Source organism: Phocoena phocoena, chromosome 4, assembly GCF_963924675.1.
Source record: "Phocoena phocoena chromosome 4, mPhoPho1.1, whole genome shotgun sequence".
In the NCBI taxonomy this organism is placed as follows: Eukaryota; Metazoa; Chordata; class Mammalia; order Artiodactyla; family Phocoenidae; genus Phocoena; species Phocoena phocoena.
Window position 1 is genome coordinate 78821931 of NC_089222.1, and position 138547 is coordinate 78960477.

Sequence of the window (138547 nt, forward strand, 5' to 3'; positions counted from 1 at the left end):
AGTCTCTTATGATCCTTTGTATTTCTGTGATATCCATCTTACTGTCTTTTCTTTTATTTATTTTTGGCTGTGTTGGGTCTTTGTTGCTGTGTGCGGACTTTCTCTAGTTGCGGCAAGTGGGGGCTACTCTTCATTGTGGTGCACGGGCTTCTCATTGTGGTGGTTTCTCTTGTTGTGGAGCATGGGCTCTAGGTGCTCAGGCTTCAGTAGTTGTGGCACATGGGCTTAGTTGCTTCACGGCATGTGGGTTCTTCCTGCATTGGCAGGTGGATTCTTAACCACTGTGCCACCAGGAGAGCCCCTGTCTTTTCTTTCACATATACTTTTATTTGAATTTTCTCCTTTCTTTCTTAGTTGATATACCTAACAGTTTGTCAATTTTATCTTTATAGAAAATCACTTAGTTTCATCAATCTTTTCTATTATTTTTATACTCTTCAGTTCATTTATTTCTGCTCTGATCTTGGTTATTTCCTTCCTTCTGCTAACTTTCAGCTTAGTTTGTTCTTCTTTTTCTAGTTCCTTAAGGTGTAGAGTTACGTTGTTTATTCGAGATATTTCTTTTTTTAAAGGTTGGCATTTGTTGCTATAAAATTCCCTCTTAGGGAACTTACCTAAACATAATAAATGCCATATATGACAAACCCATAGCCAACATCATTCTCAGTGGTGAAAAACTGAAGCCATTTCCTCTAAGATCAGAAACAAGACAAGGTTGTCCACTCTCACGACTATTATTCAACATAATTTTGGAAGTTTTAGCCACAGCAATCAGAGAAGAAAAAGAAATAAAAGGAATCCAAATTGGAAAAGAAGTAAAGCTGTCATTGTTTGCAGATGACATGATACTATACATAGAGAATCCTAAAGATGCTACCAGAAAACTACTAGAGCTAATCAATGAATTTGGTAAAGTAGCAGGATACAAAATTAATGCACAGAAATCTCTGGCATTCCTATATACTAATGGTGAAAAATCTGAAAGTGAAATCAAGAAAACACTCCCATTTACCATTGCAATGAAAAGAATAAAATATCTAGGAATAAACCTACCTAAGGAGACAAAAGACCTGTATGCAGAAAATTATAGGACACTGATGAAAGAAATTAAAGATGATACAAATAGATGGAGAGATATACCATGTTCTTGGATTGGAAGAATCAACATTGTGAAAATGACTCTACTACCCAAAGCAATCTAGATTCAATGCAATCCCTTTCAAACTACCACTGGCATTTTTCACAGAACTAGAACAAAAAATTTCACAATTTGAATGGAAACACAAAAGACCCTGAATAGCCAAAGCAATCAAAACGAAAAACAGAGCTGGAGGAATCAGGCTCCCTGACTTCAGACTATACTACAAAGCTACAGTAATCAAGACAGTATGGCACTGACACAAAAACAGAAAGATAGATCAATGGAACAGGATAGAAAGCCCAGAGATAAACTCATGCACATATGGACACCTTATCTTTGATAAAGGTGGCAGGAATGTCCAGTGGACAAATGACAGGTTCCTTCAATAAGTGGTGCGGGGAAAACTGGACAGGTACATGTAAAAATATGAGATTAGATCACTCCCTAACACCATACACAAAAATAGGCTCAAAATGGATTAAAGACCTAAATGTAAGGCCAGAAACTATCAAACTCTTAGGGGAAAACATAGGCAGAACACTCTATGACATAAATCACAGCAAGATCCTTTCTGACCCACCTCCTAGAGAAATGGAAATAAAAACAAAAATATACAAATGGGACGTAATGAAACTTCAAAGCTTTTGCACAGCAAAGGAAACCATAAACAAGACCAAAAGACAACCCTCAGAATGGGAGAAAATATTTGCAAATGAAGCAACTGACAAAGGATTAATCTCCAAAATTTACAAGCAGCTCATGCAGCTCAATAACAGAAAAACAAACAACCCAATCCAAAAATGGGCAGAAGACCTAAATAGACATTTCTCCAAAGAAGATATACAGACTGCCAACAAACACATGAAAGAATGCTCAACATCATTAATCATTAGAGAAATGCAAATCAAAACTACAATGAGATATCATCTCACACCAGTCAGAATGGCCATCATCAAAAAATCTAGAAACAATAAATGCTGGAGAGGGTTTGGATAAAAGGGAACACTCTTGCACTGCTGGTGGGAATGTGAATTGGTACAGCCACTATGGAGAACAGTATGGAGGTTCCTTAAGAAACTAAAAATAGAACTACCATATGACCCAGCAATCCCACTCCTGGGCATATACCCTGAGAAAACCAAAATTCAAAAGGAGTCATGTACCAAAATGTTCATTGCAGCTCTGTTTACAAGAGCCAAGACATGGAAGCAACCTAAGTGTCCATTGACAGATGAATGGATAAAGAAGATGTGGCACATATATACAATGGGATAATACTCAGCCATAAAAAGAAATGAAATTGAGTTATTTGTAGTGAGATGGATGGACCTAGAGTCTGTCATACAGAATGAAGTAAGTCAGAAAGAGAAAAACAAATTCTGTATGCTAACACATATATATGGAATCTAAAAAAAAAAAAAAAAGGGTTCTGAAGAACCTAGGGGCAGGACAGGAATAAAGACGCAGACATAGAAAATGGAGTTGAGGACACGGGGAGGGGGTAGGGTAAGCTGGGATGAAGTGAGAGAGTGGCATGGACATACATACACTACCAAACGTAAAATAGATAGCTAGTGGAAAGCAGCCACATAGCACAGGGAGATCAGCTTGGGGCTTTGTGACCACCTAGAGCGGTGGGATGGGGAGGATGGGAGGGAGACGCAAGAGGGAAGAGATATGGTGTTATATGTATATGTATAGCTGATTCACTTTGTTTTAAAGCAGAAAATATCACACCATTGTAAAGCAATTATACTCCAGTAAAGATGTTAAAATAATAATAATAATAAAAAAACAAAAAAACTTCCCTCTTAGACCTACATCCCATAAGTTTTGATATGTCATGTTTTCATTTTCATCTGTCTCAAGATAGTTTTTGATTTCCTTTTTGATTTCTTCTTTGACCTGTTGTTTTTTCGGAGTGTGTTAATTTTCACGTTTGTGAATTTTCCATTTTTCCTCTTGTTATTGATTTCTAGTTTCATGCCATTGTGTTAAGAAATGATACTCAATGTGATTTCAGTCTTCTTAAGATTGTTAAGACTTGTTTTGTGGTCCAACATATGATCTAAAGAATGTTACATATGCACTCAAAAAAAGTGCATGTTCTACTGCTGTTGGATGGAATGCTCTATATATGTTTGTTAGGTCTTTTCTGTATAACGTGTTGTTCAAGTCCAGTGTTTCCTTATTGCTTTTGTGTCTGGATGATCTATCCATTGTTGAAAGTGGGATATTGTGGGATATTGGGATATTGAAGTCTCCTACTGTTATTGTATTGCTACCTGTTTTTCCCTTCAATTCTGTTAAAATTTGCTAAATATAATTAGGTGCTTTAATTTTGGGTGCATATATATTCACAAGTGTTATATCCTGTTATAGACTTACAAGTTCATATCCTGTTATGTAATAATTGATCTCCCCTGTCATTATATAAACACCTTCTCTGTCTCTTGGTCAGTTTTTTACTTGAAGTCTTTTTTGTCTGTTGTAAGTACAGCTACCCCTGCTTTCTTTTGGTTACTATTTTCATGGCATATCTTTTTCTATCCCTTCACTTTCAGCCTGTGTGTTATCCTTAGAGATCAAGTGAGTCTCTTGTGAACAGCATATAGTTGGATCTTGTTTTTTTTAATCCATTCAGCCACGATGTCTTTTGATTGGAAAATTTAATCCATTTACTTTTAAAGTAATTATTGAAAGGTAAGGACTTAATTTTCAAATTTTTCTCAGAAAATTCTCCTCAGTGGAGGCCCTATTCTGAAAAAGATCCCTGGCTCATCGGTTGGAGAATTAATGTGGCCTGCGCTGCCTTAGCCACTTCAGACCTTGAAGGTTTCTTGTACTTACCTGTTGTTGGAGTGGGGATGCATTTCCCTTTTCCAGTTACTGTTCTTGAATTGGCTGGACACATTTTCCAGTGAATACCCACTGGATTTTTTGTGGTTCTCTTGGTATTAGGTCTGTTGTGCTCTTACAGTTTCTATAGGGGAGATAAAAATTTTCCTCTGTCCTCTAAGGGTTTTTGGCTAGGTCTGAGAATTAAATTGATATAGGAAAGATTAACAGGAGAAAAGCATACAAATTTATTTAATATCAGCTTTATGTGGCATGGGAGCCCTTATAAGGAAATGAAGACCCAAAGAAGCAGTTAGAATCTAACATCTGTACAATGAGTTGGTCAAACAGTAGTAAATTGTGAAAATGAGACAACAGAAAGAGGTCATTAATCATAGAGCAGTGACTTGGGAGGTAAGTGTTAGTTTACAAGGTTTGTTTTTACAGATTTCTTTTGGCTTCAGCTCCCATCCCTGGAGACAACAATATTACTTCTCTTCCTGGTAGATAGACAACATCTTCCATATGGGTGTTTTATCTCTTCCTTTCAGGGAGAAAAATGGGAGATCAGCACACGCTACTTGTACCTGCTGTTTTTCACGTGCTTTAGCCCAAAATAGTCCTTCTGCCAAGTGACATATTTTGGAGTGAGTGGCACATTCTGCTACCCTTTGCTTCCCTTTATTCCTCCTGCATGGACAACAGTGATACACAGATCTTGTGGCTTTTGGTGTTTTTTCTATATCCATGTTTATTTTGGAGTTTGTGGGAAACTTTGCCTCATTTTATTTGTTTGCTTGTTCGTTTTGGTAAAGGCTGTCCATGGGTTTTTAATTTTGTTATCTAATTGCTTTGTCTGTTTTTATGTGGGAATTTAGGAAGATCCAAAAGCTATGCTATCTGCTATTACCATCTTCTCAGAGTCCTATCGGTTGTTTTTTTTTTTTTTTCTTTCCTTTTGCTTATTCCCAACAGGGTCTGAAAATTTTGAAGATAAAGTGCTTCTGCTGGATATGTTAGGTTCTATTATGACTATTTGATTAGTACACATTTCTGTGCCTAAAAAAGACTCTTTAGTTATAGTGTTCATTTCCTTCTTTAATGATTACTATAGAAAATTGAATGTCTAGAGCTAAAAAGAAAGTTTAGAGTCTGTGTCCTGGTGAGTTTTGTTTGTTTTTTAGCTGACTATAGTTGTGAGTCTCATAACCTGATGAGTGACTGATTATTATGTCGCTATGCACTTATATATGACTTTGTGTTTCCCTTTCAGTAATTATATATGTAATTATATATGGTCCTATGTTGCCCTCCTAGTGGTTCTCTCTTCCTTTCCTGTTTCACATGTCTTTTCCAAATGCTATATGCTGCTTATCTAAGTAACCTGTTATAGAAACAAAGGTCTTGCCATTTCTTAATCAATGACCATGGCTGCCCTAAACACTGTTACTGAGTGGAAGAAAACTATAGCAGAAACTAGTTTTATTCAAGTGCTTATTTTGTGCAATAGCTTTTACATTTCTTCCTGCTGAGGATTTTAAAAGCCGAATAATATTTTGTCACTCAGCATAATTGCTTATAATAATGCTATGATAGTCCAGTTTATTTTGATTTTTCCTATCAAAACATTAATTTTCTCACTTTTAAGGAGTTTATGGACTAGCAAGTGACACTGATCTGAATGAATGATTAAATAAGGAAAAAGGAAGAGAGAGAGAAATGGTATGTGCGCTTGCATGTGTGTGAGTGTGTGTGTGTGTGTGTGTGTGTGTGTGTGTGTGTATTCAGGTGAGTTGAGTGAGTTTTGGTGGCTTGTTATCTTTCAAGGAATTGGCCTATTTCATCTGTGTTGATGAATTTATGGGTATAGAGTTATTTGTAGTGTTCCTTTATTACTTTTTAATGTATGGTAGGTCAGTAGTGATGTCTCTCTCCTGTTTCATATCTGATATTGACAATTTGTGTCTTCTCTCTTTTTGTTTGTCAGTCTGACCGAGCTTTATGTATTTTATTCATGTTCTCAAAGAATCAACTTTTAGTTTTGCTGATTTTCTTTATTTTTCTATTTTCAATTTTATTAATTTCTGCTCTGATATTAATTTTCTTTTTTCTGCTTAAATTTGTTTTAATTTGCTCTTCTTTTTCAAATTTCCTACAGAAGAAGCATAGGTTACTGATTTTAGTCATTCTTCCTTTTTTTCTAATGTATGCATTTAATGCTATATGTTTTGAACAAGGGTTATATTTAAATTTTAGTGAAACCACATGGTTTACTGAGAAAGCTTCCTGAAAGAACAGGTTCATGAGGCACATAAAAAAGAAAACTTTTGGGCTTCCCTGGTGGCGCAGTGGTTGAGAGTCCACCTGCCGATGCAGGGGACATGGGTTCGTGCCCCGGCCTGGGAAGATCCCGCATGCCCTGCGGCTGGGTCCATGAGCCATGGCCGCTGAGGCTGCGCGTCCGGAGCCTGTGCTCCGCAACGAGAGAGGCCACAACAGTGAGAGGCCCGCGTACCGCAAAAAAAAAAAAAAGAAAAATTTTGCTGAACTATGGGGTGTATATGACAGATTAGAAGTGAATAATAGTCTGGCAGGGGAAGGAATAGTTAGAACTCCATGTTTGCCAATGAAATTATGATGAAAGAAAAGGCATTAAAGATAACCTGTAAGGTGTATTATTTTCCACTAAACAATTATGTATTTGTATTTCATTTTTAAAACATTAGTGATGGTGATTAAAATCTCTGTGTAGTTGTCACTGAAAAGAACAATGTTTGACTACAGTGTACATACTGAAATGCCTTTTTAAAGACATCATCCTGATGTAGTCTGTGTCTAATATATATCACATGCACAGTTTTCTTATTTAACTTATAAATGATAGTTACCATCAAAGGAGAAGCATGTATCTGACTGATTCTTATGTTTTCTTTTTTTGCAGAAATGCTGAGCCGATTGTCAGGATTAGCAAATGTTGTTTTGCATGAATTATCAGGAGATGAAACTGATGAGAATATGAGGGCTTCCTTAGAACCTGTGAGTAGCTCTGTTCTGAATTAAACTAATGAGAAATATGTTCTGTGTTCTTCTGAGGACAAGAATTTAAGGTAGAAGGGTGTGAGCAGCCTTCCTTGTGCTAGGTGGAAGAGAAGATTAAGAAAAATATTGAGACTTTGTAAATTATCCTTTTCCTGTAAGTTTGTAGCCTGTGAGACACAGTGATGGGAATCAATTCCTGGATGAGATTAGAAAGATTGTCCTCATTTGTCCCCCTGGGGCTTACTTAGTGCTAGATTATTTTAACTCCTCGGATATGTATTCCTATTTCATAGGAAAGGTTTGAAACAACAAATGGTGGAACTGGAGCACCTTTTGGGTTTCAGACCATCTGTTTGCTATTGTAAATTCATCTATCACTTCTCTTATAGTCTGTATTGTATTTTTTGAAGGTCACATAGGACTCAAAAAAAGTCCTTTCACTTTCTTGAAAGACAAGCAGTATTCCCTGGTGATTTAAGAGAATTTTATTCAACTACTCTCTTAATTTTAAATTTTGAGCTCTTCCACTAAATGTTTTGTGATCTTTGCTTCCCTTTATTTTTCTCTTCGGTAAAATTAGTATGATAAGACTGTAAATGAGATAATGTTTGTAAAATAGTTAACATTTACAAAATACTTAATATATATTGCAATGGCTATGATAATAATTATTGGTTAATAATAATATTGGGTAGTAACTAATATTGGATAGTTATTATTGGAAAGATTTCTTTTTAAAATTTAAAATTTTTTTAATTTTTATTTCCTCTGCCAGGTAAGTATGAGCGTGTCCTTGTTCATCCCTGCACAGCCTTAGACGCCTTACAGTGTACACACATGCTCACTTTGCTCCCCCTCCCTACCCATTCCCCCTCCTCCACCCTCCACCATCCTCCACACGCCCTCCTTTTCCACAACTCTCAGCCCCTCCAAACAACTCTTATAATAATATCCAACCAACATCTCTGGAGGACTTCCACAGCCCAAGGCATTCAGTCCCCGGGAATTTTACCACTAGGCTACAAGATTTACATAAGCCAAGACCCATTCTTGACAACTAAGGCTCCTCCTTTCCTCCAACCCATACCCTGCCCCTGGGTTCTCATCTCCTCGGAAAGATTTCTTAAGTAAGGATATGAGTTGGACAAGACATAAGATAAAGTTAGAATGAAGGACCTCCTGTTTGGAAGCTGATACCTTTTCCCTTGTAAATTGGCAACTTTTTGTCTAAATACCAGGAATTACCCCAAGAATCTGACATGGAATTTAATGATAGAACACAAGAGGATGTTCTGGAGCGCCTGGCTTATGCAGAGCAGTTGGTGCAGGAACTAAAAGAAATCATTGGACAGAAGGATGCTCAACTACAGCAGAAGGATGAAATTCTACAGGTACCATTGTCCTTTCTTGCCAAGCACTTGATAAAAGACATAACAGTCACTTTGATTTTTTTCTTCACTTAGATTATTAGAGAATCTGATTTCCCTACTAGTCCAAGATGATGCCTACTGAGAATAACTTGTTATATGCTAGATAAGTGATGAATAAGCATTTGTGTATTTACCATCATTGTTCTCTGACAGGAAGAAAGAAAAGCTGCTGATAACAAAATTAAAAAACTAAAACTTCATGCTAAGGCCAAATTAACTTCTTTGAATAAACACATAGAAGAGATGAAGGCACAAGGAGGGACTGTTCTGTCCCCAGAACCTCAGTCAGAGGAGCAACTCTCCAAGGTATGGTGACTGGGTATAATACACATTTTCTGAGTAGAAAAAGGCTCTCATTATAGCAGATCTTCACTAATCACAAAAATTTATGAAGCTAAAGTAATACAGCACTAAATGCAGTCCTTTTTTTTTTTTTCTTGCGGTACGCGGGCCTCTCACTGTTGTGGCCTCTCCCATTGCGGAGCACAGGCTCCAGATGCGCAGACTCAGCAGCCATGGCTCACGGGCCTAGCCGCTCCACGGCATGTGGGATCTTCCCAGACCAGGGCACGAACCTGTGTCCCCTGCATCGGCAGGCGGACTCTCAACCACTGTGCCACCAGGGAAGCCCAGTGCAGTCCTTTTTTAAAAAAAAATTATTTATTTATTTATTTGGCTGTGCTGGGTCTTAGTTGCAGCACATGGGATCTTCGTTGTGGCATGTGGGATCTTTTATTTGTGGCATGCAGGATCTTTAGTTGTGGCATGCAAACTCTTAGTTGTGACATGTGGGATCTATTTCCCTGACCAGGGATCGAACCCAGGCCCCCTCCATTGTGAGCTCAGTGTCTTAGCCACTGGACCACCAGGGAAGTCCCCAATACTGTCCTTTCTTTTTGAGCTTGCAGTCTAGCTGGGCTGTGGGCCAAACACAGAATAAAAGGCCAACAGAACATATGGAAATTAAATATTAGTTGTGACCTAGACTTTCAGGGAGTTAAAAAGGCTAACAGGAAGAAAAAAAAATTAAATTGAGGCATTTAAGTAGGAGAGGCACATAGCTTTTGGAGGAGTTTTATCTTTAGTTAGAAGATTAAACTAGGTGAACTCTAAGGTTTCTCCCACCTCTGAAATTCTTTAGTTCAGTGACTTGATACAGAATATTCTTTGTCTTTATGGCCACATAATAGTATATTAAAGTTTCATGCATTGTGGGCTTAATCAGCTAGATTACTTTGGGCTCCTCTAAGTGATGCTTTGTAGGTTTATGCCTGCCACCAACAAAAACGTTCAAGGTTGGGGATGGAGAGAGGAATGAGGAAAGTGCCTATGCCTTTTGAGTAATAGAGCATTGTCCTAATACTCGTTATTATTACCTTTCCTCTATGGTTAAACCCCAAATATTCACATTCAGCCAGCTAGTTAGAGAACAAGAAACTTCAGTTGTTTGGAGAGTTTGGTATAGAATACAGAGAGGCCAGCACATCACAGTACACATTACCAATTGGCTTAGATGTAACTCTACATAAGAAACCTTTTAATTTTTTCTTAGATTTCATCCTGTTTTCGTTTTTGACCCACTAGTATTCTTATTCACAATGATTTTAGTTCTTGGGAAATGAGATTTTAATCAATTCTCTAGGCACAACCTTTGGGGTCACTAGTTAGCTCACTAGTACTATGGTTCGTCTTTCCTTCCTGGGTGTAATGCTCAGAAGATATTACTTTTCCTTAATTGATAGCCTTATTTAACTTCTCAAAGCTTATTTTAGAAGCTTCTCTTACTCTTCTCAACTAATGTATTCATTTTGATTCTTCTTTTCTTACTTTTTGTTTTTTTCCTCTCATTATTCTTTCTTGCCCCTGGCTGTGGTAGCACCAACCTGTCTCTCCCCATGTGGCTTTGTTTCTTTTAACTTTTCCCTCTGCTATGTTGTTAGATTTTTAAATCATCCATTTTATACTCTGCCTTCTTTTTTTTTTTTTTTAAAGCTCTGAGACCTTAAACAAATTATCATCTTGTAGCTTCATTTCCTTCCTCTGTTTTAAATAAAAGGGTTGGATTAAATGATTTCTAAGTTCCAGCAATCAGTCACAGCAGCTCTTTAACTATTGTATACCCATGACAGAGCTTGATAGTCTCTGGAAAGCATAGTTGAAGAAATGATGGCAATCCTCAGATACTTGACTATTATGTGGAAGAAAGTGTAAAATTATTCTGTGTGGTTCCAATAAGCAGGCTAGGTTCATTTTGGGGGCTAGGGGCTGGTGGTGACTTCAGATGGGAGGTAGAATCTGGTTCAGTCGAAGGAAGAGATTTTGGGAAAAAATAGATTATTGAAATATTTGAATTCCTCCCCCCTTCCTGCCACTGTCTCTCTTATGATGCTTTGCCCCTCACTTAGCAGCTGTGTTTTCCTGAATTCTGTCCTCTTGTTCTTCAAGGCAGTGAGACTGAGTTTTCTGTTATGTTTTAGTCCTGTATGTCACTGACTGGTTTTGTCCTCAGACTAAAAACTATAAAAATGGGAAACATGGTGCCATTTCTTCCAAGTATTGACTCCCCTCTGGTATCTTCCTGCTTTTGGTTGCTCTCCAGCATTTTCAGATAGCTGTTTTTCTATATTGTCCAGTTTATAGTGGTTATCTGAGGGAGGGTGGTTTTAATAGGAACTACTTGGCCATACTGAAACTGGAAAACTCTAAGATTCCTTCCTTGTTGTTAGGTCAGGTGTTATTTTTTGCTCCCATCAGTTGGATAACACTATAATCAAATGGCTGTATAGGGCAAATTAGATTCTTTTATTTAAATGACTTTATCTCCTGTGTTTTCAGCATGACAAGAGTTCTATAGAAGAAGAGATGGAAGTAGAAAAGATAAAACATGAACTCCAGGAGAAGGAGGAACTAATTAGCAGTTTGCAAGCCCAGCTTAGCCAGGCACAGGCAGAGCAAACTACTCAGGTAGGGGTATAAGTCACCTCATAATCATTAAGTTAACAAATCACTAAAGCCCAATGGATTGTTATATGACTAATAACATTAGTTCTATAATATTTGTCTATGAATCTATCAATTTCCTTCCTTCCTTCTTCCTTTTCCTTCTCTTCCCTCCCTTCCTTCCTTCCCCACTAAGTCTAGACTGTGCATTGGTGTTTGTCATCCATGGTTGGTATTTGTAGATACCCAGTATGCTTTTTCAATATTTGGTTTTGCACATTTTTATTTCACAAGCGTTTTCTTGAATTATATAGCTGTAGTATCTAGTCTGTTTTCTTCTTTGGGGACTTCTATTATCCATATGTTCTATCTTTGATTATCTTCCATTTTGTCACTTTTGGTTCCTTTTTACCTCTTCATTTTCAAAAGTTTCTTCTTTTTTTTTCTTATTTAAGGCATTCTATGTTTATTTACTTTTGTGTTCCTTCTTGTTTTGTGTTCTTTTCTGAAATGAATTTTCAGAATTCATTTTGATTCAGAAGAATCAAAGTTTTCCTGAATTCTGTCACCTCATTTCTGAGTTTTTCTGATTCTCATTTTTTAATTTTATTCCTTCATGTCTTGTATAATTTTCTTAATTTTTTTAACACCTGTTGAAATAAATTGCAATTTTGATTTTTTAAAAATTAATTACTTTTATTGGAGTATAGTTGCTTTACAATGTAGTGTTAGTTTCTACAGCAAAGTGAATAAGCTATATGTATACTTACATCCCCTCTTTTTTGGATTTCCTTCCCATTTGGGTCACCACAGAGCACTGAGTAGAGTTCCCTACGCTATACAGTCGGTTCTCATTAGTTAGCTATTTTATACATAGTAGTGTATATATGTCAATCCCAATCTCACAATCCATCCCATCCCCACTTCCCCCTTTGGTATCCATACTCGATTTGTTTTTTGAGCATGCCTATCGTATGCTTTTCTCACCTGCTCCTTAGTTTTCTTTTTTATAATAATAACTTTGGATGGGATTTGACCTTGATCATTTTATGTTTCTTATTTTTGTGTGAAATTAATTTTCCTAAACTTTTAGAAGGAGGCTTCATTCAGGAAAACTTTTTTTATTTAACAGACTTTTTTCTTTTGTTGCTTTTGTGTTGTGTTCAAAGATAAGGCAGGTGGATTTCTGAGATTTCCTGGCTTTCTTCTTCCTGTCCTTCACTCTGGTCTATACCAAATTGGCTCAGTAGTAATATAATATGGGTCATGTGTATAATTTTAAATTTTTTAGCAGCTACATTACAAAAGGTAAAGAAGAAACAGGTAAACTTAATTTTAACAATATATTTCATTTAGTTCAATTTATTAAAAATATACTTTTAACATTAATATAAAATTATTTTTGTGTAAATTTATAATCTTTTTTCTGCACTAAGTCTGAAATTTGGTGTGTATTTTATATTATATATCAATTTGGATGCTAAATTTTCATTGGAAATACTTCATCTGTGTTTAGATTTCATAAAATTTCCAGTTGAGAAAATAGATTCATATACTCAAGTTGTTCCATACATATATAGAAACTTTCTAATAACTGAACTGAGTGCTGAAACATCATTTTCCTTTAATATTTGCATCCACGTTTAGAAACTGGTTAATTATTTAGAATCGTTAATTTGACTTTGAAAAACATATTAGCTTTAAAGCTACATCTGTGAGAAATGAAAGCACATGTCCACATAAAGACTTGTATATGCATGTTCATAGCAGCTTTACTTGTGAAACCAAAAACTAGAAACAACATGTCTATCAACAGGAGAATATTTAAACACACAATGGAATACTACTTAGAAATAAAAAGGAATGAACTATGCATCGGTAGTACACCTTTATTTTAAACTTAAGTGTGTCTATACTTATTTTTGAACTAGAAAAATAATTCAATAAAAATAAGTATTTATATTTTAATTACCAATTATGATTTACATAGGTATCAACTGTTATTCATGCTCTCTGCATAAAGTATTCTAATAAACACATCACATAGGTGTGTAGGAAAAAAATTATTTAAATGGAATCAATCCATTGCCACTGGCTAGATAGCTGGTATGTTTACTGTTAACACTAGGAGCAACATGCACACCTATTACTTGCACAACAATTCAGCAGTATATTATGTGATGCAACAAGTAAAGTGAAATATAATCATACCAAAACACAATTGTATTTAATGGAAAAATAATTTATACTTAAGTTAATTAAAATTAACTAATATTAATAAATTTCTCATTTACATTAAGCATATTTCAAGCCCTTGATAGCCACATGAATTGATATATGAATATATCATAGTTGATAATGAATATTATAGCACGTGTATAGCCCTTTGTCTTCTATTTCTGTTATCCCTATTCTGTTTAATTTCTATTTCACACCTAGAAGTCTTTTCTTGGTGCAGTCGGTGTCTTGGAAGGCAGCCCTGATGAGTTAGTTTTGAGACTTCAGCTGGGCCAGATTGTTCTAGCACTTTTGTCCTTTTTTCTGTGGACCCCTTGCATTCAGCCAGTATTGGAGAATGGGAAAGCCCTGCCAATTTAAGCTGTTGTTCTAAGATTGGCCAACTGTGCTTTTCAATAAGAATTTACTGGCTATTTGGAGGTTTTCCTGTTCTCAAGGCCATCAGATGTTGCTCTGTCGCTGCCTTCTTCCTGTTGTATAGACTCTAATGCCAGAGTCTTTTGGTGGCTTATCTCTGCCTACTTGTATTTTGGGGTTTGTAGTACTACCTTCCTAATTTATTGTAAATATTGTCCATGGGTTTTTTTTTTTTTTTTTTTTTTGTGGCGATACGCAGGTCTCTCACTGTTGTGGCCTCTCCCGTTGCGGAGCACAGGCTACGGACACGCAGGCTCAGCGGCCATGGCTCACGGGCCCAGCCGCTCCGGGGCACGTGGGATCTTCCTGGACCGGGACACGGACCTGTGTCCCCTGCATTGGCAGGCGGACTCTCAACCACTGCGCCACCAGGGAAGCCCGTCCATGGGTTTTTGATTTTTTTATCTAGTTGTACTGTCTGGTTCTATGTGAGGATTCAGAGAAATTGAACAACTGCTGCTATTGTACCTGTTTTCCTCTGACAAATAATTTTGATAATTAAAAAAAAAAAAAACACAGTACATCAATTCCCTTCAGTGTTAAGCAGAAATTAGAAGGATATTGGTAGGTATTTAGGGCAAATGAGAAAGGGAGGTCCAAGAATTAAGAGTGCCAATTCTTTTGCTTAAATATTTTTTTCTTCTATGTCTTCAGTTTGCTAAGAGTTCAACAGAGATGGAAGAATTTTTAATGATGAAGAAACAGCTCCAAGAGAAGGAGGAACTCATTAGCACTTTGCAAACCCAGCTCAGCCAGACACAGGCAGAGCAAGCTGCTCAGGTAGGGTGGAAGGTACCTCAGAATCATTAGAATAAAGAATCATGAAAGTTTAAGATTATTACATGACAAGTCACTTCAGACAGTCTATTTTTAAAACGTTAGTAGATGAAAGTATAGTAGCTAGAATATTACAATAGAAATTAGAAGGGTGTGATAGTAGAAGAAATTAGAAGTGTTATTTACCTTGATGAATACACCATAGCTTAATTTATGGCTGTTTCTTAGTTCTACAGGCCCAGAAACTTGGTTTTAATAGCACACAGAGATTCTGTCTTTTAGGAAGGAATGAGCTTATGCTAAGTTCAAAAGAGACTGTTAGATAAACCAAAAGAAATACAAGTGATTAGGTCCGTTATTTCTTTATAGTAAAATCTTAATGATAAGTTATAGTCAGAAGATTACTTAGTGATTATGTAATGAGAAAGTGGTATAGGTTATCTGATTCAATGTTAAAAGGCACCAGTATGTGCCTTTCTTCTTCATAGTTATTTCTGCTTACCAGGACCAGACCGTTTGGACTGGCATCCTCAACTTTTTCTCTCTATTTTTCTAAATTTCCAGTTTGACCACCCACTCATATTTTTCCTTTGGGAATGCTTTTGACTTAAGAAACATTTTTTTTCTTTTTTCCCTCAAGTGCCTTTGTATAATAGCTAATCTTATCCATTGGGTGTTTGGTGTTTACTTTATTGATAACTTGTAGTATTAGTGGTGCTCTCTGTCTATGGATAACCTACTGCTGTGTATACATTTAAAACTGGATATCCTAAAATCCTTAGTTTTACCTATTAGCTTTTATTGTGTCCTTTTTTGTACACTTTATACAATGTAGGATGGAGAAATACAAAATATTTTTACCAAGTGGCTTAAAACATGGCAAGCCAAGATACACATACACACACACATGCACACACACACCCACACACACACACACTATGATGGATCCGTTAATACATTTATGTGAATTAACAAATCCATCAGAATACAAGCCATTCAGAATGTGCATCGCAAGCAACAATACAAACTGAAAGTATTTTGAGAGGTGAAAGGGGTTACTTGCATGTGACAACCAAGGAAGGTTACATGGAAAACTCAGGATTTAGGTAAAACTATGATGGATAGATAATATTGTTTCAACAAGGTGGGGAAAGGTATTCCAATTGTAGGGAATGCTGTAAGCAAAGTCTCAGGAAAAAGAATATGGTACATTTATGGGAAAGGATGTGTAGATGTGTTTGGCTCATGAAGGACTCCAATGCGTATACATTTGAAACATAGGATTTCAAATTCATAGTGATTTCAGAATTCAGATAATCAAAGATATTATGAAGATTTTTTTTTCTCCTACCTAGAAGGAGAGCCAAGGTTGGTTCAAGGTGTCACAAATTGAAAAATCAACAATAGTTGAAGGACCTGTGCAAAATGGACACGTGAAGAGCTGTTTGGCATGCTTAACCACAGATCTTAAGGAAATGAATAAGCAGGTGTGCACGTGCACACACACACACACACACACACACACACACACACAAAACCTATGAACAAAACAAAAACACTGCTACCAAGCAACTCACAACCAGTCAATTTATTTCCATTTCATTTTGTTAAGAGCCAGTTACAAATGAGGGTGATCTAGAAGCCTGAAAGTAGTGACAGTTGAAAATAGCTGTCTGGGGAGGTGGTGTGGATTTGGATGGAAATATACCGAGTTCTTTGGTAGAAGCAATTCTTTGAAAATGAGATCTGAAAGAAAGATTTGTATTTCCAGTTGCAGAGAATCTTGAGTAAAAGATACATTAGTTTGAAGCTTATATTTATAAACTGAAAGTTTTTGAGCGTGAGTGTGATATTCAAAGAATTGTCTAGGGCTTAACAGGAATCTAGCTTTGTATCTTTAATATTCTAATCTCCTTAGATCTTTTAAAAATATACCTCTTGTATATTTAAACACTTCTATTAACCATGCAAATACAGTTTTTATTCAAAATGTATGTTTAGGCTGACTTCTGAATTTGATGGTAGGCTTTCTCTCTCATTCCGAAATTAGCATCAAAGCCTATCTCTCTTCCAAAATTCTCATCCTTGGCATTCAAAATTTAATCTGAAAACCTTATTGTCTATCAATTCTCAGTGTCTGTGTTTGGAGAATAGTCTGTGAGTTTTGTTTGTGCGATATTCTGGGAGTGTAACTTGTATAGTTTCTCTGGTGTGTGTCTTCAGTTGAGTTCCATGCAGCAGGTGGTCCGAGAGAAAGATGCCCGCTTTGAGACACAAGTTCGTCTTCATGAAGATGAGCTTCTTCAGTTAGTAACCCAGGCAGATGTGGAAACAGAGATGCAACAGGTGTGTTGCTAAAACCTAGTAGAATGATTGTAGTTTTGGTTAACATTTAATTAAGTTATCACAGCCACTTTTCCACCCTTACCCACTGCTCTTCACTTGGTCTGGGTTTGCTCATTAATTGCCTTCTTTTCGGTGTTCTTCTCTTCTGTTGCATATTGCTTATTTATTTTCCCTTACCTTGCCTCTTACCCCTCTAATCAGGTTGTCACTACTCAAAAGCTGAGTTTAATTGGCAAATGTATGTGGTAGGCAGAAATTGGTTTCTCTTCAGTTTGCTGATTGTAGCTACCTTTGTGCATTGAAAACCTGATCCAAAGCTTCAAAAACAATGAAGTCAGTTTTACACTTTAGAAAATTTAAAGATAAAAAGCAGTGATTTTGAAGCCATAAGGTCTTTTATTAACTCATTCATTATTTTTAATTCATTGAGTAATTTTTGAAAATTGGCTTCATTGTTTTTAAGTTTATCATCGACTAACTCAAAAGTATCTGTTTCTGTTTAGTATGTAGTGCAGTGTGGTACCCAAAGGCCCTCCAGTGATATTTCATAGCTGATTCATTTAACTGTTTTTGAGCTTCTTCCAAATTCTAGGCAATCCTTCAGAATATACCACTAAATAAAGTTAATTTATATAGCACTTTTTAAAGTAGTATATTAATATATACATGTATTGTTGATTTATTCATTCAACAAATGTTTACCAAGTGACTGTCCCATGCATGAAACTGGAAGAGAAATGGTTCTTGCCTATAGAGAATATTCTCTTTGGTGAGTGGGATATACGTGTACCTATGTTATTTAGGTACAGGACATGACTATATAATTTTAAAAGTGGATATGTGTAATAAATATCTAATTATTAAAAAGGTTCCCTAATTCAGGGACTTCCTTGTGTCAGTTGGTTGTTGTTCGTGCTCTGAAGAAGACATTTTTGGAGATTCTTTGTTGCTGCTGGATAGGAAGCATGGCATGCTGGTGTCCGACCCTTTAATCTGTCATCCTCAACATCTAAAAACCTTAAGTACACAAGTCTACCTGACATTTTGAAAGGTAAGCAGGTAATGATGCTCATGTGTTAGCACATTATGTCTAAACGTTTTCTTCTCAGAAATTGAGGGTGCTGCAGAGGAAGCTTGAGGAGCATGAAGAAGCCTTGTTGGGCCGTGCTCAGGTTGTGGACCTGCTGCAACAGGAGCTGACTGCTGCTGAACAGAGAAACCAGGTACTGCCTTCTCTACTACCTGCCTTGGGAGTATTCATTTCCACTTTAGTTTGCCAGGCAGCAGGTATAAAATCCTGTTAGAAGCCTTCAGAGAATTCATGCCATTTATTCATTCTTTCAACAAATTCCCTGTGCTTAAGTGGTGGTGATACTATGATGAGCAAAATATATACAGTTCCTTCCCTCATGAGGCTTACATTTCACATCTTTTATTGTTGCTCTTTTCCTTTGTGATTTTAGGTCTAGGGTCCTAGTTTCTTTAGAATGTCATATTTTCATCTAAGGAGTTTCTTTTCTGGCAGTTTACCCCTTCTCTGTCTTCAATGGTTCTTGTGCTTTATGTACTGTCCCTTCTTTGTTTGTTTTGTTGTTTAACTTTATGTTGGTTTGAAATAATCCCACCATGCAATATTCCCTTAAATTTAAAGGTGATTAAGGATGCTGATGTTCTAAAATCTTAAACTCAGGTATCCTATTCCCTGACTGTAGCCCATCCTGTCATTCCCTTTCTTAGGCTGTCCTGACTTTCATTCTCATTAAGATTCCATGATCCTTTCATGTGTTGCTCTGGTACGTTGGTTCTTTCTTGGCCTCGCTCCTTTCCTTATCTGGTATAGATCTGCGACTGCGATTTGGACTACTCCTTTACCAGCCCTTGGATTCCCTGTGTCCCTGCCCCTTCGCATCCAGGGAGCCAAATCCTAATGTGGAATCGGTGCTATGGTCCACATTCTCTGCTTGTTCATCTGGGTCCCGCATGCTGCTGGAGAAAGTCATATCCTTTCTTCTTAATTTTCAACTCTCCTTGAGAACGACTGTCTTTCTTGCATAGAAACATGGTCCCATATCTCCAGTTCTAACAGAACCCATACCCTGACCCTGAGTCCCCTTTCTGGCTGTCATTGAATAGTCAGATTCAAATCCCAGTTGTGCTACTTACTAGATAGGTACTGTGGAGATATTTACATATGTGTGACTTTATGGTAAGTTTCCATTCTCTGCTCCTTTTAGTACCTTATAAGTCTCTCTCTCATGGCCTCTAATATTTTGTATTATAATGATCTGTTTAAGTGTGACTCTCTCACTAAACTCTGAGTTCCTTGAGGGCAGGGACTGGATCCATTTATTCAGCATTTATTGAGTACCACATACTCAGTATGCCATATATTATGCTAGATGCTGGAGAACAGTGATGATAAAACAGACACAGTCCCTTTCCTTATTGAACTAATTTTGTATTGGGAGACACATAAGTGAAAAGCTAATGACACAAATAAATATATATATGAATAGAAACTGTCAAAAGTATCAAGAAGCAAAAACAGAGGGTCTTATGGAATTGTAGGTTTGGTCCTGAGTGTCTAGGCCTGGGCTTCACCTAGAAGAGGCTCTTCACTATGCTTATTGAAATGAAAGAATGAATTTATGGTTAATGAGGCTTTGTCTTTTTTTCTTAGATTTTCTCCCAGCAGTTACAGCAGATAGAAGCTGAGCAGAGTACTTTAAGGAACACTATAGAAACAGAAAGACAGGAGTCCAAGATTCTGATGGAAAAGATGGAACTTGAAGTGGCAGAGAGAAAGCTATCTTTCCATAACCTGCAGGAAGAAATGCGTCATCTTCTAGAACAGCTTGAACAGGCAGGTCAAGCCCAGGCTGAACTGCAGTCCCGGTACAGTGCTTTGGAGCAGAAGCACAAAACAGAAATGGCAGAGAAGACCTCTCACATTTTGAGTCTTCAAAAGACTGAACAAGAGCTGCACTCTGCCTGTGATGCCCTAAAGGATCAAAATTCAAAGCTTCTCCAAGATAAGAGTGAACAGGCAGCTCATTCAGCTCAGGTCATTCAGCAGCTGGAAGGTCAGTAATTGATTGCGTTTGAAGCCCATTTGTCTAGCCCATTTGTCTAGCATCCCTTTAAAATTTCAGGGATCTCTTAGTGGCATCATTTGCTTAAACCAATTGAATGAATGGAATGATTAAGAAAGGTGTCTCTTCTGAACTCTTTGTTGCATTTCTCCCATCTCTGACTGAAGTTATAATCTGGCTTAATAAAATTATTATTATAGTACTAAAAACTATTGATAGTAATGTGTCAGACACTAAAAAGAACCCTATGTGAAACATAACTGTGGTCTGAAGGGTTCACTGACTGAAATGAGTAGGATTTGAATTAATTTGCGGAAAGCTCAGGCCAGATCTAGCTGCAAAGGTAGGGAGACTGAATTGCGTGGAGTCATCTTTACTTCTAAAGATGGATCTGAATGCTTTTCTTATAGGTGAAAATTTCTTTTTAAAGAAAACTTTTTTAAAAATGTGTTATTATTAAAGTAATACATGCCTCTGATTTAGTTTAATTCTAAAAGATTGGCATACAGGAAAGATTTTAGAAAGCATTAAATTGAACATCTGTATTGAAGAGAGCTGAACATTAATCAGAAAGCCTTAAGGGACATTACATGGGAACAGTGTGTTACATGAGCATGCTGTTCTCTTAATTGAACCATGTTCATGTTTAAAACATCTCAGTAGGATTTATAATGCTTACGTGGAGAGTGAAGAAAATAAAATAAAAAACGCTAAGGGCATTTTCAAGGGGGAAAGGAAAAATGACTTTAAAAAAAAATACCTAGACCTGTTTTATTTTACCTTTGAAGGAGGTTTACTGAGATGTCCTTTGGTCCTTGAGAGCATTTAAACAATTTATAAAAATGATGATATTGGCATCGTAATTTTAATTAAGATAACGGAACTAGAATAAACAGCATATGGTGTATCCCTAGAAGATAACTCACTAAGTTTCAGGCTTGAGGCAAAGATCATTTCAATTTTATTTTCTTTTCCTTAGATCAACTCCAGGAAAAATCCGAAGAAATCAACCAATTTCTAAATAAAGCAACGTTGCTAAAACATGAAATAGCATCTCAGACTTCTTTACCAGATGTTTCTAACGAGGGCACACAGGTAATTAAATGTGTACTTCTTATGAATATGATCTATTTGTCTTTGCTGTATCTATACTTGGGTGTTCTAATAGAATTTATTCCAGAAAGCAGTATAAGCCTTCTCTCTTTTCTGCCTATACAATGCTTTTTTGGAGCCAATTCTATTTGAAAGGAAACATGAAAGGCAGTAGTGTCCCAACAATGAATAATGAGAAAAAAGTAGACAATGAGCAGCATAACCTCAAGAGCCTTTCTAACCTCTACAACCTTTCTGTATTGGAGATGAGTCATTAATTTTAATCTTATAATCAGCTTTCCCAGTTGAGAAATCAATTTTGGTTTTGGTAGACTGAGATTTGATCAGGTTTAAAGTATACAATTCAGTCTAACCAAACTTAAAAGTCTATTGTAGAAATCATAATGCCCACATTAATCAGTTAACAGTAAAAAGTTTAATTTCCTGTTGATTGGCCAGTATATTCTCTCTGCCTTCTATAAAAGTCTCCGGGGAGCTAGATTTTAATCACCAGAAAGCTGCTTATTGAGCTTGGATATCAGAACAAGGAGAGTTAGTTTGATGATCTTAATTAACTAGTGTCAAGCTGGGATAACTGGATTAATTCATCTCCATTATAAGATTATACCCTTCCAAACTGACAGATATAGGGGTCAGCAGAGTCCCATAGTTCTTGGGCAGTACTGTGCACTGACAAAAATTTTTCCTTCCTGGTTTTTGGCATCTAGGCTTTCCAATCTCTTCTATTCTCCCATTCTCAACTTTTTCCTCCCGTGTTTTGTTAAGACATTTTTCAGCAACTCTAAAAAATTCAGATTCCATATATATGTTTTAGCATACAGAATTTTTCTCTTTCTGACTTACTTCATTCTGTATGACAGACTCTAGGTCCATCCACCTCACTACAAATAATTCAATTTTGTTTCTTTTTATGGCTGAATAATATTCCATTGTATATATGTGCCACATCTTCTTTATCCATTCATCTGTCAGTGGGCACTTAGGTTGCTTCCATGTCCTGGCTATTGTAAGTAGAGCTGCAATGAACATTGTGGTACATGACTCTTTTTGAATTATGGTTTTCTCAGGGTATATGCCCAGTAGTGAGATTGCTGGGTCGTATGGTAGTTCTATTTTTAGTTTTTTAAGGAACCTCCATACTGTTCTCCATAGTGACTGTATCAATTTACATTCCCACCAGCAGTGCAAGAGGGTTCCCTTTTCTCCACACCCTCTCCAACATTTATTGTTTGTAGATTTTTTTGATGATGGCCATTCTGACCAGTGTGAGGTGATACCTCATTGTAGTTTTGATTTGCATTTCTCTGATGATCAGTGATGTTGAGCATCCTTTCATGTGTTTGTTGGCAATCTGTATATCTTCTTTGGAGAAATATCTATTTAGGTCTTCTGCCCATTTTTGGATTGGGTTGTTTGTTTTTTTGATATTGAGCTGCATGAGCTGCTTGTAAAATTTGGAGATTAATCCTTTGTCAGTTGCTTCATTTGCAAATATTTTCTCCCATTCTGAGGGTTGGCTTTCCATCTTTATGGTTTCCTTTGCTGTGCTTTTAAGTTTCATTAGGTCCCATTTGTTTATTTTTATTTCCATTTCTCTAGGAGGTGGGTCAAAAAAGATCTTGCTGTGATTTATGTCATGGGGTGTTGGACCTATGTTTTCCTCTAAGAGTTTTATAGTGTCTGGCCTTACATTTATGTGTTTAATCCATTTTGAGTTTATTTATGTGTATGGTGTTAGGGAGTGTTCTAATTTCATTCTTTTACATGCAGCTGTCCAGTTTTACCAGCACCACTTATTGAAGAGGCTGTCTTTTCTCCATTGTATATTCTTGCCTCCTTTATCAAAAATTAGGTGACCATATGTGCGTGGGTTTATCTCTAGGCTTTCTATCCTGTTCCATTGATCTATCTTTCTGTTTTTGTGCCAGGACCATACTGTCTTGATTACTGTAGCTTTGTAGTATAGTCTGAAGTCCGGGAGCCTGACTCCTCCAGCTCCTAAAAAAGAAAGTGGTTCTGAAGAATGTAAGGGCAGGACAGGAAGAGAATAGACTTGAGGACATGGGAAGGGAGAAGGGTAAGCTGGGAAGAAGTGAGAGAGTGGCATGGACATATATACACTACCAAATGTAAAATAGATAGCTAGTGGGAAGCAGCCTCATAGCACAGGGAGATCATCTCGGTGCTTTGTGACCACCTAGAAGGGTGGGATGGGGAGGGTTGGGGGGAGACGCAAGAGGGAGGAGATATGGGCATATATGTATATGTATAGTTGATTCACTTTGTTAAAAAGCAGAAACTAACACACTATTGTAAAGCAATTATACTCCAATAAAGATGTCAAAAAAAACAAAAAATAAATAAAAATAAAAACAAAAATTCAAAGAATTTCATGGTGAACACCTGCATACTCACCATTTAGATTCTATTAATATTTACTATATTTGCTTTATCATATATCTATCCATTTATCCATCTACCAATTCATCTTAATTTTTTGTACATTTCACAGTAAGTTGTAGACATCAGTTTTCTCTAAATATTTCAGCATGCATATCATTGACTAGATTTTAATATTTGTTTATAATTCTTTTTCTTTTGAAGTGAGATTTACAAAACATGAAATGTACAGGTATTAAGTGTACCATTCATTGAGTGTTGTCAAATGCGTTACCCAAATCCCTATCAAGATATATCACCCTACAAAGTACCCTTTTTCAGTCAACCGCATTACTCCCCTCCAGAGATGAACCAGTGTTCTATATTTTTACCGTAGATTAATTTTGCATGTTTTATATCCTATAAATGTAATCGTACATTTGTGTTATTTTGTAGAAAACTTCTTTCACTCAGCATATTTTGAGATTCATTTATATTATCGTATGTATCATAATTTATTCTTTTATATTGCTGAGAAGTATTCCATTTTATGAATATACTGTATTTTCCTTTTGCATGACTGTGCTATAATTTCTTTTTGATGGATAACTGGTCTTTTTATGCTTTGGGTATTATGAATTAAGCTGCTATGGACATTCTTGTACAAGTATTTGTGTGGACATATGTTTTCATTTGTCTTCATTAAATGCTAGTTGAGGAATTTCTGGGCCATAGAGTAAGAATATATTTAGCTTTATAGGGAAATGCTGGATCTTCTTCCAAAGTGATTATATTGTTTATACTCTCACCTAAAATATATGAGAGTTCTAGTTGCTCTGCATCTTCTCTAAGATTTGGTATTATCAATTTTTAAAATTTTAGCCATTTTAATGGGTGTGTAGTGGTAGGTCAGTGTGGTTTCAATTTGCATCTCCCCAATGACAAATGACGTTGAACATGTTTACTTGAGATTCTTGGACATTTGTATATCTTCTTTTGGTGAAGTATCTGTTCATGTCATTTCCTCATTTTAAAAATTGAGTTTTTTGCCTATTTATCAAGTTGTAGTAATTCTTTATACATCCTGAATGCCAATTTATTATCAGGCATGTTTGGTAAATATTTTCTCCCATGCTGTGTCTTGCTTCTTTTTCTTTTTTAATTTTTTTAAATTGAAAATCACATATTGAATTTTTTTTATTAAAAGTAGAATTTCTTTTTTAATATTTATTTATTTGGTTCCACCGGGTCTTAGTTGCAGCAGGTGGGCTCCTTAGTTGCAGCTCACCGGCTCCCTAGTTGTGGCATGTGAACTCTTATTTGCAGCATTCATTTGGGATCTAGTTCCCTGACCAGGGATCGAACCTGGACCCCCTGCATTGGGAGCGTGGAGTCTTATCCACTGCAGCACAAGGGAAGTCCCCGTGGCTTGCTTCTTATCCATTTTCTTCATGATGTTCTTTAATTAGCAGACATTTAAAATTTTGATAAAGTCTATTATTTATCATATTTATCATCTTTTTTCTGGTTATAATTTTCTTTGTCCTGTGTGTGAAACCTTTGCTTAACCCCAAGTCATGAAGATATTCTCTTATGTTTTCTTCCACAAGCTATATAGTTTTAGCTTTCACAGTTAAGTCTCTGAACCTCAATAAATTTTTGTGTGTGGTGTAAGATAAGGGTCAAGTTTTATTTTTTTCCCTATATGGATATCCAATTGTCTCTGCACCATTTCTTGAAAAGACTTTACTTTCCTCATTGGATTGCTTTGGTACCTTTGTTGAAAACAAATGATTAATAGGTCTATTTATGAGCTTTCTAGTCTATGAGCTTTCCAGTCTAGTGTAGCCAATTCTTAGGCCTGTATCATATTTTTTTTCGGGCAAGGCTTTATTGGGGCAACAGGGGGAAGTGAGAACAAGTAACAGAGTCCCTTGCTGGCTGGCTCCCTGAGGGGAGGCGAGCTTGTTCCTTATATGGGGTGAGGGTAGGGGTGTGTCCAGGGGTCTTGCTGGAGGGGTGGCTTAGGTGGTTTGCCCACCCCTAAGGTGGTGTTGTAGCATATGCTCAGTACCCTGCTTTTGCTCCCAATACCCTGTTTTTGCTCCAAGCTCTTCAAAAGTGGCAGTTGGGTGTTTTTGGTCTCTTTGTATCTTTTGGGTCCAGAATTTGCTCCAACTGCACATGCACGCAGTTATTTTTAGTCCCATATAGTTTCTTTGTATTTTGTTGCTGGAGGAGATGTTTGTCGAGGTGCAAGCACTGCAGCAAAGGGTCCTAGGTCCCAGCCTATCTCATCCCCTGCTGAGAGACTCTACACCCTTATTCTTAAGGGGTAAGGGAACGAAGGTCTCTTCTTCTGAAACTTCTTCCTGTATAAGGGGACAGGGGCCACAGACCCTAGCCCCTAGAGGTGTAGAAGTTTCTTGCTGACTGTCCCAAGGACCTGGGCCACTTTCTGCTGGAATGGGCTGAATTCCTTGAGCCATCATGAGCCTTACTTCAAATTGTCAGAGCCCAGAAGACACAAACTCAGTCAAAAGGTTAAACAAACAAGGGCTGTAAAGGAGAAAAACAACAATAGCCATTAAAGGGCCTAGGAAGGGAAGGAACCAGGTTACTTTGGGAGGGCTTCCTTAACTGTTGACCTGACAGGAGAGGCAATGTCACCCCTGCCAAGAAGCCATTCTGTTTGGGTATATATTTTTGTTAATCTCGGGGTTAAAGTTCAACGTTTCTCTACTTTTAGAATGGAAGGTCTGCGTTGGTCCCAGCTCTCCTTTTTGGACCGAAAAGTCTTAGTCACAGGTTTACAACAATAGGGAAGACAACAGAGTACTAGACAAAATATAGTCTAAATCAGTATGACTGAAAAGAAAAGGGTTATGAGAAAACAAAAACCTCCTGCCAGAAAGCTTTTTATTTTTTTTGCGGTACGCGGGCCTCTCACTGTTGTGGCCTCTCCCGTGGCGGAGCACAGGCTCCGGACGCGCAGGCTCAGAGGCCATGGCTCATGGGCCCAGCCGCTCCGCAGCATGTGGATCTTCCCAGACCAGGGCACGAACCCGTGTCCCCTGCATCGGCAGGCAGACTCTCAACCACTGCGCCACCAGGGAAGCCCCAGAAAGCTTTTTATACCTTGTGGTATCCAGGAGAACAAACTGGAGAACCAGTTTTCAGTTTCCCTGCCCATATTGAATAGTGAGGATTGGTGGTTAATTGTCTGCTGAAACCAGGTGGTTTGTTGTCAGATATTCTCAATGTTGGTTTCTACCCGGTACGGGCATCAGGGCTGTTTTCTTTGCCTCCCGATGTGCCCTGTTCCCTTAGGTAATTTGAGAATTTTCCTTTTGGTGCCCACAGCAGTCAATAACTTCGACTAGTGTTGATTTTTGAGCACTTCTATGAGTTGTAATATCTCAGCCCCATATGTTACAGTGGAATTTTTTGCATTTAAAAGTCCTCTTTCTTTCCAGATTAGCTGCATGGGCATGTAAAACAAGGAAGGCATATATATATATATATATATATATATATATATATATTTAAAATTTATTCATTTTATTTATTTATTTTTGGCTGCATTGGGTCTTCATTGCTGCTCACAGGCTTTCTCTAGTTGCGGTGAGCGGGAGCTACTCTTCGTTACAGTGCGCGGGCTTCTCATTGTGGTGGCTTCTCTTGTTACGGAGCACGGGCTCTAGGCGCGCGGGCTTCAGTAGTTGTGGCGTGTGGGCTCAGTAGTTGTGGCTCGCGGGATCTAGAGCACAAGTTCAGTAGTTGTGGTGCACGGGCTTAGTTGCTTCGCGGCATGTGGGGTCTTCCCGGACCAGGGCTTGAACCCATGTCCCCTGCACTGGCAGGCGGATTCTTTTTTTTTTTTTTTTTTAACATCTTTATTGGGGTATAATTGCTGTGTGTTAGTTTCTGCTTTATAACAAAGTGAATCAGCTATATATATATATATGCTCCCATGTGTCTTCCCTCTTGCGTCTCCCTCCCTCCCACTCTCCCCATCCCACCCCTCCAGGCTGTCCCAAAGCCCCGAGCTAATATCCCTGTGCCTTGCGGCTGCTTCCCCCTAGCTATCTACCTTACTACGTTTGTTAGTGTGTATATGTCCATGACTCTCTCTCGCCCTGTCAAAACTCACCCTTCCCCCTCCCCATATCCTCAAGTCCGTTCTCCAGTAGGTCTGCGCCTCTATTCCTGTCTTATCCCTAGGTTCTTCATGACATTTTTTTCCTTAAATTCCATATATATGTGTTAGCATACGGTATTTGTCTTTTTCTTTCTGACTTACTTCACTCTGTATGACAGACTCTAGGTCTATCCATCTCATTACAAATAACTCAATTTCATTTCTTTTTAAGGCTGAGTAATATTCCATTGTGTATATGTGCCACATCTTCTTTATCCATTCGTTGGCAGGCGGATTCTTAACCACTGTGCCACCAGGGAAGCCCGGAAGGCATATTTTGAGTCTGTATATATATTTATAATTTTCCTTCCCCGAGTGTTAAGACTCAGGTTAGGGCTATTAGCTCAGCCCTCTGGGCTGAAGTGTTAGGTGGCAAAGGTTTTGCTTATATAACACTATAAGTGCTCACAGTAGCATACCCTGCCCTCCTGACTCCATCTTTAATGAAACTACTGCCATCAGTAAACCATTCTTCCTCAGGGTTTTCTATGGCCTGGTCTGTTAGATCAGGCCTACAGGCATAAACCTAGTCAGGGGTTTCAAGGCAGAAATGTGTTAGTTCTGGGCCTTCAGCCAGGATTAGAGTAGCCAGATTGAAGGTGTGGCAAGTTTTGAGGGTTAGTTCTGGGGAGTCAAGGAGTAAAGCCTGCTACTTAGTAAGGCAGCCTCCAGTTAGCTAATGGTGGCCTTTAATTTCCAGAATCTTTTGTACTTGGTGAGGGGTCTGGACTTCCAGCGGCTGTCCAAAGGTAAGCTTGTTAACTTCTTCCACTAATAAAGCAGTGGCAGCTACCGCCCAGAAGCAGCCATGTCAACCTTGGGCCATGGAATCTAGTTCTTTGGAAAAATAGCCTATAGGTTGAGGAACTTCTAGCTTTTGTACAAGGACTCCCATAGCTGTCCCCTGTTTATCAGCTATGTACAAGATAAATGGCTTTTTAAAATTGGGGAGACCCAGAGCAAAAGCTTTGGTGAGGGTCTGTTTGATCTTATTAAGAGCCCTTTCTTGTTCCCCAGTCCAAAGTAGTAGCTCTGTATCTGGGCCTTTAGTGGCTTCATATAGAGGTTTAGCCATTAGTCTGAATCCTGGAATCCAAATTCCGCAAAATCCTGTCATGCCTAAGAAAGTACGAGGATTTTTTTTTTGGTCTTTGGGGCGCTTAGTTCTAATATAGCTTCTTTTCTATCTAGAGATAGCTGTCTGCTTCCAGGGTTTATAATATATCTCAGATATTTAACTTGTTACTTTGAGATTTGTGCTTTTTTCTGAAAGATCCTGTAACCCTGGGTCCCAAGGAAATTAAGGACTTAAATGGTATTCTGGTCTGAGGCCTCCGTGGTGGGAACTACATATTAATATGTCATCTACATACTGTAGACTGGCCCCTTCTTTTAGATGTATTTTCCTTAGTTTTTTTTTTTTTTAAATAAATTTATTTATTTATATTTTTGGCTGCGTTGGGTCTTCGTTGCTGTGCGCATGCTTTCTCTAGTTGTGGCAAGCTGGAGTGACTCTTTGTTGCAGTGCGCGGGCTTCTTACTGTGGTGGCTTCTCTTGTTGTGGAGCACGGGGTGCACAGGCTTCAGTAGTTGTGGCACATGGCCTCGGTAGTTGTGGCTTGTGGGCCCTAGAGTACAGGCTTAGTAGTTGTGGCGCACAGGCTTAGTTGCTCCATGGCATGTGGCGTCTTCCCTGACCAGGCCTTGAACCCGTGTCCTGTGCATTGACAGGCAGATTCTTAACCACTGTGCCACCAGGAAGGTCCCTCCCTTAGTTCTTTTCTTAGGGCCTGGGTGAACAAGTGTGGGCTGTCCTGAAACCCCTGAAGCAATACTGTCCAGGTATATTATTGCATTTGACCTGAGTGGGGGTTAGTCTACTAAAAGGCAAACAGATACTGAGATGAGAAATGAACTGGGATGCAAAAGAAGGCATCCCTGAGGTCAAGCACTCCAGGAATCTGGACTAATATAAGGATTGGCCACAAAGGGATGTATAGGGACCACTGCATCATTTACTCCTCTAAGGTCTTGTACTATTCGATATTCCCTATTTGGCTTAACAACTGGCAGAATAGGGGTACTGTATGGAGACTGACAGAGCACTAAGAGGCCACGTCTTAAAAATTTATGGATGAGGGGTTGCAAACCTTTTTTTGCTTCCAACTTTATGGGGTACTGTCTCTTGTTAGAATAAGCGACTTCTGGCTTAAGGCTAATTTTTACAGGTTGAACATTTATAGCCTTCCCAGGGATTCCTTTGTCCCAAACTGCAGGGTTTACTGTGTGTAGAATATGGCTGGGAATAGGCCCTTGTTCTTCCAGTTGATTTGTCTTAGAATCAAGATAAGGGGCTGCTTCGGGCCTCCTAACTGTAATATGGCTCCAAGGGAGCCCAGAAGGTCTCTCCCCAGTAATGGGATAGGACACTCAGGCCCAACTTAAAAGGCACATGAGATCAAACACTGTTCAAATAGGCAAGTGAGAGGCCCAGTGAAGTAACGGGTGTGAGGCTTTCCATCAACACCAGTCACAGTACAGCTTTTGGAGGAAGGAGGCCCAGTGTGAGAGATCAGGACAGAGTAAGTGGCTCCATTATCACTTAAAAAATTGATTTTCTTACCTGCTATGTCAAGGACCACCCGGGCCTCCTTGATGGAGATAGATGTCTCATTGCGGGGAGCCACCAGAATCCCCAGGCCCGCTCAGTCGTCCAGCATGGCCATCTCAGGAGAGGGAGCCCCCAAACGTGGTGACACTGAAACAAGAGGTTCAGGTGGCTACTTGTCACCCCAGGGAAGCTGCATTCAGTGGTCCTAGAGGTGCCCAGATCCTCTCCCTGGAAGAGGACAACTGCCCCACATTGAGCACTGTAAATCTAATACTGACCAGGGTTCTTGGCCTTCCCCAATCAATAGAAATTGATTAGAGGCCAGACAAGAAATTCAGGCAAGGCTTTATTGGGGCCCCTGCTACAGCAGGGCAGAGTGAGAACAAGTGATAAGTTCCTTTGTTTGCTGCTCCTGCCTGTATCACATTGTTTTCATTACTGTAGTTTGTAGTTAGTCTTGAAGTCAGGTAGTATAAGTCCTCTGACTTTGTTGTTCTTTTCAAGATTGCCTTGATTATTCTAGGTTCTTTGCATTTCCATAGAAATTATACAATCAACGATCTCAAATTCTATTTGAAGAAAAGAAGAAGCTGGATGGGATTTTGAATTGGCATTGTGTTGAATCTATAGATCACTTTAGGGAGAATTGACATCTTAATACTACTGAACTTTTCAATCCATGAGTATAGTATCTCTCTTCACTTATTAAGCTCTTTAATTTCTTTCAGCAATGGTTTGTAGTTTTGGTTGGAGGAGTTGTGCACATTTTAAAATTTATTCTGAAATAGTTCATATTTTTTAATGCTGTTGTAGGTGGAATTTATTCTAATTTCACCTTTCCAACTGTTTGCACTTTTATGTAAGTATATAATTGAATTTTGCTTATGTGAACTTGATATTTATTTTATTAATTCTAGTCTCATTCTGTAGATTCTTTAGGATTTTCTACATAAACAATCATGTCATCTGCAAATAAAGGCAAGTTTTACTTACTCCTTGCTAATCTTTATGCCTTTATTTCTTTTTCATGCAATGGCTAGGACCTTCATAACACTTTAATAGAAGTGGTAAGACTGGGCCTTCTTGCATTTTGCCTGATCTTAGGGGAGAGTATTTCATATTTTACCATTAGCTGTGTTACTAGTTTCAAGTTTTCATTAATCTTTTTTATCAGATTGAGGACTTTACCTTCTATTCTTAATTTGGTAAGAATTTGTATTAAATTTTGCCAAATGCCTTATCTGCATTTATTGAAATGATCATATGGGTTTTCTTCTGTTCATATGGTACATTACTTTAATTTTTGACTATTAAACCAACCTTGTTTTGTTAGGATAAACCCAACTTAGTCATAAAGTATTATCCTTTATATATATTACTGAATTTGATTTACTACTATTTTGGGAAGCATTTTTGTATCTGTACTTATGAAGGATATTGGTCTTTGTTTTGGTCATGAAGATTTTCCTTTGTTTTGTAGTACTTTGTCAGATTTTGGTATTAGGGTTATTATGGCATTAAAAAAATGAGTTGGGGAGTGTTCCCTTTTATTTAAGAGTTTGTGTAAAATTGGTATTATTTCTCAAGAATTTGAAAGAATTCACCAGTGAAACTATCTGGGTCTGGAGTTGATAATGAATTAAATTTCTTTTACAGATATAAGACTAATAAGATTTTCTTTTTCATCTTGTGCCAGTTGGATTTTAGTTTTGTTTTGTTCTGTCCGTTTCATTGAAGATGTCAAATTTTTGTTATAACGTTGGTTATAGTGTTCCCTTTTTTATCCTTTTAATGCTTGTACGCTCTGTAGTGATACCCATCCCTCCCCCAATCCCTATTGTTTTTTTTAATTAAGATATAATTGACATATAACATTGTGTAAGTTTAAGGTGTACAACTTGTTGATTTGATACATGTATATATTGCAATAGGGTTACCACCATAACATTAGCTAACACCTCCATCATGACACATAATTATAATTTCTTTTTTGTGGTGAGAACATTTAAGATCTAGTCTCTTAGCAACTTTGAACTATATAATACATTATTGTTAACTATAATCACAATGTTGGGTGTTAGATCTTCAGAACTTTTTCATCTTCGATCCGCAAGTTTCTACTATTTGGCCGACATCTCCCCACTTTGTGCTTCATTTTCTTGATGAGACTTTAAACTAGAAATTATTTGACTTTTAAAAAAAATCTTTTCAAAGAACCAACTTTTGGCCTTGTCAATTTTCTCTAATGCTGGTCTGTTTTCACTTTTTTTTTTTTTGCGGTACGCGGGCCTCTCACTGTTGTGGCCTCTCCCGCTGCGGAGCGCAGGCTCTGGACTGATGCGCAGGCTCAGCGGCCATGGCTCAGGGGCCCAGCCGCTCCACGGCATGTGGGATCTTCCCGGACCGGGGCACGAACCCAAGTCCCCTACATCGGCAGGCGGACTCTCAACCGCTGCGCCAACCAGGGAAGCCCTGTTTTCACTTTTATTGATTTTTGTTCTTTGGTATTTCTTTCTATTTATTTGGGTTTACTTTGCTCTTCTGTTTCTAACTTCTTAAGGTGTAACTTTATATCAAACACTTCAGGTCTTCTTTTCTCATTTAAACATTTAAAGTTACACAGTTCCCTCTTAAGCACATGGTTTGGTATGTTGTGTTGTTATCATTCAGTTTTTGAAGAGTTTTCTAATTCTCCTTATGATTTCTTCTTTGATCATGGACTATTTAGAAGTGTGTTATTTAATATCCAGATATTTGGTTTTATTTCTAGATATTATTATTGATTTCTAATTAATTTCATTATGATCAGGTAATATGTTCTATATGATTTCAGTGCTTTGAAATTTATAGAAACTTGTTTTATGACATAGCATATGGGGTGTCTTGGTGAATGTAGCTTGTGCACTTGTAAAAAATGTATATTCTGTAGTTACTGGCTGTAACATTTTATAAATATCACTTAAATCATAGTATTATTCAAATTATATTTGACTGATTTTTGTCTAGTTGTTGAAACTTGACTGATTTTTTTTAGCATTTGACAAAATTTAATATCTATTCATAATAATAAGTTCTTAACAAATTAGACATAGACAAATGTAGCTTAATGTAATAAAGACCATATACAACAAGCCCACAGCTAACAACATACTCAGTGGTGAAAGGCTGAAAGCTTTTCCTCTAAGATCAGGAACTAGACAAAGGTGCCCACTCTCATCACTCCTATTCAACATAATAATGGAAGTCCTTGCAAGATCTGGAATAGCCAAGCAGTCCTGAGAAAGAACAAAGAGGGAGGCATAAAATTCTGGATTTCTTTTCTTTTCAATTCTGTGTTCCAGAGATTTGGAGAGGAATGAATGATGAGGATGGCTCTTTTCTCCCTGAAGTCTGGAGCCTTCTGTAGGAGAATCAAAGACTGGAGTTGACTTGAAAGCTGAGAGTTGGAATTATCTGGAGGCTTTTTCAACTCAATTCTGGCGCCAGGAGTAGGATGACTTGAGTTTGCTGACATAATCACATGCCCTTCTCTTGTGGCTTGGCTGGTGTTTTGATTGCTATTTCTTCATTGGGATGATTTAGTTGTTCTTCTAAACAGAAAGTTATGAGATTCCTCGAATTCTAGAGATCAGAAATCAAAATTGGTTTCACTGGCCAAAAGTCGTGATGTCAGCTGAGCTGCAGGGAAGGAGGCTTTAGGGAAGAATTCATTTCCTCATTTTTTCCAGTGACTAGAGCTGTATTACTTACACCCTTGGTTCCTGGTTGTTCTTCCATCTTTAAAACCAGAAACCTAACATCTCATCTTAGTCATCAGGTTGCCTTCCAACTCTTGAAACTAGACTGATTTTTTTTAAAGAGTTTATTTATTTGTTTATTTATTTATTTGTTTTTGCCTGCGTTGGGTTTTCGTTGCTCCGCTCAGGCTTTCTCTAGTTGTGGCAAGTGGGGACTACACTTTGTTGTGGTGCCCAGGCTTCTCATTGCAGTGGCTTCTCTTGTTGCAGAGTACAGGCTCTAGGCATGCAAGCTTCAATAGTTGTGGCACACGGGCTCAAGAGCACAGTCTCAGTAGTTGTGGCGCACAGGCTTAGTTGCTCCATGGCATGTGGAATCTTCTCGGATCAGGGATCGAACCCGTGTCCCCTGCATTGACAGGCGGACTCAACCACTGCACCACCAGGGAAATCCTGCATACTTTTTTTTTTTTTTTTTTGCAGTACACGGGCCTCTCACTGTTGTGGCCTCTCCCGTTGTGGAGCACAGGCTCTGGACACACAGGCTCAGCGGCCATGGCTCACGGGCCTAGCCGCTCCATGGCATGTGGGATCTTCCCGGACTGGGGCACGAACACGTGTCCTCTGCATCGGCAGGCGGACTCTCAACCACTGCGCCACCAGGGAAGCCCCCTGCATACTTATAAAGTGTACAACTTGATAAGTTTTGACATGCACGAAGCCATCACCATTATCAAGAAAATGAACATATTCATCACCCCCCCAAAGTTTCTCATGCCCCCTTTTAATTTTTCTCTCACATCTCCCACTACCCAGGCAACCACTTGTCTTCTTTCTGTCATTATAGATTAGTTTGTATTTTTAATAAATTATATGTGCTCTTTTTCTTTCCTGGTTCTCTCACTCAGCATACTTATTTTGATATTCATCCTATTGTATGCAGCAAGAATTCATTCCTTTGTATTGTTGAGGATATTGTACCTACCACAATTTGTTTATCCATTTACTTGTTGATGGACAAACTTGGATTGTTGACAATTTTTGGCTATTACAAATAAAGCTTCTATGAATATTCTTTTACAAATCTTTGTTTGGACCTGTGCTTTCTTTACTCTCAGTAAATACCTAGAAGTGAAGTGTCTGGATCATATGAGAGGTTTTAAGACCTTGGCAGTTTTCCAAAGTGGTGTTACCATTTTCTATTCCCAGCAGAAGTGTATGAGAGTTCCAGGGGTAAACCTCACTTGGTAGTGATATATTATCCTTATACTTTATTGAATTCACTTGCTAAAAATTCTATTTGTTTCATAACTATTTGGCTGTTTAGGTTATCTATTTCTTCTTGAGTGAGCTTTGGTGTTTTATATCTTTTAGGGGATTTGTCCATATAAAGTGTCAAATTTATAGGCAAATTATAAAGTTATTCATAATAGTCTATAATTATTGTTTTAATATGTATAGAATCTGTAGTGATGTTACCTCTCCCATTTCTGATATTGGTAATTTGTGTTTTCTTTCTTACACAGGTTAGACTGTCCAGAGGTTTATTAACTTTACTGATCTAAAAACCAGCTTTGAGTTCATTGATTTTGCCTTGTTTTCTGTTTTCTATTTTATTGATTTCTACTTTGATCTTTATTATTTCCTTTCTTCTGTTTACTTTGGATTTGATATCCTCATTTCTTAGCTTCTTAAGGTGAAAGCTGAGGCCATTAGTTTGAGAACTTTCTTATTTCTAATATAGACATTTTGCATTATAAATTCTCCCCAAAAAATCTACTTTAGCAGTATCTCACAAGTTCTGTTGTATTTTCATTTTCATTCAGTTCACAATACTAATTTCCCTTTTAATTTCTTCTTTGCCCCCGGGTTACTTAGTTTCCAGATATTTGGGAGTCATATGTCTAGAGGTCTTTCTGTTATTGATTTTTATTTTAATTCCATTGTGGTCAGAGCACATACTTTATATGACTTGGCTCTTTAAGAATTGATTGAGACTTGTTTTATGGCCCAGAATGTTGTCTGTTTTGGTAAATGTTCTGTATGTACTTGAAAATAATATGTAGTCTGCTGTTGTTTGCTGGAATGTTCTATAAATGCCAATCATGTAAAGTTGATTGATAGTCTTATTCAAGTGTACTATGTCCTTGCTGCTTTTCTGCCTCTCAATTATTGAAATCCCATATTATAGTTGTGGATTTATTTACAGTTCTATCAGTTTTTACACCATGTATTTTCAAGCTGTGTTATTGGGGGCTTAGACATTTAGGATGTTTATGTCTTCTTGATTAAGTGACCCATTGATATTATGAAATGACCTTCCTTATCCCTGGTGACATTCTTTGCTGTGAGATGTACTTCTTTCTGATATTAATATAGCTATTCCACTTTTCTTTTGAGTAGTGTTAGCATGGTGTATCTTTTCTCACTCTTTAACTTATTTTTGTCTTTATATTTAAAGCTTATATGCAGCATAGAGTTTGAGCCTACTTCTTATCCAATATGTCAATCTCTGCCTTTTACTTGGAGTGTTCAGACCATTTCCATTAATGTTGTCGTTGATATAGTTTTAAGTTTCTCACCTTGTTGTTTGTTTTCCATTTTTCCAACTGTTGTCTTCTACTTTTCCTTCCTTTTAAAAAATTGGTTGAGTATTTTTTATGACTCTGTTTTTCTCCCTTTTCAGCATATTAGCTATAATTCTTTATTTTATGATAGTGACTGCATTAGAGATTATAGTCTGCATTTTTATCACAGTTACCTACATATAATATTGTGCTTCTTCAAGTATAGAATAAAAGCCTTACAATTATATACTTCTATTTCTTCACTCTTGGGATTTATATTATTATTATTTTACTTATGCATATATTATAAACAAAAAGTACAAAAATATAACATGTTATAAACAAAAATTTTTATTTTTGTTTAGTTATTTATCTTTTAGAAGATTCAAATAATAAGAAAATAAATCTTAACTACCATTGCAGTTACCATTTCTGGTACTTTTCTTTAGGATAGATCAAGAGTTGGCTGTCTTTTTCCATAAAGGGTCAAATGGTAAATATTTTAGGCTTTTAGGCCATAAATAAAACTTTATTTACAAAAACAGGTGGGAGGCTCCAAATTTTGCCAAACTCTGGTGTAGTTTCATATTTCCATCTGGTTTTGTTTTCCTTCTGCCTAAAGGACTTCTTTTAATGTGGGTGTACTGTCATGAGCACACAAGTCTGCTGGTGATGGGTTCTTATAGCTCTTGTATGTTCGAAGACATTTTTATCTCTCCATTGTTTTTGAAAGCTATTGTTAAAAGCTGACTAGAGAACCTACATCAATAGGTTTTTTTTTCTCTTTCAGTACTTTAAGGTTATTACTCTACTATCTTTTTTCTTGCATTTTGTTTTTGACAAGAAGTCTGTCATCCTTGTCTTTTTTTTTTTTTTTCCTGGTTGCTTTTAGGATTTTATCACTGGTTTTGAGCACTTGGGTTATGATGTGCCTTTGCATAGTTTTCTTCATGTTTCTTTTGCTTGGACTTTGAATCTCTATGTTTATAGTTTTCATCAGTTTGGAAAATTTTCTGCCGTTAATTAGTCAAATATTTTTTTTGACCCTCTCCCTTCCTTTGGAGATTCCAATTACACATATATTAGATTACTTGAAGTTTTTCCAGAACTCATAATGCACTTTTAGTTTTTTGGATTCTGAAAATTTTCTTTCGTGTGCAGTAGACTTGGAATTTCTCTCTTTGTAATCCAGACTTCAGTCTTAAATTCAAAAGCCAATGAATTGCAAATTTGTGTGAAAGATTTTCTCTTTCTATCTTCAGATGAAAAGTATTACTTTAAAGGTTACCTAGGCAGATAAGTAGATGCTATTTTAAAAGTATTTTCATGGCTGGAGAACTTTTAGAAGACAAAAATGCCAGAGGCTGTCTGGACATTAGTATGAGAGTTTTGTACTGGAGAATCATTAATTTGTTGTCTTTCTACAATTTAGGCAGTCACTGAGGAGAGTATTGCCTTTTTGCAGAAGAGAGTGGTAGAACTAGAGAATGAAAAGGGAGCCTTGCTCTTTAATTCTGTAGAGCTGGAGGAGCTGAAAGCTGAGAATGGTACGTATAAATGAAAACCATAATTCTCTGACTTCTTAACCCACAAGTGCCTCTACTTTTATCACTATATATGTATAACATGTAGATTCTCTGATTCTATGATAATAAAGATCTTAGACAGCATGGCTGGTAATTATTGAAGTTAGGATTAATACACATGAAACAATTTAAGCACAATACCAGTGTTTACATAAGTATAACATTTTGCAGTATGGGCTATAGATGCTGCAGGAGATCTGTACTGTATTCATTTTGGAGTGGCCAAGGAATCTTCTCAGAAGTATGGCTTGAATAGGACCTTAATAAGACAATGAATTTTTAAATAGCCAAAATAAAGAGAGAAAAGACTTTCCCAGTAATAAATTTGTGGGGTGAGATAATAGAGATCAGTATAAATAAAGGTTCAGAGGTAGAAACCATTTTGGCTTTTGCTCATAGTATATACTGCTTAGAACCTTATCCCTTTTCTTTAGCTTGGCTAATTCTTATTCATGTTTCAGGCCTCAACTAGGCCATTATCTTTTTCAGGAAGTCGATCCTAATTTCCCAAAGTTGGGTTAAATGCATTTTTGTGCTTCCAAATTGCATTCTTTTAACATTGCATTAAGATCATCTATTTATAATTTTATGTCTTATATTATAAGCTCTTTAGAGATAAAGTATAAGCTCTTCAAAGGCAGGGGCCCTTTTTTTTTTGTCTTTTGCTTTACCAGGAACTAGAATAGTACCTGGCAAATGAGTGGCTGCTGAATAAAGTTTTGTTTGATTGAACTAAATTTAGCACTTTATTCTATTGGACTGTGTGTGAAGAGTTAGTAAGAATGAAGATAATACCTCCTTCCATTTGTCACCTGCTTCATAAGGACCTTATGGTTTTAATAACTTCTAGTCAATAACATTTTACTTATCTATTTTATCCTGGAGTAACTGACTACCATGCTTTATCTTTAAGAGTGAGAATGAATACCAAATAAAGTTTGTACCATTTCCTAAGGTCTATAGCCAATATTTCCAACTTAACCATCTTACAGTTCCACTTAGCTATAAACTAGGGATCGTATACCTTTATTAGACTAGTCCCACCGTTGCTGATAAAGAAAGAATGCCACAAATTCAGTTCATTATTCAACCCACTGAAAATACTTCTTTGAGATCTTATCCGTGATGCTTATTTTGTAGTTTTGCAAGCAGTCCCTGTCACTTTCATGTAGCTCACTGTGGTTTAGAGGTTATGTGAGTTCCATTCTCTTTGTTCTTTCCTGCAGGGGTCACTGGACTTGTTTTCTGTATTAGTTTTTGGGTCTGGTCTCATAGGTTACCTTTGCTTTATGAGTCATGTTCTATTAAACTCACCTTTTGTGCTTCCATTTCTGCCACTGTGCTCCTTCCTCAAATAATCTTGTGAAATGTCTGAACATATTATATACAGTCTTGAATTCATTTGTTTCATAAATGTTCATTCATTCATTCAGCAAATATCTATGGTGCCTTTCCTATGTACCAGGCACTAATTTAGTTGCTAAGCATATTGCTGTGAACATATTAGAGGACAAGACAGGCTATAAACATGTATATACATAAGAAAATTTCAGGGAGTGATAAGTATTAGGATAAAAATAGAACAGGCTACTGCACATGTGCCTGGGGGAAGAAGAAAGTAGCCTCAGAGTGGTTAGGGTGGGCCTCTCTGAGCACTTGATACCTGAATGATGAAAAGGGGACAGCCATGCAAAAAGAGGCTGAGCAAATCGAATCCCAAGCAGAGAAGAGCAGTGCAAACACCCTGAGGTATGAATAAATTTGATATGTTTGCAGACAGTGTTCTTGGGATTAGAGGGAGCAAAAATGGGGTAGTACAAGCAGAGGAGTTTGTAGAATAAGTGGGGTCAAATCATGTAGGTCACGTTAAGACATTTGGATGTAGCGTAAAAAATATGCTTCTTTTGTTTGTTTCTTTAGTATATTTGTCTTAACTTCTCAGAAAGAGTATAAACTTCTTGGGGGCTTATTAATACTCAATATTTTTATCCTCCAAGGTACTACTACTGTTTTTAAATACACACTTTGTAAACATGGGGTGGAACTCAGAAGACTGAATTCTGATCCCAGCTCTATGAACTAGCTGTAGGTCATGGCATTTCTTTGTTTCCTCATATGGTCATTGAGGAGATTGGATAGCTCCCTTCTAGTGCTAAAATTTGACGTCCTTATGAAAATATGTGAAAGAATGTTGAAGACATTATAAGTGCTATATTAATACATTATAATATGGATACAAACAAAAAAAAATATGGATACAGAGGGTTATAGATAAATTAAGTTAAATTTATTGCCCTAGAAGTCCCAAATTATGCCACAGAAATAGCTGCTTTTTGTCATATGCTCTGGCATTTTTATTCCCTTTAAAGCCTTCCACTATTTATTATACTTCACTCAGGTTAATAATTAATACCTAGTACCATTCTATCTTATATCTCATCTTCTCATCTTCTTTTGCAACTTCTTTAATAAAATAAACGTTTTATCTCCCCCAAACTATTGTATCTGTTCTTTCCTCTTGGTTATTTCATGCATCTCAAATAGCCACATACACAGTCATATCTCTGTTTTTTTCAAACACTCTACATTTATCTTCTAAGGATATTTATTTTGTGACTTTCAGAAAAACTGTCCTCTCAGATTACTCTCCTGGAGGCTCAGAAGAGAACTGGAGAGGCAGATAGAGAAGTCAGTGAGGTAAGTGATGCATTCTTTTTTTTTTTTAATGATTTATTTTATTTATTTTGTCTGTGTTGTGTCTTTGTAGCTGTGTGTGGACTTTCTCTAGTTGCGGTGAGTGGGGGCTACTCTTTGTTGTGGTGTGCGGGCTTCTCATTGGGGTGGCTTGTCTTGTTGTGGAGCACAGGCTCTAGGTGCCCAGGCATAGTAGTTGTGGCTCGCGGGCTCTAGGGTGCAGGCTCAGTAGTTGTGGCTCGTGGGCTCTAGGGCGCAGGCTCAGTAGCTGTAGTGCACCGGCTTAGTTGCTTCGTGACATGTGGAATCTTCCCAGACCAGGGCTCGAACCCATGTCTCCTGCATTGGCAGGCGGACTCTTAACCACTGCGCCACCAGGGAAGACCGATGCATTCTTAAAATAATCAGAATATGAGCTCAATCAAAGGGAGGTAATTTCAAACCTAAGCTTTTCTGCAGTTTCTAATGTTGATAGAGATTACATTACCTGGAAAGTGAGGTTTAAGAGTTGTAATGGTTATTATTTATCTTTACTCTCACTTGTTTCTAAATATTTGGAATTTTTTTGTTTGTTCAGAACCAACGCAAGTACAGTAGCACTTGCTTGGGATTTGATAACCCATTTTTCATGCTAGGTTATCATTTATTTCAGCTTCTTTGCCCATCTCAGATAAGTTTCTCAGTGAAGAGATTAGATAAAGTCTCTAGTCTCTCCCCAAATCCCCTTCCCCAGTTGGCACAGTTTCACTTAAGATTATATTAAAAAGGGTATCGTCAGAGAATGGTGCTTTTTATAACCTAAAAATTACTATAAGAAATGTATGGTTGCTCAATATTCTGCTGATTTAAGATTACTGTTAGCTGTACTGTGTTTAATTGTCCTTCCAATCAACAAGTCAGTGATAGACTCATAAATGGCTTTGGGGAATAATGTAACTTCCTTTTTTTAAAAAAAATATTTATTTATTTATTTTTGGCTGTGTTGCATCTTCGTTGCTGCACGTGGGCTTTCTCTAGTTGTGGCGAGTGGGGGCTACTCTTCGTTGCGGTACATGGGCTTCTCATTGCGGTGGCTTCTCTTATTGTGGAGCATGGGTTCTAGGTGCACAAGCTTCAGTAGTTGCAGCACGTGGGCTCAGTAGTTGAGGCTCGCGGGCTCTGGAGCGCAGGCTCAGTAGTTGTGGCTCACGGGCTTAGTTTTTCTGTGGCATATGGGATCTTCCCAGACCAGGGATTGGACCCATGTCCCCAAACTCATTTAATAAAATACTAAATTTGCCATGAGATTCACTGGTTTTGTTTCCCAAGAAAACAATTATAGAATAATTTATGTGGATTGAGCAGTCTAACACAGTAATCCTTGTAATAGTAACTTGGTTAATATTTTGTAAAACAGGTCTATAATGTCTTCCCAATCCCCAACTCCTTTTTGATTATTTTATCCTGGCAATTTATCTCAATCAACTTGTTTGATATTTGTCTGTTAATGGCTGTCTTATCTAATACTTCCCATTTCAAGTTTAGGAAAAGGAATCCCTAACTTCCTCCTTGGCATGGGATGAAACAAAAATTTAATTCATTTCCTGCTTCCCTTTTTATTTTTAAGCAGTTCTTAGGAGAAATAAGTAGTTTTAATCTGAAGGAAAAGTTTCCCAAGTGAGGAATATTTAGAAAATGAGTCTCAGGTTTCCTTAAGTCTTATGAATATGACATGGCCTCAGTGCAGCATTGACAGGATGCCCTCAGAGGTCCAAGTTGGGAAAACTGATTTTAAAAGTATTTAGCAGTGTTATGTTAGGAAGGTTTGGACAGAAAAGTTTTAGGTTTTGGAAAATGCACAAAATACCAGTTTTTACTTAGGCTCCTTTCTCCCTCCCTCCCTCCCTCCCTCCCTCCCTTTCTTTCTTTCTAATAAATTTATTTATTATTTATTTATATTGGAGATTTATTTATTTTGGCTGCACTGGGTCTTCGTTGCAGCACGCAGGCTTCTCTAGTTGCAGTGCACAGGCTCTAGAGTGCACAGGCTCAGTAGTTGTGGCGTGAGGGCTTAGTTGCGGTATGTGGGATCTTAGTTCCCTGACCAGGGATTGAACCTGGGCCCCCTGCATTGGGAGTGCGGAGTCTTAACCACTGGACCACCAGGGAAGTCCCTACTTAGGCTCTTTTCTATAAAACATTTGATTGAGGCTTTTTCTTTCTTTTTTTAAAAACAGATGAGCATGGTTGATATTGCCAGGCTCAACAAGAGCAGCTTTTCTGCTGAGGAAAGTGGACAAGATGTCCTGGAGAACACATTTTCTCAGAAGCATAAAGAACTATCCACTTTATTGTTGGAAATGAAAGAAGCCCAAGAGGAGATTGCATTCCTTAAGTTGCAGCTTCAAGGCAAAAGAGCAGACAGTGACCCTGAGGTCCCTGACCAAAAAGAAATGAAACAGACAGAGAGTGAAGGAATACCTCCAGTTAAAATGACAGTATTGCTTGAAGATACAGGGCAACATTTTCCCCCCATGCCAAATGAAGAGAGCGGTCTTCCAACAACTGAGAAAGAAGAACAGATGAGCACTAAATACCAACACAGAACATCTGAGGAAATATCTTTAAGTGACACTGGAATGGAATTAAAATCAGCAAAGCAGGATGATGATGATAAATCCCCTTCTGTGGTATCAGGTATTTGTCAGTATCACCAGGATGAATTGGAAAGGCTAAAAGGTCAAATTTTGGAGCTTGAGCTAAACCTTCATAAAGCAGAAGAGATCTATGAGAAAAATTTAGATGAGAAAGCTAAGGAAATAGGCAGCCTAACCCAGCTGATTGAAGAGTTTAAGAAAAATGCTGAAAACACCAATAGTGCATTCACTGCTTTGTCTGAAGAAAGAGACCAGCTTCTTTCTCAGGTGAAGGAACTTAGTGTGGTAACGGAACTGAGGGCTCAGGTACAGCAACTGGAAGTGAACCTTGCAGAAGCAGAAAGGCAAAAAAGACTTGACTATGAAAGCCAGACTGCTCATCACAACTTGCTCACTGAACAGATCCACAGTCTCAGCATAGAAGCCAAAACTAAAGATGTAAAGATTGAAGTTTTACAGAATGAACTTGATGATGTGCAGGTTCAGTTTTCCGAGCAGAGTACAGTGATCAAAAGCCTGCAGAGCCAGCTGCAGAAGAAGGAAAGTGAAGTGCTCGAGGGGGCAGACCGTGAGAGGGATATCTCAAATAAGGTGGAAGAACTTTTACAGGCTCTTTCACAGAAGGAACTTGAAATAGCAAAAATGGACCAACTCTTACTAGAGAAAAAGAAAGATGTGGAAATCCTCCAACAAACCATCAAGGAGAAGGATCAGCAAGTGACAGAAATCAGCTTTAGTATGATGGAGAAAATGGTTCAGCTTAATGAAGAGAAGTTTTCTCTTGGGGTTGAAATTAAGACTCTTAAAGAACAGCTGAATTTATTATCCAGAGCTGAAGAGGCCAAAAAAGAGCAGGTGGAAGAAGATAAAGAAACTGTTTCTGGCATTAAACAGAATTATGATGAGCTGAACCCAGTAGGGCTAATAAGTAAAGAAGAACTTCAGTATGAATTAGACCTTGTAAAGAAAGAAAGTGAGCAGAGAAAAAGAAAGCTCCAGGCTGCTCTTATTAACAGAAAGGAACTTCTACAGAGAGTCAGTAGATTAGAAGAGGAATTGGCCAAAGTGAAAGATGAACCCAGGAAAGACACCCCACTCAGTGAGAGTGAGAGGAGGGAAATGGAGGAAGATAAAGAAAGCAAAAAAGACTCAGAAAAATGTATGACTTCTAAGTGCCAAGAAATAGAAATGGTAATATCTTTAAAACAGGTAATATCTGAGAAGGAAGTGGAACTAGAGCACATAAGGAAGGATTTGGAAGAAAAGGCAGCAGCTGAAGAACAGTTACAGGCTGTGGTCAAACAGATGAATCAGAATTTGCAAGAGAAGACAAACCAAATAGATCTGCTCCAAGCAGAAATCATTGAAAACCAAACAGTTATCCAAAAGTTAACCACAGGTAACAAGGATGCAGGTGATGGAGAGTCAGCAGCACCTGTAAAAGTAGCAGCAGCCATCAGTCCACTTGGTGCAGGTAGTGGAGAACACTGGAAACCAGAACTGGAAGAAAAAATAGTGGACCTTGAAAAAGAAAAGGAGCAACTTCAAAAGAAGCTACAGGAAGTGTTAACCTCTCGCAAGGTGATTCTAAAAAAGGCACAGGAGAAAGAAAGACATCTTCGGGAGGAGCTCAAGCAACAGAAAGATGACTATAATCGCTTGCAAGAACAGTTTGATGAGCAAAGCAAGGAAAATGAGAACATTGGGGACCAACTAAGGCAACTACAGATTCAAGTAAAGAAATCTTCGGACAGAAAACTCCCAGGCAGTAGCCAGCAGGTTCCAGGTTCTCCCACTCAAGGTTTAGAAGAACCTTTATTCAAAGCCACAGAGCAGCAACCTGCTCAACCTGCTTCAGAGTCTGACTTGTGCCCAGACTGGCCTTCTCATCCTGGAGATACAAATGGTCTGCAGGGCAATACTGCTATTGCCCAGATTAAGACACAGCTGAAAGAAATAGAGACTGAGAAAGAAGAGTTAGAGTTGAAGGTTAGCTTTACAATAAGTGAGCTGACTAAAAAATCAGAAGAGGTATTTCAGTTACAAGAGCAGATAAATAAACAGAATTTAGAAATCCAAAGTCTGAAAGCAGCGTCCCATGAAGCTGAAGCCCACACAGAAAGCCTGAGGCAACAACTGGAAAGCAGTCAACTAGAAATCACTGGATTAGAACATTTAAGAGAATTACAGCCTGAACTAGATGAACTGCAAAAACTCATAAGCAAAAAAGAAGAAGAAGTTAGATACCTTTCTGGACAGCTTAGTGAGAAGGAAACAGCCCTTACTAAAGTACAGACAGAGATAACAGAACAAGAGGATTTAGTGAAGGCTCTGCATACAGAACTGGAAATGCAAGCCAAAGAACATGATGAGAAGATAAAGCAGTTACAGGTGGAGCTTTGTGAAATGAAGCAGAAACCAGAAGAGATTGGAGAAGAAAGTAAAGCAAAGCAACAAATACAGAGGAAACTGCAAGCTGCCCTTATTTCCCGAAAAGAAGTACTAAAAGAAAACAAACGTCTCCAAGAGGAGTTGTCTTTGGCCAGAGATAACATTGAACATCTCACCCAGTCTCTGGCAGATGTGGAAAACCAAGTTTCTGCTCAAAATAAAGAGAAAGATATATTCTTAGGCAAGTTAGCTCTTTTTCAGGAAGAAAGAGACAAACTCATTGCAGAAATGGACATATCTTTAATGGAAAATAAAAGTCTCAATGGTTCTTGTGAAAGTCTGAAATTAGCTCTGGAGGGTCTTACTGAAGACAAGGAAAACTTAGTGAAAGAAATTGAATCTTTGAAATGTTCTAAGATTGCAGAAAGCACAGAGTGGCAAGAGAAACACAAAGAGTTACAAAAGGAATATGAAATTCTTCTGCAGTCCTATGAGAATGTTAGTAATGAGGCAGAAAGGATTCAGCATGTGGTAGAAACTGTGAGGCAAGAGAAGCAAGAACTATACGGCAAGTTAAGAAGCACAGAAGGAAACAATAAAGAAACAGAAAAGCAGTTGCAGGAAGCTAAACAGGAAATGGAGGAGATGAAAGAAAAGATGAGAAAGTTTGCTAAATCTAAACAGCAGAAAATCCTAGAGTTGGAAGAAGAGAATGAGAGGCTTAGAGCAGAGGTACACCCTGCAGGAGGTACATCTAAAGATAGTATGGAAGCACTTCTTTCTTCTAATTCCGACATGAAGGAGGAACTAGAAAGGGTCCAAACAGAGTATAAAACCCTTTCTAAGGAGTTTGAGGCTTTAATGATGGAGAAGGACTCCTTAAGTGAAGAGGTTCAGGATTTAAAGCATCAGATAGAAGGTAATGTATCCAAACAAGCTAGCCTGGAGGCCACTGAGAAACATGATAACCGGATGGTTGTCACTGAAGAGGCAACCCAGTCTGCTCCAGGTGAGGCCCATGAGCAAAGCTCGCCAAGTATGAACCCAAGGTCTGAAAATTCAGAATCCATTCATTCAGAGAACAGTGCCAAGCCTGATATAAGTGAGAATGTCAGCTTACATGATGAAATTAATAATTACCTACAGCAGATGGATCAGCTCAAAGAAAGAATCACTGAATTAGAGGAGGACAAGCAGAAAGACAAGGAATTTAGCCAGACTTTAGAAAATGAGAGAGCTGCTTTATTGAGTCAAATATCAGCTAAGGATGCTGAACTAAGAATGCTTCAGGAAGAAGTAACCAAAATAAACTCATTAAATCAGCAAATCCAAGAAGAACTTGCCAAAGTTACCAAGCTAAAGGAGACAGCAGAAGAAGAGAAAGATGATTTGGAAGAGAGGCTTATGAATCAATTAGCAGAACTTAATGGAAGCATTGGGAATTATTATCAGGATGTTACAGATGCCCAAATCAAAAATGAACTACTAGAATCTGAAATGCAGAACCTTAAAAAGTGTGTGAGTGAATTGGAAGAAGAAAAGCAGCAGTTAGTCAAGGAGAAAACTAAGGTGGAATCAGAAATACGAAAGGAATATATGGAGAAAATACAAGGTGCTCAGAAAGGGCCTGGCAATAAAAGTCATGCAAAGGAACTTCAGGAGCTGTTAAAAGAAAAACAGCAAGAAGTAAAGCAGCTGCAGAAGGATTGCATTAGGTACCAAGAGAAAATCAGTGCTCTGGAGAGAACTGTTAAGGCCTTAGAATTTGTTCAGACGGAGTCCCAAAAAGATTTGGAAATAACCAAAGAAAATCTGGCTCAAGCCAATGAACATCGCAAGAAGGCAGAAACAGAATTAGCCAGCTTCAAAGTACTGCTAGATGACACTCAAAGTGAAGCAGCAAGGGTCCTAGCAGACAATTTCAAGTTGAAAAAGGAGCTTCAGTCAAATAAAGAATCAGTTAAAAGCCAAATGAAACAAAAGGATGAAGATCTTGAGCGAAGACTGGAGCAGGTAGAGGAGAAACACCTGAAAGAGAAGAAGAATATGCAAGAGAAACTGGATGCTTTGCATAGAGAAAAAGTCCACTTAGAAGAGACATTTGGAGAGATTCAGGTTACTTTGAACAAGAAAGACAAGGAAGTTAAGCAACTTCAGGAAAACTTGGATAGTACTGTGGCCCAGCTTGCAGCTTTCACTAAGAGCATGTCTTCCCTCCAGGATGATCGGGACAGGGTGATAGATGAAGCCAAGAAATGGGAGAGGAAGTTCAGTGTTGCTATTCAAACCAAAGAAGAAGAAATTAGACTTAAAGAAGAGAATTTCAGTGTTCTAAAGGATCAGCTTAGGCAGATGTCCATCCACATGGAGGAATTGAAGATCAACATTTCCAGGTAAATGAATGATGACTTTTTTTGCTCTTCCAAAGGTAATTGAAGGCAAAGGAAGTCTCTATTTAAACTATTTCTATTCCCTTTAATAGTATGGGACTGATTTTGGTTTAAATTCTCCCTGAAGATGTATTCCCTCTCACTTCTGTCTCTCTCGCTCTCTTGCAAATGACTTACAAATGACTTTCTGCCACAATTTGTATTAACATGAAAAATTTACGTCTGCTTCTCTACCCATCTTTCTATTGAGAGAGCTCTTAGATTTCTTCCTTTCTTCTCATTTCCATTATCCTTGTCTGAATTTTTACCATAGTACATATTATTGTACTCTCAAATTACTGCCTTAGCCTCTGAAATGATCTCCTCTTTTCTCTTCCTCATATTCCATATAAATTCATACTGCATATGCCTGCTAGAGTTACCTTCTTCAAACTCCAATTTTATATCACTTTTCAAGCTCAGGAAGTAACAGTGTCCCCCACACTTTGTACTCTCATTTTTAGTAGGATCCTTCTGCTCTGAGACAGGTCTCCTCATTGCCTCTCATACCAAGATTATTCCGTTAAGGGGCCAGACAACAGCTTGTCTAGAGCAAAGAACAAAATTGGGGGCACTTTTTAGAGTGTCCAAGGTCATGTCACTAAATTAGCAACATACTTTGGAGTTTATTTTTATACGAATTCTTAGGTGTAATATACCTTTAATACAGAACATTCAGTAGAGCTAATACCTCTTTATTAAAAAGATGAACACCTTCAATTATGAATATTTATTCACTTGTAGATCTGAGTACATGTTTTAGTATGTGTTCCTTAGGCATCAAGTACTTTTCCCTTGAAATCTGTAATTAATGACCTTCTCTCTTTTTCTAGGCTTGAACATGACAAGCAGATTTGGGAGTCCAAAGCTCAGACAGAAGTCCAGCTTCAGCAGAAGATCTGTGATACTCTACAGGGAGAAAACAAAGAACTTTTTTCCCAGCTAGAAGAGACTCAACATCTATACCGTAGTTCTCAGGATGAATTAGCTAAGTTGGAATCAGAAATGAAGATTCTCAGAGACCAGTCAACTGATTTATATAACTCTTTAGAAAAATATAAGGAAAATAAAGAAAATTTGGAAGGGATCATAAAGCAGCAAGAGGCTGATATCCAAAATTGTAAGTTCAGTTATGAACAGCTAGAGACAGATCTTCAGGCCTCCAGACAACTGACCAGTAGGCTGCATGAAGAAATAAACATGAAAGAGCAGAAGATTATAAGCCTGCTTTCTGCCAAGGAACAGGCAGTCCAAGTAGTTGCTGAACTGCATCAGCAGCATGACAAAGAAATTAAAGAATTGGAAAATCTGCTGTCCCAGGAGGAAGAGGAGAATACTGTTTTAGAAGAAGAGAACAAAAAAGCTGTTGACAAAACCAATCAGCTTATGGAAACACTGAAAAACATGAAAAAGGAGAACATGCAACAGAAGGCTCAGTTGAATTCCTTTGTTAAATCCATGTCTTCTCTCCAGGATGACCGAGACCGTATAGTAGGTGACTACCAACAGCTGGAAGAGCGACATCTCTCTGTGATCTTGGAAAAAGACCGACTCATCCAGGATGCTGCTACTGAGAATAATAAGCTGAAGGAAGAAATTCGATGCTTGAGAAGTCATATGGATGATCTCAATTCTGAGAATGCCAAGCTCAATGCAGAACTGATCCAATATAGAGAAGACCTGAACCAAGTGATATCAAGGAAGGACTGTCAGCAAAAGCAGCTCCTTGAAGCTCAACTTCAGCAGACTAAGGAGGTGAAAAGTGAGTGTGCTAAATTAGAAGAAAAGCTCAAGGAGTCTGAGGAAGCAAAGGAGGAGCTGCAGAGGTTCTCTCTTGCCCTACAGGAGGAGAAACGAGGTTTATCTAAAGAGATTGAGAACTTAAAAGTATCTCTATCCCAACTAAATAAACAATTGACAGCCTTGCAAGAAGAAGGTACTTTAGGAATATTCCAGGCCCAATTAAAAGCAAAAGAAGGAGAGGTAGAGAAGTTAAATACTACCCTTTCTTTGTCTCAGAAGAGAATTACAGAACTGGAAGAGGAATTGGTTCGTGTTCAGAAGGAAGCTGCCAAAAAGGTAGGTGAAATTGAAGATAAACTGAAGAAAGAATTAAAGCATCTTCATCATGATGCAGGGATAATGCGAAATGAAACTGAAACAGCAGAAGAGAGGGTGGCGGAGCTAGCAAGAGATCTGGTAGAGATGGAACAGAAGTTACTCATGGTCACCAAAGAAAATAAAGGTCTCACAGCACAAATCCAGTCTTTTGGAAGGTCAATGAGTTCCCTACAAGATAGTAGAGATCATGCCAATGAGGAAGTTGAGGAACTGAAAAAGAAATATGAGGCCAGTCTGAAGGAGTTGGCACAGCTGAGAGAAGAGCAGGGCCTCTTAAGCAAAGAGAGAGATGTTCTTGTTTCTAAAGCTGCATTTCCAGTTAACTCCACTGAGGATAACAGCTTGCCCCACCTTGAGAAACTTAACCAACAGATTCTATCCAAAGATGACCAACTGCTTCACTTGTCCTCACAACTAGAAGACTCTTACAACCAAGTGCAGTCCTTTTCCAAGGCTATGGCCAGTCTACAGAATGAGAGAGATCGCCTGTTGAGTGAACTGGAGAAATTCCGCAAGTCAGAGGAAGGGAAGCAGAGGTCTGCAGCCCCACCTTCAACCAGCCCAGATGAAGTACAGAGTTTAAAAAAAGCTATGTCATCACTTCAAAATGATCGAGACCGACTAGTGAGTATCTAGGTTTCTCTTTCCAATCTTCTTTTGAGAGTTTTTGAAACTTTCTTTAAATTGATTTTCATTTTTATAGAAAATGATAAAAAATTTATTCATATTACCTGGGCATTCTAGGACGATTCAAACCTCTTAGCCTGGATTTAATACCCTGTAGTTTGTTTTTGCCTCTCTTTCCAGCATCCTCTTTTACTGTTTCTCTACTCATCCTCTTCATTTCAGCCAAACTGATTTACTCACCCACAAACTGATCTACTTACCCACGTTACTATCCTCTGAACCAAAATGTCCTCTCCATTTTCCTTTTTTGGGCACATATTTCCTACTCTTTAAAGGTTGCCCCAGAGCTCAAATCCTCTGGGTACATTTCCAGATTGCTTGATTGTCTGTTACCTTCTGTCTGTACTTCCCTAGTGCTTTCTTTTCCTTTGTCCCATATTGCCTTGATATATATGGGTGTGTGTGTATGTGTGTGTGTGTGTTTAATTTCTATACCCTTATTTTTTATTTCCCCAATTAAATTGTAAACTCTTGGTAAATGTGTCATGTCTTATACTTGTTCATATTTCCCATGGTTTTTAGCAGAAGGGTATTTAATCATATGGTAGATAATCAAAAATTGATGTATATTCTCTATATGTGTTGTTACTGAAAACACTTTTCTCTATTTTGTGAAACTGTCGTGTAGGGAAATTATAGGAACTTTTGAGACTGAGGCTTTTATATCTGCCATGAACAAGTCATAAAGCCTAGGCAGGGTTATAAATCACATGAAGGCCTGACAGTCTGACTCAATGATATTGCATACAGGCTCTGCTATAGCCGCTGAGGCCCTTCTGCATACTTACTGAATGTATTGTTAATTGTCCATCAAATCTTCTTTTCCACATATCTTGTTCTCAGTCTGTCTCATGAGCATTGAAGTTTCTAGTCTCTTAGCCACTGGCTGCATGTACAATAACTTATTTCAATCACTATCAGTTTAAACATTTAGCCTAGGCCAGCGGTTTGTCACCTCTGCCTACACTATGCTTCCTTTCCCTCAGGACCACCCAAGAGATGAGCTAGGTCTGAACGGAGCTTAGGTGACTTTGGTTTTCTTTATGTAATTAGTCAAAGGGAAGTTTCGCAAATAAAGTCCGAGGGTCTCAGTGGCAAGGAGTTAACCCAGGGGATTCTACGATCCTACTAGGGCATGACAAACAACTCTGAAAACATTCTGGAGTTTTCATATGTGTTCAAACTTCCTTAGGATTTTCCCTACCTAAAAGCTGTAGAGCAAATCTCTAGAGGTCCCTTTTTGTTTGTCTATACTTATTTCAGTCTGAAAATGATTTGAGGTAGCATATAAAGATATGAACAGTTTTTCAAGGTAATATAAGGTGAGGAACTGGGAAGGAAAAGAAAATTAGGGTCCGAGAGAAAAAGATTAAACCAGAAGTAAGTTTAGTTTAGGAGTAAACTTATCCCAAAGGGATATCACAATATCCTATTAGAAAGATGGACCACTAATTTTGCTCTGAGGTCTGGCAGCCATCAGAAGTACGGAATTTTAAAACCTTGTGTATGAATTGCAGTGTCCATATTTTAGGGAAAAGGAAGAAAGTAAAACTACTTGGAACAGATAAGAATAGTTATTCTTTAAGTATTGAGGCCTGCAAGAAATTTCTTCTGTGTTTCCATAGGGAGGTCACTATGAAGTTATGAAACATTCTTTACTTCTCTACAGTAAATATAATAATTGTTTTATAGGGTTTTTATTTAGCTGGCCCTTGATGTAAGTGCATAGCAAAAGAATTTTGAGTAATTCACTGAAGTTACCTCTGCAAGTGGCTAAAATGCAGTTCCAGACACACAGCTTTCTGATGATCTGCTCTATTCCAAAGGTAACATTTAGAGTATCTGGACTAGAGGAGTGAGTGGATTGCATAAAGAATATATGTTTGCTTTAAAACAAAACAAAAATATGTTTTTATTTTAGTTTTGGGTTAAAAGATAAAGCTATACACATATATTTGATGAGTCACTAAATTCTACAATGTTTGATAAGAAAAACAAACAGTAGCATTCCCAACCCTGTTTCTCCTTCTGAGGCAATCTGCTTTCAACCCTTTTAATTTGTTATTTTGGTGTTTCCTCAGTAGCTAAATATCATGTTTATAGTGCATCTTGGCTTTTCATTCTTTGCATTAGCTGTTGACTTTCTTATATGCTAACAGGGTTTAGTTCTTTTTACTCCCTCTGTTTTTTTTTTTTTTTTTTTTGCAGTGTGTGGGCCTCTCACTGTTGTGGCCTCTCCCATTGCGGAGCACATGCTCCGGACGCGCAGGCTCAGCGGCCTTGGCTCACGGGCCTAACCGCTCCGCGGCATGTGGGATCTTCCTGGACCGGGGCACGAACCCGTGTCTCCTGCATCGGCAGGCAGACTCTTAACCACTGCGCACCAGGCAAACCCACTCCCTCTGTTTTCACAGTATAGACATACATTTTCAATATACAACCCCTTCCCCATTGTCCTGATGTAATTTAATTTTAATTTTGATTAAATCAATATTCAATGTCTACATTTTTATGACTACAAATGCTATTAGACCTGAGACATGTGTTACTGTTAGTTTCCTCAACACCTTTGTTTCTCCTGGAGTGAATAACTGTGTTTTTGTTGTTGTTGCTTACTTAGTTTTCTTTGTTCTTATCAATGTAATTAACGCCAGACTTACTGCCATTTAATCCACATTTTTCAAGATGTTTATTCCTATCTATTTAGTCTTCAGGAAGAAAATTCTCTTGGAATCTCTTTTTTGCTCTTAAATGAATCAGTTGCCCTGTACTCCTAGGACACAATTTTCAGCTTAGAATATCTCCCTCCATTTCTCTCCTGTGTTAGAGTTCCTGTTTCTTGTATTCCGTGTTTTCCTCATCTTGGTTTTGTGCCATGATTTTGTTGGAATAAATCATTCAGCAGCTCTCTAAGTAAAGATACAGAGGAGGTAAATTTATTGAAAATGTCTTATCTCTTACACCTGATTGATAGTTTGGCTGAGTATAGAATTCTAGGCTGAAAATAATTTCCCTTCAAAATTGTGAAGACATTGGTCTGTTCCCTTTTAGCTTACATTGTGGTTCAGGAGTCTAAAGATATTCTGATCCTTGATCCTTTGTATGTGAGATAGTTCTGTCTCTGTCTCTCTCCCTCTCTCCCTCATCTCTTATCTCTTTCTCTCTCTCTGGAAATACAGCTGGACCTTGAACAACATGGCTTTAAAATGCATGGGTTCACTTATACGTAGATTTTTTTTCAGTAGTAAATACTACAGTACTACAGGATCAGTGGGTGGTTGGCTCTGGATGCAGAACAGCGGATATATTCAGTAGAAGAACCGCATATATGAAGGGCCAACAATAGTATACATGGATTTTTGACTTCACGGTGGGTGGGTACCCCCACTCCTTCCTTGTTCAAGGGTCAACTGTGAATAGAATCTTTTAGTCTTGTGTGTTCTGACATTTCATGATAATGTATTTTGGTGTGGGTCTATTTTTATCATTCTGTCTAGTCCTTTGAATCTAAGAAGTCATGCTCATCAATTTTGGGCAATTCTTTTGAATTCTATTTTACCATTTTCCCCCATCTTTTTTCTCTATTGCCTATTTTTCCCTGGAAATCCTGTTGTTTAGGTGTAGGGCCTTCTGGATTGGCTCTATAATTTTCTTACCTTTTTTATTTTTTTTGCTTTACTTTGGGAAGATTTTCTCACGTTCATCATATGAATCCTATATTGAAGTTTTCATTTTTGCCATCATGTTCCTGATTTCTAAAGATTTTTTTTTTTTTTTGTCTCATGGATATATATTCTTAATTTATCTCTCCAAGAAGATTGGGGGTAGTTTTATTCTTTGAAATTTTTTCATAATAAGTTTTTCTTTATAATTTTAAAATTTCTACTATAATGTTTCTAATTTCCAATATTCTCTTAAGTCTTTGAGTACATGACATTCTTTCTTCTGCTGATGTCTTCTGAATTACTTTTCTTCTAGTTTCTTTTTATCCCTGCTTAATGTTAGCTGTTCTTCAGGTGAAGGTTAATCCTTGGTTTATTCTTCATGTTTGTGGGCAGAGTCTAAAATGTTTGTGGGTGGGACTTAACCAGCTGTGAGTTTCAGTCCATGGTGATCTTGCTGAGATTTTTGAGGGTAGTCCCCATGTTGATATTTTAAGTTCCTCTTGGGTTGGTCAGATTTTCTAGAGAAGACTTCTCAATTTCCCTTATGGACGGTAAAGGCCTGTGTGCCAGCACTCTTCAAGCTAAGAAGGGGAAAGGCTTCAAGCATTCAGAAAGCATACATTCACTTGATCACCCTTGTTTTGGAGCAGTACCCTTACCTTCTACTGTACCTAGTGTTGCATAGTCCAGAGACACTCTTTTAACTTTTTCTAGAGAATAAAATTCTAGTTGTCTGTCAGAGTAACAAAAAGTGTGGAACTGGGACAGTATTTAGGGATATAGTTGTTCTCAAGCAGTTTTCATCGAATCCTCCTTATTTCAGCTATCACCTCCTCCTCCCTACCCCCATCACCATCTTTTCCAGAGGTACTTGGTGCTGTTAATTCCTGAGCCTTTTGAAGAGTCTGCAGAGTAAATTCTATTGGTTCTTGGCTTTTCCTACTGCCAGCTTAAGACTTGCCTTTCCCAGATCTGTTAAGCCAGTTACCATTTATGCATCTCCTTTTCAGCTTCTAAAATTAATTTGTTGCTGCTGACTCCTCTCTTGTTCTTCTTGTTTTTTATGCTTATAAAATGATGCCTTTATTGTAGCTTTAGTGATGTTTCCAGAGAGGGTGAAAGAGATGTGTGTTCAAGGCCTCTCTCTTTGCCCAGATGTCCTGACATTATTTCTTACTACCAAGCTTTTAAAGAATATTGGGGATAAGGAGTTAGAAGATATATCTGGAATGTAGATAGGCAGTTTTGCTAATTAAAGGCAAGTTCATCATCATCATCACCACCACTAACTTTTATGTGTGGAGGGCATTAATTTTCTCGTTGAATTCTCATAATCTTTATGAGGAGTACTATAATTACATTCATTTTATAGGTGAAGGAAATTAAGGCTTAGAAGGTGTGTGGAACATGCATAGCATCACACACTATGTGGGCAGGATAGCTGACTCCAAATTCTAACTGCTCTTAACACTTGGCCTGGGCATCAATGCCTTCTTTATAATCAACATCAGCTAAGCTAGAACTAAGATTGATATTCATGTAAGAAAGTTTAGAAGCCTAGCCAGGGCATATGGCTAAATAGAAAGCCAATCTATCTTTACACTTCTTGTTCTAGGGAGTTACCACCCACCAAGAAACTGTTAAGTCCTTTAAGTCTGTCCTATCTCTGAGTTGTAGATCTAGTGTCAACTTAGAACCTCAGGGCCAGTGGGCTGGGGTTGAAGTTGCAGTAGTGGTCAGGCCCTACAGCCTTGATGGCCGCTCCATCAGGAGATTCCCACCAGCCTGGCTGCTTGTATTTCACCATTTTAGGGATTCATGCTGCCATTATGTCAGTGGACTGTTAGGTGCTGGTAGTCAGTTGTGATGTTGACTGACTTAGCAGGGAGGTGCTGCTGACTTACAGCTGAATGAGTGAAATGTGATGAATCACCCTTTTACTTTCCTTTTGGTTAAAGCTGAAGGAATTGAAGAATCTGCAGCAGCAATACTTACAGATTAACCAAGAAATCACTGAGTTACGTCCACTGAAGGCTCAACTTCAGGAGTATCAAGATAAGACAAAAACATTTCAGATTATGCAAGAAGAGCTCAGGCAGGAAAACCTCTCCTGGCAGCATGAGCTGCATCAGCTCAGGTATGGTAATCCCTACTATTTAACCCTTTTCTTTTAGTTTTTTTTAAATGAAATAATTATAGATTTATGGGAAATTGCAAAAATAGTACAAAGAGCTTTCATGTACCCTTCATCCAGTTTGCCATCACTATAGTACAATTTCAAAACTGGGAAATTGATATTGGTACAATTCAGAGATCTTATGCAGATTTCACACCAATTTGACATTCACTCAAGTATGTATATAGTTCTATGCAACTTTATAATATGTGTGGACTCATGTAACTACCACTACAACAAAGTATACAGCTGCCCTATCATCACAAATATGTCCTTTGTGCTACTAGTTTATAGTCACACTTTTCCCCTCCCTCCCATCCCCATATCCCTAACTTTTGGCAACCACTAATCTGTTCTCCATTTCTATAATTTTGTCTCATTCTGAGAATTTTTTAAAGTATGCAACCTTTTGAAATTAGCTTTACTCATGCATAATGCCCTTGACATCCATTAACATCATTGTGTGTATCAATACTTCATTCTTTTTATTGATGAGTAGTATTTCATGGTATGAATGTACTGCTTTAACCATTCACTCATTGAAGGACATGTGTTTTTTCTAATTTTTAGCTATTATAAATAAAACTGCTATAAACATTTGTGTATTGGCTTTTATGTGGACAATAAGTTTTAATTTCTCTGAGATAATTGCCCAGGAGTGCAAATGCTAGGTCATATAATAAGTGGCGTTTAGTTTTTTGAGAAACTGCAAAACTGTATTCCAGAATGACTGTATCATTTTATACTCCTACCAGCAATATACGAGTGGTCCAGTTTCAATATCAAATGCTACATCCTTATCAGCATTTGATATTGTAACTAAATTTTAGTTTTTTACAGGTATGTAATGCTGTTCCACTGTGGTTTTAATTTGCATAATGGCTACTAATGTTGAACATTTTTTTACATACTTATCTATAGGTCCTTTTTGATGAAATATTTGATCATGTGTTTTGTCTATTTTCTAAGTGGGTTGTTAATTTTTACTGTTGAGTTTTGAGAGTTCTTTATGTATTCCAGATACGGGTTTTTGTTTTTTTCATTTGCTTTTTTTCTCTCTCTAGTTGTGGCGTGCAGGCTCCAGGGCATGTGGGCTCTGTAGTTTGAGGCACACAGGCTCTCTAGTTGAGGTGCGCAAGCTCAGTGGTTGTGGTGGGCAGGCTTAGTTGCCCCACGGCATGTGGGATCTTAGTTCCCTGACCAGGGATCGAACCCGCACCTCCTGCTTTGGGAGGTGGATTCGTTACTGCTGGACCACCAGAGAAGTCCCCAGACACAGGTTTTTTTGTCAGATACATGGCTTGCAAATATTTTCTTCCAGTCTGCAGTTTATTTTTTTCATCCTTCCATTGAGAAGGTCTTTTTAATTTTGATGAAATCAATTTATTGATTACTTTTCTCTTTATTCAAATTCAGTAATTTTTATTGTCTGTCTTCAAGTTCACTGATAATTTTTCTTTTTCCTTCATCACTTCCAATCTGCTATTGAGTCCATTGAGTTAGCTTTTTATTTTGGCTATTGTATTTTTCCATTCTAAAATTTCCATTCAGGTCTTCTTTATATCTTGCTGAGGCTTTCTCTGTTTTCATTTATTTCCAGTGTGTTAGTAGTTGCTTGTTGAAGCATTTCTATGATGGCCACTTTATAATACTTCTATAATTCCATATATATAGTTCCAACATCTCTGTCATCTCGGGTGTTGTAGTCTATTGATTTTCTTTTCTCAATCAAGTTGTGATTTCCCTGGTTTTTAGTATGATGAGTGATTTTCAGTTGTAACCTGGACGTTTTGGAGTCCTATAAGTTTTAAGACCCAATCTTACTTAAATCTTTGGTAGGCTTCCACTGACACCATGCCAGCAGGGGAAGGGGAACACTGCCACTTTATTGCTAGAGGGGGGTGAAGTCCAGTGGGCTCCTTACTCAACCTTCATTGATAACCCCTAGTGGGAGGCAGTGCCCTGATACTGCCAGAGGAAGTCCAGGCTCCCCACTTAGTACTCCACTGAGACTGCAGTTAGCAGAGAGCATTACTCCCTGCCTCATTACTGTTAGGTGAGAGTAGAAGTCTAAGCTCCACACATGGCTTCCATTGATACCACTCAGGGGTGTGGAGGGCAGCACTTCATTGTCACTGGGCAGTGGTGAAAGTCCAGGCTCCCCACTTAATCTCCACTGACACTGCAGGAGGGTGATTGAGGAGGGGCACCTGTTACCACTGGTTAGTGCCCACAGTTCAAACTTCCCTCTGCCCTCTTCTGTTACTACCTCTGGAGGAACAGGGGGGAACATTTTAGTCTGTTATGGGTGGAGGTGGATGTCCAGGCTCCACATGTTGTCTCCAATGACACCATAGCGAGGGTGAGAGTGAGGGTGGTTAGAGAGAGGCACCTCTTTACCAGAGTGGTGGACAGCCCAGTGTACACACTTGGCCTCTTCTTTTTTTTTTTAATATTTATTTATTTGGCTGCACTGGCTCTTAGTTGCAGCATGAGGGATCTTTATTGCCGCACGTGGAATCTTTAGTTGCAGCATGCAGGATACTTAGTTGCAGCATGCGGGATCTTTTAGTTGTAGCATGCGAGCTCTTAGTTGCAGCATGTGGGATCTAGTTCCCTGACCAGGGATCGAACCCAGGCCCCCTGCATTGGGAGCGCAGAGTCTTAACCACTGGCCCACCAGGGAAGTCCCCACTTGGCCTCTTCTGACACCACCTAGCATGGAGGGTGAGGTGCACCTAGTTACCTCCAGGCAAGAATGACACTAATCTGTTCACTAGGAGTTTGTTAATGGCGGTAGGGAGATACTGTAGTCTTTCCATGGTGTTCTGCTGCAGTTGGGTGGCTATTGTCATTAATGTTTCTGTCTTGCTAGTCCTCCCCTTCCTGGGCCTTTGGCAAAAGACAGCAAACTTTTCTTGGCACTCATTCGTGTTCTAAGTTGTTGGATCCTCCCTCACCCAGTTTGGGATATGTAGAATTCAAAAAGGAAAACCAGTGAAGTCACCACCATGTCATTCCTTAAGTCCTAGAGTCCTGAGCTTCTCTACCTTCTTCTCCATCTTTTCCAGTCGTCTTATGTTTGGTTTTATATATAATTTCCAAGGTTTTTTTGTCTATACTTAGTGGGTGGAATAAGGAAAAATGCATCTACTCCATCTTGTCTGGATCTAGAAATCCAAGCCCTTTTCCTTTAAAGATGACTAACAGTGCTATATGTTCTACTAGAGGGAAAAATATTATGATAGGAACTCAAATTTTGGATGGTTTTTTAATTCATTGTTTCAGATTTGATCTGAAAAGTAAAGGTAAAGAATAAGTGCTTAACAGTGTATAAAAACAGGTCCTGTTGTTGCAGCCTCATTGTTGGGACTTTATTACTGTTTAGTGTAAGATGGTGGTACATGCCACCTTAGTAAAATCAAACCCAAAGCTTTCAGAGTTTGATACTAAAAGGGGAATCTCCATGTTGGAAAGTGCTGCTGATCAAGCAGCACCTGCTTTGTCTCACCTGCTGCTACAGGACAAACATAGGCAAGTGAATACAGAGAATATGAGGTGGAATCTAGAGTCCCATCCAGGTTACATTATCTACCATGATGACAGATATCAATATAGTAAAATTATTATTGTAACATCCCTAAGAGAGCTCTTAATGTGTAGATAGAAGAGATTTGTTCCTTCACAGATCCTAGACGCCATGCAGTTTACTAACGTGATATTTCAAAATAAACCTTAAGCAAGGTTTATAGAGCAAAATTCTTTTTAGAATTTGGTCATTTAAATTTTATGGAGTGAAATTACATCCAAAAGATTTTCATATTCAACATCTTTACTGACTTTTTTATAAGTGAAAATATATTAAACTTATTCCATGGAGTTGGCAACTTCCCCAGATAATACAAGAACACATTTTTTTAATCAAAGGATGATTGCAGAGAAGGTAGAAAAACTGAATTTTTGCTCTCTGGGAATACAAATTGCTTCTGTTTCTTCTTTCTGGAATTGAACCCTAGAAGAAAGATGCTCCATTTTAACTTCATCCTTTTTTCCGCCAGGGAATAGCTGCCCTAGCTTATTCTGTTAGAATCTCAATTCACCATCAAGAGATCATCTTCCCTCAGATGCACATTAATGTTGACCACTGAATTTAGGGCCCCCCAAAGGTGATTGGGAGCACATGGGAACATCCCCTTGACATCTCCCATATTATCTCCAGATCACCTGGAACTAAAAAAAATATTGTGTCCAGTTGCTAGTGTAAATGGAAGAAGGGCTGCAAGGCTCTAAAGGGTTATTTTCTGCAGCCACTTGTTCCTCTTTAAACTTCCTCACAGGGCATTCTGAAAGGATACTTTCCTTATAAAGTTGACCCTTAAGGGAAGAGAAAAAGAGGGAGAAAGAAAATGATTTCTGGCCTATTGATTTTTTTCCTCCCTCATTTTCTCCCTTTCCACCTTTCTCTTAGCCTTTCTCTCTTTACCTTCCACATTTGAGAAGTTTTGAAGAAAAGAAAAATTGTATATCAAGTGGATGTGAGTAAATTATGAGAAGGAAAGGAAGACATTTAACATCACTTTTAGAAGAAGAAAATGAGGACACAGATTTGATTCACTGACTCTAGGACCAGTTTCTTTAGCCAAATATCTTTAAGACTCCCTGTTTTTTGCTCTTGAAATACTTGGGAGAAATGAGGTTTTCAAACATGAAAAAGCTGGAACATCTCATTCAGGCTTCTATGGCACTGGGTTTGGCTTATGAGAAGAGCCTGGATTTATACAGTAACATTTCTCTTCCACTTGTAGCTACTGATTTGCTTATTCTGCTCTGGTTCCTGTGCTCTCTTACTTAAGGGGTAAGTGAGGTATAGCCCGTTTATGGCTGTGTTCTCTTAAGTAATCAGGTTTGTTCCTTAGTGCCTCTTCTCCATCGAGGGTCTCTCCACACCATAACTACTTGTCCATCTTTCTAAACAAAATGGCGGCTTAAAGCTTTATGGAAGAATTGTGATCTTTCTTGTACATTCTCAGTCTTACACTCCTCCTTTCTTATTCCCTCTCATTTTTCACAGACAAATATCAGAGAAAGTGTTTTAGAAAATTTCTGTGCCTTTTCCATATAGTGGCCTTGTAATAAAAATTTATTTTAGTTTCTAAGTTTTAGCTCTGCCTTTTTAAAAAAATCTGACTGTAATCCAAGTCACCTCTTGACATAGCAGGATTATTTCATAATTGGTGTATGTCCTTTAGAAAAGAAAGGACCATTTTACCTTACTTCTAGAGAGAAAAAAGTCAGATGCAATTCAAATAAAATCTTATATTATTAGGAAAAATTAGAGACATGGGTACTATTCAAAGTAAACAGATGCTGCAGAAATTTGATTACAATCCTAATGGTTTTTTTCAATCATAGTGTAGAAAGAAGTAGAACTAAAGAATATGGCAGAGAGGCAGTTTTTGATAGAACTATGGAAAATTAGCTGGGGTCAAATAGAAGCTTCCCTCTTGGTCAAATTCAGGGGATAAATAAATATCAGCAGTTTATATTTGTTGAGTGATTGTGATATGCCAGGCTCTGTGTTTGGTACATGACATAAAGTATCTCATTTAATCCTCACAATAATCCTAAGGAATAGATCATTTATTTCCATTTTACCAGTGAGGCTCAGAGAGATTGTTACTTTTACCCAGAGTCTCATGCCTAGTGTATGATAGAGCCAGCATTTGAACCCAGATCCTTCAGACTCTACAGTTGCATTCTCATAACCCTGATAGTATACTGCATCATGGCATCGCCTTTCTGAAGAATTACAGTGGTTTCCCATTGCTTAGAGTAAGTTTTATTTAGCATGGTGTTCAATGCCCCACAGGGTCTGACTTCTTTCCTCTCCACCCTCATTTCCTGCCCTATCCACTCTACACACTACTACAACAATTCCAAAACTCACTATATATATTCATTCTTGTGCCTTTTGTTCTGTTTACTCCCTGAACCTGGAATGCTTTTCCCATTATGGAAACCTGCCTGACTCATTGTTCAGGATTCAGACCAAATGCCTGCTTTTCTTCCCCAATCCTGCCAGTTGCAATTCTTTTTTAAGTTCTGCTCCATCATCTTGCTGCATAGTTCTGTTTATAACATAAATTTCTCTCTGGTTATGTATTTTCTTTACTACGTCTCTACAGCCCATAATACTGTTTTAACTATGCAATTATTCATCTTTGTCTCACAAGTATATTTTTGCCTGTGACTATTTCATGTGTTTTCTAGGATGGAGAAGAGTTCCTGGGAAATTCATGAGAGGAGGATGAAGGAGCAGTACCTTATGGCTATTGCAGATAAAGATCAGCAACTCAGCCATCTGCAGAATCTTATGAGGGAACTGAGATCTTCTTCCTCCCCGACTGAGACCCACAAAGTGCAGTATCAAAGACAGGTGAGTGATTTCCGTGCTGATTGCTACTCAGAGGTAACCACTACCCAGGAACATCAGCTTCCTGCAAGCTAAGTGCCCATCTGCCACTATTAGGCAAACCATCTGATGACTTCCTATGAGGTGGGCAGGGTTTCTGGAAGGAAGGATTTAAGCATGAACAATGTTAAGAGAGAATTTCATCAGTGTTTGTATCCTGGCAGGCATCCCCAGAGACACCAGCTTCCCTAGATGGATCACAAAACCTAGTTTATGAGACAGAACGTCTTAGGACTCAGCTCAATGACAGCTTAAAGGAAATTCATCAAAAGGAGTTAAAAATTCAGCAACTGAACAGCAAGGTAGGTGTTTCCTGCTAGGCTGGAGTTCAATTTCTTGTTTCCATGACTAGAATCAAGAAGGTAAGTAGAATCTGGTTAAGCCTGGCTCTAGCTATATTAGGGGACAGAAGCTTTACCTTTCTCAGAGCCTGGGTTGCTTACCCCAAAGCACTGCACACAGGGCCATTTCCTTTTCCTCACCCTTGGAGAGTCCTTGGGAGCGATTTGGAGAAACCCATTAAGTAAGAATAAAAAAGCCAACTCCTTAAGGGAGCCTTCCTCCCCAACATCATCTCCCCATCTGTATCACTTGTTAGTAATATTGAGTTAACTCCCCACAAATCCTCCAGCAAGTTTCTCTGTATTTCCCAATAGTGTGTAACAGGGAAGTCTCAGGAAAGAGGATTTTCATGTGTGATTAGATAACAGGGACAGAGGTGAGAGATCTGCTCTTCATTTCACTCCATTTGTAAGCTTCCTCATTGTGTATTTAATGTTCTGGAATTAAAGAAGCCAGCTTGCTTTTTCCCAAACCCCAGCCTTGCCACTCTAGACAGTCTAGGGAAGCATGCTGAAGTAGAGGACCTCTTTCTATAGGGAAGAGCTGCTTTGCCATATGGTTCCTAGAGCAAAAGCCAAGGTAAGATAAAAAAAGATTATTCTTGGTGCCTTCACATCTCTGTCTTCTCCCCTCATCCATTCTCTGGCTTCGCTTCTTCCTTCATCTGCTTCCCTTCCACCACCCTCTTATGAATTATTATACTCCTGTTGCTCTCTGACTAGTCAAAGTATTCTCTAGTGGCACCTCCTCTAGTTCTGCCTTCTTCAGAGGAAGCCAGCTAGGTAGTGTCTGTTAGCACTGGAAGGGATTTAAGTAATCATTGAGACTCTGGAATCCAAAAATTAGCTTTGAGGAGGGCTATAAATATCCAAAAAATATATGCAAAATGGGGTGTGTGTGTGTGTGTGTGTGTGTGTGTGTGTGTGTAAATTTCTCATCACAAGAACTCAGGCATTCACCAAGGGATCTGTGATCCAAAAATGGTAAAGATCAGTAGGCTGTATCACAGATGAGGAAACTAAGGCCCAGAGGTATTAAGTAATTTGCCTGATGTGTTAGGAGGAGGTCAGTCTGAGGTAAATATGATAATGTACATGGAAAAGCACAGTGCCTGGTTTATGTAGAAGGTACTTACTAAATGTTGTTAAATTCAACTAATTGACACTGAAGTATCAGAGACTGATAACACTATTAATTTTGGCAGAGAAATTTGCATTTTTTTAAGTAGGTTTGTTGATCAAAATGAATTGGTAAAATTGCAGACCCTTTTTGGGGAGGTTGTCTGGGAGTTTTTAGGGGGGGCAGTGGGGAGACTCCAGAGCAGATCCTACCCAGTTCCTCTTCTAGCCTAGTCAGTTGTTTCCAGAAAGTTCTGCCCTTCATAGCTCTGTAACACCTCCTCTTTCTAGAAACTATTCAATAGACCCCATCTCAACCTTTGTTATATTTGCCCTCCTGAACATCAGACTGTGAATCACTCTGGGCATTTGTCTTTTCCGGACAGTACTTTAAACTGCAATTCAGGGCTATTAGTAGATGATGAGGTCATTTTCGTGGACAGCAACTGAAACATTTTTCATGTAAATGTTTTACTGAAGTAAAACACCGAAAAGCACACAAATCACAAGTGCATCATGGTATATTTTCTGAAAGTGAAGACACCTGTATAAGCAGCACCCAGATCAAAAATCAGAACATACCAGAACCCCAGGAGTCCCTTGTGTCTTCTATTCACTACCACCACCTTAGAACTATGTATAAATGGATCATATCTTCTCTTTTGTTTGCTTCATTTATTTTGTGAGATTCATCCATGTTGTTATGTGTACTGTGATTTTTCTGTTCTCATGCTGTGTAGTATTTATTACATTGTAGGCATATAACAATTTCTCTATTCTGCTGTTAAAGAACTTTTGGGGTTTTCAGTTTTGAGCTATTACAAATAGTGCATATAGTTTTTTTTTTATAAAACAAGTAAAAGAGATTGAAACTATATTATGTAATATATAATAAAGAATATAATTTGTTTTGAGAAACTTTAGTTTCAGTTACTTATATTTAAATACTGTGTTCTGGGTCATTATCAAACTTATGTTTTCTTTAACAGCTTTATTGAGATATACTTCACATACCACTTAAAGTATGAGAAACACTGCATTAGATCAGTTTCATTCTGGGTGAGAAAGAGTTCTTCCTTTAGAAATCAGCTGTAAGGAGGCAACTCCATCCCTAGGGTTGGTCGTTCACTTATTCATCATTCATCAAAAACAAATAACTGTTATCTGCCTTCTATGAGCCTGGCCATACATTAGATATTGAGGATACACAGTGACCCCTCATGGAGCTAATTGGTGATATTAAAGCCTTACTCTAAATGGGTCCCAGCTAGCTAGGAGAACTGCTTCTTAGGTCCTAGCATGGGATGGTAGTAGATGGGCTGTCAGCATAGAATGTCTCCTCTCCAAGCCACTGCCCTAATTCTTTCCATGGATGCTCAGATTTTATATGTATCTCTGCCAGCATTGTTGGATATTTGTATGTAATGCAAACTTAAAAACATGAGGGGAATGATTATTGGTATCCTGTAGTCTCTATTCCCTCCTATTCTGTTTTTACAAGTATAGATATGATGAAATACAGTAGCTTATGAGTTAGAGCAGAGGTCAGCAAACTTTTTCTTAAAGACTCGGTAAATATTTTGGGTTTGTAGGCCATACCATTTCTGTTACAACTACTCAGCTCTGCAGTTGTAGCACAGAAGCAACCACAGATGACACGTAAACAAATGGGGTGGTTATGTTCCAATAAAACCTTATTTACAAAGAAAAGGCAGGGACTTCCCTGGTGGTGCAGTGGTTAAGAATCCGCCTGCCAGTGCAGGGGACACGGGCTCGATCCCTGGTCTGGGAAGATCCCACATGCCGCAGCGCAACTAAGCCCATGCACCACAACTACTGAGCCTGTGCTCTAGAGCCTGCGAGCCACAACTACTGAGCCCAAATGCCACAACTACTGAAGCCTGCATACCCTACTGAGCCCTCACGCCGCAACTACTAAGCCCACGCTCCACAACTATGGAAGCCTGTGCACTAGAGCCCATGCTCCTCAACAAGAGAAGCCACCACAATGAGAAGCCCTTGCAGTGAAACGAAGAGTAGCTCCTACTCGTCATAACTAGTGAAAGCCCATGCGCAGCAATGAAGACCCAACACAGCCAAAAAAAAAAAAAAGCAGTAGGCCCTGGCTCATAGTTTGCCAACTCCTAAACTACAGGGATCTACGTCTATCCTAGACAGAACAGTGCAGACATTACAAAAGGTGGTTTGTATGAGGGTGGCTTAAAAGCAGTTAGACTTCTTAAGTTATGGGAATTTTTGCTTCCAGTGAGTTTTACTGGTCTACCCTTTCTCCTCTAGATCTTCCAAGAAAAATGTGTTGGATTTTTTCAACACTGAGTGATTTGGAGGGGGGGGGGGTTGTTTTTTCATTTATTTGTTTGGTTTTCCTTGGTATGGTTTGGGCTGCTTACTGTGGCCAGGAAAGTTGACTTTCTTCTATATTAGGAGAGGACCATATTACTCCCTGTCTCAGAACCCAGTAGTTGTCATTGTACCCAGCCACCTTTGTTTTCCAATTAGTATTGTTTCTTAAACATTTATATTCTTTCCTTTATTAACTGTTCCCACCCCTGAAAAACCCTACAACCTACTTAAGTTCCCTTGCTGAATTCTCAGATGGGACACCATCAAAAAGCAGATAGAGCTCCAGACTTGGAATCAAGAACCATACTTGAGTCCTGGCCTGCCATCTTTTAGCCACATAACATTGGACAAGTCACCACTCATCTCTTTTTTGTCATTTGTAAGTGAAGATAGTAGTTCTTCCTCTAACTCTCTCAAATAAGATAATACTTTTGAAAGTGCTTTGTAAACTGAAAATTGCTCTTTAGAGGTAAGGTTATTTGTTGTGTTTTTCATTCTGGCTATGCAAATATTTTTGTTATACCACATGGATTTCTTGTTCTAATTTTCCATATGCATTAAATGTCCTTCCCAGTCAGAGTATCTCTAAAAAACTGTTTATCCTTTCTCCTGTAAATGTTGATTCAACTTTTTTACACAAACATTAACCCAGAATACTTACAAAAGAGAATACTTGAGAAAAGATTGAATGTGCAGCCAGGTACACCAATTTCCTTTCACATAATGTACGTTATCCAACAAAAAGGTACTTCAGAGAGACATCTCTGTGGTTGTTAATGTATCTGGATGTTAATCATAACTAAAGCTTAAAATTTGACAGCCTGCAAGTGAGGAATTAGAATTATAGTTCCAGGAAAACCGAATTCAAGTCATTGGGTGGAAGCTACAATGGGTAAATTTTTTATTCAATATGAAAAAGAAAAATACCTGTTTTTGATGTAAAAAATGGCTTGGGCTGCTGGACACATTCAAGGGAAGACAGAATTACTACCTGTTACTCATGCAGTAGAGGAGAGCCCTGACTTGAGTGACTGAAATGCTTCCCCCTGTGAGAGTTGTTGCTCCCAATATAGTTTCTTACATACATAGGCATAGTAGGATTTATTCTGTTTCTCCCTCTTACCACCTGTCATCATTTTTACTTTCTCGGTAGCTTGTAACTCTCTACAGCATTGAAGAATCTGCTCAGGAATATTATTGTATGAATTTTTAGGTGATAGCTCTGTCTCCAGCCATATTGAGCTCTAAGGATTATAGTCATTTATTAGTAATCTCAACTTGGACCCAAGCTATTGCCTTTCTCCTTTTACAGGCCTTGGTTAGCCTATCCTGTTAGACTGCTTTTGGGTTTCTGCCTCCTAGTTATTCAGTTAATGTACTAGGCACCATAAATAAAGTTTTTACCACTCTTCCAGAATTGTTTTCGTTTCTCAGTTGAAAAATTCTGAGTTTTCTCATGTTGGAGGAACACAGTGCTATTTTTGCTATTATTGAAAGAAAGGTCTTGCATAAAAAATTTTGATCCTTAAGACTCAGGACAGTTTGCCTACACACTGCTCGTAGTGAAACTAGTGAAACAGTCCTATGGGCTGGTGCTCATCCTCTCTCCTATTTCAGTTCTCTCAACTGCTGGAAGAGAAAAATACTCTTTCCATTCAGCTCTGTGACACCAGTCAGAGTCTCCGTGAGAACCAGCAGCACTACAGCGACCTTTTCAATCATTGTGCAGTTCTGGAGAAGCAGGTTCAAGAGCTGCAAGCGGTGAGTGAGAAGGTGAGAGGCCAGGAAGAGTGTTGGGAAATTGAGTGCAGATGATAAAGTGTAAAGCACAGCATCGAAGAGGTTGATGTCTTCAGGCTGAGGATTCTTTAGGTGTGATGGAGACAGTGAGAGGAGAGGAGAGGAGGAATAAGGTCCAGGAAAAACTAAAGAGTGAACGGTAGGGGCTTCCCTGGTGGCGCAGTGGTTAAGAATGCACCTACCAATGCAGAGGACACGGGTTCAAGCCCTGGTCCGGGAAGATCCCACATACCGCGGAACACCTAAGCCCATGCACCACAGCTACTGAGCCTGTGCTCTGGAGCCTGCAAGCCCCAACCACTGAAGCCTGCGCGCCTAGACCCCGTGCTCCGCAACAAGGGCAGCCACCACAATGAGAAGCCCGTGCACTGCAAGGAAGAGTAGCCCCTGCTCGCCACAACTGGAGAAAACCCGCGTGCAGCAACAAAGACCCAACGCAGCCAAAAATAAATTAATTAATTAATTAATTAGTTTTTAAAAAGAGTGAATGGATTAGAAGGAAAAAGATGAGAGAGGTGGTGAGAGAGAAATCAAAAAGTGAGTGGGAAACAGTGATGACTGAGGCTTTTGGAAGGCTTTTTGCTTTAAGTAATAAGACAGCTGTAGGAAGATTTGGACCTGAGAAACAAAATAAGCAGAGCTGTTGACAGCAGTAGAGAGGAGAGGTTGTTGAAGTTGGAGGAGACTGAGAGTTAGGGTGGAGGTGAATAGGACATGGAAGGAAGAGGAAGGGTTGGGGAGGAGTTGTTGAATAAGGGAAGGAGCAGAGTAGCTTCTGGAATGTACATGAACCTCCACTAGAAGAAAGCAGATTTCAGTGATAAGCCTTTAAACTTTTAAGAGGAGAGATTCAAGAATGAGAATCTGAAGGAAAATCTAATAAAGAGTTTTATGTAGGAGATTAATCTATTAGAACAAAAGATTCTCACTTCTAAACCTGTACTTAAAGAGAGTGATAACGGAGGTATTCCTCTCCACATTTCTCTTTCTCTCCAGTGCCTAAGTGAGTTCTCAGTTTGCCTAAGCACAGTTTCTTAACTGCTTTCATCACTGAATTACTAAACTTATTCTTCTTCTAGGGACCACTGAATATAGATGTTGCTCCAGGAGCTCCCCAGGAAAAGAATGGAGCTCACAGGAAGGGTGATCCTGAAGAACTGAGGGAGCCACAGCTAAGGTTGGGGAGGAGTTCTCAACCCTGGAGCGTGTGTTATGTCTGCAGAAATTGGGTGGTCATCGAGTTAGAACAGGAGTCCATTGTATGGATTTACTATGCCTTCTTATCTTACTGGCCTCACAGAATTAATGTGAGGATTAAAAGTGACAATTCTAATAACAAATTGTGTGTGAATAGTTTATACAGCAACCCCCCCTGCCCCACACACACCTCACTAATGTTATGGTGTTCAAATGAAAGCTATTCAGTCAGTCCCTAAAATCTCTTAAAGCATTTCCTACAGCTTTAAGAGATTTTCCTACATCTCTTGACAGGTATGCTTTTAAAATATTCTTTGTGTTTGTACAGTTTTCTATAAATTTTCATGCTTTATAACCTTATGAAGACTTCGGATCCCTTGTGTCAGCAACTATGTCCTGCATCTAGTGATGCTGTTGTTCTCCTTTTGTCCTGAAGCTTTTCTGAAGCCCAGCAGCAGCTGTGCAACACTAAACAGGAGGTGAATGAATTGAGGAAGCTGCTGGAAGAAGAACGAGACCAAAAAGTGGCTGCTGAGGCTGCCCTCTCCATGGCCGAGGAGCAGATCAGGCGGTAAAGGGCTGAGGGACACAGCCTCTGTTCACTTCTGACCCTTTCTGATCATACTCATGTGCATTTCAGTGGCCAGACTTGGGAATAATTAGGATCTAATTCTCATCCTGAGGTGGGTGCTGTAGTGAGGGTAGGATCAAGGCAAGCCACGTTAATCCAAGCTCAGCCCCTCCGCAATTCCCTCTTTGGCCCTGATGCAGAATGGAAATTGAGGCAGCTAATCAAGCGCTGCCTCCCAGGCCTGGCGCTGCCGTTGTCATGTTAGCATCTCATACGCACTCTGCAGTGCTTGTGGAACTCAGCAGACTTGCCATTTAAAAGCAGCTCACCAATACTTATAAACATCTCCTCCTTCCTCAGCCTAGCCTGCAGAAGGTGACAGACTGACCTACACGGTACCAGACCATTCTGTCCGCATCAAGGCTGCCCCTGAAAAGCTTATCTTATGGAGGAACAGACACAGAAAGGGTCCTGTGCAGCCCACCTGGCTCTGCTGAGGAGAACAGGCAGGATGGAGCTAGGCTGGGCATGTTCAGTTTCTCTTTCCAGGCTCACAAATCAGATTAAAGTGTTCCTTCTCTCCTGGAGAAAAGTGTGGGCCCTGGCAAGAAAGTCCAGGAGTTTTAGGCTAATGGACATACCTTCACATGGAGGAAACATCAGGAGTAGAGTTCCATCCTCCCCACCACGATTAAAAAGTGCATCCCTCTAGGCAAATGCTTGATCAAGTGTGCGCTATGTTTACTCACAGCCCCTTGATACATTTCTCATTTTTGTGAGAAACCATTGAGTGGATAAAGGCAACTTCTTCACTAAATGGAGAAGTTCCAGTATTAAATAAATAAGCAAATCAGCAAAAAATGAAGCAGAAAGCAGTAGAGGCTGCCAGTTCAGTTTAATTGTAAGAACCCCACAAAAATCTTTCTTGGATGCTTTTGCCTATTAGCTTTTAATAAATGGAAAAAAAGTTAATGAGCTTCTCTGAGTCAGGTGTGGTGTAGCAGAGATTTAGAGACACACCTGGGTTTTGAGTTCTAGCTCTACATCTCACTAGCTGTGCCACCGTGGAAAAGTACTTTTACCTCCTTAAGCCTTACTTTGAAGATAATAGCACCAACCTCAAACCTGAGGATTAGATGTATGTAAAGCACGTGATCCAGCATCTGATCCACAGTAGGCAGTCAATTCCTGGTAATTATTACCATCTCTACTGCTGCTGAAAGAAATCTGTCTGCCCTTACACTCCTTGCATGGGGGCGGGGCCGTGGGAGCAGTCCTTGCTGCAAGTCCCTTACCCTGCATCACATGACAAGAAGGCCATCAGCCTCTCATGCCGTGGACCAATGCCTCTTTTTTTTCTCAACACAGGTTGGAGCATGGCGAATGGGACTCTGCCCGGTCTCCTATCATTGGCTCCTGTGGCTCCCAGGAGCAGGCACTGTTAATAGATCTTACAAGCAACAGTTGTCGAAGGGTAAGAAGGGGGAAGGATAAAGAGAGGGTACTGTACTCTCAGACAGGGCTGGCTGTGTTGAGTGCAAAGGGTCAAGGAGGAGGAATGTGGGCCTGAGACTGGAAGGGTATGGAAGGTTGGAAGAAACTAGTGGAAGCTGCCAAGTCGTTGGCCCCGAGGGGCTTTCTCTCAGGTTACCTCTTTTCTACAGTGGTTGGAGAAGGGAAAGGGACAGATCTCTATAGGGCAAAACTCTCTGACTTTCAAATTTTCTTTTCAGACCCGGAGTGGTGCTGGATGGAAGCGGGTCCTGCGTTCGCTCTGTCATTCCCGGACACGGGTGCCACTGCTGGCAGCCATCTACTTTCTGATGGTTCATGTCCTACTTGTTCTATGTTTCACAGGCCATCTATAAACCTAGTTCTCACCTTTTGGATCACTCCCCTCAGAACTTGGAATTCCCTCACCTCTAGCATCAAAACCATCAATTCCAATGGAATGATCTTCCCACTTACAGGTCCTCTCTCCAACTCTCCACAGAAAGTGCCTGCAAAAAGAGGTGGATATGAGCACAGGTTAGAGCTGCAGGGACCAATGAGTCTGCTTTCTTCTACTGTCCAGGACCTGACACTTCTGCAAAATCTGAGGAGGCCCCACAGTTGGTTATTGAGCCCAATATTTGTTCAGATTTTGCAGGGCCCTGATCTTTTATGGTCCTATGAAAGATGCTGAGGAATGTCTTTCAGCCAGGAGGACAGTTCCAATAAACCTAATAATCAGAAGTCCAATATCATTTTGATTGATACTTTCTTTGTCTCATGTACCTTATATTTTCTCCTGCTTCAGAGGGAAGGTGAACCTGCCATAAACAATGGCAGGGGGAATGTTCTGGGGAACATTATCTCATAGGATATCTAATTAGGTCTCTGGCAAAGGAGAGCCAGAATAGAAGAACTCCCCAGGGGTTTTAGCTGTTGGATCACAGGGGAGGATGGCGTTGCTTTCCCTGGCTGTTCAGGCATAATTGGAGTGAGAGTCATGGTCCTGGACTATAAGGTGAGGATCCCACTGCTTATCCCTTCATCACATGTGTACTAAGGTATTAAGTGGCCTGTGCCTTTCCTTTCACTGAAAGGCAAGAGGAACTGGCTGTGGACAGTGGGATTCAATTCTTGTCATTTGTGTGTTATCTGAATAAGCCTCGAATGTGGACCCTAAGACAGTACACTAGGAACCAGTCCTAGGTGAGGCACTGACTCCCAGCCAGGGAGGTCTGACTGCTGTGACAACCACTCCTAGCCGCTTGAAGTACGAAGCTGCTTTGCTGTTGGTGACAGTTATTCCAGTTTCTCATTGTGTCGTCACCTGCCTTCTGCGGTAACAGAGAGCTGAGGAAAATGGAGGGAGATTATAGAGAAGACAAAATATTTAAATCCAAGCCTGAGAATGACAGCCGGGTTTGAATTCCATTTGTGCCTATTCCCCAGCTCTCCTTTCTCCAGCCCTTACCCGTTGGTTATTTTCTCATTTTGCACATGTTCCCTGCCTGCTCTCACCACCCAGAGAGGAGAGAAAACTGGTGGATGGACTGATCCGCTCTAATCCTTTGTTCTGTGGTGGCCAAATCATGGTCACAGCAACCCAGGAACTTTCCTGAACAACTGTAAAATAATAAAATTATTTTCAGAATGAAATACTGTGGTGGCGTGTAAATGCATGTATACACAGGTGCTTACATATATGTGTGTGCATGCTGAGGAGAGGAAGGTACATAGAGGAAGTAGGGATGGAGTAGCCAGGAATTACCATAGGAGTAGAAAGCTCTGCATATCCAGGCTTCATTCTCACTGGCCAGCGTCTGGCTGCTTGCGTCCTTCTAGCCTTAGCTGCTAGACCCCAGGGTGGTGAAGCAGAGTGAGGAAATTCCATCCTAATACTGAACCAAACAAGCTGGGCCTTAGGGCATGAGATTCATGCAGGTTTTTGCCTGGGCCTGGGAGAACTGTCTGGTGCATATTGAAAACATTTTGTCCCTAGGGATCCCTCTGGGTAGGAGTGCGGGAAGGGAAATCTCATAGGGGAAAAGCAGGATGGGCATTATGATGTGTTTATATCAAGTCACTGCTTGAGAAATGCTAGCTCACTTTCTCAAGGTACAATAAGTAAATTGAACCACATCTATCTGGCTTTAAGGCCCATGCTTGCTATTGTCTCACTGCCTCTCATCAAGAGTGAACTTGGGGGACTTCCCTGGCAGTCCAGCTGTTAAGACTTGTGCTCCCAATGCAGGGGGCACGGGTTCGATCCCTGGTCAGGGAACTACGATCCCACATGCCACACGGTGTGGCCAAAAAAAACCACAAAAGAGTGAACTTGGGACATTTGCTAAGGAGAGGTGCACTTGATTGTTTGTTTGTTTGTTTTTGCGGTACGCGGGCCTCTCACTGTTGTGGCCCCTCCCGTTGTGGAGCACAGGCTCCAGACCCGCAGGCTCAGCGGCCATGGCTCATGGACCCAGCCGCTCCACGGCACGTGGGATCTTCCCAGACCGGATCATGAACTTGTGTCCCCTGCATTGGCAGGTGGACTCTCAACCACTGCACCACCAGGGAAGCCCTTGATTGTTTTTTAATTTTATTTTATTGAAGTGTAGTTGATTTACAATGTTGTGTTAATTTCTACTGTACAGCTAAGTGATTCAGTTATACATATTTTTCATATTCTTTTCCATTGTGATTTATCACGGGATATTGAATATAGTTCTCTGCTATACAGTAGGAACTTTTTGTTTATCCATTCTTTATATAATAGTTTGTATCTTCTAATCCCAAACTCCCCTCTCCCCCCCCACCCCCTTGGCAGCCACAAGTCTGACCTTTATGTCTGTGAGTCTGTCTCTGTTTCGTAGATAAGTTCATTTGTGTCATATTTTAAATTCCACATATAAGTGATATCATATGGTATTTGCCTTTCTCTTTCTCACTTACTTCACTTAGTATGATAATCTCTATGTCCCTCCATGTTGCTGCAAATGGCATTACTTCATTCTTTTTTATGGCTGAGTAGTATTCGATTGTATGTATGTACCACGTCTTGTTATCCAAGATGGGCTTTCTTGTCATCTATGATTAAATTCTATGATTTCTCTAAACATCTGTATCTGGATGGTGTGTCACAATATCTGGTCTGATCATTTCTATTTTTGACCCAAAATTAGGGCTCAAAATGTTCTAAAAGATTTATTTTTCCTTCTACAAATTTACTCTTCCTTAAAATAATTTTGGTGCTGCCATAATAAATAGGTTATGAAGTAGGAGAAATAATCAGTTGATCTCCATGCTAGGCGTAGAATCCTTAGATTTGGAAGTGACTAAAGTCTTACGTTCCTAATGCAGAAATCCCCTCCTCTGTATCTTGGACAAATTTCATCCATTATCTGTTTGAATCCATTGGGGAGCCCACAACTGAGCAAATCAGGTCAGGACTCCATGTCAATCAAGATTAGGAGAGGCTTGGTCAGATACAGTAACAAACACCCCCAAATTCTCAGTAGCTAAAACAGTAATTAGTTTTTAGGATTATTTTTTAGTCAAAGACTCCAAGTCCCTCACACAATGGATGGAGCTCTACTTGTACTGTCATTCTTAGTTGGGGACCCTCCCACTCAGGGACCTAGGCTGCCAGAGGAGCCACTCTGGAGAGTTGCAGGTTGCCTTGTGTCTACTGCGAAAAAAATGCACAACCTAAAAGTTGAGAATTATGTTTTATTTGGCAGACAAAACTGAGGACTTAAACCCAGGATGCAGCCTCTCAGATGCTCTGAGGAACTGCTCTGAAGAGGTAAGGGAGGAGCCAGGATATATAGGAGTTTTTGCAAAGACCAGATATCGGAACTTCAAAAGATTACTGTTAATGAAAGAAAAACAGATATCTCAAGTTAATTTTCTGTGTATGGGAGGAGGTAAGAGTCTGGGCTCATTGATATGCACCTTAGCTATCTAGGGCCAGTGTCCTGTTCTTTCCCATCCTGAGTCCCCTCAGGCATCACCCGTGGCTTGATAGCTGCAGCATCCTTTATTTACTGATAATGATAGGCAACATTTTTTTCATTCACACTTGGTAAGCAGTGGACACAGGAGCATAGCAAAGCTTGAGCTCGTCTTGAAGTCTCACTTCAAGTCTCATTTGATGTTTCACTTCTTACATTTCACTGGTCAAAACAAAGTCACCTGAGCAAGTCTGACTTCGAGAGGGAAGGGAGGGGCAGCAAATCTTACAGAACAGTAATACAGAATACCACAAAGACCTTCCATCATCTGGTACCACTTAGTTTTTTCAGACTTCTTCCTACTACCTGGGACCAAATCTTTCTGAATTAGCTCACGCTCCTCACTGCCCCCTAAACAATCTCTGAACTTTCCTCCCTCCATGTCTTGCCTTTCCTCTATGAGTTATGCCCTTCCATCATTTGATTGATCAATGTTTATTTGAACATCTACTGTATGCAAACCCCAGTTTTTAGTACTGTGCCTAATGTGGAAGTGACTTTCTTTTTAAATCTTATCTTTCAAAACCACATAAAAATCATTTTTTCCATTAAACCTTTCTTGATTCCTTCAGCCCATACCAAATTCTCTAAATTTCTTCAATATAAACAGATACAATTGCCCACCTATTTGGGACACAAATAGTGTTGTACAGCATTCTTCTATGTGCTTTCTAGTTGAATGTTTTGCTCCCCTGACCAGATTATAGACTCTGAGAGTAAGAGCAGAACTTTTTTATGACCTCTGGAACCCTCAAAGCCTTGCAAAAGAGTAAGCACAGAGCATTTAATCCTTATTTATTTCAATGCCTCAGCAGAAGGAACTGACTCAAACTTCAGGAAGTAGCTGTGAAGACAGGGTAGCAGGAAATGACAGAAAACCTGAATACGGAACTGAAGCAGCAGCTCAGAGTTTCTTGCTCTGAAGTGGCAGCAGCTAGAGAGGAGCCGAGTGTCTACTTGAGGAGCCGAGAGCCTAGAGCAAACGCTTGCGCGGTTAAAGGTGGGTACTCCGGGCAGTGGGAAAGTTGGGGAGCATAGGACAAGAGTTGAAGTGAGAGGACTCTGCCTGGCTTTTCGTCCCTGCTGAGCCGTGAAGTCCCTGCTAGTAAGCTGCTAACCTTTCATGGCCAGAAGACCGGCCTGGGTGTGAGGTCTTGTCGATAACAAGCATCTGGGGATGGAAGCAGAAGGGAGACGCTGGAGCCCAGGGAACGCGATCCAGCAGCCATCCAGGACCCCTGGTTTCTGCCGACAATCTACAATCCTCTCTAAGGCCCGATAGTCCTAGGCACTGAGTTGGGAGGAGGACCACTGGAGATGAGACAGTCTCTGCCCCTGGAGAGTTTATGGTCTAGCAGAGAGACAAAACCCACAGGAGACATTGCAACAGATCAGGAAGTAGTGGTAGCTAATGTACACCCATGCTGAGAACCAAGTGCCAGATGAAGGTGTGGCGGTTCGATTAGGGCTAGTTTTTCTGATTGTAGGGTCACAGGATCCCAGAATGTCAGAAATGGAGGGGACTTGATGAATTAGCGAGGTTAACCTCTCCATTTATTTTCCCTTGGGAAAAACAGTATCAGAGAAGTTCAGTGATTTACCAAATTATTTAAGTTAATATTTGTAAATTGCCTAACCTGGTACATGGCAAATAAGTACATACCCTCTCTACTTTGACTCCCTAACCCATATTCCCACAGAGCTGGATGATCTGACTCTCTGTCCGTGTACTTTACTCAGGCAGCCTCAAGAAGAGGCCCTCGATTGTGCCTGATATCCTGGCCACCAGGCCTCACCGACTTATTCTCTGGTCTCCCACCTCTAGATAGTACCTCTTGGCTTCCCTATTTCCGGCCAGTAGCTCAAGCATACTAAATTGTCTCTGTGTCAGAAACCCTTCCCTCTGTTTCAAAAATACATGAGGATGGCAGGCTTATGGGAGAGTCAAGCTGAGACCTGGGAGGAACAGCAAGAAAGAGGACAGGACTGTCGGTCCTCATTGCTTCCTTATTGCTCATGAATATTTCAGAAACTTCTTTTCCAGTTTTCTGTGTGAACTCCTTTTGTTGCAGAGCAGCCCAGGAGCCAGGACCATAGGTCTTGTCAACGTGCCCCCCACCATGCATTACTGTTGCCCCACAGGGGAAGGCAGAGCTGCTCTTGGCAGTGACTCATCCCACAGTCCAGCTGACTCAGTCCATACTTCCCCAGTGTCCTCTTTGCATCTTGTTAACCAATCTACCCCCAGATTTCCCTTGGACTGGTTTCCAAGGGGTTTTTCAAAGAGCTGGAGAAGGATGGAGTTTTCAAGTGGAAAGGAGAATTGGAGAGTCTGAGCACCTCTGGAGAGACTGGAGGGTCTTAGGAGTGGTTTTAAGATGGGCTTGTTTAAAAGACAGTAAACAGTGAGGGGAAGGAGTCTGAGCAGGGAAGGGTGGGCAGGGAGTTGCCAGCCAGCAAGTGGTACCAGAGTCAAGAAGTCTCAGCACCAGAACAGATGGGCATTGTCTGTTGTTTCCTCTCCACACCAAGATCCAGGATCCCACAGATGCAGAGCACCTGTGCAGCTCCTCATGCAGGACTGGCAGGGCCAGCAGAAACACTGGGGATGCCCTAGTGGAATAACAATTTGGCACCCCCTCAAAGCGGTGTTCTCTAAATATTTCTTTAACATTTATTTAGTTAATAAAAGTCAAATAATTCTTAATGTTCAAAACAAGGGGCTTATTACATGCTCTTTTTTGAACCAGTTATCTACTTTCAAAGTATAATTAAACTGTTTTTAAAAATTGAACAATAAATGAATTATTCTCAGCAAATAATGCTTCCCCATGCATTGTTCAGTTGAGGAATTTCAGCTGAGTGCCCCTACTGACACACAGCTGTGCAGTGGCCAGTATTAGAGTGGAGGTTGGAAAAATTCTCAACAGCGTTTAGCAGGTTGTAGAGAGGAGTGTAGATGTTCACATTATCAAGAGCTGGACAAATATATATCTCAAGAACTATGAAAGAAGCTATATGTAGATACCTGAGTGAAATGTTGCTGTAATTCCAGGGATGTTCTAGCAATCCTCATTGATTACCTCTTCAAGCCACTAGCTGGCTGGCCTCTTGACACAAGTGAAGGATCTCAGCCATTTTGACACCCAGGTTATTTAGTATTACCTACATTCATGATGACTTCTGTCCAGACTAATGAGCCCAGGCCACGTTAGTTTGTCTTAAATAAATCCACATCCCCCTTCCTCTAACTGAGAAAAAGTGCTTTCCTAAAACTTCCATCTGCTTTGCCTCAGATTCTATTTTCTTCTAAGAAAAAAATAACATGAAACTTTGGCTGCTATATCGACTTCAGCGTTCTTGTTTTCCCTCTTCTTGATTTTTTCACCTAATCATTCCCATTTTCTGTCACCCTCAGATGTGGAAGTCTGTAGTAGGTCATGATGTATCTGTTTCCGTGGAGACCCAGGGTGATGATTGGGACACAGACCCTGACTTTGTGGTGAGTGTGGAAATAGCTTTCCTTGGACAATGAAGGGCAGTGGGCAGGCGTGTGGGCCACTCTGTAACCCTTGAGGGGGCTTAGAAAAAGTCTGAGACTAGGATAGCCCTCATGGTGGGACTGCCTGGCAGGACAGTTTGCTGTCATGAGTGGGGCCTGCATGATAGCCTGTGCTGAGGATGGAAGGAGACAGGTGCGGAGGAGTTTGACATTGTGATTGACAGGCTATGGCAGGCTATGCTGAGGGAACAGGTAAACTGGGTGTCCTTTGGCCTGTGAGCCAGGATTTGAGCTGAACATGTATAATTTGGGGAAATTCGGAAGTTGTAGGAGACCTAAAGAAGAAAGTTTGAGGGATGCAGAGTAGAAAGGGAGGTTTCAGAGCTCACCAGCTTAACTTTAACATGGGGGCCTGGGTGGGATAAGCACAGAGAGGAGTCTGAGTAAAGTCCCTGAGTGCCGGAAGCAGCTGATGCAGGGGACGTGGGGGTTATGTGTGTCAGCTGTGTGGCGTCTCTCAGCCTGGCACATTTCTTGCCATCACTTATTGCTGAGTGTTGTCTTTTGTAGAATGACATCTCTGAGAAGGAACAACGGTGGGGAGCCAAGACCATTGAGGGGTCTGGACGCACAGAGCACATCAAGTAGGTACCAAAAGGCCTAGGAGGAGGGAAAGAGGTATGGAAAGAACCCAAGGAAATCTTGGCGACTCAGGAGAAGGCGAGGGGGGAAGGAAAGGGAAATTCCTGTCTGTGTGTCTTTGCTTTTCTTTCAGTCTGTCCCCATGTGTCCCTTTGGGTGTCATTGTGTATTTGTTTCATGTCTCTCCTCTTATCCCCCCAACCCTATTATCTGTCTTTTATTTCTAACCACTCTGATATTTCCCCAACTGTGCCTATTATTATAACTGTTTCTCTTCCGTCAGTAAGGCATGAGGAATTCAGAGAGGGAAGTGCTGAGCTTGTATCATTTACTATCTATCTATTCACATAAATGTAAATGTGTGTCTGGATTGTAGGGTGACTTCTGATGGGCCAAGGGGGATTCAGTAAAATGTCAAGGTAAAGAACTCAGAATATATGCTGTAAAACAAGGACAATATCAGGTCCCATACCTGGTCTAATTACCTTTTAAAATAAAAATTTGTGTTTGGCTACTTAATAGAAGTAGGAAGCCATGAATGGTAATATGAAGAAATATGACACTTGGAAAACCTGTTGATGTATAGGGATCTTAAAGATTATAACCCAATATTTTACCAGAAAAAAAAAGCAAAACAAACAATAAACTCTGATACCATAACAGAGAAAGAAGTTACTCACAGACAAATCCAGGGGTTTCTGTGGGATATGTTGTGTATTAGGATTGAGAGATTCTCTCTTCTTTAATAATCCATGGATTATTCGGGATCATCTAACCAGGGCTGTTTGCTTTGGATAGTGTCAGAATGTCCAATAGACGCAATAAACAGTATAACAGGAGCAAAATTTAAATAAATAGGCAAAATTAATCTTTTTTAAGCTCCATTTTAACTCCCCTCCCCCACAAACAGCAGTGTTTTTACCTCATTTTCTTCTAGATTTTAAAAAGTGTCAGTGGATTATCACATTGCACAAGAAACACACTATGAAAACCTGGCACGTGTTTATACAGTTTGATAATATTCAGTACTCCACAGTGTTGTTTAATCAGACATAAATGATTTAGTTCAAGTAACTGTAATGAATATCATATTTAAAGAAGGTAGGCAATTCTGGAAGCAGTTGGAAAGCAAAAACATGGAATTGGGTCATGCAGGAAGCTTCTTTGATGCTCCTCTGTAGGCTCATCAATCCTACCCAAAGTAAGACGTCTTTCCTTTTCTGAGAAAAGGCCGCTCAGTCCTAGTATCCTGAGAACTGTTAAGATAAGCATACAAACTCTCCTTGTACCTTTCCCCTCCCAGTGCCTGTCTTATGCAGAGTAGGAGTAGAACATTTTAAAGAAGACTCCTAAATCCCTGCCATGATCTTATGGAAAGAGCTGGAGTTTGGATATCAGATAGATTCAGATTCAATTCACAGCTTTACCATTAATAGCAATGTGAGTTAGACATATAGCCTCTCTGAAACTCAGCTTATTTATTTATCAAATGAGGATAATAATAGCTACCTGGCAGGTGTATGGTTAGAATTCAATGAACTAGCATATAGCAAAATCTAGTGCAGTACTTAGCACCACTTAGCAGCTCAATAATGTTATTTCTCTTTCCTGTTAATATAGATTAGTTGAATCAGATTTTCTTCCTAAAAACCTAAAAATAAACATGTAAACAGATGGCGATCTTCTTTCTTCCTAAGTGGCGTTTACCTGAACTGTTGTGTTACACAGTCCAGTATATATATTACTCTGACTGGTGACCCCTAGAGTTGTAAAATGTGGTGACCCTGGGTGTTTCCTTATTAGCCTAACTGAATCTATATCTGATAGAATAAGCGGTGGAGACATTTACACAAAAACCCACTCCCCTCCCGTTTACCCAGGCTACTGAGGTATAAAAGTTCAGTCTCTGCTAGTAACTAACCAGGTGATCCTGGACAGGTCACTTCCCTCTCTGATTCCCAGTCTTGCCATTGGGATCAAAAAGACCTCTAGAGGACCTTCCAATAGTAAGCCTCCAATACTCTGGGATTCTTTCTGGCTAGTGTGGGCTAGGACAACCTTTAAGGTCAGATGGGAATCACTAAAGTCCTTGGAAAGGAGGGGAAGTTGAACAGGAGAACAGTAGCTGCAGAGCTCAGATGACTCAAAGCAGGAAAAGGAAGTGATTGTGGTTCTCATTAATCTCACTACCATCCCCTACACCATGATCTTTCTTTTTTAAGTCTGCCTAAAATATATTTAGTTTGGGGAATGGTTTGGTAATTTAGTGAATAGTTCAAATGATCCTATCCATCCTTCATCTATTGTGTAGAGAAGTCCTGGGCCAGGCAGCTCCAAGCAGCCTAGTGTTTCCAGGAGCTGCCAGGTTTTCAAGGGCTCTTGCATTTTCTCCATCTTCTTCTCCCCACTTTTGCTCACTTGTGCCCATATGCCTCTTTTTTTTTTTTTTTTTTTTTTTTTTTTTTTTGCGGTACGCGGGCCTCTCACTGTTGTGGCCTCTCCCGTTGCGGAGCACAGGCTCCAGATGCGCAGGCTCAGTGGCCATGGCTCACGGGCCTAGCCGCTCCGCAGTATGTGGGATCTTCCCGGACCGGGGCACGAAACCATGTCCCCTACACCACCAGGAAAGCCCCCATGTGCCTCTTTACTGTCAATATACCCCTTCCCACCCCTGGCTGGATGTAAACACTGATCTGCTTCTTGTCACTACAGATTAGTTTTGCCTATCCTAGAATTTAATGTACGTGGAATAATATAGAAGGTATTCTTTTGTGTCTGTCTTCTTTCACTAAGCATAATATTTTTGAGATCTATTCATGGTCTTGTGTATATCAGTCTTTTTAATGTCAAGTAATTTTGCATTGTACAGATATACCAGAGTCTGGTTTATTAGCCTGTTGATGGACATTTGGGTTGTTGACAATTTGGGACTATTACAAATAAAGCTGTCATGAACATTTTGATCCAAGTCTTTTTGTTAACATATATTTTTACTTCTCTTGGGAAACACCTAAAAGTTGTAGAATTCCTGAATCATATAAAAAGTGTGTTTTAACTTTTTAAGAGACCAGTAAACTGTTTTCTGAAAGAAACGTTTTTTCACTCCTACAAATAATGTATGGGTTTCAGTTGCTCCACATCTTTGTCTATACTTGTTATTGTTAATATTTTTAATTTTAACTATTTTTGTAAGTGTGTGGGGATTTCAATTTGTATTTTTCTGCTAATTTTATTGAGCATCTTTTCTTGTGCCATTAATATATCTTCATTTATCTTCATTTTGAAGTGTCTATTCAAATCTCTTCCTCACTTTTAAAGTGGGGTCTTTGTATTCGTATTGAGTTTTAAGAGTTCTTTATATATTCTGGATAAAAGTCTTTTGTGACATATGTGTTTTACAAATATTTTCTTCCAGACTGTAACTTGCCTTTTCATTTTATTAATGGCTTCTATTGAAGACCAGAAAATATTAATTCTGATGAAGTCTAATTTATCAAAATTTTTTATGGTTAGTGCTTTATGTGTCTAAGAAATTTTTGTCTACCTCAAACTGTGAAGATTTTTCCTATGTTTTGTTCTAAAAGATTTATAGTTTTAGCTTTTACATTTAAGTCTATGATCTATTTCAAATTTGCTTTTGCGTACAGTGTGAGGCAAAGATTGAGGTTCGTTTTATTTCCATAAGGATATCTCATTATTCCAACATCGTTAAAAGACTAATCTTTCCCCACTGACTTACCTGGCATCTTTGACCATATACATGAGGGTCTATTTCTAGACTATTTTATTGATTTATATGTCTTCTCTGACCCACACTATACTGCACTGGTTGTTGTAGCTTTATTGTACTGTACTTTTTATTGCAGTCATGAAATCAGGTAGTCCTTCTCCTTTGCTCTCCTTTGAAAAAAAAACCACTTTTTACCATCCTAGGACTTTACATTTCCACATACATTTTATTTTATTTTATTTTTAACATCTTTATTGGAGTATAATTGCTTTACAATGGTGTGTTAGTTTCTGTTTTATAACAAAGTGAATCAGTTATACATATACATATGTTCCCATATCTCTTCCCTCTTGCGGCTCCCTCCCTCCCACCCTCCCTATCCCACCCCTCCAGGCAATCACAAAGCACCTAGCTGATCTCCCTGTGCTATGCGGCTGCTTCCCACTAGCTATCTACCTTACGGTTTGGTAGTGTATCTATGTCCATGCTTCTCTCTCGCTTTGTTACAGCTTACCCTTCCCCCTCCCCATATCTTCAAGTCCATTCTCTAGTAGGTCTGTGTCTTTATTCCTGTCTTACCCCTAGGTTCTTCATAACATTTTTTCCCTTAAATTCCATATATATGTGTTAGCATACGGTATTTGTCTTTCTCTTTCTGACTTACTTCACTCTGTATGACATACATTTTAGAATTAGCTAGTCAATTCCTGCAAAAATGCCTGTTGGTGTTTTTAATGGGATTGCACTGAATCTATAGGTCATTTTAGAGAGAACTCACATTTTAATAGTCTTGAGTTTTCCAACCCATGAACATGGGATATGTCTCCATTTATTTAGGTCTTCTTTAATTTTTTCAGAAATGTCTGTGACTAGTATATAGAAATAAAATTGCTTTTAATAGTGATCTTGTCTCCTGGGACCTTTCTAAATGTACCTAATAGTTCTAGTAGCACATTTATATAGATTCTTTAGGATTTTCTACAACTATGATCATACTGTTTGTGAATAAAATCTTACAGTCTGTCACTCACTTTTGTGTTTTTACTTTTGTAATAAAAACAAAAAAAGCTGTTCCTTCTCCTAGCTCATCTTTGAGGTCCTGGGTGTCACTTGGTTTCTATAAACTGTATTGCTTCATCAATTCCAAGGTATTTTAAGCCTTAAAATAGAGATCTGAGAGTTAATGTGTTAAAAGTTTCTTAGGTATGCCAATTAGGACATTGAATTACAATTTTTTTTTCCTTTCTGTATTTCCACCTGATCACTATTTTCATACATTAATTATCTTTGTATTATCAGAGCCTAATGGTGCCTCACACTCAAAAAAGTTTAATATTTATTTAATAAAGGAATAATATAACTAACACATTTATAGTGCCTTAGCTATATTCTGATGAATTTGGTAAGAAGTTGGTCTTTGTTGGCCCCAACATTTTCATTCAAATTATATTATCTATTGTCATGATTCTCTGACTAACCTCATTGTCATCTATTAGGTGGATATTCCTGAATCTCATTTTCTAATCCCTTTTAAAAACTTGTTTCAACTATAATACAGTTATGATCCATGTAACAGTAATTGGATTTATTAAAACTTTGCTAATTTTTCCCATTTGAAAGTAATGTTTAGTCCCATTTTCTTCATTCTTCATCTGAACACTTTGGTTGGGAAATATTGGTCATTTACCTGTTCTTGGAACCAATAACTTTTCTGACACTGACAGTTCTAAAGTGTTGATGCTGTCGAAATAGCAACACAGGATCTCTGCCTTCACTGCTGCCAGAGGGTTTAGAGCAGGCACAGGAACAGAGGGTTCTTCCAGCTGTTAGCTTAATTTCATCTGGCTCAAAGCCAGTTTTCTAAAATTAACTTTGACTAAAGCTGAGAAGGCTTTTAAAAAAGACCTCTATTGGGCTTATACTACAAGGCCACAAGATGGATCTATTCTTCCACGAAAGAGGAGACTTTCTGATGTGAGATGGCCATTCTACCTGTAAGCAATATATCTGGTTTTTCTGAGCTAGCGAAGTCCCAGGAACATCACTATATCTCAGTTCCTTAAACCTCCATTTCTTGCTGCAGGAAGTCAAATTTTTTATTTAGGCTTCTCTTGCCCAAATATTTCTAAGAATCCCCAGTGGTCCTTATATGTGTTCAAGTATCAGTTCTGATTGTCACCTATTGGTGCTGGTGTTGGTGCTGGTGCTGAGCTGTCACTTCTTATCCTCAGCCCAAACAAATACAGAGAGGTATTCTCTACCCACATGGTAGAGATGAAAGTGAAGTAAGAAAGAGAATGCCTCCTTTTGGTGTTATGTTCTCTTAAGGACAGAAGTGTTCCAAATCAAGGTTATTTGAGCCTTAAAGTTTTGCAACAATTAGTGATGAGAGTGAATTTTATTAGTGAGCCTTTTTTAGTTTTTAGTTCTCTCAGGAATTAGCAGATATATGGGCAGTGTGAAGGGCATTCATTTTTGACAAGAAGAGTCACAGAATACTTAATGTATAGATAAATTTCCCAATGCTGCATTTTTCGTAATCATCGTTTTTAATGACTTCCTCATGTGCCATTGAAAAGTAATATTGCAATTTACTTAACTATTCCCCATTTTTTCCATATAAATTGTTTCTTGGTTCTTGCTATTAAATACAGTGTTTCAGTGAATATCATTAGACATTAAGCTTTGCCATATTTAAAACTATTTCCTTGGGGTAGACTTCTAGGACTAGAATGTGTGGGTAAAGGGTACATGAATATCTTTGTGCTTCTTGAGGTAGAGTACCAAACTGTTAAACAACAAATCCATTCAGAGAGGAAAATAACTTTTCAGTTGCTAGAATATAAGTAACACTGTCCTCTAATATTTAGGAACCTGAGACTAAATATCAGAAGGTTATTTAGTGAGCAAAATAACAGACTAGAGGAAATACTATTGGCTTATGGAGAGTTTATATCAGGCTGTATATGCAGACCACACTAACCTCCTACTCCCAGACCCAGCACAGGTACACTTTGGGGGCTATTGCTAAAAATGAACAGAACACACTGCAAGATTTCAGTTTTTCTGTGAAGGAGGGTTCGTTGACATCTCTGTGCTAGACGAGTCTCTGTGATGTGGTTACTTCCAGCATTCACCAGCTGAGGAACAAAGTGTCAGAGGAGCATGATGTTCTCAAGAAGAAGGAGATGGAATCAGGGCCCAAAGCATCCCACGGCTACGGAGGTCGGTTTGGGGTGGAAAGAGACCGAATGGACAAGGTGAGTTGAAAGGGGGATATTTGCTTTAAAAAAATAAATAAGTGAATTGATTCATTTGTTGGTTTTATGGTTTAAAACTTATTCAAAAGTAAAATATTCATTTGGGTTTTAAAAGAGAATGTCCACATATTATTTGTGTTATTTTTCCCCTGATTTCAACACATACAATATAGATGACGGAAAATGGGAGCCAAGAATTTAGAAGGGCTGGCCTAGTGTATGTAGACCCAGCCACACTGTAACTCCTTGACTAAGGAGACACACATAGAGAAGGGGAAAATATGTTTTAAAATCACTTACTGCTTTTAAATGGATGTGTCTCTTACTGGTTTCTTTACTGTATATTTAGTGTTCTTTTTGTACATATTTTATACATCACTTAATATGATTTGCACATAGATGTGAAAAATATTTATGTGAATTTATCTATTAGATGTCCTCAAATATATTATTATTTTTCCTTTATCCATTAGATACTATGAAAGTATGATAAAAAGAAAGCCTGTATGTTGAATTGTATTTTTCCATTGACTTTCCTAACCTCAAAGATAAAGATATAGGACTTCCCTAGTGGTGCAGTGGTTAAGAATCCGCCTGCCAATGCAGGGGACACGGGTTCGATCCTGGTCGGGGAAGATCCCACATGCTGCGGAGCAACTAAGCCCATGGGCCACAACTACTGAGCCTGCGCTCTTGAGCCCAAGAGCCACAACTACTGAGCTCACGTGCCACAACTACTGAAGCCCGCGCACCTAGAGCCCATGCTCTGCAACAAGAGAAGCCACTGCAATGAGAAGCCGGCACACCACAACAAAGAGTAGCCCCCGTTTGACGCAACTAGAGAAAGCCCGAATGCAGCAACGAAGACCCAATGCAGCCAAAAATAAATAAATAAAAAATAAATAAATTTATTTTAAAAAAAGATAGAGATATATTCCTATAAGAAAAAAGAGTTAATCTCCAAGGAGAAAAAGCGATTTAATGAAAGCTGTTAGTTCACCCTTCTGTCATTGTGTAAAGTGCAAAGTAGGCATTGTATTCTCCCACAGAATTCCTAGGAAAGAGTAAAATAGATAAGCAGTCATTCATTCCTGAATTCAGCAAACAAAGTTGACCTACACAGACCCAAAAACACTGCAAAATGAGCTCCCAGGAGCTCATATAGGGCAGTGTTTCACATCCATCTCTGTATTAATATTTATCCCAGCATGGAATCGGAAATTCAGGAGGAAGAAGAAACTTTCTAATTTCTTCTTAGTTGAGACTCTGCAAGGTATCACTATTTGGTTTGAAGTATTATTCAATTCCAAGATTATTAAAGCATCCATATCCAAATATTAAAAGAGACATACCTTTCAAAACCAAGTAGAAAATGGTAGATGGAGAAAAAAGTGGAGGGGAATAAAAAACAGTTAAATTATATGCCATCTTGGACTATTCACGGTGTTGTCTACCAGCCCGCTTTGGTATAAAGAGTCAATCACTGTTAATATTAGGGCCCAGGCTGCACTTCTGAACTTTGATGGTTGTGTAGGAACAAAGATCCAGAACAAAAGCACCTGGCTGTGTTAAATATTCAGTCCGGGCTATGGCATCTAGTCAGTCCCCTTAGGTGTCTCCCCAGTAACTACCCTCATTTCTATTTTGATGCACAAAGCCCGTGTTTCACCCTCTCTTTAAGCAGTGGTTTAAACACCTCCCTGTCTATGTAGTCTCTATCTTTCTGGTTCCCAACCCATCCTATGGGAGTTTCCTAAATGATGGGTTCCTAGTGGTATTAAAGAAGAGTCAGGATGTGCAAGATTCCAGAAAAAGTCATCTTGCTCTCCCATCACACGTTCCTTGGCACTCCGTCAGAGATTATCAGTGTGACCTAGAGTGGAATTTCTTGTATTCTTACATCCTATCCTATCTCTGATCATTTTATTTTTTCATGGTCATTTTTATCTTCTCACTCAGTCTGATCTTGATTTTTCTCAGAGTGCTGTGGGCCATGAGTATGTTGCTGAGGTGGAGAAGCACTCTTCCCAGACTGATGCTGCCAGAGGCTTTGGGGGCAAATACGGAGTGGAGAAGGACAGGGCAGACAAGGTAAGTGACAACTCTCTCCCTGTGCCACCCAACTCAGATCATGTGGGACTTACCAACAATCACCTTGAATGTAGGTCTGTGCTTCTCCTGTGGAAAGATGGGGCAGTGGCCTCACGGAGGGTCCATCATGAGGATGGCTCCCACACCTCCCTCAGCAAGTTCTTTGGTGCCGCTGTTGGAGGCCACATGCTGACCTGGAAGGTGTTAATTTAAAAGAGACAAAGACTCCCAAACTCTGAATAAGGAATCCCTAAGCCATTGTTTTATTGTTTTCCTCCCTGCATTTTATTTTATTTATTTGTTTATTTTTTAAACATCTTTATTGGGGTATAATTGCTTTACAGTGGTGTGTTAGTTTCTGCTGTATAACAAAGTGAATCAGCTATACCATATATCCCCATATCCCCTCCCTCTTGCGTCTCCCTCCCACGCTCCCTATCCCACCCCTCTAGGTGGTCACAAAGCACCGAGCTGATCTCCCTGTGCTATGTTAAGCCATTGTTTTATCATACCTGTATGCATGAAGGGAGAAGAGGAAATTCCAAAGCTCCTCCTTTGGTCTAATATGAAAGCCTTATAAATATTTATGCCTTTCAGGAAAACAGACGTATCAGCTGAAATATTATTACAATGGTAGCAAATAATCAAGTAAAACAACTAATTAAGGTTACAATGTTTTTAGAAGGTGAAGGTTACTTTTCACAGGACTTAGTACTAACTCCTTGAAGTCCAGGTGTTTTAAAGACTCCTTTGTACAAAAAAGTAGTGATAGTTTTAAAGAGAGAAAGAGAAAAAGGACAGCATGATTACAGACGATAGAGTGGTCCAGAGAGTACGATTGATAACTCATTCATGTTCTCATTTTCACACCTTAGTAGATCAGATTCTTTGAGCTCATTCTTTATGGGGCTGAGTAGTGTCTCTGCCCTGCAGCAGCACACAGAGGGGACATTTCCTTCACAGCTAGCTGAGATTTTGTTTGTTTGTTCGTTTGTTTAACCTGCAGCTGTTAATAAGTAGGCCTGAATCCTTAAAGCTAAGTGTTAGAGTGTTATTTGAATTGTAGGGGTAAAAAAACCCAGAAAAGTTCAAAGCATACTGTAAGGTAAAGTAAAAGCACAGAGGATAATTTTTAAAAGCAGTAATGGAATATGGAGCACGTAATGGTCTCTAATCAGGGTGCAGTTTCTCTTCCTTCTTGGCTCCCCTACTGCCTTTGCCTAATCTTTCACTGTTCTTTCTTTCAATTCCTGCCTCACCAGCCACAAACCGAATCACCTTAACAATCAGTGTGTCTTGTAAATCAAGAAACAATACATACTAATAACTTTTTTTAAAATAAATTTATTTATTTTACTTACTTATTTTTGGCTGCATTGGGTCTTCATTGCTGCCCAGAGGCTTTCTCTAGTTGTGGTGAGTGGGGCCTACTCTTTGTTGTGGTGCGTGGGCTTCTCGTGCAGTGGCTTCTCTTGTTGCAGAGCATGGGCTCTAGGCGCGTGGGCTTCAGTAGCTGTGGCACGAGGGCTCAGTAGTTGTGGTTCTTGGGCCCTAGAGCACAGGCTCAGTAGTTGTGTCCCATGGGCTTAGTTGCTCTGCAGCATGTGGGATCTTCCCAGACCAGGGCTCAAACCTGTGTCCCCCGCGTTGGCAGGCGGATTCTTAACCACTGCACCACCAGGGAAGTCCCATACTAATAACTTTTGAAATGCAAAATCTAGACTTGCTTAGGGACCTATTACTGAGCCATATGGGGACATAGCTAGGTTAGATATTTACCAATATATCCAGTTCCAAAGCAGCTAGGATCCAGATTCTCCTGGTTGCCTCTCATCCCACCAAAATCTACATCTCTGGGTTTCCACTGTTGTGTAAGGAAAGAGAATAGGCACAGTATAATCAGTCAGTATAGGATGATATCTCTTACATGTGCACAGTGCTGCTTTATAGTTTAAAAGGCAGTTTTCTAGCTATTATCTCATTTTAGTTTCATGAGACTTAGGAAGAAAAACACTAATTTGCTGAGTGCCCACACTTTATGTATCTTGCCCCATTTAGTCCTCACAATATCCCAAATAAGTTGGAATCATTTTACAGTTGAGGTTAATAAGGCAGGTATACCTATTTTCATTTCATATTTAAAGGGCCCAAGGGGGACTTCCCTGGCAGTCCAGTGGTTAAGACTCTACACTTCCACTGCAGGGGAGCACGGGTTCCATCCCTGGTCAGGAAACTAAGATCCCACATGCCTCCGTATGGCCAAAAGAAAAACAAAACTAAAAAAAGAGGCTGAGGCTTAGTAATATTAAAGGACATACCTAAAGTTACACAACTACAAATAGGAAAGGTGGGGTTGGGGTTTGGATCTAGAGCTATCTGTGTCCAGGGCCCATGGTCATTGGTTTGTAGCACACTGCCTTTACACCAGCCTGTCAGGGTACTGTCTGTTTCTACACTGAACCCCCATACTCAGCTCTGAGCCCCTATAACTAACCCCTGGGCTGAGCTATAGGTGTAAGGGTAAGTGAGAGCGGGAGAAAATGTTCATCTCTGACTCTAATCAATTCTCTCTCCTTTTCTCTGTAGTCAGCTGTTGGCTTTGATTACAAAGGAGAAGTGGAAAAACACACATCTCAGAAAGGCAAGGACCCTGCATTTCAGCCTTAGCAACCTGACTGCCCAGACTTCAACTTCCAACAGCCATCATCGACTCCCTTTAGTTCCATGGCCCCGTTCCCTGCTATTTTATTTTATTTTTAAATCCAAGCATGTACTTGCTTCTTTTTTTCTCCTATATTGCTTTCTATGAGCTTGGTCAAGTTTTCTTTAGTCCCATTTCCCCTCTAATGGATCAAAAATAGGATATTATACTCCTTTATTTTAGGAAGTTATTCCTAAGTTTTAATGTGCATCTGCGGCTTAAGTTTTAAATTAATCACTATTTCTTCCTGAGTAACACAGGAAATGAAGAATAATTTAATTACATTTCTTCTACATTCTACAGTCTTTGTACCAACTGAACAGTTGTTTAGTATATCGATTACATGTGTTTATTTTTAAACCCCACAAAAATTAATCATTATTATCACTAGGTGAAGGCTTATTTAAATTGACCAACATATTTACCAGTTTACTAGCTCATCATTGTTTATAATATTTCATTGTTTCCTCCTTACTTCTTCTATTCCTTCTTGCTAGAGTATATCCTTTGATAATTCTTTCCGTGAGAGTCTATGAGAGAACTCCCAGGCTTTGTCTGAAAAAAAAATTTATTTTGCTCCATTCTTCATTGTTATTTTCCCTTCATCGTGTTGAAGATACTATTCCATCATCTGTGGCATTTCTCTTGGGTTAGTCTAATCATCATTCCTTTGTACATAACATGTCTTGTCTCTCTTTTTGTTTTGTCTCATGAAAATTTTTCTTTTTGTTTCTGATGTCCTGAAATATCATCAGGCTATATCTAGGTGTTGATCTATTTTTATTATTCTACATGAGACTTATTGCTCCTCTTCAACCTGAGAATTAACTTTCAATATGAAAAGTTCTTGGGCATTTTCTCTTTAGATAGTGTCTCTCCTCTCTTCTCTTTTATTCTTTCTTCTGGAACTCAGATGTATATTAGAACTTTTAATTCTCCATCTCTCTCTCTCTTTTAAAAAAGACTTTATGTTTTCAGAACTTTTTAGATTTAGGACAAAATTGAGAGGAAGTTACAGTCCTGCACCCATACATGCATAGCCTCCCCCATTATCAACATCACTGACCAGAATGGTGTGGGTGTGTGTGTGTATATTTTTTTCCTTTCTTTCTTTTTTCTTACCAAGGATGATTCTATACTAACACATCAAAGTCAGCCAAAGTCCATAGTTTACTTTAGGGTCCGCTCTTGGTGTTGTGCTTTCTATGGGTTTGGACAAAAGTATACTGACATATATCCATCATTATACTGTCATACAAGGTATTTTCCGTGTCCTAAAAGTCCTCCTTGCTCTGCCTATTCATCTCCCTCATCCCTCAGCAACCACTGATTTTTTTTTGTCTCTATAGTTTTGCCTTTTACAGAATATTATATGGTTGGAATCATATACCATGTAGCCTTTCCAGATTGGCTTCTTTCATTTAGTAATATGCATTTAAGTTTCCTCCATGTCTTTTCATAGCTTGGTAACTCATTTTTTTTTTTGCTGAATATTATTCCTTTGTCTTGATGTACCCCAGTTTATTTATCCGCTCACCTACTGAAGAACATAGTGGTTGCTTCCAAGTTTGGGCGATTATGAATAAAGCTGCTATAAACATCTGTGTGCAGGTTTTTGTGTGGACCTACATTTTCAGCTCCTTTGGGTAAACACTAAGGAGTGCAATTGCTGGATCCTATGGTAAGAGTATGTTAAGTTTTGTAAGAAACTGCCGAACTGTCACTCAAAGTGGCTGCACCATTTTGCATTCCCACCAACAATGTATGACAGTTCCTGTTGCTCCACATCCTCACCAGCATTTGGTGTTGTGAGTAGTCTGGATTTTGGCCATTCTAATTGGTGTGTAGTGTTATATTATTGTTTTAATTTGCATTTCCCTGATGATATATGATGTAGAGCATCTTTTCATATGCTTATTTGCTATCTGTATATCTTCTTTGGCAAGGCATCTATTAATATATTTGACCTATTTAAAAAGTTGGGTTGCTTGTTTTGTTATTGTTGAGTTTTAAGAATTCTTTGTATATTTAGGGTAACAGTCCTTTATGACACGTGTCTTTTGCAAAGATTTTCTCCCAGTGTAAGGCTTGTCTTCTCATTTGCTTAACATTGTCTTTCACAGAGCAAAAGTTTTTAAAATTTTAGTGAAATCCAGCTTATCAATTATTTCTGTCATGTGTTGTGTCTTTGGTGTTGTATCTAAAAAGGCATCACCATACCTAAGGTCATATAGGTTTTCTCCTATATTATCTTCTAGGAGTTTTATAGTTTTGCATTTTACATTTAGGTCTATGATCCATTTTGATTTAATTTTTGTGAAAAGAGAATTTTTGTAATGCATGTGTCTAGATTCATTGTTTTTTTAATCTGTGGATGTCCACTTGTTCCAGCACCATTTGTTGAAAAGACTATCTTCTCTTCATCGTGTTACCTTTGCTCCTTTGGCAAGCATCGGTTAACTATAATTATGGAGGTCTATTTCTGGGCTCTCTGTTCTGTTCCACTGATTTATTTGTCTAGTGTTTCACCTCTACCACACTGTCTTCATTACTTTAGCTTCATAGTAAGTCTTAAAGTCTGGTAGTGTCAGTCCTCTAACTTTGTTCTCCTTCAATATTGTGTTGGCTATTCTGGGTATTTTGCTTCTTCATATAAACTTTAGAAACTGTTGATCCAAAAAATAACTTGCTAGGGTTTTGATTGGGGTTGCACTGAGTCTATGGACCAAGTTGGGAAGAACTGACATCTTGACAACATTGAGACTTCCTATCTATGAACATGGAATATCTCTCCATTTACTTAGTTTTCTTTGATTTTGTTCATCAGAATTTCATAGTTTTCCTCATATAGATCTTATACATATTTTAAGTTTATACCTAAGCATTTCTTTGTTGGGGTAGTAATGTAAATGATATTGTATTTTTAATTTCAAAATCCACTTATTTGTTGCTTGTATATAGGAAAGCAATTGACTGTTGTATATTAACCTTGTATCCTGCAACCTTGCCATAATTGCTTATTAGTTTCAAGAGTTTGTCAATTCTTTTGGATTTTCTACATAGACAGGCATGTCATCTGTGAACAAAGACAGTTGTGTATCTTCTTTTCTAGTCTACATACTTCTTTTCTTGCATTATTGCATTAGCAAAGACTTCAAGCACAATGTTGAAAAGGAGTGATGAGACAGGCCATAGTTGCCTTGTACCTGATCTTAGTGGGAAGGCTTTAAGTTTATCACCATTAAGTATGATACTAGCTGTAGAGTTTTTGTGGGTAGTCTTTATCAAGTTGAGAAATTTCCCCTCTATTTCTAGTTTACTGAGAATTTTTATTGTGAATTGTGTTGGATTTTGTCAAATGCTTTTTCTGCATCTATTGATATGATCATGTGATTTTTCTTTTTTTCTTGTTGATGTGATGGATTATGCTAATTTATTTTCAAATGTTGAACCAGCATTGCGTACTTAGGATGAATCCCACTTGGTAGTGGTAGATAATTATTTTTATACATTGTTGGATTAGATTTGTTAATATGTTGTTGAGGATTTTTGAATCTGTGTTCATGAGAAATACTGGTCTCTAGTTTTCTTTTATTGTAATGTCTTTGTCTGGTCTGGGTATTAGAGTAATGCTGACCTTATAGAACAGTTGTGAAGTATTCCCTGTGCTTTTATCATCTGAAAGAGTGTGCAGAGGACTGGTATAATTTCTTCCTTAAATATTTGGTGGAATTCACCAGTGAACCCATGTGGGCCTGGTGCTTCCTGTTTCAGAAGATTATTAATTATTGATTCAAATTCTTTAGTAGATATAGGCCTTTCAGGTCATCTGTTTCTTTTTGTGTAAGTTTTGGCAGTTGTGTCTTTTCAAGGAACTGGTCCATTTCATCTTGGTCATCAAATTTATGGGCATAAAGTTGTTCATAGTATTATTTTATTACCTTTTAATTTCCTTGGAATCTGTTGTAATGTAGCCTCTTTCATTTCTGATATTATAGTAATTTATGTTCTCTCTTTTTTTCTTTGTTAGCCTGACTAGAGGCTTATCTATTTTATTGATCTTTTCAAAGAACCAGCTTTAGGTTTCCTTGATTTTCTCTATAGGCTTCTTGTTTTTAACTCCATTGATTTTTTTGCTCCAATTCTTATTTAGTTTTTCTGCTTACTTTGTATTTAATTTGTTCTTCTTTTTCCAGTTTCCTAAGGTGGACACTTAAATTGTTGATTTTAGGTCTTTTTTCTTTTCTAATATATGCATTGCTTTTCCTTATACACTGCTTTCACTGCATCCAAAATTTTTAATAAGTTGTGTTCTTGATGTCTCTTAATTTCTCTTGTCTATCTCCCTCTCTTCATCTCCCTGTGTTGTATTCTGGGTAATTCCCTTGGATCTTTGTTAAGTTCTGTAACTCTCCCTTCAGCTGTATTTAATTATCATTTAAGTTGTCCACTAAATTTTTAACTTTATATCATGTATTTTCATTTGTGCAAGTTCCCTTTGATTCTATAGAAAATCTGCTGATTCCTTTTCCATAATGCCCTATTGCTTTCCTTATGTTTTTCACCCTTCTTTAACTCTTTAATTATTTTTAAAGTATTCATTTTATAATTTCTTTCACATTGTTATATTATTTGCAGTTCTTGAGGGTGCTAATTCTTCTGTTCAGTTAATCTATTTTTCCTCATGGTTATTTATTTTTTTGATGGTTTGTAATTTTTGTTTGCAAATTTATTTCAGTGGGGGGAAAGGGATATTTGTTTTATGAGAGTTTTATGTGCCCTGGGTTGAGAAGTTTCCCATCAGAGAAACTATGCCTTTATTTCTGTCTGAGTTCTAGGGGTTTTAATAGTAATAGACCATGTTTTCTTTATGATTTTTGTTTTCTGTTATGAATGCAATTTCTTAAGTAGATACAGGTCTATTCAGTCTTCTGATTTTTTCTTAAGTCAGTTATGGTATAGTGTGCTTTTCAAGGAATTTTTCCATTTTTATCTATATTTTCAAATATATTGGCATAACTTCATTTATAGTATTCCCTTATTTTCTTTTTAACCTCTATAAGATCTATAGTGATATGTTCACTTTCACTTCTGATATTGTTAATTTGTGTTTTTTCTCTTTTTAATTATTTTTGCTAGAGATTCATCAGTATTATTTTTTATTAATTTCAAAGAAGTATCTTTTGGCTTTGCTCATTTTCTCTATTATTTACTTGTTCTTAAAATTCTATTGAATTCTGCTCTTATCTTCATTATTTTTTCTTTCATTTTAATGTGGGTTTAGTTTGTTCTTTCTGTAGCTTCTTAAGGTAGAAACTTAGATAATTGATTTTAAACCTTTGTTTACTGTATGGGCTTTTAAAACTATATATTTCCCTCTAAACACTGTTTTTGCTACATTCCACAGTCATGCATATTTTAATTTTCATTCAGTTCAAAACATTTTCTAATTTTCCTTTTCATTTCTTCTCTGACCCATGAGTTATTTAGAAGTGTGTTGCTTATTTTCCAGGTATTGGGGAAATTTTCTAATTTTATTGTTATTAACTTCTAATTTAATTCTATTGTGATCAGAGGATATGTTATCTCATGTTCCAATCTTTTGAAATGTATTGAAACTTTTTATAAGGACAAGCATGTGGTCTATCTTGGTGAATGTTATATGTGCATGGAAAAAATGTGTATTATGCAGTTTGGGGGTGCAATATTCTGTAAATGTCACTTAGGTCTTGATAATGTTATTTGGGCCTTCTATAATTTTAGATTCTTTTTGTAGAAATTTTCTATTAATAATGAGAAAAGAGTGTTAAAATTTTCAACTATGATCATAGATTTGTCTATTTTGCTTTCTGCTTTGCTTCATGAGTTTTGATTCTGATAATAGGTTTATACCAGCATATATATTCCTGATGAATGACAAGTTGCACTCTTATCATTGAGTTATGTCTCTCTTATCTTTTATAATGCATTTTGTCTTGGGGTCCATTTTGTCTCATATTCATGCCATCCTTCTGATGCTTACTGTTTCTGTGGTATATATTTTCCTACATCAGTATTCAATTAATTTCTCAACTTAGAATTTCTGTATGATATAAGTAGCATGAAACTGGATGTTTGTATCCCACACCTTCAGGTGTAGGCTTGGAGTTTCCAAGTCTCATAGGTAAAACTTCCTTCTCTAAAAGCTAAAAAAAAACTACAGTTCCTCTCACTATTTCCCTGGACAGGTAAGTAGGCTTTTTCTAGAATTCTTTTATAGGAGTGGGCAGAACCTGCTCTCCAGCCACCTGTTCTTATAGGAAGTAGAACCCCAGACCCTAGATCCTAATCCCTAGGCACTAAATTTGGGACTTAAAACAGGTTGGGTTTTCTATGTCAGCTCATAATTACCATCATGTCAACTGTTTTGATTCATCTGTTTGTTTCTGGAGCCGGGAATTTTTTTCTTCTTTTCTTTTGAGATTCACTATTTAAAAAAGAAAAAAAAGAGAGATTGCTCTATTTTTCTGACGTTGCTAAGTGTTTATATAGGATTAGGGAAAGGCATATATTTCATATGCATCTCTCTTTTTTTCTGGAAGTCTCTCCTCTATACTCTCTATACTTTCTCCTTCCTTGAAGAAGGGAGAAAATTCAAATGATCTTCTCATCTTGAAATGGAAGTAAGGGAGGAGAGGAAAAGAGTGAACATTGTTTAAAGCTTACAGAAGTTGCTTAGAACAACATTTCTCTTTCATTTCCCAGTATTCAAGCCCTGCTCTCTTCCTGGGCCCCTATCACCCTGCACCCATCCCTCCTGACTCTTCTCTTCCACAGCACTTCCCCGTGGGCTGAGAGTGAGCTCTCACGACTGCTCCTTCCACCATAGATTACTCTCATGGCTTCGGTGGCCGTTATGGGATAGAGGAGAACAAACGGGACAAGGCAGCTCTGGGATATGACTACAAGGGAGAGACAGAGAAACACGAATCCCAAAGAGGTAAGTTGGGATTGGGGAGGAGGGAGGTCACAGGGTACATGGAGCCCTCCTTCTGTCCCTGAAGGCTGACATGGAAGACCCAGAATATGAGGGGCAGGTATGCAGGAAGTGGTGGGATGAAGAGTAAGTGTACGTATATAGGGGTAGCTGGGAGGAGATCAACAGGGGTGGAGGGGAAAACAGCAAACTAAGGAGCAGAACAGAGGAGGGTGACCAAAGAAAAGGGATCACTGAGAAAGGGATGAAGATAGTCTGGGTGATGGCAAGAGGGTGATTTGGCTGTGAGTCTTAGAGGCCCCTCTGCTTCACAGAGAGAAAGGCTTCTTCCCTGGGACACATAGGGGATGGCTGGGTGGCACTCTTCAATTTTTCCTGTTTCTTCCCTTATATTTTCCCCTTTTCTGTCACTTCTTTCTTTTTGTTTCTCTCTTCCCATCTCTCATCCCTCCATTCTCTCTCAAGTGTTTTTCTCCCCATCCTTTTTCATCTTTTCCCACCCATGCCTCTCTATCATCTGATTTTCACACTTTCTCATTGATCTTTCTCTTTTCCTCATTCCTGTCTTCTGGTCTTCCTCCTCACTGCTCCCACTCCCTCTTCCCATACATTTCTAGCATTTTAACTCCTCTTATGACTCTCAGATCTTTCCATCCTGCAGATTATGCCAAGGGCTTTGGTGGTCAGTATGGCATCCAAAAGGACCGAGTGGATAAGGTAAAGCACCAGAACACCAGTGTCTTGAGAATGGTTCCCTGAAGTACATGGAGAAGCGTGAGAGGCAAAGCTGGAAAAAGGATAGGCAAAGCTAGGTGTCCTGCACTGTCCTTCTGGTGTCCTTCTCTCCCCATTGACTGCCCTCAGCATCTAAAGGGCATGTCTTCTGAAGCCTGAGATTTTTTTTTTAGTATTTATTTATTTTGGCTGTGCCAGGTCTTAGTTGTGGCACGCGGACTCTTAGTTGCAGCATGCGTGCAGGATCTAGTTCCCCAACCAGGGATTGAACCTGGGCCCCCTGCATTGGGAGCATGAAGTCTGACGCAATGGACCACCAGGGAAGTCCCAGAAGCCTGAGCTTTAACTAAGGAGAGTGGAGGGAGGCAGAGAGACAGAGAAACAGAAAAACTCCAGGAAAAGGTATTCGAAATTTCATTGATTGCTTGGCATTGATTAACTCAATCAATAATTTCTTCCCACTCCATTCAGTCGTCCCCTACACCTCTTCATGTACTGGCCTGAGACCCTCCTGCATTCCAGGCAACTGGACTTAGAGGTGTGAGATTCCAGGAACACTGAGCTTTTTAAAAGGAGAGCTAATCCCACCGGTCTAGAACTTCTTTACGCCTCTCTCTGCCACAAAACAACACTATTTGAATACCCTGTCTAACTATAAGCATCAAAAGGTTAGGGAGACCTCCTATAGTGACCCAATCACCGATACTGCCTTCTGGATTATTACCACTCCCTTCCCCGTCCCCACCACTACACATACTGTTCTCTTACCTGCAGAGTGCTGTTGGTTTCAATGAAATGGAGGCCCCAACCACAGCTTATAAGAAGACAACACCCATAGAGGCTGGTAAGTTTTAATTCCCTTTCTCTGTGCTCTTCAACCTCTTCTCCCTTCTCATTCTTTTTTCTTCTTAGACTACCTATTCCAAGCCTTTACCTACCTAGATTAGCTGAGGTAGACTTGACCCCTACCCTCATATTCCCAGATTCGCTCTCCTAGAAAAAATTAGGTTAAGTGGATATCTGAGTGACACTGGTGAAGAAACTGTAAGCAGAGAACAGAGGGAGGAAGGGAGGGAGCCATTTGGGAAGAACACATAAGGAAAGGAGCTTTGGATGGGGGATAGAGGGTAGATGGTGGCCAGAGGGCATACAGCTTTAAGAAATATGGACAGAGAAGATGCAGGTTAGGAGAACAAGCCTTATGATTTAAAAAGGGCAAGAGTCTGAGATCACATGGCCTGGCTGTATGGAAATCTAGGCATCAGGGTTACCTTATCCTCCTATAACCCCCTTGTTCCTTCATTGATACCTCTTTACCTCCCTTTCCATGAGTCCCCTCTCTACCTGCTCTTCTTTGGATATTTAACTGGTTCCTCTTCTTCATTCCAGTGCCACTCCCCTACCTCCAACCCAAGACAACCCTAATTTTTCTTGCCTGTGTCTGCAGCTTCCAGTGGCGCCCGTGGGCTGAAGGCAAAATTTGAATCCATGGCTGAGGAAAAGAGGAAGCAGGAGGAAGAGGAGAAGGCACAACAGAAAGCCAGGCAGCAACAGGAGAGAAAGGCCTTGGTAAAGATGAGCCATGAGGCTCAGCCACCAGTGACCACTATGGAAGAGCCGGTGGTGTCAGCCCCATTGCCCAAGAAAATCTCCTCAGAGGTAAGTGTTTGGCCCTTCGGGATCCACGTCAAGGATTCCTTAGGCCCAGACAAGAGCCTAAGGGGCCTGTATTCTTAGTAGAAAATAAGGCACAGGCCTCCCCTGTGTTAGGCAAAGTCTACAGTTGCTATCCCTGTCTTCAGGAAGATTTCAATCTGATTGTGTAATTAAGCTTCATATATACATATGAGAATGTTAGCTGAAAAAGACCAAGATTTACGTAGTACAACAGAAGATAGGTCACCAGCCAGTGCAGTCAATTACTGCTGCAACAAGAGGAAGGAGCTGTCATTTCAGGTTGGAGCCCATCTTGAGGAATGGATGATTTGAACTGGCAGAGGTAGGAAGGGGTATTCCAGGTCAGTACAAGAGAGGAGATGGAAGTTTCTTGCTCACTGGAAAGTTGCTTCATCCTCCACAGGCCTGGCCTCCAGCAGGGAGCTGTCTGTCATCAGAGTGTGGGCCTGTGAGAACCAGTAGGGAACAACCAGTGCCTACCCAGCCCCCAAGGCAGAATCCCCCAGAGGTAAGCAGAGCCCCAAAGATTCTCTGCTCCTTCCCCATCTCCTCATGTCCTAGTAGGTGGGCTGTACAGCGTGATCAACGATCCTGGCTTGTCTGGGACTATCCTGGTCTTAGCACTGAAAGTCTCATATTCTGGGAAATCACCCAGTCCTGGGAAGACTAGGATATTTAGTCATCCTAGCTGTCATCTTTCACCTTTTTTTTTTTTTTTGCTTTTGCTTTTGCTTCAATGTTTTCTTGGTCTTCCAAGCATTCTGACTTGCTTTCTGCTTCCCTTCTATCATCTTTTGGTAGGTGCTTTGAGTGGATGGGTGTGGGAGGTTGATGAATGAAGAGGGATGAAAGATTGTGTTCCCTAGGAGAGGCTGTTAGAAGGATGCAAGGATGGAGGGTAGAATGGAAACATGGGGATGGGTGGGGTCTTAGCAGTCCTCCATTGGGAGATTTTGGAGAGGCAGCTCCTGGTGAACAGATGTCACCCTGCTTCTCAGGACAATGAGGAGCCCCCAGCTCTGCCCCCCAGGACTCCAGAAGGCTTCCAGATGGAGGAAGAGCCAGTGTATGAAGAAGCGCCTGAGCCTGAGCCCGAGCCTGAACCAGAGAATGACTATGAGGATGTTGGGGAAATGGACAGACATGAGCCAGATGAGGAACCAGAGGGCGACTATGAAGATGTGCTCGAGCCTGAGGATCCCTCTTTTTCCTCCACTCTGGCTGGTGAGTGGTGGGGCAGCTCCTGGATTTGGTCAGCTGTAGGGGAGAGGAAGAGGGAGAATTCCCCCATTACACAGAAGGACCTGTCTATTTTCCTTCTCCATGTTGATGAGACCATATTCATATTTCTCATTATGCAGGATCATCAGGCTGCCCGGCTGGGGCTGGGGCTGGGATCTCAGCTGTAGCCCTGTATGATTACCAAGGAGGTAGGTTGGGAGTGGCCTGAGGGGTCTGGTGCCTGGAGGCCCTTGATACATGAGAACGGGGATGGATTCTGGGGGTCAGGATAGGGCCCAGACTTGGTATCAAGAACAGGCCTATTTCCCTTCCTGAGGTTTAAAGGGGACACAGGGGTGGAGGGATTCCTGCCTGACCATTCTAATATCCTGTCAATTTTCTCCCCAGAGGGAAGTGATGAGATTTCCTTTGACCCAGATGACATCATCACTGACATTGAGATGGTGGATGAGGGCTGGTGGCGGGGACGTTGCCACGGCCACTTTGGACTCTTCCCTGCAAATTATGTCACGCTCCTCCAGTAACTGTGGCTGTCTGTCTTCTGCACTGTGACTTCCCTTGTCCCAAGTGGCTCTGCCTCCACCCGCTTTCCATTTCTGCTGCAAGTGTCTGACAGGATGTCATGACTTGCCTGAAGCTCTAGACAGACTTGTCTCTCCTTCTCCATTAGGGTTTGGGGCAGAGACAGCATGAGGAAGGAGGTCTCCTTCCCCTCGGTGTCCTGTCTATCCTGGATACCCTAGATGATCTCAGGGATGTTTATCTTGTGTCCTGCCTCCTTCCCCATGAATCCCCCCTCTAACACCCACCCACCCCCCACTCTAACTTCCTTTGTTTGTGAACTCTGAGCTTCCTAGTTTGCTTACCTGGGAAGGTATGTTTATATTTCCTGGTTGTGCTGTTTGCTCACTTTCCTTCTCTGCAGAAATATCTCTGAATCTTTTCTCTGCTCAGTCCTAAAGTGGAAATAAAGCGGGACCATGACTCACCTCTATTCTGAGGTAAATAGTACTTTTTAATGCAGCCCTCAATGGTCCTGACTCTCATGGCTCCAATTCTCTTCCCATCTTTCAGGGATATCCAGAAAACTCCCTCCTCCACTGCCCATCACTCTGCACCCTGGATGTCAAGGGCCGTGCCCTTTCCTTAGACTCTACTGATACCCAGTCCAAAACAAGATGGGCCTGGGGAATGGCTGTAAGGTAGGGGAACAGGGGCCAGGAAGGGTCCATGATAAGACAGCTCAACTTATGCTGGCTTTAGCAGTTGTGAGAGGCCAGCCACTTTCTGCCTGGGAGTAATGACTACACTCTTTTCGTGCATAATGATTCTTGAGGCAAAAGCACAAATTAGGGGAAAGAAAGGAGGAAAAGATTTAGCCAAGAGAAAAAGACTAAAACTAAAGAAACAATGAGGTGTTAAGAGGATTTAGAGTGAGAGTGGCCTCTGCTAGAGAAAGTCTAGGCTTCCTTGTAGCTGGATGAATGAAATCAATGGTCATGTAAGAAGGTAGATTGAGGAAGCTCATAAAGTTTCTGTGTGGTCCAGAGCCGAGGCTGCTGATAGGAGACGTGAGGACCTTTGGACGGCCAGTGATAGGCAAAAAGCAAATCATCAAGCAAAGTATGGGGATGAGGGAGAATGAAAGGCCAGGACACGGTGAGTTTATTCTAACCCCCAGGCCATTGGGCTCGGCAAGGTCCAGAATAGGAGATCCTAGGCAAAACCAAAATCAAATCGAAATGAAAGTCAGGGATTTGGTATCGGGGATCTTTGATTGGTGGAAAATAGAAGTCTGTGCTATAACCGGTATCTGAAGTTGGATTCAGCTTTCAAAGATGGAGAAGATAGTGGGATCAAGGAAGAGCTAGGATTGGTGTCTGAGACCCATAGTTGCTGCAGGACTTTATAAAAGTCCTTAAAAGTTCAGTGGTGAGCTGTCCATATGCTTAGAGCACTGCATCCCTCAGGCTCATTCCTTGGCTTTTCTTCAAGACACACACTCCTTTGTTTCCACAGCGACTTCTATGCCAGTGAATCACACATCTGTCTCTACACCTCACTTATAAGATTCACCCAGTTAGACTTTCAGAGTGAAAAGCAGCTTTTATTTCTGCCTATAGAGACATTGGGGTTTCCAGTGTATAGAGGTAAGTCACACTAGATATACACAATCTCATTCTTCACTTCAGTTTGATCTGACATCACACATAGATCAGACTTTTGTAGTGGTTTTATTCTTACATCCAAGTTCCACTTTGCTTTTCACTTTTCCCTTCATTATAAGACAGAAACTTCTTTTCCAGATCCTTATATTATTAAGGCAATAAAGTCCTTTCTGCCTCAGTTCTATAGACCTCGCCCTCCACATTTGGCTGATCTCTACTTGGACTGACTTTCTTGGCGGTGATTCTCTTCAAGGGCTCTGCTCGCAGACACCTCCCTATCCAGGCTCCTATTCTTGGGTCCACAGTGCCCTTTCACTCTCCTTAGCCGCTTCTTAATCTGAAGCCGTGTCTAGCTGTCTTGCCTCTCAGGTGATGCTTGCTGCTCACTACAGCTTCATCCCACTAATCAAATCATCTGTCTAATCCACCATCTCTCTAAAAGGCTTCCCTTTTTCTCCAGTTGCCCTCTCACCATAAGATGTGCTTGATTGTGTAGGCCAGTGGATACCTGCAATACTCTGGTTTCCTGCGACATATACAATTAGATACCTTGTAAAATGTGTTTGATGATGTTGATCAGCTCAGTATTGTGCTGAAGGCAGCAGCTGGGAAAGTAAAGCGTGCCTGGAAGGGTGGGGCCCACAGAGCAGTGCGGTTAGTCTCCTGAATGCCCTCCCGCACCCTGGGCTGCCCAGAATGTCAAGGAAGAGCCCTCTGCTCTCTTCCTTTCTCTATACTTCTCTTGCAGCTCATGTTAGCCCCGGATTTTCACCTCCCTTAGTCTACAGCTCCCCTTGCTTTCTTTTTCTAATAAAATAAGAAACCCAAAATGGATTTTCAGAACTTTCTTCCTCCATATAGGAAGGACTAGATTCAAAACACATGGAACTGAACCCTGGATCAGCTCCTTTTCTCCCACTTCACTGCTTAGCTGTCGCAGTTATTCATCTTCACTGAATAAAATCTTAGCTCATATTCTAGTTATATTTTTTAGAAAATGGCGCCTTATATACAAATGTGAAATATAAACCAAACAATAAGGATTAGGAAAAATAGGGTTACGTTACTCAGTAGTACCAAGTGGCACATTATAATGGAAGATGAGCATACTTCTCTGGGATTTGCTTTAATGCCTTCTTGACTCTTCTCAGGGGTGTCATCTACTTCATCTATACCAGCTCTGAACCATGTTCAGAGGGGAACCCAGGCAATAACAAACATTCATATTGACTAGACTGTTTTTTGTTGTTGGTGGTTAAATTCTTTGTTCTCTGCTCCCCCACAATGCCCATCCTCCTTTTCCCTTCTTTCTCACTTGCTGAGGACTGCTAGGAAAATGGCATCAATTAAAGAGAGAGGGTTAGGGTTAGGGCTAGGGCTAGGGTGAGGGTTAGGGTTAGGGTTAAGATAAATAGCTCAGCCTTCCTGGCATCAGCTATACCTGGAGAGCTGATAGGATATACTTTTTGCACTGTGACCCAGGGACGTGAAGCCACACCAAACAAACCATCTCCATTTGGTTCCCAACTTAAAATCATCATGTGTCTAAAACCTATTTGGTAGAGAAAGAAGAGCTGCATGAAATCATGACCATTGTAGATAACTATGTGAGATAAGAATTTGCTGTACTAAAAAGCTTATCCTAATTTACTGCCATCAGCATGTCGTTCTTTAGGGCAGTTGTTCTCAACCAGGAGCGATCTTGCTCCCAGAGGATTTTTAGCAATGTCTGGAGACATTTTTGGTTGTTATAGCTGTAGGGGTGCTACTAGTATCTATTGGATAGAGGTCAAGGGTGTTGCTAAACATCCTATAACACATAGGGCAGTCCCTTATGACAAAGGATTATCCAGTCTAAAATGTCAGTAGTTCCATGAAACCCTGCTTTAAGGGATGCCAGCTTCTATTGTGTAGTTTTATCTTACTTTTGTTCTCATAAGTTTTAACTATTTGTTACCAAAACCCAGAAGTGTCACGCACTTTTGACAGAATGCAGTCATGGCCAGCAATAGGTAGGAGCAATTATAGGGAATCACTATGTTCAGATGTCTTCCTTCTCAAGAATCCCGATGGGGTACTCAAGTGATGTCTAGGACCTGGCGACTGGTACCACAGGAGCTGCAGTGGGCCTCGTCTGGACTTTTCCAAATGCGAGGTCTCCTTGGGCTACCCTGTGCATTCTGACATGACACCGAAGTTGGTGTTAGTGTCTTGTGATCATTTCACTTAGCCCAGGGTGGTGCTGGCCCGTGCCTGTGCTCTCCCTAATCCAGACGGAGAATATAATTTTCAGAGGAAAAGAACCTTGACTCTCAAGTCACTATTGAAATGTTTGAAAGTAGGCTCTGGCTTTTGGTCCTAATTTTCTCCATAAATATAATATCTCCTCTGGATTATTCTTCATTTTTCAAGGCTGTCCTTCTATATGTTGCCAAGATTCTACACAACAATCTCATTCTAGGACCTCATTTCTACCTCTCATCCTTTGGCCTTTGGTGTCCTCGAGGCTGTTGTGCTTAGCCTAGGTCTCTATTCTTTCGGGCTGTTTGGACTGTCTGGGCTTAGAGGCAGTGGGGCAACTAAAAAAAGCCCTGGACTTGGCTGTCAGGACAACCCCAGCTCCAGAAACTTCAAACTGTGCCCTTCACCCTGGGTGCCCTGGGAGGCATGTCAGTCCCCATCCCTACCTTGCCTGCTCCATATCATTACAAGTGCTTATAAACTGAAAAGCTCTCCACAAAAGCACAGGCCTGTGCTGGTTATGGAATTTCACGGCTCTCTCATCTCATCTCCCAAATGGCCTCAAGTCACCTATTTAAAATACTTCACAGACTGATTTATTTTAGAAAAAGAGTGTGGGGGGGAGGGAGGAAATAAGTTATCAGTATGGCACTATAGCAGTTATACAAGCCATGGCTTAGGAAATTCTTCAGCCTTGTGCAGCTGCTCAGGTTTTGAAGGACATTGCATGTTCCAAAACACCCAGATAAACACATTTGCAGTTTACAGAAGGAAGTCGTCAAAACCAAACTCTGTCGAACTTTCAGTAACCCTGAGTGGGAATCCAAGAAGGGTGGCTTCTGAGCCTTTAGTAGGTGTGTCTTCCTCTTGGTCTGGCATTAAAGGTGGTGACTAAAGTCTCTGAGGCCTGCTCACGGGGCTGACACATGCTGGTCAAAAGAATTGGGTCAGTCTTGTGTTCTACAACGTTGAAAGGACAGGACTTCAGGTGCTCAGACATGGAGGCAACTTCATTAAACTCCCAGCCCTTGATTTTGGAGAAGAGGCTGCTGAATTGCCAGATCTATGAGGAAAGAGAGAAGTTCCAAAGTAAACACTGGGGTGTTACCCTCAGGCCAGCTTTGTTTGAACAGTGTGGGGAAATGCCTTTCTGTTCTTAGATTCCTGAGAGTATTTAGTGGCTGCAGCATACATTTGTTAGTCCTTTCTCCAGCATCCAATTCCTAGTTCCCCCTTGCAACTGATAATCATCCCAGCCAGCCATGTGTTGTGTGGAAATGACTAACACCAATCTGCTTATTGACATATACCCTTCCCCCAATCCCCCACCTCCCCAGGAACAGTGGTTAGTTCTAGAATAGACATATGGTTCAAATCAGGACAACCAGTGCCAATGAGACTCTACTCCAGAACCTTTGTTTGTGATAGCAAGAAGCAGATTCTCTTTTCCCCTCTGTGCTTGAACTTGGAAGCTACAGTCTTAGGAGCTTCTGGCAGCCACCAGGGACCACGAAGGGAGAACTGTGTCTTAGAGTGGAGCCACAAGCGAGGAAGTAGGGATAAGAAATAGAGAGTAAAAAGGTCATTTGGGGGCATTTTGAGCTGCTAGATCAAGCCATACCTGAAGCCATCACCTTTGCACTCTTCAGTTATATGGGCCAATAAATTCCCTTTATTGTTTGTCATGTTAAGTTGGTTTTCTATTGCTTAAAACTAAAACTAAATTAGTATGTTAACTAATAAGAGTCTCAGTAGAACAGAAACCTTAGGAGAAGTCTAGAAGTCTGGCACACAAATCCCTGTGGGCCTTTCCACCTAGGATGTGGTGGCAAAGCCACTAGTTTTAAAATCTGCCTATGAGGATAGGCATAATCTGATATCCTTCAACCTGATCATTTCACCCTCAGTTTCTTGTCATTGTTACTATATAAGAAAAGTGTATCCTGTGATCTTGGAACTATTTCCCTTTGTACTTTAAAAGGCCATTTTAATATAAGCATTCTTTAGCTCCAACTAAATTCTCTTTCTTCCTTTCTGCAAGGAGATTAGTTTGTCCCAAATGATATTTAAGAGTGGTCAGCAATCACTGAATTGGGAAAAAATGTGAGCCAAAAAATAATGAAATTTCTAGTATGTAATTTAAATTATTTGCATTTGATTTTACAGAGGAAGATATTAGGTAGTTCTAAATTATACATTGTATCTTGGCAATACAATTCCCGAAGGCAGGGTCTTAGTTTTATTCACGTTTATGCCTAACACATGGTTGGTTGGCAGTCATTACCTAACACATGGATTGCAGGCATGGATTCAAGCATGAATTCATGAGGGAGAGTCTGATAATTATTTTTTGAAGAAGACTGCTCAGGGAATAAATAATAGAAAATATGCAAGATGTTTTAGACATAATAAAAATAGATGTAAACATTTCCTAACTCCCCAATACCAGTTTGCATATACCCACATACTGGGAAGAGACTCAACAGTGAGATTTTGGAATTATTGACCTAAATGGGCATCATGAATTTGTGATTCACATTACCAATATATGTACCATAAGAGAGGATGCTATGGTGCTATGGCACCTTGGATATGATGAATTGGGAGTTTCACTTCTATAGAGTACAAGCCAATAGAACTTATACAGTTAAGCAAGCCTAACCTGATTGGGAAAAGGGGATGAGGTTTTTCCAAAGGGAAAGATTCTTTGATCTATACAGCAGAGTTTTTTAAAAAAAAATTAAATAAGCATTTGAACCAGGGGAAATCAGTGGACCAAATTATTTTAGAATTTCAAAATGAATTCAACAGGGGCAAAACTTGTTTGTAAATAAATTAGTCGACATAGGGCTGAGGAGAATTTGTTGGCCTATTGTATCAGTTGGAGTCCAGGCAGAAAACAGATGGCACACTCAAACTGGGTAATCTGAAGAGAATTTTATAAAGGAATGATATACAAATGTGTGGGCAGGGTATAGAAAACCCAGGCTAGTAACAATCTAGAGTGTTACTACCCTGGGCCTGAAAGGGAGGAAGGAAGTCAATGGAACCCAGAATCGGTAACCTATCAGATATCACATACAGTTGGAGGGACATGGCCAGTGCAAAATGTCATGGAGGGGAGAATGCATGCAGGAAAGAAGCCAGAAGAATAGCCATGTCAACCTCACTCTTCTCCCTCCTGACCATCTCCTGCTGATACACTCCCGTTAGATTAGCCCAACTGGAAGCTGGAGGGCAGGGGAGCTAGTTAAGCTAGTCTGTAAAGATCAGCCTCCTGGGGGACAGATCACGATGGAGAATGGATCATGTGAGCAAACGGAAGACATGCAGGACACATACATAAATAGGCATTACCATTTGTATTGCCATTTTTATATTTATGGGTCTGTCTCCTCTACTACGCTGACCTCCTTGAGTTCATAGACTGTGTTTTATTCCCGGTAACCTAGTACAATCTCAGTGCCTAGCACACGGCTTGGTGCACAGAAGGCCCTTAGTAAACACTTGTTGAATGAATGAATAAGTGAACGACTATTTACTTGCCTTTCTGTGAACTCTCCACGAGGTGCCTCCATGGGAATACCTCTTCTTCTTCCACTGCAGGAGGACCATCCCTCTCTCTTGTAACAAAGTGGCACAGATATTCCTCATCAGCACGGACACCTGGGAGAGCTGGGATAGGCTGATGCTGTCTAAGAACCCAGCAATGTACTGCAAAACCTCCAGGGGCAGGCTGGTTAGAGAATTCTGGTTTTTTCCTTCACGGCCTGAGAGATGGTTGTTCCCTCCCTCACTCAGCTCTGAAGCAACCTCTGGCTTGATGGCAAAGGTCTTGAGCTCCTGACTATAGATTACTTTTGCCTTTTTCCCTGGGGGACAGAAATGGTTTTGAATAAAGGTACATCCCAAGTAGGCAAGGGGGCATCGGTGCTGGAACCAACCGTTGAGACATGACTGAATGTCTGTGTGGACATTCTTGAAATGTAGGGGAAATTCATCCCTCCTGAAGAATTTGTTGCAAGTGAAAGTAAAGGCAGAACTGCTCTTGTTGTGTCTCCTGGTCACACACTCACTGTGGAGCTCCATATGGAGCCCATTCAGATTAGCAGTGGTTAGAAGGTCAGCCAGCACCGTCCTGGAGGAAAATTGTTCTGGCTCAAAACTGTATGTCTGTGTAGCAAAATCCACGAACAGCCCATCAATGCTCCTGGATTCAGAGATGACATGACCTTTGAGTTCTCTTTCCAGAGCACACAGCAGGGTGGTCTTGATGAGATCTGATTTGGGGAGGTCCTCCACAGTGATCCCTAAATCCAAAGTATCTACTGCCTTGTGTTCACTTGGCCTACTACTCAACAAGGTGTCTCTGAGGTGAGCCCGCTTCCCGCAGTAGCTCGTGGGAACTTTGAAGGTGTAAACAGTCTTCACTTCCTGAGCCTCGAGTTTGCCATAAACAAAGTCTCTCTCCTTAGGTGTACAAGCAGGCATCTGACCAAAGTGAATAAGCATCCTCCCATTGTGCACCAGGTACATATTATAGTCCTTTGCATCCATGGCTGTTTTCAGTCTTTCCAGAACACCATCCTGCCAAGGGGCAAGCCCTGACTTTTCTATGGCTTCCTGAAAGTCCTGCTGCTTCTGGTCTTCCTGTGTTTCCTTCCCTTTGGCAGCGCTCTTTTCTACCATGTTGTTGCTGCTGGAAATCTGTTCTTTCTCTGGGCCATCCCTGCTCTTGCTCTCACTGCTCACTGATGAGCTCGTTAAAGCAGAGGCCGCATGCTCTTTGCTGAACATATTTTCCCACTTGTCAAACTTGGCTAGGTCCATCCCTTCTTTGGTTTTGGCTAATACCTCTCGTTCTTCTTGACTCAGCTCTGCCACCTCTCCGTTGGTGGTTGACAGAGAGCCGCTTGTTACCAAACTAGCATCTGCCCCACCCACCGCTCCTTCCATTTCCTTCCAACTGGCTTCACCATTCATGGTAGGTTCCTCTTCCATGGGTTCTCTAGTTTCTGGGAAAAGTTCTACCATTTTCAGAGATCTAAAGAGGACCTTCTGGTCTTGGAGGGCCAGGGCTGTGTCCAAGCACTCCTCATTGGGGGTCTCTTTCATGATGTTCTCGTGAAGGGCTGTTTCAGAGTCCGTGTTTGGCCAGCGGTTCCACTCCATGGAGCAGCAGACCACGCTGGCGGGGCACACTTGCAGGTGCTTGGCCAGTTTGTGACGGGAAATGGAAAGGGGGCAGCCATATTCGGAGTTGAGGCACGGAACCTGCTCCAAAGGGCACAGGAGCTCGTGCTCTGCCTCTTTGCACATGTGGAAGGTAGCACCGCAGGACAGGTGGCAGTTTATCACCAGGCAGGAGACACCAGGCTCCATAGGCATGTGGCAGTGACGGTTGAAGCATCTGTCACAGTGCCTGTGCTGCCCTGGTGGAGGCCTGCGCGCCCTACGCTGGAGACACCAAAGGCAAGGGGAAAGAGAAAACAAATGACTGCTGGAAGAGAAGCTCTATGCGTGTCTGTGAGTGTTCAAATTTTAATTGACTTATTTCCTGTTTATTCATGTTTATTGTAGGAATCTTGAAAAATATAGAAAATCATAAGAAGAAAGTAAAAATACTCATAATCCCACACAACCTAGAAATAACAGCTATCAATACTCTTCTCTTTATTTCCCACTAGTTTATTCTATGTATTAGCTGTGTTGAGAATAGAAAAAAAACAAAGGTGAAAGTAATGGGCTACAAGGGTGACAATTGCTATTTTTGAGTTGTGGGTTGTGGAGGATTTATATGACACAGTTAATACTATGAATACAATTTTGCATTCTGCTTTAACTTGCTATTATGACATGTCTAGGCTGTTTTATTAATTTTTCTTTGCAAACTTTCTTCATAATGGCAGTGTAACATTCCAGAATGAGTGTTCTGTCATTCATTTAACCAACTACCACTAGGGGGTATGCTGGGAGGACATGGGGCATGTCTGATTTTGTTCACATCTTGGTCCCCAGCACCTGTCACAGGGCCTGGACCATTGTAAGCACTCAGTAATATTTGCTGAATGAAGGAATTGTTAGCCATTTAGGTTATACCTGGATTTTTTGCTTTTTCATATGTAAAGTTTTACTAAAAATCTTTGCTCACAGATCTTTCTCAGGTCTATGATTTCCCCCTATTCTGTGTCGGTTTCTTCTAGGTTCTGCTCTAGCGCCTATGGTTTGGCAAAAAGCCAATATATATCATCAGACCAAAAGGATAAATCTGCCAGATGCTTGGGCTACAGGCTAAATGAAGCCAGACCTGGACCTGTGAAAGGTAAAGTTCCAATAAGCACCTGGTACTTACCATAGCTTCCAAATTTCTTCTTGCTTTGTAACTCTAGGGGAAAATATAAATATACAAATATGAATGATTAGTAAGAAAAGTATTTTATCTGTTTTAAAAGGGGCCAAAGAGACTTCATGTATTCTTCCACCACTCTGGAGGTAAGTGTCCTGGCCCACATTTTGCAGTCAAATATACTCTACCTAGATACAACAATTGTTAACATTTTGCCCCTTTCACTTTCTCTCTCTCTCAACACACACACACACACACACACACACACACACACACACACACACACACACATTTTTTGCCAAACCACTTGAAGATAAGTTGCTGATGTCATGACACTTCATCTGTAAGTACTTCAGCATGTATTTTCTAAGAATAAAGACATTTTTTTGTAACTACAGTAACATTATCTCACCTAAGAAAACTAAAAATAATTTTCTAATATCATGTAACATGCTTTCTATGTTCAAATTTTCCCAATTATCTCCAAAATATCTTCTGTACTTTTTAAAAAACAACTCAGTTTTGAACCAGGATCCCTTTAAGGTTAATTTATTACATTTGTTTGTTAAATCTTTTTAGCCTCTTTTCCTCTGGAAAATCCCCCTCAACTTTTCTTTTTTAGAAGAGACAGCCTTAAATCTCAAGGAAATTGTATGCTAGTTCATTCATGTATTCATTTGTTCATCCATTCATTCAACAAACATTTTTGATTACCTACTATGTACCAGTAAGTGAGCATAAGGGTCACCCGGACTGCTTGTTAAAGTGGCTTTAAACACGATTGTTCATTAGAATCAGCTGTGATTCTTGTTAAATGTATAGATCCCCACTGTTCAATATGGTAGCCACATGTGGCTATTTAAATTTAAATTAATCAAAATGAACTAGAATTAATAATTCAGTTCCTCAAGTCATATTAGCTACACTTCAAGTGTTCAGTAGGTACTCTATTGGACAACACTGCTATATAGATGCTGGCTGCACCCCTGACCTGAGCGAAGGGTGTATCCTGGAATTTACATTCTTAACACATTCCCCATCTGACTCATGCACTATAAGTGTGGAAGAGGGATCACGCCAGAATCCCTCTTAGGCTATAGAGGGATACCTCATACCCTAATAGTCAGCCTGACCATCAGTAGCTTCAGGGTTAACTAGAAGATTAATCAGACAGAGAGGGAGCTGAGCAGAGTGGAAAAGCTGTGAGGGTAGGACTGAGATGGAGCAGAATAGGATCAGGCAAAGAGCACATCTTTTGGATGCAAGAGTATTAGGCTCAAGCATCTAGAATTATTTGGTACTCAGTAAGGAACCATTTACCATTGTAATTGGGGTGTTAACCAGTAGTAGTGGAAGAATGGAGTGGAAAGACCTAGAGTTAGAAACTGCTATGTAGAGAACATGATGGAGGCTGAGATTGTGAGACTGATGACAATAGAAATAGGCAAGGTGAGACAGACAGGAGACATTACAAGGGAGGATCAACTAACATTTTTGTTTCTGGCTGGAGATGGGGGAAGAAGAAGAGTCAAAGGTGATGCCAAGAAGGTGAACTAAGAAGAGAGAATGTTGGGTGTAATTCTGAGAAAAATAGAGGTCTAAGAAGGGAACTGTTTTGGGAAGAAAAATGGGTCCAGCGAGTGTAATACAAGTTGCTTTAGGTGATGACAGATCATGTGGGTGGGAAGAGATTCAGACTTGAGAATTATCCACTTAAAAGTAAGAGGAAGCCATAACTGGGGAAGTGAGAACACAGAATAGAAATCTGAGCCATGAAGTACAAGGCTAAGTATGACCACTTTGGGGACAACAAGAAGAAGCAGAGCCAGAGAAGGAGAGACCAGTGAGCTAAGAGAGTCAGGACTATTGTTGCTAGATGTAAAGGAAAGGGTGAGTGATGGCCTCCAATGCTGCTGTGAGGTGAAGAACAGGGATGACAATGCCACTGCTCATGGCAGGTCCCCAAAGAGCTCTTGCCAGAGCATTTGCATTTCAGCTGTGAGGCGGGACCCTTGGCCATTCAAAATCTAGCATTTGTTTGGAGTAGAGGAGAAAGCTATTAAGCACACACTCCAATGTTGGCAGGGCCTGTGCCCTGGCTGGGAGAATGTGATCATCTGCTTTCTATTCATAATAGACATTCATCAAGAATGGACTCTGAATGACTCAGGGTCCCCTGTTGGTTTTTAGATGGGGAAGAAGAGGCAGATCACAAATGGAGTAAGGTTATGTGAAAAAAGCTAATAGCACCAGGAATATCCAACTTCGTATTTGCCAACCGGGTTCTGTCACAAAGTTGAGCCCAGTTTCCAGCAAGGGCAAAGCAGCTCTGGCTAGTTCTGTGCACTCAATATATGTAGTGAGAACTCTGCCCCTATCAGCAGGCATGTGTCTGGCTGGAGGGACAATAGTGATGAACTCTAAGCCCAATCATTTCTTTTTCTCCCCCTTCTTCCTCTTCCTCTTCCTCTCCTTCTCCTTCTTCTCCTTCTTCTTTTTTTAATTGAAGAATAGTTGATTTACAATGTTGTGTTAGTTTCAGGTGTACAGCAAAGTGATTCAGTTATATATACATCTATATCAATTTTTTAAGATTATTTTCCCTTATAGGTTATTACAAAATATTGAGTATAATTCCCTGTGCTACACAGTAGGTCCTTGTTGCCAATCATTTCTTATCCTTCAGCTTTATAAAGATGGTTCTTAGCAACAGCATTATTGAAGCTGGGAACATTTGTGGTAGAGTCTTATTGCTGTCCATCTCTTTGAGGTTATTTGAAAATATTCCTTTAAGAGAAAAGAAAAGCAATGAAGGCAGGCAACAAAGATACTGTTGCTTTATGTTGCTATTTAAGGATCTTCTGCCAGTCTCTGGAGCTACCCCAGATGAGTGACTTTGAGAGAAGGCATGTGCTGAGCAGAAAGACACTGAGTGGAGATGACTTTTTGGAGACACTTGTCAGTGGAGGAAAGGAGAAAGACAAATATAGCCTAAGGGCATAAAAAAATCACACCTGAACCTTTTGTTGTATATCTGGGGGAAATCTTTCCCACTGAGATAAAGGACAATCCAAAACTGTTGATAGTCTAATTATTGCTGGAGAAACAGGGTAACCAATCATCCTGGTTTGCCTCGGTCTCTCCTGGTTTGAGCACTGAAAGTCCCAGGTCCCAGGAAACCTCTTATTCCCAGGCAAACTTAGACAGCTGATGGGTCACCTTAAGTTGGAGTCAGCTGGTGTTGCCTCAATTTAATCAGATTAGATTTATCATTGGTTGTCTTGTGACATGAGATGCCCTGTTCTCCCAATTTCTGTTCCTGTGCAGTGACTGGATTCTTATCCTCCATGAGGTCTGTCTGAGTTTCCTAGATGGAGTGATTTCTCCATTTTGGATGTCATAGTGGAAGAGAAATAAAATATTAGCACTTAACATGTGCATTTACATAACATCTCATTTAATCCTCACAATAATAATGCGAGGTGGGTATTACCATCTCCAGTTTACTGATAAGGACACTGAGGCACAAAGAAGCCTAAGTTTGTCTGGCTTCAAACTCTACTGTCTGCTACATCACACTGTGTCCATCAGAGACCCATAGAGACATTTGTGGTCCATCTCCATGATTTGGGGAGAATGCAAGCCCATGGCTAGAGTCTGTAAGGGGGAAGACTTTTTTTCCCCCAGTGGGGGCACAGAAAGGTGTCTACCTGTATAATCTTTCCAAATTGTAGAGAAGCTGGATGCTTCACATTAGGAAGATCCTCCATGCCTATGGTGAATTTTTTTTCTTTTTTGGTCCTCCTCTGGACTACAGCCCATACTGTGCCCTTCTGAATAGAGGAAACAAGAAGACTGCGCAGGTTCCATGCCTTTGCATTTCAGGGAATACAAATGTGGCAGGGAAGATTTTTAAGGTTAAAAATCTGCACTATAGGGACTTCCCTGGTAGCACAGTGGTTAAGAATCCTCCTGCCAATGCAGTGGACACGGGTTTGAGCCCTGGTCCAGGAAGATCCCGCATGCCGCAGAGCGACTAAGCCCGTGAGCCACAGCTACTGAGCCTGTGCTCTAGGGCTCACGAGCCACAACTACTGAAGCCTGCGTGACTAGAGCCTGTGCTCTGCAACAAGAGAAGCCACCGCAATGAGAAGCCCGCGCACCGCAACAAAGAGTAGCCCCTGCTCGCCGCAGCTAGAGAAAGCCTGCCAGCAGCAATGAAGACCCAACACAGCCAAAAATAAATAAATTTATTTATTTAATAAATAAATAAATAAAAAGGAAGGTTTCAATTGAGACTTGTCTCCTCTCGCGACTGACTCTGGGTGTTGGTACGACCCGAGGGAAGTTGCTGTGATGGTGTGAGTGGTGAACGACCTGATGAAGGGCATAAACGGAACAGAAGTGCTGGGACCCATGGAATGTGTGTAGGCTGTGAAAGGAGCTCTGACTGGAATATCAGCAGAGGGTGGGAATGCCCCAGGAGGGATACAGGGATGATTTCTGAGGCCCTGAGAGTGAGTACAGCTAACAGGGCTCCCAGCACTCCATCAGCCTTCAGTGAAGGATTGGATTGGATGGAGTTGAACAGGACCCTAAAGAAGGCAGCATTTGAAACACCTGTGAGAGCAATATGAGACCTTTAGGAGGAAGGGGTAATGATGTCAGATATATGCTAATTTGTGTTTTGTTGTTGTTGTTTTGTCTTAAAGGAAGAAAAATAAATGTTTTCAACTTTATTTGGTTAATGTTGCCTTAACTGAATGGAAAAGACTCAGTGGACTCCAGTTAAAACAGATACTCTGAATGCTGCCAGAATTGTTTGTAGGAGGTTACAACTTGTTCTCAACACTTACAGTCATAGAATCAGGAATCTGGCTCAGGTAGATAACCAGAAATCCTCTGCTCTGGAGCTTCTCAAACTTCAGTGTGCATAGGAATCACCTGGGCAATCTTTTTTGAAATGCAGCTTCTGATCTGGTAGAACAAATGGTCTAGGAAAGAGTCTAGGTTAAACTCTTCATTTTTTACAAGAGAAACTGAGGCCCAGAGAAGTAATGTGTCTTGCTTATGCTCCCACAGTCTCTGACTCTAATCACATGCTTTTCTTTTTTCTATTTCACCTTGATAGTTTACTGAGAAATTCTGTATAAACCACAGTGCCACACAGAGCTACCTGCATGACGACGGCCAAGGGCATACGGGCAGCTTAGCTGGTACCAAGGGCAAAGCAGGACAAGGCCTGGAAGAATGAGGAAGAGGTGGTGACCAAGTGTCACTGGCCAACAAGGTCATGAGAAGGCATAAAGCAGGTATATTTAAATCACTGACTCAAGCAAAAGAGAATGCAATTAACAGAAAATAGTTTTAACATTCTTCACTATAAAGTTAGTAGGCAATCAGGGTTGGTGTCAGGGAGATATTTTTAGGCAAGGGGCCCTCCCAGCACCCCTTACATGATGCAGCGACTATTTTGCCTCCTCATGTGGCTAGCCCTGGCCATAATTATTTATTCCTGAGCTTTAACTTTAGTGGAAGTGACAAGGTCAAGAGTTAAAGGACAGAGATTAACTGTTAACCTATTAACCAGCCAATTAATGTGTTACTTTAATTATACATTGTTAATCTGTTTCCCTGCTATGGAGATACTTAATTCTATGGAAAGAAAATGTATAAAGTTAAATAGTAAAGTAATCCCTTTGCATCTTGAGATTTTAACACAACCAGTTGGCCGAGGATAGTTCCCACATCTGGTCGCATAATCCTGGGCTTTCAGGCTATGATTTCAGCCTTTTCACTATACCCTAAAAATCATCCTCCCTCAAATCTATTCAACCTCACCATCTGCAGTTCTATACCTACACTAGAAATCTCTCTACCTTTAACCTTTCTAGTTATTTAATTAGCTAGTTAATTCTCATATCTCGTACTTACATTATTAGTTTCAGTATTTTAAATTACTGTTTTGTATTGGCCAAGAAAGTGCAAACTAGATGGATTATTTAGGAGTAGCTCTGAGTCAGCTGGTCTGGTTGGTTACTGCTAAGCTAACATGCCCATCTTGCTAGGAAAGTACCCGGTATACCCCTTGAAGACCTTTGTGCCATGGAAACGCTGACAAAATTAAATGAAGTTAGGAAATTACACACAGTGCATTTGATTGTGCCTAGCAAACAGGCCTAATTATAACCCAGACACCTATAGCAGAGTTATGGGATGCATCTGGAGGTTACAGAGGCAGGCAAGAAGGAAACAGGAGTTAAGGTGTCTGGTGGTAGGTCTCCTTTTACTTGACATTGGTGGCTTTAGCCTGTACAGTGCAAAGTTCAGAGTGTACAGAATCCCTTTTGCTCCCTAGGCCACTTCCTAGGATGTCCTTAGCTGAACTTTTAACTGTATAACACTAAAGCGAGGTCCAGAGGAAAACAGGAAAAGAAACACTGCTCCCTCATCCCTGCCAATTTGTTTGTGCATGCAACACTATGCTGTTATTCCCAAAGCTAGAAATAACCTATCTACACTTTAAAGTGTTTGACTCCTCAAGTACCATTAATCATTTTACTTTTGTCCCCCTGGATTTGCAAGTTTCAAATTTGTGATAATTTTTGGTTTGCATGTATATACCATTTTTCAACTTGTAAAATACTTTCACTTCTATTCCATAGATGCATTTGGATTCAAGAGAGCTGGGGAGTCATGTTTAGGGAATATTGTTAAAGAAAAACAGGTTTTAAACTCTGCAGGCAGAATTTAAATAATATACGCAGTAAATACAACTGTGCTAAATTAACTGGTAGAGTGACACAGGTGATGGAATTTAAAGTACATGAGAATGACTTGCAGTTAACATAGAAAATGCTGATTGGGGAAAGATCACAACATTTGGACTTCAGAAAACAGAAATCCTGGGTTCTGGGCCTTCCACCTATTTCCTCACCACCTCCTCCCCGCCCCCCCCCGTCATCCTGAACCCCCATCAATACTGTGTAACCTTAGAGATGGCACATAACCACTCTGTGCTATCACTATGGTTGATTTTAGAAGAAAGAGCCTAAGCTGTTAGAAAGCAGGTCATCTCTTCCTGCTCTAAGATTTTAGATTCAAAGCAGGAGTTTACCTATGGCTGGGTCTCATTCTCAGCGCTAACCTTTTCACCCCCATATGTAACTTAATTTGCTTAACGACCCTCTTACTCAGAGCAAAAAGGTGATATGCCGCTCAGCCTCTGCCTCCATGTTCACCACTCTAAATTTCCCCTTGATGAACCTGCCCACATTTGAAAAGCTTACCTTAATGGCATGGGCTGAGTCAGCATCTGCTGCACTCGTGTCCCTTGACGGGGAGCGAGTAGACTGCCGGAGGCGGCTCGGCGCGCATTGGCTGCAGCAGAGGACAGAGGTTCGTCGACGAGGTAGGGAAAGGAGAAAAAAACTTCAACAGAAATAGTTCAAGTGTTTTGAAGTTAAAAATAAAACCATATCACAAGGGGCAATGTGACCAGGCTCAGCTTACGATTTTTTCTTTCTCCTGTATTTGTCCACACTCCGTCTCCGTTGGAGTGGCAGTTAGCAGGGGAAGCCGGAAGGCAAGTGGTGTTTTATATCAATGGGTTTTCTTTCCCTTGAGGAAGAAGGAAAATCCTTCTAAGAAGGATCATTTCAAGGCCCGAGCAGCCTCTCAGAGTCCTGTGCATGTGGTTGGCAGATCCAGCTGTGCCCACAGTGGCTGGTGGAGCAGTCAGGACAGGCTGCTGCTCTAATTATAACCGTGCTTTTCACCTAAACCTATCATTGGCTGAGGCAGCAACTTGTGTAAGTGACATGTGGTCCTGTTTCTCCTATTTCTTGTCGTGACAAGTGGCTGTCCTCTCCTGGCCCTCTTCTTTCCCGGATGGTTGGGAAAGGAAGATTTTGTAATTCAGAAATCAGGCATAGAATAAGTCCAGTCTGAGAAAATTAGAGGTGGTAGGAGGCTTAGCTATCACTTAGTCCAACTCTCTCATTTTACAGATGAGAAGACGGAGAATAGAAAGTAAATTGTTCGCCTAGATCTTCCAGCACTACATTGAAAAACGTAGTGAGTGGTCGGGACTTCCGTGGTGGCTCACTGGTTGAGAATCCACCTGCCAATGCAGGGGACATGGGTTCGAGCCCTGGTCCGCGAAGATCCCACATGCCGTGGAGCAACTAAGCCCATGCTCCACAACTACCGAGCCTGCACTCTAGAGCCCGCGAGCCACAACTATTGAGCCCACTTGCCACAACTACTGAAGCCCACGCGCCTAGGGCCCGAGCCCTGCAAAAAGAGAAGCCACCGCAATGAGAAGCCTGTGCACCACAACGAAGAGTAGCCCCTGCTCGCTGCAACTAGAGAAAGCCCGCGTGCAGCAACAAAGACCCAATGCAGCCAAATATAAACAAATAAATAAAGTAATTAATTTTAAAAAAAAGTAGTGAGTGGTCATCTCTAACTTGTTTTCTTTTTTTCTTTAACATCTTTATTGGAGTATAATTGCTTTACAATGGTATGCTAGTTTCTGCTTTATAACAAAGTGAATCAGTTATACATATACATATGTTCCCATATCTCTTCCCTCTTGTGTCTCCCTCCCTCCCACCCTCCCTATTCTACCCCTCTAGGTGGTCACAAACCACCGAGCTGATCTCCCTGTGCTATGCGGCTGCTTCCCACTAGCTATCTATTTTACATTTGGTAGTGTATATATGTCCACATACTACTCTCTCACTTTGTCACAGCTTACACTTCCCCCTCCCCATATCCTCAATTCCATTCTCTAGTTAGTCTGTGTCTTTATTCCCATCTTGCCCCTAGGTTCTTCATGACCTTTTTTTTTTTCTTTTTCTTAGATTCCATATATATGTGTTAGCATACGGTATTTGTTTTTCTCTTTCTGACTTACTTCACTCTGTATGACAGACTCTAGGTCCAACTACCTCACTACAAATAACTCAATTTCATTTCTTTTTATGGCTGAGTAATATTCCATTGTATATATGTGCCACATCTTCTTTATCCACTCATCTGTTGATGGACACTTAGGTTGCTTCCATGTCCTGGCTATTGTAAGTAGAGCTGCAATGAACATTTTGATACATGACTGTTTTTGAATTATGGTTTTCACAGGGTATATGCCCAGTAGTGGGATTGCTGGGTCATATGGTAGTTCTATTTTTAGTTTTTTTAAGAAAACTCCATACTGTTTTCCATAGTGGCTGTACAATTCACATTCCCACCAACAGTGCAAGAGGGTTTCCTTTTCTCCACACCCTCTTCAGTATTTATTATTTGTAGACTTTCTGATGATGCCCATTCTGACTGGTGTGAGGTGATACCTCCTTGTAGTTTTGATTTGCATTTCTCTAATGATCAGTGATGTTGAGCATTCTTTCATGTGTTTGTTGGCAATCTGTATGTCTTCTTTGGAGAAATGTCTATTTAGGTCTTCTGCCCATTTCTGGATTGGGTTGTTTGCTTTTTGATATTGAGCTGCCTGAGCTGCTTATAAATTTTGGAGATTAATCCTTTGTCAGTTGCTTCATTTGCAAATATTTTCTCCCATTCTGGGGATTGTCTTTTGGTCTCATTTATGGTTTCCTTTGCTGTGCAAAAGCTTTTAAGTTTCATTAGTTCCCAGTTGTTTATTTTTGTTTTTATTTCCATTTCTCTAGGATCTAACTTGTTTTCTAGCTATGTTCATTTATGTTATATTCCACATATAAGTGATATCATATGGTATTTGTCTTTCTCTTCTGACTTCACTTAGTATGGTAATCTCTAGGTCCATTCATGTTGCTGCAAATGGCAGTATTTCATTCTTTGTTATGGCTGAGTAATATTCCACTGTGTATATATATATATATATATATATATACCACATCTTCTTAAGGCAGTTGTCTGTTGATGGGCACTTGGGTTGCTTCCACGTCTTGGCTATCGTAAATAGTGCTGCTATGAACATTGGAGTGCATGTATCTTTTCAAATTAGTGTTTTTGTTTTTTCCAGATACGTACCCAGGAGTAGAATTGCTGGATAGTATGGTAGTTCTATTTTTAGTTTTTTGAGGAACCTCCATATTGTTTTCCATAGTGGCTGCACCAATTTACATTACCACCAACAGTGTTCAAGGGTTCACTTTTCTCCGCATCCTCTCCAACATTTGTTATTTGTAGACTTTTTGATGATAGTCATTCTGACAGGTGTGAGGTGATATCTCATTGTGGTTTTGATTTGCATTTCTCTGATAGTTAGCAGTGTTGAACATCTTTTCATGTGCCTGTTAGTCAGCTGTATGTCTTCTTTGGAGAAATGTCTATCCAGGTCTTCTGACCAGTTTTCAGTAGGGTTGCTTGTTTTTTTGATATTGAGTTGTATAAGCTGTTTGTATATTTTGGATATTAACACCTTTTTGGTCACATCATTTGCAAATATTTTCTCCCATTCCATAGATTGTCTTTTTGTTTTGTTTATGGTTTCTTCTGCTGTGCAGCAGCTTTTAAGTTTAATTAGGTCCCATATGTTTATTTTTGCTCTTTTTTCTTTTGCCTTAGGACTGATCCAAGAAAATATTGCTATGATTTATGTCAAAGAGTGTTTTGCCTATGTTTGCTTCTAGGAGTTTTATGGTTTCATGTTTTACATTTAGGTCTTTAAAGCATTTTGAGTCTATCTTTGTATGTGGTGTGAGGGAATGTATTAATCTCATTGTTTACATATAGCTGTCCAGTTTTGGTATCAGGATAATACTGGTCTCAAAATGAGTTAGGAAGTGTTCTCTTGTTTTTTAGACGAATTTGTAAAGGATTGTTAATTCTTTAAACATTTAGTAGAATTTAGCAATGATGCCACCTGGGCCTGGACTTTTCTTTGTGGAAAGTTTTTAATTACTAACTCAATCTCTTTACTTGTTAAAGGTCTATTTGCAGCATTTCTATTTCTTGTTGAGTCAGATTTGGCATTTTGTGTCTTCCTAGGAATTTGCCCATTTCATCTAAGTTATCTAATTAGTTATACAAATTATAAAGTAACACAAATGTTCATAATATTTATTTATAATGCTTTTTATTTCTGTAAGGTTGGTAGTTACATCCCATTTCTGATTCTAGTAATTTGATTCTTCTTCTTCTTCTCCCTTGTCCCCCTCCTCTCCTTCCTCCTCCTCCCCTCCCCTTCTCCTCCCCTTCATCTTCTTCTTTCTCTTCTTCTCCCTCTTTTTCTTCTTCTTCTTCTCCTTCTCCTTCTCCTTCTCCTTCTTCTTCTCCTTCTTCTTCTTCTTCTATCTAGCTTGCCTTTAATTTCATTGGTTTGCTCTATTGCTTTTCTATTCTCTATTTCATTTATTTCCACTTTAGCCTTTATTTCCTTACTTCTGCTTGCTTTGGATTTATTTTGCTCTTCTTTTTCTAGTTTCTTAAGGTGAAAAGTTATTAATTTGAAAGCAAAACTATGGAGACAAGGATCAGTGGTTGCCAGAGATTAGGGGAGAGGAAGGGATGGATAGGTGGAGCACAGAGGATTTTTAGGGCAGTGAAACTATCCTATATGATACTATAATGGTGGACACATGACAATTACCTATTTGTCAAAATCCATATAATGTACAACACTGAGAGCTAACTCTAATGTAAACTATGGACTTTAGGTGATAAAGATGTATCAGTGTAGGTTCATCAGTTATAACAAATGGACCATTCTGGTGTGGGTTGTTGATAGTGGGGAAGGCTGTGTGTATGTGGGAGCAGGGGCTATATGGGAAATCTCTGTACCTTCTGCTCATTTTGCTGTGAAATGAAAACTACTCTAAAAATAAAGACTATTAAAAAAATAAAACATAATTTAGAAAAAACCAGTAAGCATAAAACCTCACAACCTAAGGGCCAATGTCTCTACCCTAGGTCTGCAGTCTTGCCCTTCAAGATCCCTCTGTGATGACCCAGAATGTGATGGGTAACAAGACATTCAAACCTGCTACTGCTACTATCTCTATTACTTTCCCCCAGTGAATGCTGATAGTTATTGTTATTATATAATGTATGCTACCAGATTATTCACCTAATTTCTCCCATACTCGATTAATCACTTAGAAATGTCATTTTTACTTTCTAAATTGAGAGAGAGGTTGGAGTTTCTTCTAATTAAATTGCCTTATGATCAAAGAATGCTGTTTGTATGTTATTGAGTTTGTTAAGATTTGCTTTGTGGTCCAATATGTAGTCATTAGGTACTTGAAAAGAATGTGTATTCTCTACCAGCTGAATGCAGAAATCTACATACTTTCATTAAATCAAGCCTATTAACTGTATGGTTAAAATCTCTACCCATACAAAATTTTTATTCATTTGACATATGGATAAAATCATCTATTATGATTATGTATTTGTTAAGTTTCCCCAAGAGTTTTGTTAATTTTTACTTCATATATTTTGGGAATATGTTAAATGTATACAAATTCAGAATTATTATATCTTTCAGGTTAAATGTTCCCTTTATCCTTGTCTAATATACTTTTACTTCCAACAAAATGTTTTGCCTTAAAGTTTAATTTGATAGATATTAATATAACTATGCCAGCTTCCCTCCTATTTAAGAAAAAAAGGTTGATTTGAGAGCTTATTCTTTAAATATAGGCTTTTTCAGCTATAGATTTCTTTCTAAGCACTGATTTAGGCTCATCCCATAAGTTTTGGTATATTGTGTTTTTGTTTTCATTCATCTTCACATATTTCCTAATTTTCCTTCTGATTTCTTCTTCACTGGTTATTTAGGAGTGTGCTTTTTAATATCCATATATTTGTGAATTTCCTGAATTTTCTTCTACTATTGATTTTTATTTTCATTCCGTTGTGTTTGGAGAACATGATTTATGTGATTTTAACGCTGTTAAATTGATTATTTTATGGCTTCAAATGTCTTTTATTCAAACATTTCCAATGTCCATTATTAAGTTTTAAACTTTTCTGTACAGAGGTCTTAATTTTCTTAGTTAATTCCTAGATACTTTACATTTTTCATTGAGAGGTACTTATCTTATTATGTGTTTATTATTGCTTTTGAGAAGTGCCATTAATTTTGTTCGTTAATCATATAGCTGGAAAATTAGCTTAACTGTCATTCTAAAAGTCTGTTGAAAATGTAAGTTTATAAACCTGCTGACATTAAAAGTGAATGACCCCTAAATGCTACTGACCTTTTAAAAAGTCAAAGATAGTTTTGGGAAGAGGGAATTTTGCGGTCTCATTGGCCATCAAAGGGACTAGGAAGGCCTCTCCAGGGAGAGTTGTGGGGCTGATTGTGTAGTACTGAGCTATACTTGCGGGAAGCTCCTAGTTTTTACAACATTTCCATGGAAATCCAAGTAACACTGAGCCAGATATTTGGGTTAAAAGCAGGCAAAGGAAAGAGCATGTACAAGGTGCAAGAAGATCCTTTTTCAATACTGTCTGATATTTATTAGTACTTTGATCAGCAACATCCAAAGTGTGCCATACTGAAGGGGTTCTGGAATTCCAGGCTGTTTCTTAGACTGTAGGCTGCAAAGCTCCAGCTTGTCATACTGAAGCAGGTTTGCCCAGGAGATAAACCTACAGCTGGATCAGCAAAGAGGCTAAGAAAAGAACTCTATTCTAACTGGGCTTTGTCGGTGAGAGATAATGATACAGAGAATGGAAAGAAGAGCTGGCTATCTCATCCTCATCAGGAAAACTGTACAGTTCCATGATTTGTGCTATGTCATAGGCATCAGAGTACAAAGCAGGAACTGAGGCCACTAGCCTCTCCAACTGAGGATCTTGCATTTGGACATCACTTGTAGCAATCTCAGTGATTATAGAGTCCCCTGCCCAATGGAAAGGGTCTAAGGGCTGAGGTGAGTGGGAGCTATAAGAATCTGAAACTGCAGGGAGAAAAGAATGAGGACTGGTTGATGCTGTGGGCACATTCTTGGCTGGAAGGACCTGGTTCGGTGGCTTTAGTGATTGCTGCTCCTGTTGCCACTGCTACTTCCTCTTTTTGAACTGCTGATTCCTGAACCAAATCTGGGAGTGGGGGAAGAGAGGAGATTATGGTCTGCTACTGGAGAAGGAGTTTGAGGCTTCTCCTGGGTGAAAAATGTCAGATTATAACCCTCATGTCCTCTCCAAATCACTATGATACTGAGTTCTGTGAGAGCAGAGGTAGGTATGAATGGAGTCAATAGGAACAATGAGGGATCAAGGCTGGGCCCCAGAGGAAAAAGAAAGAAAAAAAAGGAGGGTATGTCTCAGAGGTTGTGCTGGGGTTCAGAGAAAGGGTCCTGAACTCTAGAGAAGAGAAGGAAGTTCAGGGATGTAGGGAGAGGTGGAGAATTTGAACTAAGGGATTTTCAAGGATTATTTTAGAAGGCCTCTTCAGTGAGCAATATTCTAACAAAAATTTGGGGCCTTAGCAGACTCAGATGTTGGAGAAGTTACTTGTCTGTTGGTAATGTTGTGAATAAATGATTGCAGAGTTTTGCTAGAGAAGTTCCTAAGTAAGAAGTCTGTCGGGATGAGAGTCATTTCTCTAATTTGAGCTCTTTCGTACCTCTGGAGTTCTAATTCCAGTTATACTATATATTATCTCCGTGAACCAGTCACTTGGCTCCCGAAGCTCACTTTTCCACATCCTTTAAACTGGATGATAATAAAGCCAACATATACAATGTGCCCAGCTCAGTACTGGCACACAGTAGGTACTCAATAAATGAAGTGTTACTACTTCATTGTGTTACAATGAAGTAACAATGTTACTTCTTCATTGTGTTACAGAGGGAATTTCCAGGCTGAATAGTAGAATGTAATTTGGATGGCGGCTCAAAGCACACCTCAGAGGATCAGACAGACCTTTATTGTAGACGCTGGTAGGTTGAGTTTTAAAGCAAGTTCTCTCTGGAGGTTTTTATCTGGAAACATATTGCAGCTAAACAGAGCCTCCAACTCTTCATGCTGTGTGTGTGTGAATGAGGTGCGTTCATGAGGCTTCTTCCATTTTGCTGCAGAGCAGAGATGGAGAGGAGGTGGTTACACTAACACAATCCCCTTCCCACTCAGATCCCCAAAATACCACAACTGTGAATTTCCCATGTCTTCCCCCCAACCAGGCTTGGAATCTAGGAGATAAAGATCCCAGGTCTTGACTCTAGGAGGCTGAGCCCTGTGTAACAGCACTCTGTCCTCTGTTTTCTGAAATTTAGTTTGTCCCTGCTAGGAAATGTTACTTCTTCAATTTTCTCTGTACCCAGTCTGTCTACCCCGCCTAACCTCAGGACAGTGGACAGTGGTTTCCCTTGTCTTCTTTTCCATATTTTGTTTCTTTTAGAAACTGGGAAAAAAACCTCACGTCCCTGTGCCTGAATATATAACACACTCTTCAATATGGGTTTCCTCTTATTTATTTATTCAGGAACCTAGTCTATCTCATCTAGAAAATGGGTTTTTTCTTCTCCAGGCTTTCTGAACCTCTATTTGCTCTTCTGAGAAAAGGTTCATAAGAAATGAGACATAACTAAATATGTGGAGACAATTGAAAAATTATGGAGTATTTTTAAAAATGGCAATGGAGAGAAAAAGGAAATTTTCTAAGAAAATACAATTTCCAAAATTTGCTGAAAAAGAACTGCAGACACTGAATGGACTAATAGCCATTAAAAGAACAAGTAAGTTATAGAATTCAAGGCAATGTTGTGCTAATTCTCCTGCTATATGCCCATTTCAGTATAAGGAAGAAGAGTCTTCACTTGGTCCTCACTTCTGTATTTGAAGTTCCCAACACCAACACTAAAACCAGACAAGAATATACACTACCAACAAAACTATAAAACTAATGCTACTTATGAACACACACAGAAATAACTTTTACACATATATTTAATATAATCACATATTTAAATGTACATATTCCTAAACTTATAGTATCTAATTTATTTTTGAAGTTCATATATATTTGAAATCAAATATATAAAATATTAATTTATAATTATTGATTTTTTCTACTCACATTTTACAAAAGTATTCTATTCGAACTGTTTGCATTTACCTTAAATAGCCATATCTTCATCAACACTCTGATCCTCTTCTTTTTTTGGCCATGCCACGCAGCATTCGGGATCTTAGTTCCCCGACCAGTGGTCGAACCCTTGCCCCCTGCAGTGGAAGCACGGATTCTTAACCACTGGATAGCCAGGGAAGTCCCCTGATCCTATTCTTTTAATTAAATAGTGTAGTTTTACCAGGCATATAATCTTTACTTTGAAATAAGTTTTTTGTGATACAGCACTTTCGGAATATGTTTATGAAATGCTGTTACTAGGAATTTTGTTTTAAGTTACAAGAAACTTATATAATATTAAGATAACTCTTTTGCCCCCACATTCATCCTGTAGGCGTGCATTTGCGATCTCTACAACTTACTAGTTACCATATTGCTTTAAAACAAGACAATGTTTTATTCATGTATTTGTGTTGTCATGTATGGAAATAGTACAAATTTGAAACCATCCTTGTTTCCCAGCCACCCAATTACTCTCTAGAGCTCTTCTGTATAGCATAGTAGCCACCACCCAACATGGCTGTCAAACACAAAAATGTGACTGGTTCCACCAAGTACTGAATTTTAAATTCTATTGAATTTTAATTAATTTAACTTTAAACACTGGTTTTCAATCCAGTTATTGGGAAGCTTTTTAATATGCTTAGAACAACTTGCATATGTGAATCTACTCTTTCAAATGTAAATTTTATGAACTCTAAATGCAGAGTAAGTATTTCTGATGAAAATTTAGCATTTACATTGAGATATGTTGGTAAGTGTAAATTTTTCACTGGATTTCAAAGTCTTGATATGAACCAAAGAATGTTGGGATTTCCCCTGTGGTCCAGTGGTTGAGACTTCACGCTTCCACTGTAGGTGGCACAGCACAGGTTCAATCCCTGGTCAGGGAACTAAGATCCTGCATGTGGCACAGTGAGGCCAAAATAAAATAAAAATTAAATTAAAAAGAATGTAACTATCTCATTGGATTGTATATTGTCTGTTTAGCAGAAAGATGTTACAAGTTAAGATGTTAAATCCTATGTGATATATGCAATGTCTGATTTAATTATGTATTAAAAATAAAGGTAAAGGCTTTAAATTTATTATCTATTTGTATATTAAATACAACATATAAAAGTAAATTAAATAAAAAGCTCACAGGTGATAAAAAAGGAAAAGACTAATCTTTGTGTATGTATTTACATTTTTACATACTCTTAGATTATTATCAGCTTGCTTTTGTGTTTATTTGTAATATTATCCCTTTTAGTAAGGCTATAACAATTTTTTGCCTCAAAGATTTATGCCTGTATCTTGGTGTAAGAGCCAGACTGTTCTGACACTTCCTTTCTTGTGTTTATCAAATGGATCTTGAAGCTGCTGATTGTCTGTGGCTTCCCACTTATCTGTGCACAAAGATGCAGAAGGAAGACAGCAAGAAATCATCAGGGCTTAAGAAGATGAGAACCCCCCAAACATCAACAGGTATACACTGGAAAGTTCATCAGACCATTCTGCGAAAAGTCATCTGTGAAAAGATGCTTTTAGACGTACAAAAGTTGAAATAATCCATTACCAGCAGACTTGCACTATAGGATATGTTAAAGATCATCCTTCAGGCAGAAGGAAAACATCATATATCTGAAAGGATTTGCATCTGGAATATATAATAAACTCTTGTATCTCAAAAATAAGAAGACATATATTCCAATCAAAAATCCTTTAAACCTAATTAATAGATTTGAGTAAGCATTTCACCAAAGAAGATATATAAATGAAGATGTGGAAGAGTGTGGAGAAATTGGAACTTTCATACAGCAATTGGAAATTACAGGTGGGACTGTTAAATGATATAACCACTTTGAAAAACCATCTGGCAATTTCTTCCTAGGAATCTACCCAAGGGAATAAGAACATTTATCTATGCAAAGATGTATACCCAACTATTCATAGCAGCATTGTTCATTATTGCCTAGTTGGTAACAATCTAAATCTCCTTACTGAATGAAGACACCAACTTTTTGTATTCATACAATGCAATACCATTCAGCAGTAAAAGTAATGGATTACTGATGCATTTTATACAACATGAATGAACCTCAAAAACACTATGCTAAATGAGATGTATACTTGCTAAGATTAAATGATAGACCCATAAAATTATACTATTCTGTTGTGGTTTTGTTTTTTGGCCATGCCATGCGGCTTGTGAGATCTCAGTTCCCCAACCAGGGACTGAACCCGGGCCACAGCAGTGAAAGCACTAAATCCTAACCACTAGACCACCAGGGAACTCCCCTCTTTTTTTGTTTATATTTTCTATATAATAAAAAGTGGAAATAAGTAAAAAAATGTAATCTCCAGCAATTATTTTTTCAAAAAGGAGAGGGTTTCACCCTGAGATGGAACTTTGATGAGTAGGAACTATGTTTGTTAAGATAAGTGGCTAAAAGTGGAGTGGAGATTCAGTAATCTCTGAATCATTTATGTTTAATAGTAGAAATTTTGCTTATCAACTGTACTTTTCTAGGAATGTGATCATGAACAGTTTAAACTCTTCACCTCAGTTTCATCAATGCAATCCCTATCAAACTACCACTGGCATTTTTCACAGAACTAGAACAAAAAATTTCACAATTTATATGGAAACACAAAAGACCCCGAATAGCCAAAGCAATCTTGAGAATGAAAAACGGAGCTGGAGGAGTCAGGCTCCCAGACTTCAGACTATACTACAAAGCTACAGTAATCAAGACACTATGGTACTGGCACAAAAACAGAAAGATAGATTAATGGAACAGGATAGAAAGCCCAGAGATAAACCCATGCACATATGGTAACCTTATCTTTGATAAAGGAGGCAGGAATGTACAGTGGAGAAAGGACAGCCTCTTCAATAAGTGGTGCTGGGAATACTGGACAGCTACAGGTAAAAGTATGAGATTAGATCACTCCCTAACACCATACACAAAAATAAGCTCAAAATGGATTAAAGGCCTAAATGTAAGGCCAGAAACTATCAAACTCTTAGAGGAAAACATAGGCAGAACACTATGACATAAATCTCAGCAAGATCCTTTTTGACCCACCTCCTAGAGAAATGGAAATAAAAACAGAAATAAACAAATGGGACCTAATGAAACTTCAAAGCTTTAGCACAGCAAAGGAAACCATAAACAAGACCAAAAGACAACCCTCAGAATGGGAGAAAATATTTGCAAATGAAGCAACTGACAAAGGATTAATTTCCAAAATTTACAAGCAGCTCATGCAGCTCAATAACAAAAAAAGAAAAAACCCAATCCAAAAACGGGCAGAAGACCTAAATAGACATTTCTCCAAAGAAGATATACAGAATGCCAACAAACACATGAAAGAATGCTCAACATCATTAATCATTAGGGAAATGCAAATCAACACTACAATTAGATATCATCTCACACCAGTCAGAATGGCCATCATAAAAAAAATCTAGAAACAATAGATGCTGGAGAGGGTGTGGATAAAAGGGAACACTCTTGCACTGCTGGTGGGAATGTGAATTGGTACAGCCACTATGGAGAACAGTATGGAGGTTCCTTAAAAAACTACAAATAGAACTACCATACGACCCAGCAATCCGACTACTGGTCATATACCCTGAGAAAACCATAATTCAAAAAGAGTCATGTACCAAAATGTTCATTGCAGCTCTATTTACAATAGCCCAGAGCTGGAAACAACCTAAGTGCCCACCATCGGATGAATGGATAAAGAAGATGTGACACATATACACAATGGAATATTACTCAGCCATAAAAAGAAATGAAATTGAGCTATTTGTAATGAGAGGGATAGACCCAGAGTCTGTCATACAGAGTGAAGTAAGTCAGAAAGAAAAAGACAAATACCATATGCTAACACATATATATGGAATTTAAGAAAAAAAAATGTCATGAAGAACCTAGGGGTAAGACAGGAATAAAGATACAGACCTACTGGAGAACGGACTTGAGGATACGGGGAGGAGGAAGGGTGAGTTGTGACAAAGCGAGGGAGAGGCATGGACATATATACACTACCAAACGTAAGGTAGATAGCTAGTGGGAAGCAGTCGCAGAGCACAGGGAGATCAGCTCGGTGCTTTGTGACCGCCTGGAGGGGTGGGATAGGGAGGGTGGGAGGGAGGGAGATGCAAGAGGGGAGAGATATGGGAACATATGTATATGTATAACTGATTCACTTTGTTATAAAGTAGAGACTAACACACCATTGTAAAGCAATTATACCCCAATAAAGATGTTAAAAAAAAAACCACAAACATAAACGTAAAACAAAAAATGATATAAGAAACCTAAGCCCTAATATCAATAATTACATTAAATATATATGGTCTAAATATGAAAATTTAGAGACAGTGAGTGGCAGAGTAGGTGGGGAGGAAACGAGTCAACTGTATATTCTATACAATAAACTAATTTCAAATATAATTACATAAGTTGGTTAAAAATAAAAGGATAGAAAATATAAAATGCAAACATTAATCAAAAGAAAGTTGGAGTGTCTATCTTAATATCCCATGAAGTACAGAGCAAAGCAAAAAAATTATCAAGGACAGAGAGGGACATTACATAATGATAAAAGGATCAATATACCAAGAAGACATAGCAATCCTAAATGTGTACATATGAAACAACAAATGTGAAGCAAAAACTGATAGAGCTGAAAGGAAAAATAAACAAAACCAGATTCATAATTGGAGACTCCAACATCTCTCTCTCAATAACTGACAGAACAACCAGATGCAATAAGTAATTCCTTCAAAGGATTGTAGTAAAGATTTATGGAACAAACGCCTGAGACCTTCAATACTCATCAGCAGGATATACAAAGTAAACCATAACAGACATGATCTCTGACTTTATGGAGATTATGTCTAGTGGGGAAGACATAATTAAACAGCCATGTTCAAGTGTGGGTAAATGGAGTAGTGGAAATTCAGGCTCCTATGGGAGTCAAAAGGGTTTCTTTTTTTTTTTTTGGATTTTATTTAATTTATATTTTTTATACAGCAGGTTCTTACAAGTCATCCATTTTATACACATCAGTGTATACATGTCAATCTCAAACTCCCAATTCATCACACCACCAACCCCACCCGCCGCTGCTTTCCCCCCTTGGTGTCCATACATTTGTTCTCTACATCTGTGTCTCAATTTCTGCCATGCAAGACGGTTAATCTGTACTATGTTTCTAGGTTCCACATATATAAGTTAATATGTATTTGTTTTTCTCTTTCTCGCTTACTTCACTCCATGACAGTCTCTAGGTTCATCCACATCTCTACAAATGACCCAGTTTCGTTCCTTTTTATGGCTGAGTAATATTCCATTGTATATATGTACCACTACTTCTTTATCCATTCGTCTGTCGATGGGCATTTAGGTTGCTTCCATGACCTGGCTATTGTAAAGAGTGCTGCAATGAACATTGGGGTGCATGTGTCTTTTTGAATTATGGTTTTCTCTGGGTATATGCCCAGTAGTGGGATTGCTGGGTCATATGGTAGCTCTATTTTTAGTTTTTAAGGAACCTCCATACTGTTCTCCATAGTGGCTGTATCAATTTACATTCCCACCAACAGTGCAAGAGGGTTCCCTTTTCTCCACACCCTCTCCAGCATTTGTTGTTTGTAGATTTTCTGATGATGCCCATTCTGACTGGTGTGAGGTAATACTTCCTTGTAGTTTTGATTTGCATTTCTCTAATAATTAGTGATGTTGAGCAGCTTTTCATGTGTTTCTTGGCCATCTGTATGTCCTCTTTGGAGAAATGTCTGTTTAGGTCTTCTGCCCATTTTTTGATTAGGTTGTTTGTTTTTTTAATATTGAGCTGCATGAGCTGCTTATGTATTTTGGAGATTAATCCTTTGTCTGTTGATTCATTTTCAAATATTTTTTCCCATTCTGAGGGTTGTCTTTTCAACTTGTTTGTAGTTTCCTTTGCTTTGCAAAAGCTTTTAAGTTTCATTAGGTCCCACTTGTTTATTTTTGTTTTTATTTCCATTACTCTAGGAGGTGGATCAAAAAAGATCTTGCTGTGATTTATGTCAAAGAGTGTTCTTCCCGTTTTCCTCCAAGAGTTTTATAGTGTCTGGTCTTATATTTAGGTCTTTAATCCATTTTGAGTTTATTTTTGTGTATGGTGTTAGGGAGTGTTCTAATTTCATTCTTTTACATGTAGCTGTCCAGTTTTCCCAGCACCACTTACTGAAGAGACTGTCTTTTCTCCATTGTATATCCTTGCCTCCTTTGTCATAGATTAAGTGACCATAGATGCGTGGGTTTATCTCTGGTCTTTCTATCCTGTTCCATTGATCTATATTTCTGTTTTTGTGCCAGTACCATATTGTCTGGATTAATGTAGCTTTGTAGTATAGTCTGAAGTCAGGGAGTCTGATTCCTCCAGCTCCGTTTTTTCCCCTCAAGACTGCTTTGGCTATTCAGGGTCTTTTGTATCTCCATACAAATTTTAAGATTTTTTGTTCTAGTTCTGTAAAAAATGCCATTGGTAATTTGATAGGGATTGCATTGAATCTGTAGATTGCTTTGGGTAGTATAGTCATTTTCACAATATTGATTCTTCCAATCCAAGAACATGGTATATCTCTCCATCTGTTAGTATCATCTTTTATTTCTTTCAACAGTGTCTTATAGTTTTCTGCATACAGGTCTTTCGTCTCCCTAGGTAAGTTTATTCCTAGGTGTTCTATTCTTTTTGTTGCAATGGTAAATGGGAGTGTTTCCGTAATTTCTCTATCAGATTTTTCATCATTACTGTATAGGAATGCAAGAGATTTCTGTGCATTAATTTTGTATCCTGCAACTTTACCAAATTCATTGATTAGCTCTAGTAATTTTCTGGTGGCATCTTTAGGATTCTCTATGTATAGTATCATGTCATCTGCAAACAGTGAGAGTTTTACTTCTTCTTTTCCAATTTGTATTCCTTTTATTTCTTTATCTTCTCTGATTGCCGTGGCTAGGACTTCCAAAACTATGTTGAATAATAGTGGTGAGAGTAGACATCCTTGTCTTGTTCCTGATCTTAGTGGAAATGTATTCAGTTTTTCACCATTGAGAATGATGTTTGCTGTGGGTTTGTTAACTATGGTCTTTATTGTGTTGAAGTATGTTCCCTCTGTGCCCACTTTCTGGAGAGTTTTTATCATAAATGGGTGTTGAATTTTGTCAAAAGCTTTTTCTGCATTTATTGTGATGATCATATGGTTTTTATTCTTCAGTTTGTTAATATGGTGTATCACATTGATTTATTTGCGTATATTGAAGAATCCTTGCATCCCTGGGATAAATCCCACTTGATCATGGTGTATGATCCTTTTGATGTATTGTTGGATTCTGTTTGCTAGTATTTTGTTGAGGATTTTTGCATCTATATTCATCAGTGATATTGATCTGTAATTTTCCTTTTCTGTAGTATCTTTCTCTGGTTTTGGTATCAGGGTGATGGTGGCCTCATAGAATGAGTTTGGGAATGTTCCTTCCTTTGCAGTTGTTTGGAAGAGTTTGAGAAGGATGGGTGTTAGCTCATCTCTAAATGTTTGATAGAATTCACCTGTGAAGCTATCTGGTCCTGGACTTCTGTTTGTTGGAAGAATTTTAATCACAGTTTCAATTTCAATACTTGTGATTGGTGTGTTCATAGTTTCTATTTCTTCCTGTTTCAGTGTTGGAAGGTTATACCTTTCTAAGAATTTGTCCATTTCTTCCAGGTTGTCCATTTTATTGTCATAGAGTTAGTTGCTTGTAGTAGTCTCTTAGGATGCTTTGTATTTCTGCAGTGTCTGTTGTAACTTCTCCTTTTTCATTTCTAATTTTATTGATTTGATTCCTCTCCCTCTTTCTCTTGATGAGTCTGGCTAATGGCTTATCATCTTTGTTTATCTTCTCAGAGAACCAGCTTTTAGTTTTATTGATCTTTGCTATTGTTTTCTTTGTTTCTATTTCATTTATTTCTGCTCTGATCTTTATGATTTCTTTTCTTCTGCTAACTTTCGGTTTTGTTTGTTCTTCTTTCTCTAGTTCCTTTAGGTGTAAGGTTACATTGTTCATTTGAGATTTTTCTTCTTTCTTGAGGTAGGCTTGTGTAGCTATAAACTTCCCTCTTAGAACTGCTTTTGCTGCATCCCATAATTTTGCATCGTCGTGTTTTCATTGTCATTTGTTTCTAGGTATTTTTTGATTTCCTCTTTGATTTCTTCAGTGATCTCTTGATTATTTAGAAAGTATTGTTTATCCTCCTTGTGTTTGTGTTTTTTACATTTTTCCCCTGTAATTGATTTCTAATCTCATAGGGTTTTTTTCTTTTTTTTTGCGGTATGCTGGCCTCTCACTGTTGTGGTCTCTCCCGTTGCGGAGCACAGGCTCTGGACGTGCAGGCTCAGTGGCCATGGCTCACGGGCCCAGCCACTCCACAGAATGTGGGATCTTCCCGGACCAGGGCACGAACCCGTGTCCCCTGCATCGGCAGGCGGACTCTCAACCACTGTACCACC

The 138547-nt window shown here is 39.4% G+C and overlaps 4 protein-coding genes and 1 non-coding gene across 11 annotated transcripts; 2 read left to right on the top strand and 3 right to left on the bottom strand.

The window, feature by feature from the left end:
• The first annotated feature begins 6922 nt into the window (after positions 1-6922).
• GOLGB1 (golgin B1) lies at positions 6923-74262 on the top strand. Of its 6 annotated transcripts, none has more exons than XM_065876021.1 (21): positions 6923-7015; positions 8257-8409; positions 8602-8754; positions 11284-11412; positions 14707-14823; positions 17044-17166; positions 18276-18389; positions 19847-20249; positions 21238-21353; positions 38299-38413; positions 41076-41149; positions 43363-48566; positions 49436-51347; positions 57034-57212; positions 63522-63687; positions 63888-64025; positions 69165-69320; positions 70427-70524; positions 70981-71115; positions 72484-72589; positions 72849-74262. In XM_065876021.1, the coding sequence occupies exons 1-21, from the start codon at positions 6923-6925 to the stop codon at positions 72981-72983; spliced, it is 9819 nt and encodes a 3272-aa protein (XP_065732093.1). In that variant the 3' UTR covers positions 72984-74262. The 6 variants fall into 6 exon arrangements, with proteins under 6 accessions (XP_065732093.1, XP_065732094.1, XP_065732096.1 ...); XM_065876022.1 differs by having other exon boundaries at positions 69165-69308; XM_065876024.1 differs by having other exon boundaries at positions 17059-17166; positions 69165-69308.
• TRNAG-CCC (transfer RNA glycine (anticodon CCC)) lies at positions 43222-43294 on the bottom strand. The gene has a single exon. It is a non-coding gene; the product is annotated as a tRNA-Gly (tRNA).
• A 5772-nt stretch (positions 74263-80034) lies between the features above and the next one.
• On the top strand, positions 80035-103696 carry HCLS1 (hematopoietic cell-specific Lyn substrate 1). 2 transcript variants are annotated; one of them, XM_065876318.1, is made up of 13 exons: positions 80035-80118; positions 80689-80762; positions 87621-87750; positions 89731-89841; positions 92428-92482; positions 99411-99521; positions 100180-100235; positions 101028-101097; positions 101701-101912; positions 102334-102438; positions 102929-103154; positions 103292-103360; positions 103560-103696. In XM_065876318.1, exons 1-13 carry the CDS (start codon positions 80035-80037, stop codon positions 103694-103696), a joined length of 1440 nt encoding a protein of 479 aa, XP_065732390.1. The 2 variants fall into 2 exon arrangements, with proteins under 2 accessions (XP_065732390.1, XP_065732391.1); XM_065876319.1 differs by lacking the exon at positions 99411-99521.
• Positions 103697-107804: 4108 nt separating this feature from the next.
• Positions 107805-113953, bottom strand: FBXO40 (F-box protein 40). The gene is made up of 3 exons (XM_065876886.1): positions 113934-113953; positions 111128-113038; positions 107805-108644 (listed from the first exon to the last, which is right to left on the bottom strand). The coding sequence occupies exons 1-3, from the start codon at positions 113934-113936 to the stop codon at positions 108429-108431; spliced, it is 2130 nt and encodes a 709-aa protein (XP_065732958.1). The 5' UTR covers positions 113937-113953; the 3' UTR covers positions 107805-108428.
• Positions 113954-127568: 13615 nt separating this feature from the next.
• On the bottom strand, positions 127569-130380 carry ARGFX (arginine-fifty homeobox). Its single transcript, XM_065875854.1, is given in 3 exon segments — positions 127569-127979; positions 128805-128953; positions 130371-130380. Coding segments are annotated over 3 exon segments (570 nt in total).
• Positions 130381-138547: the final 8167 nt, after the last annotated feature.

Coding starts and splice junctions, on each gene's coding strand:
- FBXO40 (XM_065876886.1), bottom strand. Junction 108,645..111,127: donor CGTGGAGAGTTCACAGAAAG/GCAAGTAAATAG, acceptor CTTTCCTCATAG/ATCTGGCAATTCAGCAGCCT.
- HCLS1 (XM_065876318.1), top strand. CDS start 80,035: ATGTGGAAGTCTGTAGTAGGTCATGATGTATCTGTTTCCGTGGAGACC. Junction 80,119..80,688: donor ACACAGACCCTGACTTTGTG/GTGAGTGTGGAA, acceptor TGTCTTTTGTAG/AATGACATCTCTGAGAAGGA. Junction 99,522..100,179: donor GAAACACGAATCCCAAAGAG/GTAAGTTGGGAT, acceptor TCCATCCTGCAG/ATTATGCCAAGGGCTTTGGT.
- GOLGB1 (XM_065876021.1), top strand. CDS start 6,923: ATGCTGAGCCGATTGTCAGGATTAGCAAATGTTGTTTTGCATGAATTA. Junction 57,213..63,521: donor CATGAGCTGCATCAGCTCAG/GTATGGTAATCC, acceptor TGTGTTTTCTAG/GATGGAGAAGAGTTCCTGGG. Junction 71,116..72,483: donor GCCGAGGAGCAGATCAGGCG/GTAAAGGGCTGA, acceptor TTCTCAACACAG/GTTGGAGCATGGCGAATGGG.